The sequence below is a fragment of the Magnolia sinica genome, chromosome 9, assembly GCF_029962835.1.
Source record: "Magnolia sinica isolate HGM2019 chromosome 9, MsV1, whole genome shotgun sequence".
Taxonomy (NCBI): domain Eukaryota; kingdom Viridiplantae; phylum Streptophyta; class Magnoliopsida; order Magnoliales; family Magnoliaceae; genus Magnolia; species Magnolia sinica.
In genome coordinates, this window is record NC_080581.1 from 30,884,700 (window position 1) to 31,028,332 (window position 143,633).

The 143,633-nt window shown below is 39.1% G+C and overlaps 1 protein-coding gene, 3 long non-coding RNA genes and 2 pseudogenes across 6 annotated transcripts; 2 read left to right on the top strand and 4 right to left on the bottom strand.

The window, feature by feature from the left end:
* The first annotated feature begins 37,917 nt into the window (after positions 1-37,917).
* On the top strand, positions 37,918-75,949 carry LOC131254807 (uncharacterized; annotated as a pseudogene).
* On the bottom strand, positions 54,749-55,561 carry LOC131256250 (cytokinin riboside 5'-monophosphate phosphoribohydrolase LOG7-like; annotated as a pseudogene).
* LOC131254808 (uncharacterized) lies at positions 58,792-73,063 on the top strand. Of its 2 annotated transcripts, none has more exons than XR_009175892.1 (3): positions 58,792-58,947; positions 59,046-59,384; positions 72,413-73,063. It is a non-coding gene; the product is annotated as an uncharacterized LOC131254808 (long non-coding RNA). The 2 variants fall into 2 exon arrangements; XR_009175893.1 differs by having other exon boundaries at positions 59,098-59,384.
* Positions 61,290-65,099, bottom strand: LOC131254809 (uncharacterized). The gene is made up of 3 exons (XR_009175894.1): positions 64,916-65,099; positions 64,621-64,751; positions 61,290-61,526 (listed from the first exon to the last, which is right to left on the bottom strand). It is a non-coding gene; the product is annotated as an uncharacterized LOC131254809 (long non-coding RNA).
* A 1,828-nt stretch (positions 75,950-77,777) lies between the features above and the next one.
* On the bottom strand, positions 77,778-80,593 carry LOC131256211 (uncharacterized). Of its 2 annotated transcripts, none has more exons than XR_009176661.1 (6): positions 80,308-80,593; positions 78,503-78,570; positions 78,338-78,400; positions 78,175-78,230; positions 78,014-78,087; positions 77,778-77,860 (listed from the first exon to the last, which is right to left on the bottom strand). It is a non-coding gene; the product is annotated as an uncharacterized LOC131256211 (long non-coding RNA). The 2 variants fall into 2 exon arrangements; XR_009176662.1 differs by lacking the exon at positions 80,308-80,593 and adding an exon at positions 78,770-78,809 and having other exon boundaries at positions 77,781-77,860.
* Positions 80,594-120,099: 39,506 nt separating this feature from the next.
* On the bottom strand, positions 120,100-124,290 carry LOC131254810 (vacuolar-sorting receptor 1-like). Its single transcript, XM_058255530.1, has 5 exons — positions 124,212-124,290; positions 123,664-123,745; positions 121,790-121,879; positions 121,640-121,706; positions 120,100-120,706 (listed from the first exon to the last, which is right to left on the bottom strand). Exons 2-5 carry the CDS (start codon positions 123,682-123,684, stop codon positions 120,594-120,596), a joined length of 291 nt encoding a protein of 96 aa, XP_058111513.1. The 5' UTR covers positions 123,685-123,745; positions 124,212-124,290; the 3' UTR covers positions 120,100-120,593.
* Positions 124,291-143,633: the final 19,343 nt, after the last annotated feature.

The following is a 143,633-nucleotide window of genomic DNA, read 5'->3' on the forward strand; positions in this document are numbered from 1 at the left end:
ACAGAAAATTTCTATATCAGCAGTGTCTTAATGCTTGGTTTTGCCCCATTTTCATCTATATATCATTCTTGGGGCAACTAATAGAAAATCCGAACGGTTCTATACTGGCAAAGTAAGCATACATTAAGTTTCTTCCTGTCCTATGCAGGGCTTTGACAAACTGAAAGAGACAGTTGAGAAGTGGGAGGGCATAACAAAGGCACCAGCATGATTTAATCTAAAGCTTTTTGCTGACAAAGACACGTATGAAGCTATGGATGAACTTGCAAAGTTGCAGAACAAGATTGCTCACCAGCTGGCCATGGAAGTCATCCACAACTGAAATGAAAGTGTTTCTCTTGCCTTGCTTCAATCTGAAGCAGCTCATATGAGGCCAGAGAATGGTTCTTGGTTTACCATTACTGAACGGTCTTGTAACTCTTCACCATTAGTAATTGCTTCAATCTGAGGCAGCTCATATGTGATTGTAATTGAATGAATGAATGATTATGCATGTAATAATTGTATGTATGAATGATTGTAATTGAATGAATGAATGATTATGCAGGTGGTAATTGAATGAATGAATGATTGTAATTAAATGAATGAATGATTATGCAGGTGTTAATTGAATGAATGAATGAATGATTATAATTTTTTTTTAATGTAGGCTATAACTACGGATATTAACCGTAACTGTTATAAAATTTGGGATATTGCTACGGATCCAACACTACTTTTAGCTACCAATAATATCCGTAGCTGTAGGTTTTTTTGGCTACAGAAAAATTTGCTATGGATTATATCCGTAGCTATTTTAACCTATTGCTACGGATTAGATCCGTAGCCATAGGTTTTAGACCTATTGTTTCGGGACCTACGACGACGGTCGTGCCACAGACGTGCTATGAATTTAAACTGTAGCTATAGGTCTATGGCTATGGATTAAATCCGTAGCCTTTGCCCATTTTTCTAGTAGTGTTTAAAATCAATTAGAACCTAGAACCATTTCAAAGTGAGTATTGAACATTGAACTTCTATATTCGAACTTCTACTCTGATTTGGTTCTTTCGGGCTACAACAAAAGGAGAAATTCAGGTATTTTACATTTGTGTAAATCTTCTATGCTTTTGGTTTCTTTGAGATTAAGCCAAAAAAATCTCTAAGTGTTGGTTATCTGAGGAGAGCCAGAAAACTCAGAGTGTGGGGTTTTTGAATTGTGTAAGCCCACTAGAAAAACACAATTGTGAGGGTTTTAGGTGAACCTGAGAAAAACCTATTTTCATAGTAAACGCTAATATCCACTATGTGACGATATTAGGAGTGGAGTAGCAAGCTGTGTTGCTGTTATTTAACAGTTGGTGTACACACAGGCGAACCACTATAATTCTTTGTGTATTGTGGATCTGTGGTTTATTTTCTATATCTTTTATCATTCAAGTTTGTGGGATGTATGTGTGGATGTGAATGTTGTAATATTTACATTTTAAGCATTGTGGGGAATGTTGTAATAGTTTAGAATTCCATTCTTGTTATTTACTTTTTATTCCTCTTCAGTTTGAGATATTGATACTCAAATCGTTCTAATAAGGTTGTCCTGCCATAAACTCTTGTTTTTATGGTGCAAGGTTGTCCTCAGAACAACATTTGTATCAACCTCTCAAGACTAGAATTTTGAGGTTGCTTTACATTTCTCTATTGTGATTTATTTAAAGTGTTATCTTTTCTTTATTCATTTATATTCCATTGTTAAAGTTTTAAATTTGGCATAGTCCTATTCACCCCCCCTCTAGGACATATAGCTTAGCCTTTTCAAGTAGTATCAGAGCCTAATAACTCATTATAATTGTTACTTTTTTGGATTTAAATCCTGAGCTAATCGATTTACGCTATTTATAAGATGTCAAATTTTGATAGCCTTTCAGTCATTAGGCCTCTACCATTTGATGGCTCCAATTATGCCTATTGGAAAGCCAAGATGAGAATTTTCTTAAAATCCATAGATGGGAGCATGTGGCAAGCCACAGTGATTGAATGGACCCCTCCTACCATTAAAGTAACTAGTATTGATGGATCCAAATCTATGAAAATCTCATCTTATTTTTCTTGGACCACTCTTCAGAAAAATGAAAGTAATGCCAATGCAAAAGCACTAAATACAATCACTTGTGCACTATCACTAAATGAATTCAAAAGAATTGTATCTTGTGATACTGCAAAGCAAGCTTGGGATATTTTAGAAATGACACACGAGGGAACATCAATTGTCAAGAAATCTAAAGTCCAAATCCTCACAACCAAATTTGAGAAAATACATATGGAGGAAAATGAAATGTTCATGGACTTCTATACTAGATTAAATGACATTGTGAACTCTATGTGGGGTCTTGGTGATAAAATCTCAGAAAGTAAAGTGTGTGCAAAGATACTATGCTCACTTCCTGAACAGTTTAATTCTAAGGTAACTGCGATCCAGGAACTTTGTGATATGAATAATATGAGGGTAGAAGAACTAATTGGCTCTTTACAAACCTATGAGTTAAACTTTAAAGCTCCTAAAGGTAAATCTATCGCTCTTAAATCTTCTAAAAATATTTTTCAAGAAAATAATAGCAATTCTGATTTAGAAAACTCAGAAGATGATATGGCCCTTCTAGTGAAAAAATTTTACAAATTTTCAAAAGTAAAAAGAGGGTTGATTTTCAAAAAGCTAGTGATAAGAAAAGATATAAATCTAAAACTTGGAAATCATTAAAAGACATTCAATGTTACAACTGCCAAGAATATGGGCATTTGGTAAACAAGTGTCCTAAAAAGGACAAACTCAAAAAGAAAAGTATGTTGGCTACTTGGGATGAATCTTCCGGTTCTAAAGCTTTTTCTGAATCAGAAGATTCTGAAATTGAGTCAGGCAATAAAGTTAAACTCCGATGATCTAACTAGTGAAGAAAATCTGAACAGTGATCATGATAAGGAAGAAGATCTTCAAGATGCTTATAATGGCATTTACAAGGAAAGTTGTAAAATTGTTGTTAAATTAAAGCTTCAAAAAGAAAAATTTTAAAAGCTTAAAGAAAATTTTGATTCTCTTATTTTAGAAAAATCACATATTTCAGATTATTTTGAAAAATGCAAATGCGATTTAGGTTTCAAAACCTCCCTTATTGAAAATCTTAAATCTAAAAATGAAAAACCTAAACTTGAAGTCTCTTCACTTTTGAGTTTAAAGGACACATGGAGGTATGCCCAAGGTGATTCAAAGTTAGAAAAACTTTTATCTGGATCAAAAAAATGTGGCGACCAATCTGGTTCAGGCTACGATAAAAATATTCCTCCTAAACAGATGAATACTCCTCCTAAGTTTGTAAAAGGAGAATCCTCAAACTCAAAAGAGAAAAGTTCTAATCAAAAGTTTTCTAAATCAATCTTTTAAACCTAAAAGTAACTATATCTACTATAAAAATCAGAACCGAAACCCTTTAGCTGAGAAAATAGTTGATTTACTTAAGGAGCTCTTAAAATCTAACTTAGTGGGTCATTCTTACAACAACTACAAACATAAGAAGACCAAGTATACTCCTAAACCCAAAACAGTTATGAAATGGCTTCCTAAAGTTACTTGTTTGGTTACCCACACGGCTTTCAAAGCTACAAGTCATTCAAAGTGGTACTTAGTAGATGCTCAAGGCATATGACTAGTGATAAAGGTCTATTCACTGATCTTAAAGACATGGCTGATGGTTCAGTCACATTTAGTGATGGTAGCAATTGTAGGATTATTAGCCAAGGTACAGTTCAACTTTCTAACCTCCCTTTATTTGAGAATGTTTTATATGTAGAAGGTTTAACACATAACTTGTTAAGCATTTCTCAAATATGTGATAAAAACCACAGTGTAAAATTTTCTAACCTAGGGTGTGAAATTTTAAACAAAAAGGGTTTTGTAATATTAACTGGTCGTAGAACTTCTAAAAATTGCTATATTGTTAGTAATTCTAGCTCATCCAGTCAATTGTGTTACATGGTCCATACCATTGAGACTGAGTTATGGCATAAATACCTTGGACATGTACACTACCACAATTTATATAGATTGAGCAAAAGAGAACTGATAAGAGGTCTACATAAATTACAAAAAGTAAACAAAATATGTGACAAACGCCAGATTGGCAAGCAAACTAGGAACACTCATAAAAAGTGAACTCCAATGTCACATCAAAATCGCTCGAGCTTCTTCATATGGATCTTATAGGACCAACTAGGATGGAGAGTCGAGGTGGCAAAAAATATATACTAGTAATCGTGGATGACTATACCAGATTTACCTGGGTAGCCTTCTTAAGGGATAAATTAGAAACCCTTGATGAAGTAAAGAGAGTTCTCAAACGAATCCAAATGGAAAAGAGTTCTCAAGTCTGTAAGATCCGTAGTGATCATGGATCAGAATTCGAGAATAACAGTTTTGAGAAATTCTGTTGCGATTAGGGAATATCACATGCATTCTCTACACCGAAAATAGCACAACAAAATGGAATTATTGAAAGAAAAAATAGAGTGCTTCAAGAAATGGTAAATGTAATGTTGAATAATATGAAGCTCCCTAAAAATCTTTGGGCTGAAGCCGTAAATACTGCATACTATATAATCAATCGGGTTTATACAAGTAAAACAAATAATAAAACTGCTTATGAAATGTGGTTCGATAAGAAGCCTACTATCAAATACTTTCGATTTTTTGGCAGCAAGTGCTATATTTTACATGACCGTGAAAATCTGGGCAAGTTTGACACTAAAAGTGATGAAGGGATCTTTTTAGGGTATTCTTTGAACAGTCGAGCTTATCGAGTACTAAATAAGAGGACTGGTGTTATTTAAGAGTCCATTAATGTGGTCATTGAGGATCACTTAAATACACCTACCTTAAGTTTTGATAATGATAAAGTTCTTTTAATTGACAAACCAAATACTTCATCAAATCAAACTAACTCTGAACTGAGGACTATTAAAGATCATCTAACCACTCAAATTCTGAAAACCCTCTCACTGGTGTGCGCACTCGTAGACAACTAGAAGATATATGTAATTACGTGTGCTTTACATCCCAGATAGAACCCGCTAACATAAAAGAAGCTCTTACTGACAAAAACTGGATAGTTGTTACGCAAGAAGAGCTTAATCAATTTGTGAGGAATGATGTTTGGTACCTAGTTCCTAGACCTAAAGATAAATATATTATCGGAACTAAGTGGATTTTTAAAAATAAGTCTGATGAACTTTGTAATATAATTCGAAACAAGGCTAGACTAGTTATACAAGGGTACACTCAAATTGAAGGCATCGATTATGATGAAACCTTTGCCCCAGTAGCTTATCTTGAATCAATCAGACTACTTATATCCATTGCCTACCTTAGAAAATTTAAAATTTATCAAATGGATGTAAAGAGTGCCTTCTTAAATGGCAATCTGCATGAAGAAGTTTATGTTGAACAATTAACGGGTTTGGAAGACCCTAACAATACTGATCATGTCTATCGCTTAAAAAAGTCTCTCTATGGTTTGAAATAAGCTCCCAGGGCATGGTATGAAAAATTGACTAAGTTTCTACTAAGTCATAATTTTTTAATAGGAAGTGTTAAAAAGACTTTTTTTGTTAAGAAACATAATGATCAAATCTTAATAGTAAAGATCTATGTTGATGATATTATTTATGGATCTACCTATACTGACAAGATTGTTGAGTTTGTAAATTTAATGAAATCTAAGTTTGAAATGAGCATGGTTGGGGAATTGAATTATTTCCTAGGGTTGCAAGTAAAACAACAACTTGATGATATTTTTATTTCCCAAACCAAATATGCTTTGAACCTAATTAAAAGTTTCAAATTTGATGTAACGACCTTGGAAATTTTTGTGCTAATCTTTCCTTAAGTAGTTGTTTTTGGGGTAATTAGCGCTATACTCGATTGCTTGTGAAATTCGCATCAATCACTTTAAATTCGATCTGCATGACTCAAAACTTGTAGATTAGTTAGGGCTACGTTACTCTGAAATCTGGGATCCATCGCTAAATCGAGTTGTTCTGGAGAATTTTTGGAAGATCTGGATCGAACCTGGACCGCGCGTCGAAAGTCCGATAGCGATGATCTTAGACTGTTGCGGTCACCGAGTTGGGCTTGACCATCACCTCAAAAATCAAGTCCATGTGATGTTCTGGGTCAATTTATTTAAGCTCGGAGTGAAGAGTGTGGGAATGGTTGGAATTTAATAAGTTTTTATGAAATCTGAGTCGTGTCACTTGCGCGACGATTTTAAGCTATCTGACCGTTGGATTCTGACATAATTTCACCCTCTGATCAAGGAAAGTAGCCCAGGCATATCCTAGTGCTTGTGGACCTGATCGAGATCCCGTGACCGTTGAATTGTGTGTGGTCCGCCACGGCTGATCTGAAGAGCTGGTCGATATGAAAACTTAACCTGACCTAGATCCATGGTCAATGAGCTTAAGTCTGACCTTTCGTGGTTATAGGCCCACTAGAAGTGCTTTGTTGGATCGTGAGAGTCGGGTTTTGGTTATACTTTAGGTATACCTTGGCCCTGGGGTTATTTTCATCAATTTGAGGCCTATTTATAGTAATTAAACCTTAGCTCTCTTTTCCATACGAATTTTCTCTAACCCTAGCTTGAAAAGAGAGTGGAAAAGAGAGAGAAAGTGAGAGAGATAAGTTGGTGAATCATCTTGGATTTTCCTTGTTCTTCTTCATCTTTGAACCTTCACTTTGAATCGTTCTTCTGACGATTCTGAGTTCATTTTGGGATAAGTTAACCTAACCCTAACCTGTGTTAGAGCTTAGATTAGTCTTGGTGTTGTTGTATCTCATTTCTATCCTTGTTGTAGAGTGTTCTATCGCCGTTGACGAAGACAACTCGTCTAAATCAGTTCGGTGTTCTTTCTTTGCTTAAGGTGCGGACTTTAAGTGTATAGGTTATGGTTTTCAAGGCTTTCAATGCCAGTCAATGATTTATTCTTATTATGGATGAGATTTCACATGCCAAATGTTGTGTTTATGTTGCTTTCCTGATATGCATGTGCTATATTGAGATTTGTGTATTCTATGTGTATTTATAAAGTACCGTATACGTATAAAATATGCACTTGTGTTTGCCATGATTATTTGTCATGTATGTGTGCTAGATGCATGTATGACAACTCCTTGGTAAAAGGAATTGTCTAAATGCATGTATTTCAACATACGTCATGTATGTTGTATCATGTATGCTAAGTGTTTGTAGAAATGCATGAATGGTCTAAGTGTAACTTATTACACTAACTGCGGGTGTTGAGAAGTGATTCTCAACACTCCTAGTGATCCACATGATTTCATTTATGCAAGTTACATTCCATGTTATTTAAATTCAAGCCTTACTTATGCTTACGTTTATGTTAAGTTGATATTCTTCAGATGCGTATGTACCATGATTTAAGTTGTTGTTCTATTACTGTTTTACATTCAACATGAACATCTGTAGTAGTGTAATGTGTTTGGGACTATGCCTTAGTTCAGGAAATCGGTAATCAACCCTATGTTCGTGGTTGAGATTGCTTTCGCCGCGTAGGACGTATTAGACGAACCCGATTCGTATTAGAGTTTTCGGCAGTCGTTTAGCCACGCGGAGTGTTTGCGCACTCTATGTCGTTCAATTCAACGTGCGCTCATGCTAGTCGAGTTCGTTAAGTAACCCGATTGTCCGATGTATGTTCACCATGTATGGACGCTACTGCTTGAATCTAGGGTACCGAACTTACCAATGAAATCCTAATAACCATGGTACCTTGATCCGCTAAGACTCATGAGCCGTACATGGTGGTATGGGACACCGTGGTCGAGCTGTCGGCCTACGCTGGGGTGACGAGCCTCCCCGTAGTGACCAGTGAGCAACCAAACTCGTGAGCCGATTATGGTGGTATGGGACACCATATTCGTGCTGTCGGCCTACATTGATTAGTGATGAACCCTTTGTAGTGACCTCGAGCATACCTGGATACCGCAATGAGGTGACGAGCCGAACTATGGTAGTAAAGGCATGAAAGGCGTGCATTGATTGGTGACGAGCCCTTTGCTACGACCTCAAACATATGATCGTATGAGATGTCTAGGATTGACGACCCTAGTATGGATCACTGTTTGGATGGTGATATGAGGAAGGTATCTTAACTTCCCAATTCTGCTGTGTGAAATGGACTAATAACAACTTGGTAATTTTATCCATGCACCGCATTTGCATGTGCTTTGTAGATGTAGCGCACTTTGAGGCGATCTCATGCGTAACGTAAGATGAAGACGCTGAGGGTGTATGCGTGAGGGCACGCATCATATTGCATACATCCTTGCATTAACAAGAGTACTTAGGATTTATTTAATTGTTCTGCTTTATCATTACTGTTTGATTGAACTGATAACATGTTAACCAGTGCCTTATTGTTCCACTGAGTTGATCACTCACTCCCACGTTTCTGGGGTGGTGTTAAACACCCACCAGACTCTGTCTTAGGTTCTGATGTTGCAGATGTTGATGCAACTTCTGAGGCAGAGCGGGAGATAAATGATGATGAGGCTGCCTTTTCTTACATGCAGTATTTCATATGGGTTCTAGCGAGCCTTGGTCTGATGAGCGGGATTATGGGATTATTTTTGGGAACTTAAATGATGTAACTTGATACTTATAATTTTGTTAAATAACACTTTCATACGACCTGGCTTGTATATGTACTTCAGGGATTTACACTTGTACACATATTTTTCTATAAGTCTTCCTCTTGCTTTATTCACTTATCCCTGAATCATATCTGTGTTTTGGCTTAATCTATTCCATGTTTTATGCACTAATGCAGTCAACATAAATCCATCATTAAATATATTGCATAAGTGATGTTTTGGAACTCGGGAGCTGAGTTATGCTCGACCCCCGAATTTCAAGGCGTTACATTTGAGAATGGGAAAATTTTTGATACTCCTATGAGTACAACACTAAGACTCTCAAAGGACTCTATAGGGAAAAATGTGGATCCTAAATTATATCATAGTATGAATGGTAGTTTACTTTATTTAACTGCAAGTAGACCCGATATTGCTTTTAGTGTTGGTATTTGCACTAGATATCAATCTGACCCTAAAGATTCACATTTAACTACTGTTAAACAAATTATGCGATATGTCACAAGTTCAACTAAATTGGGTCTCTGGTATCCATATGATACTAGTGTTCAGTTGGCTGGGTACACAGATACTGATTGGGCTGGTAATATCGATGATAGAAAATCAACCAGTGGTGGTTGTTTCTATATTGGAAATTACTTAGTTTCTTGGTTTAGCAAGAAGCAAAGTTCCATATCGCTCTTAACTGTTGAGGCTGAATACATCGCAGCTGAAAATGCATGTACTTAGCTTGTATGGATGAATAGAATGTTAAGTGATTACAGAATTGTACAGGATTCAATAGTTTTATATTATGATAATTCCAGTGGGATAAATATATCTAAAAATCCAAACCAGCACTCATGAACCAAGCACATTGACATTAGATATCACTACATTTGTGAATTAGTGGAAGAAAAGAAAATCTCCTTGGATTATATTCCAACCGAGACTCAACTTGCAGACATTTTCACTAAACCGCTCGACAAAAGCAGGTTTTATATATTGAAATTTGATCTTGGTATGTGCAATTTAAATTGATTAATTATGCATTTCTATATTATAATATATATATATATTTGTTAATTTATTTGATTAAATTTTAAAATTATATGAAAAATGCATGTTTTTGTATTTACACGACCAGTCGAGGGCGTACTCGACCAGTCGTGGCACGACCAGTCAAGGATGTCCCATGACCAGTCGTGTAGCGCACTGGATCTTTTAATTTAGGAAAAAATCCTTTCTTCCTCATTTCCTCTTTCTTCTCCAATGAGCCATAGCACGACTAGTCGTACCCAACCGTTTGATTCATCAAGGTTAGTGCAGTATTTTAGTTATTCTTGTAGATTCAAGCTCTAATCTCTTCATTTTATTCCTTGGAGTGCTTGATTTCATGTTTCCTAGAAGATTTTGAGGTTTTCTTCTCTAAATTCTGTTTTAAGAAAACTCATTCCACATCTTTTGCAACTTCTTGCTTCTTTGATTCTCTTGTTGCAAATGGATGCTAGAGGGAAAAAGAAAACTTCCCATGGTGCTTCCTCATCTAGATCGACTCCTTTAACAAGGTGTCATCTTCGATCACCCGAAGATGATCCCTCCTATGTATGGGATTTACGATTGCGTAAGGTTATTGTTGAGCGACCTGTGGATATTGAATACATTGCTCCTTTTGGTCTCCTTCCTCTTCTCCAATCTGTAGGTTGGGACAATATCCTACATTGGGGTGGGCTAGCATACCAGTCTATTGCACAGGCTATGCTTGCGTGTATTTCTGAATTTTTGACTGAGAATTTAACTTTTAAAATTGCTACTAGACAAGGCCCTTTTGATGTTGATCGACATTTGATTTCGGGCTGAATGGACATACCTGTTAATGACGAGGGTATTCCTATTCATACTCTATTTGAGAAACCCTTTGAAATAGAAAAACGTGCATTAACTAGAGAATTATGTAACATAGATGCGCAATGGACTCATAAAGGGAATACGCTTGCTTCTAAGTACTTGTTACCCAGATATAGGGTTCTTTATCGAATATTTATTTCAAATCTGTATCCATGTTCTGGTAACAAAACAGAACTGACATCCTTTATGGTTCGGGTTTTGCATTCCATTATCTCTGGTAGTCAAGTTTGTCTTCCATCTTTGATTTGTCATTCTATCATTCAATTTCGTCTCCATCATGGACACAGTGATATTCCATTTGCCTATCTTAGGACTGTGTTAGCTACTCACATGCTAGTTGATATGCCTGTTGGAGAGGCTCCCATTCATCATCTTATTTTCAGCAATTCAAATATAAACAAGATGAAATTAGAATTGGCACCTGGATAAGTGGATGTGGGTGGTGGTGGAGCTGAAGCAGGGAATGTAGAAGAAGGTGCCGATCTTCCTCCTGATGATATCAATATGGATGACATTTTTGATGAAATTGAATTAGAATCTACAAATGATCCTGACTATGAGCCATCCGATTTTGATGCTCGCCTTCGTACACTTGAGGAGAAGGTAGAGAATATGAATGTTGCCCATGATTTACAATTTAAATATATGCGCAAGTATCTTAGGCGCTTAAACAAGGGCCTTCATCAACTTGATCCTACCATACCTGCTCCTTCTTCAGGATATGATTAAGTGTTTTTATCCTATGGTCTGTAATAACTCTTATGCAACTTTGCTTTCTTTCAGTTTGTGAGATTGACTTTGGTTGACTTTGGTTTATGTTGGTTAATGATATGTGAACTTTGAATTTGCTTATATATCTTGCCTAGTTAACTCCTTTATTACTCTCTTGTTAGTCTTCCTCTTCCAATTTTTTTTTTTTTTGGCTTCCGTTGTCATATTGTGACAAAAAGGGGGAGAATATTTCAAGTTTTGGATTGATTGCTTATGGATATGGATTGTGGGGTAGTAGCATAATTTTTATGGATTTATGTGTGCTACTCAGGGGGAGTAAGTAAGGAGGTGTTTTGCCTACTTCATGATGATGTGTGCTAAGTTGATGATAACTGGTGCATGATTCTTTAACCAGGCTATAACTGGTTTTTCTTTTATAACTGGTGCATGATTCTTTATTAAGATGCTTCTCTTATACTTATTGAGTGTGTTTTGTCACAAATTTGACAAAGGGGGAGATTGTAAGTGCTATGGTTATTTGCTCCTTTGATTGTTGTGTCAAAACCTTAATTTGTGTCTTGTGTAGCACACTGATATATATGTTCAAGGCACTGCATCTCATGTACAAGGACTACTTCAAGTCAAGAACTAAGATCTACTTCAAGAACTACAAGATCAAGTACATTGTTCTCTTCTGTAAGCTTCAGTGTTTTAAAGCTACATCAAGAGATGAGATCTTGTTCAAGACTCAAGGTAAAGTACAACTCAAGAACGACAAGTTCAAGGTTCCAAAGATCTTAAGCTTCATAAACTTCAAAGATCATTAATCATCTGAAGAAAAGAATGTTCAATGTTCATACATCATGTCTCAGGTATAAAAGACCTTAGATTGACCTTAGGGTAGGTCATTTTGTATACATAATTCAAATTGAATCACTTTATATATATTTGGACTGTTCTAAGACTAGTCCTGAACCCTATTCAACTAGTCTTAGAACTGGCTCGACCAGTCCAAGAAATTTCAAGACCAGTCCTAAGTTGTTGCAAATTTTTAGAATTTTTTGGTTCAGCCACGACCAGTCATGGAGTCTGCTCGACCGGCCATGTGAACAGTACCGACTCGTTCAAGACCAGTCCAGCAACTTCAACTCAAACTCCAGCAACGAATTCTAGTTTCTCACAAACAGTCGTATGCATGTCACGACCAGTCATGGAGGACTCACGACCGGTTGTGAAGTACCTATGACCAGTCGTGGAACAATTTTATTCGATCGTGCTCAAAATTTCAAAATATTGTTGGTCCTACGACCAGTCGTAGTGTCCACAGGACCAGTCGCAGATGCGATTTCTGCAACTATAAATAGAGCACGATTTTCAGAGTTTGATATCCAATTCAAGTAAAATCAAGGCATCACTCTAAGAGATAAGTTTGTAATATTCTTAAGCTAGATTGTACATATTTAATATTCTCTTTTGTTAGCTTTTTATATTTAATTTTGTTTCTGCATTCCAATCTGATTGAAAGAGGAATTGTGATATTCCACTTCTTGGAATCAAAATCAAATAGAGCTAGCTCAACTTGATTTAATTTAAAATCAATTAGAACCTAGAACCATTTCAAAGTGAGTATTGGACATTGAACTTCTATATTCGAACTTCTACTCCGATTTGGATCTTCCGGGCTGCAACAAAAGGAGAAATTCAGGTATTTTACATTTGTGTAAATCTTCTATATTTTTGGTTTCTTTGAGATTAAGCCAAAAAAATCTCTAAGTATTGGTTATCTGAGGAGAGCAAGAAAACTCAGAGTGTGGGGTTTTTGAATTGTGTAAGCCCACTAGAAAGACACAATTATGAGGGTTTTAGGTGAACCTGAGAAAAACCTATTTTCATAGTGAACGCTAATATCCACTGTGCGAGGATATTAGGAGTGGAGTAGCAAGCTATGTGGTTGTTATTTAACAGTTGGTGTACACACAGGCGAACCACTATAATTTTTTGTGTATTGTGGATCTGTGGTTTATTTTCTATATCTTTTATCATTCAAGTTTGTGAGATGTATGTGTGGATGTGAATGTTGTAATATTTACATTTCAAGCATTGTGGGGAATGTTGTAATAGTTTAGACTTCCATTCTTGTTATTTACTTTTTATTCCTCTTCAGTTTGAGATATTGATACTCAAATCGTTCTAGTAAGGTTGTGCTGCCATAAACCCTTGGTTTTTATGGTGCAAGGTTGTCCTTGGAACAACATTTGTATCAACCTCTCAAGACTAGAATTTTAAGGTTGCTTTACATTTCTGTACTGTAATTTATTTAAAGTACTATCTTTCCTTTATTCATTTATATTCCGATGTTAAAGTTTTAAATTTGGCATAGTCCTATTCACCCCCCCCCCCCCCCCCTCTAGGACATATAGCTTGGCCTTTTCATCGGAACCTATTTATAGTAGATATGTGATGTGATCCTTAGGTATTTCCAAGTTGTGCTCTAATACCAACTTCTGTCACGCCCTAAACTCAGAAATCAGGCTCACAAAATTTTTTATCACTGAATCCGGCGCCGACAGCCTCCGTAGTACCCCATTCACAGATCTCGGCACTCATATGTCAGATTCCGATCCTGGGATCCTACAAGGAGGATTTTCAGTATGAATTTTTTTAGTAATGGAGCATAATCACAAGCATAACCAAGTCACAAAACAACATCACCACATATCCACTATATCAAAAACTTTTAAGTACAATGCAAAAAAGGAAATACAAGCTGATCAAAAGCTCCAAAATAATCCAATATGCGCTCATGCCTCAGCGCTGCTGTGATCCAACGACACCTGCACACAATGGTCATGCATAAGCTTACAAAAGCTTAGAGGATAGTGCAAGTGTGTGCGCAAGGCAAATGTCAAGTGTACAATATCAGAGTAATGTGGAAATATGTGGTAAGTCCATGAATGCTATCAGCTGTAACAAAGCTATGTGATGTAAGACATGAATGCTATCGGCCATACTAAGGTCATGCGATGCAAGGCTTATGTAGCCAAATGTCATATGTGAGATGCAAGCAAGCATGCCAGTCCTCATCAAGTACACATATCAGTACAGTTCCTCTTTAGGATATCACCGGAGTCTAATACACTTCACACTGATTGCTGCCTCCCTAGCCACAGAGTCCAGCAAGTGGAAGAGACCACACTATCCACTTGACCAGTAGTCTGTCAATACCTACTCATCTCATCAATAGCGTGCTCATTTATGAGCTGGTCAAACTCAGCCTAGTTTACAACCCCCTCACTTGGGCGGATAAGGCCACACCTACTTCCAACCGACCATGATACAGTGGGAGACGCGGCTTACTGGTATTCGGCACTTCTGCACTCGTGAATCCACTCGGTCTAGACGTTGGAGCATGTCCTGGTACCAAAAAGGTTCTGGAACTTTCACCTAAGCACATCCTAAGTGCCCACAGTGCTAGAACCAAGTATTTTCGGTATCCGATACAGCCATCCACGATATGCCTATGGAGCCACGGCCCTGATGTCGCTAGGGCATACAATGATCATGACACAGAAATGCGAGATGCATGAATCACATTGTCCAGTCATGCAATAATCCTGTGCATACCACGCGCTCATGTGGGTAACTCCTAATAGTGAGTCCCATAAATAATCTGCCCAATGGCACATGCTATGATTAGTCACTACTCATATCAAGCATATATATGATGCATATGGCATGAGTCATGGAATTATACTAAGTATGTTATAAAGTGATGAACTATCAACAAGTATGGGCCTATCAATGGACCCTAAGGGGAGTTACAATGCGGACATTTAACCAACATTGTACTTACAATGTGGGCATCAAACCATTATTACTCTCAAGGCATAGCCCGCTATAAATATCATTAGATAAACCATGGTAGAATCACACATTGAAATTAGCCTTATGTACATCCCATTGGGCCTCGACCAATGGGCCTCTAATACATCAAATGGCCTCATAACATGGGCCTCATATATATCAAGATGGGCCTCAACAACGGGCCATAAATACATCAAGATGGGCCTAATCACATGGGCCATAAATATATCAATATGTATAATATATATATATATATGAATCATATCAAAAGATCAAAAGACCAATGGGATATATATGTGTGTGTGTGTGTGTGTGTGTGTCTGTATGTATGTATGTATATATATATGAATCATATCAAAAGACCAATGGGACTGCACTCCAAATAATAGTGGTGACAATGATTTCCACCATTAAAATCCTCAAGGCCCACCATAACATTTATTTTCTATCCAATCTGACCATAAGGTCACACAGACCTGAATTAAGAGGAAAACAATTTCCCTATTGGTCCAAGACTTCTGAAATCCAAGGGTTCAATGGTATATGTTCAATCCCACTATTTCTATAGTGTAGTCCACGTGGTACTAGATCTATCTTCTTTTTTTTTTAATCTCAAGCCTTAAAATGAGCTTTCAAAATGGTAGGACGGCTTGGATGCAACACATGCATCAAAGAGGACCCCACAATTGGGTGCACATGTCACCAAGGTGGGCTCCACATAATCTGTGGCATCAAGCAGCAATAGGGTTGGTGTGTGGTACACCAGCTAATCCAAATCCTTCACAGCTGGGTCTCACATGGGGCCCACCATTATGTTTATTTTCCATCCATCTGTTGATAAGGTCACACAGCCCTGGATGAAAGGAAAAAACAAATTTCATAATGATCTAAAACTTCTGTGACACCCAAAAGGGTTTCAATGGCAGGCGTTCAATCAACACTGTTCCCTTTGGCCTGGACCCCCCCCCCCATTTGGCTGATTTTTGGGTGGCCCCCCCAGATAAATGGATCTGACTCATTTTTTTGCCTCACACCCCAAGAAAAGCTCGCCAACTGGATGGACAGTTTGGACTTAACACATACATCATAAGTGGGGTCCACTGGCCGTCCAGCAGATGGACGACCCGTCTAAGGGTTGGATGGCATAGATAAAACACATACGTCATGGCTGGGACCCACGGTGTGGGCCAGCACATGCATCACGGTGGATCCTACCTGGCAGCGTACAACACAGCAGCGCCTACTACTCTAGACGTCAGCGGCAGCAGGTGATGCTGCCTATATTTTTTTAATTTGTTTTCCTATGGTTTTTCACAGGTGGGGCCCGCATCAGGGGAATCCAACCCCACCGTTGGATTCAATGGCTCAAGACAGTCTAAATGAGCCCAATATTCAGTGTGTTTTGGTGTGTAGAAACATCAAGGTGGATATCAACGGTAGAAAACATTGTTTTCTATGTTATGGCCCGCCAGATAGTTAGATTGGCTTCACATTTCGGCTCAACGCCTAAAATGATCTGGGGAATGGGATGGACGGCTTGGATTAAATCCATACATTAAGGTGGGGCCTACACAAGTGGTCCACCTAAAAAGCTTTAAATCAAAGCTTCTTTTTTTTGTTTGTTAGTACACCCATTGTCGGCTCACATCTCACTGGACCACGTCCAGCGTCCAGGGACGCTGGACATGTGAATGTTCATTAAGGTGGGTCCCACATAGATGTGGCCCACTTGATCAATCCGATATTTGTGTTTTTCCCATCCTCATTAAGGTAGGGCCCACATGGCTTGGAGTTTGGATAAGACATACATCAAGGTGGGGTACATCCGGGTAGGCCACACAACCACATCATCACACAAAATGAAAAAGAGAGAGACAGAGAGAGAAAGAGAGTGATGGAGGGACCCCGGCACTATGGGCCCTCCCTTCCATACATCACAACATAAATCAAGTGGGTCTCATTACATGTGAGCCCACCGATCAAGATTAATGGTGGAGATCCTTTCTCCACCAAAATGCAAGGTCTAGATGACCCTATTTATATAAGGAAAATAAACATCATGATGGGGTCCATGGAAAATGGCCCAATCATGAAATGATCATGAGAATCAAAGTGGGCCATCGGCCACATCTAGGGTCCAAAATGAGATCCATACCATCGATCAGTAAGCCTCACTTAACCCATCATCAAAAGAAGAAAATCTAGACCTATGAAGCACCCACCGTTCAATCTTCTTGGTTCGATGGAACACCGATCTCCTTGTGTCTCTCTTTGATGGTGGATGATGAGAGATGAAGGGCTAGGATGAAGGATTTTGGGGTGGGAAGTGGGCCACACACATGCACTTTCCCCTCTTGGGATGTTTGGACGTCCACCACATTTGCTTAGCTTGGAAAGTGTGTTGAGAAAGAGAGAGAGAGAGAGAGAGAGAGAGAGAGAGAGAAGGTTGTAAGAGAGGTGATGGATGTGAGGTGATAGTTGTAATTGACATGTATGGGTGTGTAAGAGAGAGGGTGAGTGAGAGTTGACTATGGAGTTGCTCTTATACTTGACATGAGGTGATTGATTGATTGATTTGAGTGATTGATTGATTGGATTGCAAACACGCGGTGTTTCTTTGAAATAAACACCGGCCCACATCACTTGGCCAGGGTATCGGATCGGTGTGTAAGATGCGGTGTCGAAACCGCGGCGACGGTGCGGTCGCAATGATACAAGTCTAGGATTAAACCAACTTAAATCTACGAGATACAGCTTAGGGTCATACGCAAATATCGATTATAGGTCGCAAGTTGCCGAAATTCGACGGGAAGGATCGCGGGAGACGGAGTAGGATACGGGTCTTATAACTGATAGCATTGATGGACTTACCAACATATTTTCGGATTACTCTGATATTGTACACTTGGCACTTGCCTTGCACACACACTTACACCACCCTCTAAGCTTTTGTAAGCTTATGCATGACTGTTGCGGCAGGTGTCGTTGGATCGCAACAGCGCTGAGGCAGGAGCACGTACCATTATTTTGGAGCCTTTTGATCACCTTGTATTTCCTTTTTCGCATTGTACTTAAAGTTTTTGAAATAGTGGATATGTGGTGAAGTTGTTTTGTGACTTGGTTATACTTGTGGTTATGCTCCATTACAAAAATAAATTCATACTGAAAATCCTTCTTGTAGGATCCTCGGATCAGAATCTAGCATATGGGTGCTTGAAGCCGAGAATGGGACACTACGGAGGCTGTCGGCACTGGATTCGGTGATCGGTAATTCTATGAGCCCATTTTTCGAGTTTGGGGCATGACAACGACCATATTTCAAGCATCTCCCAGTTTGCGGAAAGTCTCATAGAAATGGGATAAAGATTCATGCAGAGGGGAAATGTTAACCTTGGTAATTCGTGCTACATTCTCTAGAGAAGATAGCACTATTTCTAAATCAGACCATTGAGAAGGGTCTTTGAAGATGTAGATGGCTGCTGACACTGAGCTCTGTAATAGGCATAGCATAGGAGGAGAGATCTTTTTCTAGAGATATGATATTTGACACACTGGCGATAGAATTTAAACTTGCAGAGCCACTAAAGACAACACAGACTGCGAAATGTAAATAAAATATACAAGTTAAGGTATGGATTGCAGGAAAATTAGTATAAAGCAAAGAAATAAAGTGTACTTGCAGCTACTGAAGGTGCCTGAGTAAGAATCGCTGCTTCTGCAAATTGCCTCTCTTCTAGAGGAGCGGATGGTCTGGTTAAATTTGGAACCATATTGGCAAAAGACAGTGCTCTAGTCTCAGTGCTTGATGTCACGGTAGTTAGAGTCGCGACATCAGCAGACTCTATTTGGAAAATTATTCCACGAGCTGCTTTGCTGTCTTGATAGGAAGTCCGAGGGGCTCCCTCATTTTCTTAGCAAAACGCTTAATAGAAGCAGAGGCCGGAAGGGTAGCCTGACCTACATCTGTGGGAGCCAGAAGAGTCTCTAGAGATGCTACAACATTGGTCAGAGGATTTGAAGATGTCGCGTGAGGAAGAGGAGAATAGTTGCTGCTAAATGATATAGTCAAGTCAGCCCCAATTGTATCATCATACTCCCCATAGTCTAAGGGCTCTTCTTCTTCGTCAACACCCGTAGTAGTGGCTGGGGGAATGTTTTCTTGCAGAATTTCTTCATTGATTTTAGTAGTTACACCAACTACGTCATCTTCGCCTATATCCACTTCTCCTTCTTCCGCTACTTCCATTTCTTCGGCTTCCCCCACGTTTGCGTTCAGTTCACCCTCTTCTTCTGAGTCACTAGAGGATGACTTCTAGTTAGTGGAAATAGAGTCACCAGAAATGGATTCTCCGTCTTCCTCTTCTGTGGATGATGAAGATGATGATGATGATTCCAGATAAGATTCTTCAATAAGCACTTGCTTTCCTTTCCATATTGATTGCTTCTTTCCAGTGGAAGCAGGGTCTTCTGCGGTGGTGGTTACCAGGGATATAGAAGATCTCACCCGCGTTTGTGATCTGATCACGGGTGATGAAGAATCTCTGCAAGGAGGGGGTGGTGGAACAGATAAAGGCGCTTCTTGAGGCTCTGAAGGCCCGATGACCTCTGGTGTGGGGGCAGGGTCTGTAGAAGTAGGAATAGGGGGTGTTTCGGTGACGTCCGTAGGAGCATTTTCTCTGTTTTTAGGCTTTCTCTGGGACTTGAAGTGTGTTATTGGAAACCCATGAGCAATCCAACCTTTAAGAGTGTTCGCGGGTTTGGCTTCGCTAATGTGCTCCTCTATAGAAATTCTTATGCAAGTTTCGTTGAGGGCAGGAGCATGCTCGTGCTCAACACTACAGCCTATCCCTTCTATCATATCGCACTTTCTGATTCGAGGGGTAGGAATCCATATTGGTGAGTCTACTGGCAGACATCGGTGAATGAGAAATGCTTAGTGCGCCCACCATCACATCCACAAGTAGGTCATGCGGACAAAACAACCAAAGCTTGGAATAATGAATTTTGAATTGATTCGGGTCGCAAGTAGTTGTCTCTAGATCAAACCCCAATTGTAGGGCCCTACACCGTAACTTTGCATGTTGTGAGTTACTTCTTCGGAATGCTCAAGAATAGTCTGGTCATATCCAAACTATCGCACAAACCGATTGGGGTAGTATAGTTCCCGCCAAAACTCACTACCCTCTTGTAGAGGCAAGCTATTGGAACGTATTGATATGAAGAAGGCTCGCTTGGCCGAAGGAAGGTTATCATCATTAACAGCTTCATGATCTACAATGTATTGGGCAAATGAGAACTAGTAGAAGTCAATGTCATTTGTTGACTCAATAGTATTGATCACCCATTCGTACATTCGCTTTGGCATTATTCTTCACTGGTAGTGACATATGGGGAGTCATGAGGGATGTACGTAGGCCTTTTCGGATTGTCATATGTCCATGGAAAGTATATACCTAGCCATCCGGAAAAGTAGTGCCATGGGGTGAATGCCGAACTGGCTCCGACGGATGGATTTTTACAATGCGTGGCGATATCTTCGAAGGCACGATATAATGAACAAAGTATGGGAGGTGCTAATGAATATTTTCATCCTTTTGTCAATCCGCCTGCGACGACAAAGATGGATGGTCTGATAACATCTGCCCATTTGGAACTTAGTAACACTATTGCACTTAGCCAATATGTCAGGAAGGCCACTAGCTCACCTGTGGATGAGAATTTTGATGAGTTCCTTATTCTGCGACGCGCACTTTTCAGTTCATCTGAATTACTATTTTTAACACTGTTAGAGAAAGAAGGGTGTGAGTGAGAATAATGCTAGTGCATGTGTAAAATTATGATGAAAGGAAAGGGAATGTACCACAGCTCTTGAGAGAAATGAGCCAGCCAAAGAAGATGTGGAATCTTTCTGGTATCAAGAAATTTGGACATCTCCCTAAAGAGTTCAACGGAAGCGTCCGGCACCCATGCCTGTCTTTTGGAAGAACAAAAGTGTGAGAATTCCTCATTGGTGGGAACGTATTCATCATAGAAGTGGCCTGTTATGGGAAGGCCTGCCATCCTATAAAGGTCCCATAGGGTGATGCTGACTTCGCCAAGAGGTAGATGAAAAGAGTTAGTGATAGGGCACCAGTAACTCAAGAATCCATTATAGACCATATGATCTTTGTAGAAGTACTCAAAAGTAACCTCAATCACACCATAAAGGCCGAATTCCATCAGTGTCTCAGAATGTTTATCGAGAATGGCCTTGCTCCAATCGGTATAATATTTACGAGGTGATAAGAATCTGCGTGTGCGAAATTCTTCAGTTCCCCACAATGACCTTCTCTCTATGAAGTGTTGGCGTATTGTCTCGTGGAAAATTGTAGAAAATAGTGCATGAGAACTATAGCATGGAATCAAAAATCGCATCAGATGCACTTCGCCAATTTGTTGCTTCAACCCTCTCTCTGAAAGAATACCCTCCAACATTTTAGGTTCTCATATTGACCAGTGAGGAGTATACATCACGCGGCTCTGTGTTGTTCGATACGTTGGCTCGCTTTGGAGAATAGACTGATGTCGCCGAATATTCAATGGGATCGTTATTAATTCATTCCTAAAAGGGCTGTTAAATTTTATATAGCCATCCTAGAACTTCACGATGTTCCAAGTATTTGAGAGTTTTCTCTTCTTGTGCTCTTGGATCTTCTCCTGGAATTCTTAACGCTTCGATTTCTTCTACTTTTTCTGTGAAAGTGTTGGCGGTGGTGTGTCCTCTCTTGCCGAAAATCGGACAATATCAGTATGCAAATTAGCTATTAACTTTAGCTAGGCTTCCCAATCAACCTCTCGACCTTGCTTTGGAGGTCCCGCTATTTCACCAGAAATGATCGCCTAACGTATTGGCCAAGATAATGTTTTGATTCTATCAGAGAGGTCAAGAACACGCAAGACTGGTTCCTTTATATATACAGGCTATTTTTTGGTTACTTTGACTTGTTTTCGTTGAGGCTTTTCACATGATGGAGGGGGAGAAGCCGCTGCTTGGGTCGTGGACGAAGGTACAGGGGGTGTAGGAGCCTATGAGGATCCAGGGGCTTGAGGGGAATCAGGGAGACTTGCATGAGAGGGCTGGTCCATTGGCGCTTCTACAAGGGGATAGGTTCCTTTGGTACGGGCCATGGTTGGAAAGTTTAGAGATATTGCTTGAACTTCGGAAAGTTAGAAATTTCGGAAGAGTTTCAAATTGAGGTTTCTAGTGCTAAGTGTTGAAGAGTTGCACGGCCGAGTTGCCCATGCAAGTAGCACGAAACAGTTGCGTGGAATAGTTGGGCAGGAACAGGGGTCTCCAGGAGAGAAAATTTTTGAAGTAAGGAATGATTGAGGTGGCCTGGTATTTATAGACCGGTGGCACCAGCGAGTTGCGCGGGTAAGAGTTGGGCGGACCCGCGTAACTCAAGTTCTACCAAGGGAAGTTGACCCTTTAACTCAACTTAGAGAAGTCAAATTTCAGATCAAGGGGGCATCTGTTGAGGTATAAAATTTGGTCAAGAAAAGAGGCTTCAAGAAGAAGAATTGTACAAAGAAATAGAAGACAGAAGCAGGGGACAAGATGAGTTGCGTGGGGATCAAGTTACACGGGGACCAAGTTGCCCGAGACCCGAGTTGCGCGGGAGTTGAGTTACATGGATCTGTGCAACTCGTCCTACTTGCATTGAGTCGCGCAACTCTCACTAGAGAAGAATGGATTAAGAATGCAAAGTGGGGTCCACGGCACAAGATTCGAGAGCTCACACGTGCAAAAGTCTATAAATACCCCCTACCCCCTCATTTGGAAGATTAGATGCTCAGAAGACCAGTTCCTCTGACAGGTATTGGAGAGAGAGAGAAGGAGAGAGGTGCGCGGAGTGCAGAAAGTGCGTGCCACGCTACTCCTAGTGAGTTGCGTAGGTCTACGCAACTCCTCGACCCGCGCAACTCCCTTGAGTTGCATGAGTACTCTTTGAGGCAGCTGCTATGTGGAAATCTTTCAGATGTTCCAAAGGGATCTAAGCACTCCTATATCATGCCAATAAGGGACGAAATGCATAGGAAGCCGGCACAACTCATCTCCTATTGAGATATGACTGATATGAGCCGGAATGCTGTAGAAATTTATATCTGAGCCGATCCAATACTTGCATTTTTGTGTTTTCTAAGGAATTCTATCCTAGAATCAAAGGATCAGAAGGATGTAATGAACTCAGAATAAATGAAATTGATGATTATTCTCTTTACTCCATCTTTTGTTAATATTAGGTGAGATATTCCCCAAATCAAATACTTTTCATTTCTGGTGGAAACAGCTGAGGACCACATATTGGACGTATCATATCAGAAGATGGGATCCACTAAAAGGAGATGGGTATCTTCGGCTTAATGGGGAAGATGATGGTCGTGTTAATGGTGATTTACAATTAGAGGATTAATTATCATTCTAATGTTACTGGACAAACCAGATAGACCGTAGAGACCTTGTAGAACCCATCATTTGGACACAGATCAACAAAATACCAATGGTTCGTGAGATTTTCTCTCTCGACTCAGTTTTCTTAAAGCAATGAGATTTCATATGAGATATCATAGCCAAAGTCAAGGAAATTTTTGAAGCCATAAATTTGACATCCAAGATGCACTAACGACGCTTTTAGAGGCCAAGGAATGGTGGAGATGTCGCCATGATACCGAAACGGAAGATTCTTTCTGTGCTATCCTTTAACATATGAAAACCCTAAAATGACTAGGTTGTGAGGCTAGGATTTGTCAAGGTGGATGACTAAGATGTAAGGAAATATTCTCTGAGGATTTCTAGTAGAGCAACTATAGTGAAGTTTTCTGTAACGCCCTGAATTTCGAGGGTCGAGTAAAGTTGTACTCCTGAGATCCAGCACATCACTTATGCAATATGGATAATGATGTTCATATTTTGCCCATATTAATGAGTTAAACATGAGTGGGATCATACTAAAACAACATAACATACTCCAGATATAATTAAATTAAGTAAGCGGAAGACTAAAACATATATATTTAATCCTGTGGGTGTTTCACAAACCCCAGAGTATGAATATGTAACCGGGCTAAATATATACATGTACTGTTTTAAAATAACAAAATGTGGACAAGTAGATGTGTCCAACTAAGCCAAATATCCCTGTAGTCCCTACATATCGGTATAAGGTCTACATAGACCCGCCCGAGAGCTAAAAGTAGGAGAACTCCTCCTTATCCATAAAGTCCTGCTCCGTCGCATAGACTTCATCAACACCTATATCTAAACCAGAGTCTGGTTGGTGTTTTAAAACACCGTCCTAGAGTGGGAGTGAGTGATCAACTTGGTGGTACTATAAGGCAAAAGTTAACATGTTATCAGATCAATTAAGCAGTAATGATAAAGCAACATAATAATCACTTCCTAGCTACTCTTGTTAATGCAGGAATGAAGTAGAAATAATGATGTATGCTCTCGCATGAAAGCTCCCTCACAAGCAACTCCAATAACCTATTTCGCATATGACAACACTCCCTCAAAACAGTGCAACTTCATCACCTTAAAAGCACATCCTAACTAATGCAATGCGATGCATGGTCGTGTTTGCCGAGTACTTAATTAAGTTTCTTCATACAGCAAGTTTGGGAAGCTAGGGTACCTACCTTTATATCATTGACCCGAACTGAAGGATCCATCTAGGGTCGTCAGTCCTAGTTAAGCACATACGATAGGCAAGTTGTAGGGCATCACTCCTAATGAAATTCAGTCGATAGAAAAATTCAAGAGTTTATACTCATGGTCACTCTGGGAGACTCATCACCTCAGCGTAGGCCGACAGCACAAACACGGTATCCCATACCACCATGGCCAGCTCACGAGTCTGAGTTGCTCACTAGTCACTATGGGGAGCCTCGTCACCCCAGCGTAGGCTGACAACTTGAACACGATATCCGATACCACCATGCTCGGCTCATGAGTCTTAACGGATCGTGGTACTAAGGTTAAAGTGGGCCTTTACATTGGTGAGGGGTACCTTAGATTCAAGCAGTTATGTCCATATATGGTAAGCGCACAAAAGGCCAATCGGTTTGTTAGGCAAGCTCGATTGGTCGAGTACACGCTGACTTAATCGACATGGAGCACATAAGCACCCCTCGTGGCCTAACCACTATCGATAATCGTCATGCGACCCGGATTCATCGAGTATACCCAATGTGGCGAGACTAATTCGATCACCTGAACAGGGACCGTTACTGATTGCCTGGGCTACGTTATAGCCCCAATCTTACTCAGATGCAACAATTAAAAACATGTGATAATAAATTCAGCATTTAACAAGCAATCCAAGAGAAGTCCTCATTTGAGCATTTCATCAAACACATTGATCATGTTACCAAATACTTGCATTTTATCAATCATTTGCATAGATGCGAATATGATTACATGAAAGAAACTATACATATGTATAAGGCAATAGAGAATCCTATCTTAACACTCGTAATACATACAAATCACCAGCAATTTCTCATTTAGACAATTCATCAAATACTTAGACTACACTTCATCAAATATATAGACCAGGTTAGTTACAACGTATATTTTTGCAAATCTTCATATAGAGAGGTCAGCAAGCATATGACAACGATGAATCCTAGATTAGTAGTCATAGCAAGCACAAATCATGTTTACATGTTCATTCAAACATTTCAACAAACACATAGGATGCATCTTTTTTTCAACATAGTTCATACATGTATATTATATCGAAAATGACATATCTAAGACAATATGACAACAATCAAGTCAGATATAAATCATTAGCTGACATTGAAAGCATTGATAACCATAAACTAAGCGTTTATAGTCCACACCTTTCATCGGAATACTCAATTCAGACTCGGTCCAAACTCTATGTTTTCAAAAATGGAACGTCGAGCACCTAAATGACGAAAGAAGTTAGATAGGTTGATGAATAACTAACCTGGATCTCTACAACGATATTAGGGTTTGGATTTGTTACCCAAAATTGTAGCCGAAAAAGGTTGGGTAGTGCAACGGGGCGGAGATTTAGTGCATGGATTCATGGGAGAGGATTCCTACAGCGATCTCCCAAAATCTTCCTTCTCTCTTTCCTCTTTTCTCTTCTTTTCTCCTCTCTCTTCCTTAAGGTTTTTACAAAATTCGTATATGGGGGTGAGGGATAAGGGCTATTTATAAGCCCAAAAGTGATGCAAATGGCCCCAGGGCCACTTTATACATTGCTTATACACTTTGGGCGGCTGTTTTTGACGAACAGGGCTCATAGGGAGGCCCATGACCCATCTACTTCATAGGGTACATTCCCTGATAGTGGATCTATCCCAGGACATGAATTCGGTGTGATCGGATATGCCGATCGACCGTGGGGAGCCTGCGTCAGATCAATGGTCATACTTATTCAATCGGGGCCACAGTTATACGGATATGTGCAGGGAAATTTCCTTTCCCCATGGGTGAAGTTTGGTCAGAAATTGTCGGTCCGAAATCTTCAATTTTGCATGAGAGTGAAAGGCCCAATTCACTAAAGTTTTGGTTCCTTTTCTAAAGATATTCACATTTCTCACGCACTTCACTCAGGGTTCAAATTCGACATTTCTAGACACTATCTGAGCTTAATTCCCGCGATGGTTGTTAAGCCCAGTAGGACGGACATAGTCCTATAGTTTCGTGGTCATCAGACCCCAGACGTGCGGTCCAAGTCCGTTACAGAGTTTCAATGTACTCCCGAGAGTGACAGGCTCTTGAGATTTCTCTTAGGTCTTTAGGTGACATTGAGTCAGTGGTACTCAGGGTTTTAAGCTTTCCCATTTATGAAAATGGTGGCCCAATATTAATCCACCGATTATTTAATTTAGTACTTAACGAAATTTCATTTTAGTATATGATTATATGACAGGATGCAATCCTTGGGTAGTTCTACTTGAGGTGGTACTCGGGTCCTTATACAGATTTTTTCGGGACGTTACATTTTCATTTTTAGAAAACTCCATAAATATAACTTGATTTGTGCCCGCTATCATGTGCACGTACATGCATTCCAACGTGTAAAGAAGATTGGGTTTTGGCCAAATTTGTCCCCCTAACACGATGGACAGTTCGAATTATTGAGTTAAAGGGGCACTGTGGGCCACTTATCATCACATGGACTCGGTCTATTTAAATCGTATGCGGCGGGAAAACTCGAAAGGAAGGAGAATTTTTTTCTTCTTCAGGCTCGAGTCAACCCGGTTTGACTAGGGTTTCAGTGCTCAGTGTACAACAGGTGCGCACACACTATGTACACTTAGGTTTGGTGTAAGGTCCACAATATGTGTGAACCAATCCACTCTATCCATTGATTTCTACTCACCTAGATAGGACATCAATCCATTGATCAAATAGTTCCCATGCTCAAGTAGGCCCACATCAAATGATTTTGTGTTTTATCTAATGATACCCGATGATTCAACAACTGGATCATGCTCATATTTGATCATTAATGTTTTTAAATGTTCATAGGCTAATCTCAATACATGTTCACAACCCTAAGTGTAAGGTCGCGATCTACTAATAATCTCGGTGAGATCGAGGTCGAATCCACAGGGAATGAGGAACACAGTCTAAAACTAATCTAAGTCTAACTTGGTTGGTCTGAGTTTTCAATTCAGTAATTTAGAAAAAGGTTTTAAAATAATAAAGATAAAAAATACTAAGGATCCAGGAATCCACCTATAGCAATCTCAATATTAATCTACTCGATTCAATGATAACTCAATTGGAATTGAAGTCATATCCTATCCAATCGGATAATGAAGCAATTAAACCAAATCCAAACTCTTCATTGACCTAGCCACATATGAAGGATCATTGTGATGATTAGAAGGGATTCCATCATTATACCATGCTTAGGAGACGATGGTGAACAATAGGATTTGCCAATCTCATAATCTCAAAATAGGAAAAGAAGATATTCAAAGCCATCACAGCATCTATTGTAATTTAAGTCATAACAAATCATAGAAGACTGAAAATATTCCTTAAATTTAAACTAGAAATCAATAAGGTTCAACATAAACTTGAATTAAAGTAAGATAAACATCAAAATAAACTACAGGTTTCATCCCTTAGCCTTAACTAAGAGATTAGCCTAAGAAGACTAACATCCTACAAGAAGAACAAAACGATCAACTAGAACCCGTGAAGAAATCGAAGTAGAAGAACGTTGTTAGTGCTCCGCTTAAACCTCCTATCCCTTTCTAAACCCTAGAGGATGCTTTGGAGCATCCTAGGGAGTCCTATTTATAGTTGTGGAACTCCAACTTTCGCACCGAGTTGAAAAAATCTACAAACCGCTTCAAATTTACACACTCTACGCAGTTTTTCAAAATAAGCTCAGAGTTTAAACCGCCTCAAATTTACGTACTCTGCGCAGTTTTCAAAATAGGGTCAGAGTTTCAGAATGTGCTTTTTTAGGAAAATTTCAAGAATATGTTTGTTTTCAGGACAATTTCAAGATTCCTTTTCTTCACTTCAAATCTTTGATTCTCTTCATTTCTCACTTGATTTTCTTAGATCTTTGGCATGTGAATTCTTCATTAATGACTTTCAAATCTCAAAATCTTTTCCTTGGTGATTCTTGAGCATAAAATCCATACTTTTAGCATTCTTTTCAATCCAAGCTCTCAGATTCACCTTGCAACACAAACATGTAAAAATATACCATTAAGCATTATCATGTTCATAAAACCAATATATAAATGGGAGAAAATATGTAATATTTGACACTCAACAATACACTTACATCATTGTTTTCAAAGTTTGATGATTATATTGTTTAATTAAGTACTCAAGTCATCTTACAAAAGGTTATCTGTCTGATGAACGATGGATTCTAATAGTTAAGTTCTAGAACCATTAACGTATAATTTAATAAGTTAGGTATTCATAGTAATACCTGAGTACTGAAAAGTATGGGGTGTTACAGGTCACCAAGGCACCTCATTTACCTGTTCTTCTCTCCTCGATGCTCCAAGTCTTCATGTGTCTTTGGTCTTTAGCTTCCATGGGCTCAACCGACTTCTTGACACACAGACGTATGTGATTGACAAATAAGGTACACAAATAAGTGCACTAACTGCCAAAACCAATTTTGAACTAATTCAAACTGAACACCACTGACCCTTAACATCGAGATAAAGTAGTTAACTAAATGGTAATAGACCAACTGTCTATTCTACCAACTGTCAAGTGCGCTTATCAGGTGATTTGCAAAGGCTGAGGCTCTTTCTGTAATGAGTTCTTTTTTGTCTTGGAAATAAATAACTTTTGAAAAGTGCAACAAGTGTTTGGTCGAATAAAAATTAATGATGGAGGTCAAAAATAAAACTTACCACTAACACGAATCACTGTCCTGGCTGAGAGTAGCTTGGTGCTTAACCGAGTAACATGATAATGAGGGAGAAATGAGCAATGCCGAGATTATAAGCTATCGTCGATCTTCCTTCAGATTTGTCACACGAGCGAAGATGGAAGGGAATTACGGCTACTGATTATGATTAAGTCAGTCCAGCATAGAGCGAGGATGAACTGAAATGCTCCTAAAAGCTAAGGGTTCCACGCTGATGAGTGGTAGGGATGATAAGTGTCATGAAAGACTAAATAAGCAGTGTTGTACCGGAGTTGGTTTATTTGGGTTTAGTTTAATTGATTGATTGATTGTAACGCCCAGGTTTTCAGAACCTGAGTACATGACTCGTATCCCAAAAACCCAAGAGTTAACTAAATAATAATGGTAATTAATGGAAATCAAAGTGCAAGTAGCGGAAAACAACCATAGCATAGATATGATCAAACGAGAAACGATATCCTGGCCCACTCAGCTGGGGGCCACATACCAAAATCCTCAAATGTAATAATTCTAAACAAACTATCATAATGAAATCTACTGGTTGAGGCTATAATAAGTTGTTGCCTCCTACTGCAGCTCTTTCTCGTAAGGCTCCTCATCTGCTCCAACTTCGGCAACCCCGAAGTCTGCTGCGTAGTCTCGTCTCTACACTTATGTCCTCTGTACAGTTGAACATTGATGAATGAGTGGCCAGCCTAATGTGATCTCCCCTCAAGATTACCACCGCCCTAGACAAGAAATAGCATAAAACATACGGGCAATTCAAAACATAGCAAATGCGGTCTTATTATGTGCATGGATGCGTGAATGCAATCATCACCCCGGGGATGCTCATCCATGCGGATAATGGGCTTGTCACCCATGCAATCATCAACCTGGGAAACACATCCACTCGGACAAAATACGTACATCACCTACGATAGCGATAGACGCTGGTCTGTGCCATGTATGCATGATTAGCCAAGCCATTATTAGTCTAATTATAATCAACCAATTTAAGTAAGCTCAACGTCACTACGAGGGCTTGTCACAAGCATAGGCTGACAGCTCAGGCATAGGTCCCATACTACTATCCTCGGCTCATGAGGCTACCACCTTAGGGTGTGTATAGAGCCCATCAACACATAGCCAATCAAGTCTCAATACAAGAGACCTACCACTGTATGTTGACTAGGAATAGAGTGTTAAAATCATTAAATGCAGCGACTAAAATGAGATGGTATGTATGGATCAAAATGAGTAAACAGCGAAGAAAATAAATGTTATAAGGTTCATTCCATAGTCAGATAAGTGGAATGACTCTATAGATGGTAGACCTCATAACTCAGTTGCCACTAATCATAACCTCCATGTTGAGGGTCTATTTTTATCACAAACTGTTCCGTTATACCCTAAGCTCGGACTCTCTTAAAATAAGAGTTCCATAGAGAGGTTTCAAATAATATATGACTTACAATCAATACAATCTTATGAGGATTCAGGCGTGCTTTGATATGTGAAGTAAAACTCATGTATGCAAACAGTTCAAGAATCATATAATCTTAACTTATCAATTTCCACAGCAGAAGTGTTTTGGTAATCCAAGTCATGCTTTTAAGTTAAACTTAATCAAAAATCTAACGAATTCTAAGAACATATGGTAGAGTAAACAATTCAATAATGGTCCTATGACATATGATGAAGTAGAATAAGGATTTGATCATTTCTGAAATGTACGTTCAATAGTTAATCAATGGTCAAATAAAACTATGAGGTATGTATCCATTTAAACAAGTTGAATGATCATCCACTCCTATGAGATCATTTACAACTATTATAAAAGACTGCTCCTAATCTAGTTTAGAGGCGGGAAGCTCAAGGGGAAGAAAATCATCACCTGGTAGGGTCGTATAGCCATTCTTGGTCTGTGTCCCCGTGTACACCTGGTGGCCTAAATCATGCAATTAACTCTCCTAAAATTATTTCCATTTATATACTTTGCATTAGAAGGCGTCTAAACCTTTGAATGAATGGGGTTTGTGAGGGCCTGAAAAATAAGGGAACTTGAGCTAGTTTCAAAGTGACCAGGCCCACCAACCATGGCCTGGTCATTGAGGCTTGGGCTAGACCCAATGACTAAGCCTAAATTGGGCGTGACCGGGGCCCATAATATCTGACCATGGATGGCCCAAAAACGAGGCCAAACTAGGCCAGCCTTGGCCCAGCTATTGGGTTTAATAACAAGCCCAAATGGGGCCGATCCTTCGTACCGCCTGGTAAGGCCCATCGTGAGGCCCACCCGCTGTAGTATGCGACCCACTTGAGTTTTAGATAAGGTGAGGCCCACCTGCTGTAGTGTGGGGCCCACCACTTCATGTGGTGTGGCCCACCTGTTCCAAACAGGGTGCGACCCACAATGATCTATGGTGCGGCCCACTGAGACTTATCTCAGGTGCGGCCCACTATTGTTCCTGGAGCGGTCCACTGAGATTATCTCAGTTGGGGCCCACTGTCATCAAAGGTGAGGCCCATGTATTAGGGGCGGCCCACTAGAGTGCAGTGAGGCCCACCTTTTGGAGCTAGTTTAAGCCCACATAGAGACCCATTTCTAGACCGTTTTCAACTTGTTGCAGGGGCCAGAAGAAGGTCCGATTTCAGCTCCTTTTTAGGTCTCATTGAAGGCCTAGGCCCAGCTCAACTTTTGACCCACACCTCAGCCCAAAATGTGGTTGTTTTTGGCCCGGTTTTCATCCCGCTCCAGCTCATCTGGAGGTCTGGTTGAAGGGCGTTTCCAGTCCATTCTTGGGGCCTGATCTCAGCTTGGTTTGAAGGCCTGATACAGCTCTATCTATGGCCCTGCTACAACCAGATTCGGCCCATTTGCAGGCCATTTTCGGTCCCGCATAAGGGCTGTTTCTGGTCCAATGCATGGCCCCAAACTTGGCTCGTTCCTCAGTCCAGATCCGGGTCTAGCTGGGGCTGTATTTCAATTCAAACTAAGGTACTGTTGGGAGCTGATTTTAGCTCCATACATGGTACGTCTACAGGCCTTATGCAGCTCATTTCAGAGCTTAGATAGGGCATGTTTTCAATTTTTTACATAGCCTTGCTGGTGGGTGCTTGTAACCTGAATCAAAGCCTTGTCAGGGGGCTATTTTCAGCTTATTGCAGGGCCAGCTGAAGGATATTTTTCAGCTAAGTGCAATGGCCTGCTAAAGGTCCAACTACGAAGCAATCCCAGCCCAGATTAGAGGCCTAACCGAGATCTGATTGAAGGCCTGGTTTCAGCATGAGATTGAGGCCTGTTTATAGTTGGATTGAAGCCTACTTAAAGGCCTGCTGCAGCTCTCTTTATAGCCCATTGGAGCTGGTTTTTTAGTCCGTTGCAGGACCTAGATAAGGGACCACCTACAACCCAAATCCAGGCCTGATGAAGGCCTGGTTTCAATCCATGTAATCAGCCCTTTGATGCCGGAAATTGAAATGGAGTGATGGGACTGAGCATTACCTGTACTCCGACGTCCGATACTCAGCTTGGGCGTGACCCGAATGATCATTCAGAGGTGTCACTAGCCTTCACTGGCTTGACGCAGTCTAGATGGCTGGGTCGACTCAGTGTAGGACCGGGTTTTCACCTACTCACTCTCTCTCTCTCTCTCTCTCTCTCTCTCTCTCTCTCTCTCTCTCTCTCTCTCTCTCTCCCCTTAGTGCGAATCTTGAGTTCTACAGGGCCTCTATTTATAGTGATGGGAGAGAGAGATTCAACGGATAGAAAAATGGCCCACATTGCAACGGTGGTGATCAACAATAGTCATGCATGGGGCCAATCCAACCCTAGGAATGGATTACTGATGCCCAGGCCCACCAGAAAAGTAACTTTTCTGATTTAGTGGGGCCCATCTTATGATCAGTTCAGATGGTTTAACGGAGAAGATGAGAGAGCCATTAATGGCAACTTCCCATATATAGCATATTCTTGAGATCCGGTCCATTTGGACGGAAGAGATGAGGTCTCTGATCCACTTTTTGGACCCCAAACTTTAGTTTTGAATCATCTCACGAGAATCTCCATTTCTCGTGAGATGATACATTTTCTCATCTCCTTCTCATCTCTTCCAGAACCAGTAGCTGGGATGGCACCACGTGGCCCCATGAATGGATAGAAATGAGCCAGCACTTCTTTCCTGAAGTGTAAACTTGCTTTTTGCTTTACCATGGCCAGGCCTTGCTCGACCATCACTGGAAAAGAGAGCACGGCTCTCCCTGGCGATGGACGGCTAGGATGGCCTGATTAGGACGATCACGGGCCTCCCATATAGTTCCACGTGGGTCCCACCTTGCGGACATCCGCCACGTGTAAGACTTTGGATGGTTGCAACCTATCTTCCACGTTCCTTTACATGGGCTTAAAAGCCTATACCGTTTTGTTGAGTCGAGTCCCACGAGATAATTGGACGGTTCGAATCTCTCGAAAAGTGGCTAGGGTGGGCTACTTTGGGGTTTAAAAGTTAGTAGTTTGAAATCTCAAACGGACGGGAGAACCCGTTTTCTCCTTTTCGAATTTGGCTCAGCCAATGGCTGTTTAATTGAGCCCGTCGTTCCAGTGCACATCGTGTACGAATGCATGAGGTGTACATGCACTCTATGTGGGGTCCACCAAAATGTTTGTGACAAATCCAGTCCGTCCATTCATCTTTGGATCCCCACGTAGGGGTCCCGGCCCAGTTTGGGGTGGGGCCGAGGCCCAAGTGTGCCATATCACGCTTTTCGGGCTGCCTTACGGCCAATATCATCAATCCAGTGGCTGGATTGACTTGGTTCTCGATTTTAACTGCCAAAAGTGGGTCTGGGATGCAGTGGTTGCTTGGTTTGTTATCTACTAACCCTCGAAGATCAGTTACTAAGGCGTTGATCCATCCTCTTACTATTAGTTGACTTAAGAACTACTTTAACTCAAGGGGATTAATCAGGGTTACCTTCTTGACTATCGTGGGGTGCAATCAATTCCCAAGTCTCCAATGGATGGCTTCAATGTTGACCGGAACTCCCATCATGCATATGTTGAGTCCAAACTATTTAATTAATCCGTCCTGATTCTGTAGGTTTAATAAGGGTAACACCCGTGTATCAGAGGTACGGGGAGTTACATTGATTCTCCCATTTTTTGTGTTCCCACTCGTTGTTTATAAACTCTCTAGCGGTGTGAGAATAATTGTTGCTTATATAGTGACACCGTATATTGCCAACTGTAAAGTGATAGTTGCCTTTGATCGTTCGTACTTTGCCTTTGTCGAACACGTCCTTATCAAGATAGTCGGTTATTGATCATGCTTCGATGTTGGTGTAGCTCTAACAATTCATGTTTCTTATTTATGAGTTACCTAAGTAGCACGACTCTTTGTAAGTGTTAAAATGATTAAGCATACTTTAGTTGTCAAATTTCATAAAGCCAAAACAACTTGACAAGAGATCTTCAACACCAGTCCATAATCAAGAAAAGATCAAGAAAAGATTAAGCTCAAGACTAATACATTCTCAAGAGAAGATCAAGCTAAAGATCAACTGATGTTCAAGAATAGATCAAGCTCAAAAGTCAAGATGAATTCCGTAACCAAGTTCAAGTCAAAGAAGTTCAGATATTTCATATATCTCAGGTAGTATTAAACCCTAGAAAGACCTTAGGATTAGGTGCTTTCAAAAAAATTTTAAAATTGGGTTTTTATACTTATTTTTCTTGGAATTCGACCAACCTAAGTTTTGATTTGACTATCTTAAGTTTTTTCAACTAGTCCAAGTTCAAGCCGAAGTAAAAATCAATTTTGGTTACAAATCCAACAAGTTGAATTTTTGGTTCGACCAGTCGAAACTTGTCCTTTGACTAGCCCGAGAAACTTTAGTTCCAAGTCCAGCAACTATAACATTTTGGATTTTTGCAAATTCGACCAGTCGAACTGGTCCTCGAGCTAGTTGAATTTTGCATAGATCTTATCCCGCGCGATTCGAAGTTCGTTGAATTGAATCTGGTTTGCTCGGGCTAGTCAAAGACTGCATCGGGCTAGTCGAAGATTTAACTTCTTTGCCTATACATTGAGTTCCTCTCTCAATCCGAAATATCTAAGTTAATTATCAAAATCCTTCTGCAAGAGAGAGAAGCTCAATCTATTAGCAAGCTATTTGAATGGTATTTATAAATTTTATTTATAGTTTTTTATTTAATTCCCATAATCTCAAGATATTTCTATTCTGATTCTAAAGAGATTAAACTGTATTCTTATTTGGAGATTTAAGAGAATTAACACAAGTAGCCATTGGTTTAAACTTAATTAAAATCAATAGAACCTTGGACCCTTTCTATTTGACTGAACAAGGAACAATTGACATTTAAGAAAGCGGTTATACGGCTACAAGCTTCTGATACGTCTTCTACGGTGAAGATAAGTATACCTTCTAATCTTTATTTGATTTTTCTAAGATAGCCAGAAAATGTCAGTGTAGGTTCTGTCTGAGATAGCCTGAAAATCTCAGTGAAGGGTTTGGTTGTGATAGCCTGGTAAAATTACAAGAATTGTATCAGGTTTTAAAGAGACCCTAGGAAAACCTTTTTCATAGTAAAAGCCAAAATTACATGGAGAGTAATTTTGGGAGTGGAGTAGGTATGACTGTTTTTAAACAATTTTTAAAATAATAAACCACTATAATTCTTTGTGTTATATGGTGAATGCCTTTTTACTTTTTACATGATGAATAGTTGTATTTAATTTTCAGTTAAAGTAGTGAATGTTGTAATATTTTACTTTTATTTACTCGAAGTTTTGATTTTAAAGAAATTCGTGAAATAAGGTTATCCTGCCTAAAACTTTAGGTGAAGGTTGTCCTACGAATTATTTGGAATCAACGTTTCAATACTTAAGCAACTGAAAACTCTAATTAATTTACATATTCAGCACTTATTTCGATTATTTGACATGGTCCTATTCACCCCCCGGACATCTGAAGCTCTCATTTTCACTCTTCGGAGACCTGATCATTATTGAGATGTCTTTCGTATATTTAGCATACTTCGTGAAGATTTATACATGCCATGTGGCTGCATTTATATCGTCGAATTTGGATATGTCAGATCTTGTCCAAATAAGTGGATGGCAATTTTGAGTTATAAGGATCAAATACAAGAGTTTCAGGGACTAATGTAACAAATGTAAGGTTATAAGAACCAAATGGCATGATTGGCAAACATGACATTATAATGGCACTATCTAAATTACGGGAACCAAAATACGATGGCGTTACATTGGTAAATATAACACATGTAATATTACTGAAGGTAGGTGGTGGCATATTTGGGTTTTAACTTTTCATAAACTCATTTTAATGTGAATATATATATATATATATATATATATATATATATGAAAGTGGAAAACTAAATTTATTAATTTTCTAACAAAAAAGAAGTTAGAGATTGAGTTTCCACAAATTCCTATACAAAATAAAGGCTTAACAAGGAATGGAAACTTAATTTCCTTTCATTTTCAAACAGGCCCTCCAAGTTAATCCATTATAATAAATGCTCTAACATTTTCCAACGGACCCTCAAAGTTGGAAAATAATGTTTCTTTCATTGGATATAATGAAAAATTAACTTTCCTTTCATTTTTCAAACAGGCCCTCAAGGTTTTTTCATTATAATAAATGCTCTAACATTGGTATGAATGCTTTTAAATTAAAGGACTTAAAACTTCATTAGACTTTGAAATTTACGGCGTCCAAATCCAATGCAAATTCATGAATTCAACAAGTTCATGAATTTATTAAATCAATGGTCTCATTTCCCTCATCAAATGAGATGTGCAACACAATGGATGATTAAACTACAAAAGGAAAATAATATTCAGATGTAACTAATAGTCAAATACTCTTATCTAAATGGTGGGAAACCAACACATGACTCTAGCCCACACAAGATAAGAAAAACCGTCGATCAGCGAGGACCCACCGTGTAGACTCTCCAATCAGAGAACCAGGACAGTTTTCTCATCTCACCAACTACACATCCAAATCATTATGGACAGTCAACCAATTCCTTCCAAGCATCCAATCCTTCTGTAGACCTGCGGTCCACATTAACAGAGGATCAGCTCGATCTTTCACGCTTAGGGATCCAAAAGGTGCGTCCTACCTGATGAACGGCTTAGATAATCCGTACAGACGTGCCATGTGAGAGCACTACTCAAAAGAGGAGCAGATGAATGGCTTGGATAATCCGTACAGACGTGCCATGCGAGAGCAGTACTCAAAGGAGGAGCAGGGCGAGAAAGTCGAGAAAGATCCCACACCGTCCTTGCCCAGGACTATACTATACGAGGCCCTCTTTTCGTTTGCTTGCGTGATTCGTCCATAATGACAAAGCCGCAAAGCAGCCCCATCCCAACGTTTTCCAGAATGACTTTGATACTCTGGCAGAATATGAAAGATGATACACATGCACTTAGAAATTTACATAAAAATCATACATAATTAAAATTACACAGGCCAAATTATGAGATCGAGTTTAAATGCATCATGAACCAAAAATTAGTGGACATTTATTGTACTATTAAAATGAAAAGGCATCCAACGGTCCTGTTTAAACATATCTTCTAATCAGAGGATAGGAAGTGTCCAATAATATGATTTTCTGCATGATACTTAAATATAGTAAGTTTCATAATTTAGACAGTTTAATTTAATTGAGTGTGAGTCACGATTCCAAGTTCCGAGTACCTGCGTGTAAAGCGTCATACCCTGCCAGAGTGTCATATAGCTCCCCACCCTGTTTAATATACAATTGATCCTCCCTTCTTCCATCGGCTCTCTCTCTCTCTCTCTCTCATTATTAGATAAAGGAGAGAAATATCTCTTTCAGTATTAGATAATAAAGAGAAATGGGGAACGCGTCGTCGATGCAGACTCAGTACGATATCGAAGAAGTTTAAGAACACTGCGACAATCTCTGTATGTTTAATCTCTCTCCCTCTTTCTCTGATCCATTGGTTGTACGGATGGTTACTACAACCGTCCATCTGGTGAGCCACTGCAGATAAAAAAAAGCAAATGGTAACTGCAATTATGGCTGTCGAATTAATTGTGGCCTTCAATCGGATGGCTGAAATAGAAAACTGTCAATCGTCGAGATTTAGAGTACAGACCCGATTCGTTTATTGTACGGCGAGCTTTACTGTAAAGTGGCGATGGATTGCAACGGTTCATTGCGCAGCGAGCTGAAAAGCTCTTCTTTCTGTTATAGGGACTGCTAAGGAATTTCCTCACTTCTGCCCTACCAGGTGATGATCTGGACCGTTCATCTTGAATATCCCACCACATGTGTTGGGGATTTGTGCTGCAGAATCACACAAATCTAGATCTAGGATAGTAATTCTATAGTAAAAAGCAATCACAGAAGAACACAAAGTTTTAACATTGAAAACCCTTGCGGAAAAAAACCACGGTACAAAGCGACAGAGATCCACTATGAAATAGAAATTACAAAGAGAGAAGACTTACCCGATTCGAACAACCTCGAATCTCACCCCTGCTACAACCTTTGATTTCCCTAAAACCCCTTTAGAAAGCTTTAGAATTGTTTCTCATCCCCTAGAAAATCCCTAGGAACACCTATTTATAGTTTAGGCAACTTCCCTTTCGCATCTCAGATGCAAAAGGACTCAGATTTCCGCAATCCGCAAAATCACGGAACGAATCTGCGTAACTACGACTAGTCGAAGGGGAGTTACGACTGGTCGAGCTACAACTAATCGAACAATCCCCACGACTGGTCAAAGGGCCCGGACATGAAAAACAGGGCTCGCTGGACTTTGAGTCGAGCGGGCTATGACTAGTCGAGCTGATCCCACGACCAGTCGTGGCTAGCCCATGACCGGTCGAACAACCCAAGCAATTTTAGATTAAATTCTTTTAACAACAATCTCCACCAAGTCTTCAATCTTTAACCATGTAGCTTCTTGACCTCTTCTCTTATCTCTTCATTGCATCATAGTTTCAATCAACGCTTCTCGTGCACACTCTGTCGTTCTTTTACGCCATCGCCAAGCCCAGAAAAGTTGTACAGAACTTGAACTTCTGTGCAGAAACATTTTTGTTAATCACGTCTACCGGATCTAAATCCACATGCCCAACTACCTTTGCTCCTGTCTTCCCAAAAGAAAAGAAGTAGTCTTCTTACCATCTCACCGCTACCCAATATTGCTTGCCAGAGTACTTACTCACAACATTGATAGCCTGTGAAATAACCGGTCTAATCTAGACCATGGCATACATTGTCAACCACATTTGAATAAGGCTCATGAGATATCCTGATTTTTCTCATTTATTTTGGGACATGTCCTGAAGAAAACTTGAGGAGAGACGCGTAGGGAACGCTCTCCGGCTTTGCCTGGCCCATCACATCCTTGATCAATAACTACACACAAGGTATTCCTTCTGTGATTACCAAAGCCTACTCCTCCTTCAGTCTTAATGCCGAGAACCATCTTTGCAGCCCCCGATCCTTCATCCTGAATGTCCCACTTAACCGAGTCTTCAATACATTGATTTCTGATATGTCATAATTGGCGATCTACATGTCATCAATTCGTAACTCACCATGAAGGAATCAAACCACTACCTAGGCGATAAGTCGAACCACGACCTCCTGTAAAGTCTTTTCTCAGCCCCTTTAACTTCGAACTGCTTTGGTTGCTTCATGTAGATCTGCTATTCACTTTCCCTTGCAGAAGTGCAGACTCCACATCCATCTTTCCAGCTCAAGATCACATTAGCCAACCAGCGCCAATCACAGATCTAATAGACACCTGCGATACCGTTGGCGCAAATATCTCTGAGAAGCCAATCCCTTCTTTTTAAGCATAACCCTTCGCTACCAATCTCGCCCTATATCTATGTTATATCCTCCTGAAGATCCACCTGCATCCAACTGCTCTCTGGCCCACTGGAAGCTCCACCAACTCCCATATGTTGGTCTGGTACAACGAATCCATCACATCGCCCATAATCACCTTCTACTTCTCAGCACCAAGCTCACCTAGAGCCATCAGAATAGAGGATGAATCCCTTGCGATATTAGAGTCGTCCATGTACCACGCCGATATCCTGTGATCATGCTGTGTGATTCTTCTCAAAGGTGGCTGCTCCACCTGCTCTGTATCCCTGTCCGCACATCTCAGCCTTCCTGCCCTACCCGCTCATGTGGCCATGCCCAACATGCCACACACATGCAGAGGTGGAATCTGCTACATCCACTACAGCTCCACCTTTTGAAGTGCTCCCGATCAACCTATATAAGTTACCGGGTCGTTACGCTTTCATGATTATCCGTGCTCCCTTAGATACCTAAAGAGCACTATCAATTCCTATGTACTTACATCCTTTTGCCTCAAGTACACCAAGAGAAATCAGATTCTGCTTCAAATTAAGAACGTGCCTGACATCATCAGGGTGCTCTTCACCCCATCAAACATCCTGATGCACACCGTACCAGCAGCCACAACATTACAGGCAAAGCCATTGCACATAAACACCTATCCACCATCGCACTCCTTGTAGTTGGTGAACCAACTCCGATGAGGAGTCATGTGAAAAGATGCCCCTATGTCTAGCATCCACTCGTCCTTATGATCACCGTATAACCACCTAATAGTAGACACAGACAAAACATCACCATCACATCCACTCAATCCATCTGACGTGGCAACATTGGCCTCCTTGTACGAAGCCTCAGAATCTTCTCTCTTCGATTAGAATTTTTACAATCCTTCTTCACATGTCCTTCCTTCCCACAATTTCAGCACTTTACCTTTCCTTTGCCCTTGCCATTGGATTTGGATCTATAACCTGAAGAACCCGTACCTTGTTCACAATTCCTACCCATTGTAAATAGTGCATCAGAAGATGTCCACATGTCACCGTTTAGCTTTCTCATAGCCTTCCCTTGAAGGGCTGAGATAATGGTGTCGACACTCAGGGTTTTATTCGTACTGCACATGGTGTCCTTGAATGACTCATACGACTCCGGAAGAGAATTCAGCAACACACATGCCTGTTCTTCATTTTTCATTACTTCTTCCATATCTAGCAATTTACAAAATAATTTATTAAAATTGCTAATGTGAGCCTCCAGATCTCCACCCTCTGTCATCTTGAAGTTATACCACTGCCGCTTTAAGTATAGGCAATTTTCAGAGAATTTTTTCGCATAAACATCCTCTAACTTCGCCCATAACTTAGCCGCAGTTTTCTCCCTCATGACATTGTAGAGAACCTCATCCGTGAGACATAAATGGATTGATAATAAAGCTTTCTTATCAAGAGTATTTCAATCATCATCAGTCATAGTAGACTTTCGCTCCTCGAGAGCACCATCTTCGCCTTGCTTGATTAAGGAACTCATCCTCTTGATCTTCCATAACTCAAAATTATTTTTTCCTGAGTACTTCTCAATCTCATACCTAGTACTCGCCATTATTACTAATCCCTCAAATTTATATCTGTGCCCCAACGATTTCTCTGATACCACTTGTTGGGGATTTGTGCTGCGGAATCACACAGATCTAGATCTAGGATAGTAATTTTATAGTAAAAAGCAATCACAGAAGAACACAAAGTTTTAACTTGGAAAATCCTTGCAGGAAAAAACCACGGCACAAAGCGACAGAGATCCACTATGAAATAGAAATTACAAAGAGAGAGGACTTACCCAATCCGAACAACCTCGAATCTCACCCTTGCTACACCCTTTGATTTTCCTAGAACCCTTTTAGAAAGCTTTAGAATTATTTCTCATCCCCTAGAAAAGCCCTAGGAACACCTATTTATAGTTTAGGCAACTTCCCTTTCACATCCCAGTTGCGAAAGGAATCAGATTTTCGCAATCCGCAAAATCGCGGAACGAATCTGCGTAACTACGACTAGTCGAAGGGGAGCTACGACTGGTCGAGCTACGACTAGTCGAACAATCCCTAGGACTGGTTAAAGGGCCCGGACATGAAAAACAGGGCTCGCTGGACTTTGAGTCGAGCGAGCTACGACTAGTCGAGCTGCTCCCACGACCAGTCGTGGCTGGCCCACGACCGGTAAAATAACCCAAACAATTTCAGATTAAAGACTTCTGACAACAATATGGGTCCAATGTTGAAAATCTCATGAATTAGAGATTTTTACCGTCCATACAACGTTGGAAACTGCTTTTCTGGATCGTTGCTACTAGCTCGCCTTTCTATGGAGTGGAAGATCTACTGCGAAGAGATTTTTGCCATGTGCTTGATTTATGGTGAGACCTAGATGAACGGTCTTGATCATCACATGGTGGGGCAGAAGGAACAAACTGCCTTAACATTTCTCTTCTATTATTGTCTATCTCTTGTTTTGTAAATACAAAGTTAATTCAGTTCTTCTAGGTGGTAAATTCAATTTCGCAACAAGAAATTGTGTCGTTGTATCAGAGATTTTGTCAACTTGATCGAAGTGCGAAAGGTTTTATAGCTGCAGATGAGTTCTTGTCTATTCCTGAATTTGCCGTCAATCCTGTCTCAAGTACTAGACAGTCCTCTGATATGTTTTCGTATTTCTTTCAATTATACATTTGTATAGAAGTGCTAATACAGCGCGTACCTGCATGTGTACACATGGCACACGTAAGAATTCCGGGTCACTCATCCACTGGGCCCCATCATGGATGATGTCCCGAAGTCCAAAAATCAGACCAGTCTCACAATACTAAGTGCTTGGATGAACTCTCTTAATTGAATGTGAACAGTTTCCTGAGATTGTTCAAACCATTGTGGTTTTCCCACAAGTCTCACTTCCTATCAAATGCCTAGAATCATCTGAAAGGTGTGATGATTGGGCTTGCATGAGAAGTAAATTTCCATTGAAGGGCTACTTCCTAATTTTAAATACATGGAAAATTCATTTTAATTTGGTCATTTCCTCTTTATAGAATTGAATTTTCACAATTCGGTATGGTTTTGCATCCGCACAGCTTTTACATATAGCATGTACTTATGGTCAGTAGTGACTGTGAAATATAATATAGAATTTTCAGCTGAATTTTGAAAAGATTTTGTAGATGGTTGTCAATTTCCCAACTTTGATTGATGAAGCATGATGCATTTTGAAGAAAACAATATATAATGTTTGGCTATGGAGAATGGTCTGGTGGGCCTCATGTGGATGGGGCACGCTGTGAAAATCTCCAATGTTGGATGATTCCAACTCCCAACAGATCAATTGAGCCCATGATTTTCTCTTTTAGTGTGAGCTGTTCATTGTAACCATTCATTTTGCGAGCCACCAATCAGATGGAAAGGGTTGTCTGATGGAGGGAATTTTGGCCTCGTCTATGATGGGTTCTACTAGATGAATGGTTTACATTACCAAATGGTGGGCCCAGAAAAATAAAAAGCACCATCTGCTTTTCAAAAAACTGCTAGCCGGAGCAGTTTTCTGCCTTGCCTCATATCTGACTAAGTAACCTGTCGTAGGTAATCATATTTTAAGAAACGAAACATGTGAGGAAATGCGGCTGGCCTGATTGACATGGCACTTGGATAGACCCAGCTGATGTTGCTCAGGGGCTGCTGTGTTTCACGGCATAGCTAATAGAATCTTTTCTCTTTTAGTTTTATCATATTGTAGCTCACTACAAGAAAATCGGGCGGAACCGCGGATGCGGCTAACCTTTGCCGGCACCCAGCCGAGAGGAACGCTGGGCATTATTTTCAAACCTTGCTATCAAATGTAGTATAAGGCAGACGGTCTGCATGAAGTCACTCTTATGCGTGAGTTTGAAGCAAGTTCCTCTTCACCTATTCTCTAACTCTCCTGTGGATGCAGCCGAAGCCTTTCACATGAAGTTTTTCCATTGCGATGCTAGGTATGTCACACCAACATGTTAGTGATAAATCCACACCATCCATACATTTTTTTAAATAATTTTATGATATGAACCCAAAACTGAGGTATATAAAAATCTCAAGTGGGCCACACAGTGTTGATTGAACTCTCACCATTAAAAACTTCTGGGGCTACCAAATGTTTGGATCAAGCTGATATTTGTTTTTTGCCATCATCCAGGTCTTTGTGACCTAATCTACGTACGGGTTGGATGTCAAATAAACATCACCTTGAGTCCTCAAAATGATTTAACAGTGAGAATCATTATCACCACTGCTTCCCGTGGTGTGGTCCACTTGAGCGTTGGATCTGCCACATTTTTATACACATACTGTAAAATGATTTAACATAAGTGATGAACGGTTTAGATAAACAGATACATCAAGGTGGGCCCACCCACAGAACTGCCCGTTCGTGGCTAGAGACGGGCGGGGTACGACGCAATCCGCGTCCAGAATTTCATGTGATAAGAAATTGGTAACTCTCATATCGTGCTTAGTAAACTCAGTTGGGCCCACCTTAAATGTATTTGGTCTATCCACACCATCTATTCGTTTTTTCATCTAATTTAAGGGGTTGAGCTCAAAATGGAATCATATCTAAAAAACAATTGGATCATACCACACGAAACAGTGGGGATAATGATTTCCACCGTTGAAACCTTGCTAGGCCTCACAGTGATGTTTATTTTCCATCCAACCTGTTCATAAGATCATTCTGACATGGATGAAGGGAAAACACAAATATAATCTTAATCCAAAATTTCTGTGGCCCCAAAAGAATTTTCAACAGTAGACTTTTAATTCAAATGTTTCCTATGATGTGGTCCAATTGAACCTTGTATATGCTTCATTTTTTGCCTCAAACTCTAAAATTATATGATAAAATGGATGGACAAAGCAGATAAAATACATAAATCATAGTGGACCTCACAGAGTTTACTCAATACACTAAGCCTGGTAAGTTACTCACTACGCACGCAATCCCCTTCCATGCAAAGGACGCGGATTGCGTCCTACTCCCGCCCAGACCGTAATCCGTCTGGACAGGGCTCCGTGGGGTCCACTGTGATGTAATTGTTTTATCCACACTGTCATCGCTTTTCCCGTATCATTTTAAGGTACAATACTAAAAATTAAGTAGGTCTACATTTCTAATGGACCACACCAAAGGAACCTACAGTGATAATGACACCCACCATTGAAACCTTTCTAAGGGCCACAGTGATGTTTTTTTACCATCCAACATATTCATAAGGTCATGTAGACGTGGATAAAGATAAAAAGACAAATATCAATTTGATCCGAAACGTTTCTAACTCCCAAGAAGTTTTTAACGGTGGACCTTAAATCCCAACTTTGTGGTCCACTTAACTCCTTTACCTGCCTATTTTTTGTCTTATACCCTAAAATGATATGAGATAACGATGAACGGCGTGAATAAAACACTTAAATCACATTGGACCCCACAGAGCCCTGCCTAAATGGATTACCGTCCGGGCAAGGGTTGGACGCAATCTGCGTCCCCACGCAAAAAGGCTTCCGCAGGAAATCCGCTCGTCTGCAGCTGGGAACATGCAAGAGCTTTGAGTGGCCACTGTGATGTATGGGTTATATCCATACCATCTATGCATTTTTTTAGTATTATTTTCACCTTGATAAAAAAATAAAATTGGTGGGCCATGGAAAGTGTTTTCATTTTTCATGGCCCACCAAAATTTTGAATCAAAGTAAAAATTGGGCCAAGGAGATTTCATGAGGTTCTGCTTCACGTGGACTATTCAGATTTTGGAGTCACATCAAGTATGATGACTTCTCAAAAAATTTTGCATGAGTCCTGTGTGGGCAGCTAATTATTCTACGTGTACTGAAAGGTCATGTGACATATGGGTTTTATCCATACCGTCCATCCATTTTCCTTATCATTTCAGGGCATTATCCCAAAACTGAGGCAGATCCAAATCTCAAGTGGACCCCATGACAGGAAGCAGTGGTGATAATGATTCTCGCCATTAAATATTTTTTAGGGCCCACCGTAATGCTTGTTTGACATTCAACCTGTAGATTAGGTCATACAAGCATGGATGATGATAAAAAACAAATATTGGATTGATCCAAAACTTTGGTAGCCCTAGAAAGTTTTTAATGGTAAGATTTCAATCAACATTGTGTGGCCCACTACACATCATGTTGGGCCCACAGAGCACCGACAAGGGAGTAGAGAAAATTTGAACTGGGTAAGGAAATTCTTACCTTTGAAACCTTCCTAGGTTCGACAGTTCGAGCATGACGAATTAATCCCTTTATCTCATAGCACAAACCCTGTGTATTAATTACCCCCGGTGAGGAGTCTCGAACACGAGACTTCTTCCGTGGGCCCTACCCAACCCCACTCGAGCCTGGCGGAAAAATGCCCCTGCCATTAATCACCCCTGGTAAGGAGAATCGAACATGAGACTTCCTACTCTGATACCAATTTGATGCAGAACAATTAACCACTTGCTCTAAAAGCTCGAACTGTTAAAGCATGGTTGTCATGCCCCAAACTCGGAGATCGGACTCACAGAAATTCCGATCGCTGAATCCAGTGCCGACAGCCTCCGTAGTATTCCATTCTCGGCTCCCAGCGTCCATACGCTAAATTTCGATCCTGAAATCCTAGAAGGAGAATTTTCCAACGTACATTTATCTCGTAAGAATCATAACTATAAGTTTACCCAAATCACAAAGGCAACATCATCATCACATATCCACTAATATAATTATTTGAATACAATGCTGAAAAGGAAATACATATATCGAAAATCAAAGCTCCAAAGGTTCGCTGCACGCTCCAAGCCCAACGCTGCTGCAACCTAACGCCACCTACACGTATCTATCGTGCATAAGCTTATAAAAAGCTTAATGGGTGGTGAAAGTGTGTGTACAAGGTAAGTGCCAAGTAAGTAATATCAGAGTAATCAGAGTAAGCAAAAATACTGACAAGTCCATGAGTCAAACAATATCAGAGTACGCAATATAGATCAACTGTGTAAATAAGGAATCATAAAGAGCCAAATATCAGATGCTGAGGATACAATGCAATATACAATTCCTGATGAGTTCACGAATACCGTCAGCCGTATCTAGACTATATAAATGCAGAAACACAACAACCCAAAATGCCATATACCGCGAATGTAAAATAATATGCGGTGTGAATGGAATGACCATGCTGGAGTGTGGAGTCGAGATGATAGTATATAGTATCGCAGGCTATTGGGTCCATCACAAGGGACTTCTATCCAAACCAATCTCATACCTAAATTTAGATAGGCAGGCTCAATGTGGTAAACTCCTAATCTCAGTTTAGTCGGGCGCCCCAACCGAAATCCTGGCCATTGCGAAGGTATACGTAATGAATAGTTGCCCACCACCAGTCCGAGTGGATAGTGAATGAATGATTATACAACTCCTGCTCCACAAATCAATACTATACATCTCTAGGATCATCATCGGGATCTAGTACACTCCAAGCTGACTACTGTCTCTGCAAGCCGTGTAGCCCAGCGAGTGGAAAAGACATCACTACCCGCCTGCCAGCAGTATACCAATGCCTACCCGGCTCGTCGATAGCAGACTCATTTAGGAGTTGGTTAAACTTAGCCAAATTTATAGCCCTTTCACTCGGGCGGATAAGGCCACACCCCCTCCCAACTGACCATGGCATAGTAGAAAAAGTGGCTTACTAATATTTGGTACTCGGGCGCTCATATATCCACTCGGTCTTGACGTTGCGGCGTCCTCTGGTACCAGAGGGTTTATGGATTTTCACCCAGGCCATCTATGGCAGCCCGATGCTAATAACAGATTTTCGGTGTCTCATCTGGCCATCCACTATATGCCTATGGAGGCTACAGCCCTGATGTCACCAGGGCTTACAGTAATCACAATAAACAATGCAAGATGCATGAGTCATATAATCCAGCCATGCATCAATTTTGCGCATACTGTGCGCTCATGTGAGATAACTTCCACCTATAAGGGAGTCTCATAATAACCTGCCTATGACAAATGTAATGGTTAACCACATCTCATAACAATCATATAGATGATGCGTACAGGCATGTATCATGATGTTATGCTGTCACATACTCATAATCGGTATCAGTAACTGGCATCGACAATCGACCTCCACAATATGGACATTTAACCAACATTGCCTCCAAGGAATAATCCACATAGAGCCTAACATATAGTGGACCCATGGCCTCACACAAGGGCCAAATATACAACACCATGGGCCTCACTCACGAGCTTAATACACATCTTGATGGGCCTTTCACATAGACTTAACATACATCACAATGGGCTCTATCGCCTGGCCCTCAAATGCATCATGGTGGGCCTCATCATATAGACCTCATATACATCACATTGGGCCTCGACAATCGTAATCGGCAATCGGCTACGACAATCGAAATCAATAATTGGCCATGATAATCGACCTTGATCGATAATCGGCCTCGACAATCGGAATCGGTCTCAACAATAGGCCTCAACAATCGGAATCGGCCTCGATAGTCAGAATCAGAATCGGCCTGGATAAACGGAATCGGCCTCGACAATCGGAATCGGCCTCGATAAACGGAATCAGCCTCAACAATCGGAATCGGTATCGACAATCAGAATTGGCCTCGATAATCGGAATCGCCCTCGATAAATGGAATCGACCTCAACAATCGGAATTGGCTTCGACAATCGGAATCGGCCTTAATAAATGGAATCAGCCTCAACAATCGGAATCGGCCTCGACGGTCAGAATTAGAATCGGCCTCGACAATCGAAATCGGCCTCAATACTCAGCCTCGACAACCGGAATCAGCATATACAATCGGCCTCGATAATTGGAATCGGCCTATACAATTGGCTTCGACAATTGGAATTGGCCTCGATACTCGGCCTCGACAATCGGAATCGACCTATACAATCGGCCTCGACAAATCGAAATTAACTTATACAATCGGCCTTGACAAATCGAAATCGGCCTCGATATTGGGCCTCGACAATCGAAATCGAAATCAAAATCGGCCTCAACAATCGGTCTCGACAATCGAAATCGGCCTCAATACTCGGCTTCGACAATCAGAATCGGCATGTACAATCGGCCTCGATAATTATAATCGGCTTATACAATCGGAATCGGCCTATACAATTGGCCTCGACAAATCGGAATCGACCTATACAATCAACCTCGACAAATCGAAATCGGCCTCGATACTAGGCCTCAACAATCGGAATCGGCCCTATACAATTGGCCTCGAGAAATCGGAATCGGCCTCGATACCGGGCCTTCACAATCGGAATTGGCCTATACAATTGACCTCGATAATCGGATCGATACTCGTCCTCGACAATCGAAATCGCCCTCGATACTGAGCCTCAACAATCTGAATCGACCTCAATACTCGGCCTCAATGATCGGAATCGGCCTATACAATTGGCCTCGACAATCAAAATCGGCCTCGATACTTATCCTCGACAATCGAAATTGGCCTATACAATCGGCCTCAACAAATCGGAATCGACCTCGATACTAGGCCTAGACAATCGGAATCGACCTATACAATCGGCCTCGATATATCGGAATCGGTCTTGATACTTGGCCTCGACAATCAAAATCGGCTTATACAATCGGCCTTAACAAATCAGAATCAGCCTTAATACTGGGTCTCGACAAATTGGAATCGGCCTATACAATCGGCCTCGACAATCGGCTGAAAAAGGCTTAAGGGAAGGTCACAATGTAGACATTAAACCATTATTGCCCATCAATGTGAACATTTAACCATCATTACTTCCAAGGAGTTGCCCACATAGGGCCGGACATATAGTGGGCTCATGGCCTTACACAAGGACCTAACACACATCGCGATGGATCGCTTCCATAGTCCTCTCATACATCAGGTGGGCCGCATCATATGGGCCACATATACATCACAATGGGCCTCTACTATACATCACAAAGGGCCACATCCCATGGGTCTCAAATATATCACAATGGGCCTCTATCCATGGGCCCCAAATACATCACAATGGGCCTCGACTCATGGACTCCAAATACATCTCAATGGGCCGCACCAAATGGGTTGCACCATCTACACCACTCATCTATTGCTAGAGATCATTTAGAGCATTATTCAAAAAAAAAAAAAAAAAAAAGAATTATATTTGAAGGATCATCTGGACCGTACCACACTTAAAAGTAGTGATAAAGGGTCCCACAGTTAAGGTTCCAGTGGGCCCCACCATAGGGTTTATTTTTCATCCAGACTGTTCATGCGGTCATAAAGACCCGAATAAACAAATTTCATATGGGTCCAAAACCTCTGTGACCCAAAAGGGTTTCAATGGTAGATGTTCAAACCCCTGCTGCTTGTTGTAGTGTGGGCCACATGATAATTAGATCTGACTTTCTTTCTTCTTTTTTTTTTTCTTCCAAGCCTTAGGACGGACCGATCAAATGGCTGGACCGTTTAGATGAACACATGCATCTGCGGTGAGATAAAACAAATATTTCATAACGTGGACCACGGTCCAGATGGACAGACAGTGTGGATGTAAAACAGATATATCGACGGCTGCCACACAAAGCATTCATTAAGGTGGGCTCCACACAGCATCGTCCAGATCTGGACGGTGCGGTAATGGAATACATACATCAAGGCAGGGCCCACCCTACGCGTACAGCACGTGTGGGTGGGTCCCACGTCCTGCCAAGCGGACGGACAGTGTGGATTAAACCCATATATCATGGAAGGGCCCACAGAACTTACTGACGAAAGTGCAGCAGCAGAGCTGCTGGCGTCCACATCACATGGTTTCCACGTGTGGGGCCAGCAGCGTAGATGAAACACTTACATCACGGTGGATCCCACGTCCTCAGATGAACGGTGTGGATGCCACACCTGTGCGCCAGGGCCCCACCGTCTAGGACGGCAGGTATAAAACACATATCATAGTAGATCCCACCGTCCAGTTACTGGACGGTGAGGATACATCATATATATAAATATCATGGGTGGGCCCACGTGCTGGATGCAGCACTGCATCAGGTGGGTACCACCGCCCATGGCCTGAACGGTGTGTGGATATAGATGCATCAAGGTGGTTGCCACCGTACAGTCTGGACAGTGCATAGACCCATACACCATGGTGGTGTCCACCGTCCAGTGAGACACGTATCACAGTCGGTCTCACCGTATGGAGGCATACATCACGGCCACGTAGGACCCACATAATATAATATTATAATATTAAATAATATATATGATATATATAATATATACATAAAACGTCCAGGCCATTAGACGTTGTCTGGCCTGGATGGATGAAAAACGTATATCAACGATGGGTCCCATGTGCTTGTGACTCATCAGCCACCTACATTGAGATGATCCCACGTTCATGTGGCCCACTTATGGACGGTGTGGATCTAATCCATTCATCAAGTGGGGTCCATACTTCCCAAAACGGACGGTATGGATATAATACATATGTCATAGGTGGGCCACCCATCATCATCACCAAGGAAAAATGAAAGAGAGGGAGAGAGATCGGAGTAGCAGAGGGACCCGCCACTATGGGTCCCTCTGATACAACACATACATCAAGATGGGTCTCACATAGGTGGGCCCTCAAATCACAAATAAAATCACCCACCCGGTAGATCTTTTATGACTTCTTCTTCCATCAACGTGCGCTAGAGATCCAAGAGGACAATTTCAATGGTTGAGATGAGGCTTGGAGGGGGGAGATGGGAGGTAAGAAGGTGGGCCACGCATGGCTTCTCACCTGGAGGCTTGGACGTTGGAGTCTCATAGGATTTGCTTGAAAAATGAAGAAATGAGAGAGAGGAGGGTGATATAAGGAGAGAGGGATGAGTGTGAAAGAAGAGGGATGGGTTGAGTTGAATTTTAGGTAAAAGAGGAATGGGTGGGGAGAGAGAGAGAGTTGAGTTGTGAGGGGTGTCGCATGGGGCATGGGTGGTGTATTTGACTTGTGAAATGATGTGTACTTGATTGATTGATGTGACGAGTTATAGAGATTCTCTCGAAATTCGCAACGTGCGATGTTTCTTCGAAATGAATGCGGGCTCACATCTCCTAGCCCGGGTATCGGATTGGTGCGCGAGTCGCGGTGACGGCGCGGTCGCTAGGATACAAGTTTTGAGTCGAGCCGACTTCGATATGCAGGACTCGGCTTAGGATCGCGCACAAACGTCGAATACAGGTCGAGGGTTGCTGACATTTGACCGAAAGGACTGTGGAAGCCTACGGAACGGAACGGTATGGTCTAGGATACGGGTCTTACAATAGCGAATTAATCCTTTTATCTCATAGCTCAGGCCCCACATCTCATGGTTTAGGACCTCGGCCAAACCCCCCTCGTGGGCTCCAAATCACATGAGTACCGCCTCACACGGGCCGTCCCATCTCGAGTGTATCATTGCATCCCACAGGCTACCCCACTCGAGCCAGGTGTGAAATACGCATTAATTACCCTCGGTGAGGAGACTCGAATACGAGACCTCCCTCATGGGGCCCGCTCACCCCAAGTGTGCCCCTATATCTCACAGGCGACTCCACTCGAGCCTGGTGTGAAAATGCCCTTGCATTAACACGCCATCCATACCGTTCATAACATCATTCGTACTTGGATGAACCGAGAACACAAATATTAGCCTAATTTAAAACTTTTTTTGCACCCTGAATATTTAAACGGTGGTTACTAAATATACAATGTTTCCTCTCATATGGACCACTTCGATTTTGGATACTCCTCATTTTTTGTCCCATGTCCTAAAATGACCTCTTAAAACGGATGAACAGTGTGGCGTTATCACTAACATCCTAGTAGGACCCACCTTGCATCCCAGTAGAAGAACTTCCTGTAAAACGCTTTCACCACGTCCTTCGGAGAGTTAGAGAATAGGTAGAAGAGGCATGCCAGAGATGGAAACTCGCTTTATCAAACTCGTGCATAAGAGCGCCTTCATCTAGACCATCTGCCTTATCTGACGGTTGATAGGAAGGTTCGCACGTAATGGTGTACGAACCGGTGTGCAGTTGAGCGTCTCTCTCTCTCTCTCTCTCTCTCTCAAAACCCTAGCCCTCTATCGCGCGCTTTCACTCGCTTTTCCTCTCACTCTCTCTACCTCTCTCTCTCAAAACCCTAGTCCTCTATCTCTCTATCTCATTAGCCCTCTGCTACAGTTCGACCTTCTGTTGCTCGGAAATCTCGGATTCTCAGGTTTGGTGTAAGGTTTTTCTCTTCTCGTTGTTGCTTTCTGCAATTTAGAATACCCAATTAGGGATATGCATTGTTGAATTAGGGATTTGGATTTGTATAACAAATCCCTAATTAGGGATGTGTATTGTCGAATCCCTAGATGATTTGCATTGTTGAATCCCTTTTTAGTGATTTGTAGATGTAGGATATCTCTAAACTGACATCAATCAAGCATATCTTTAAAATGATATTGATCAACTCTAGGTGGTCCATGTTGAAATAAGCCAGATGGGGTAGGTATATAGAGTTGCTCAAGCTTTCTTAACTGTGCATTTGATTTTTTAAGTCTGCGTAGCATTCTATAAATGATCAAGGAACAGTTGTCCAAAGTCCACCCACAAAGCCTATAGAGATAGGTCAGTGGATATTGTGGTTTATGGTCAGATGATGGTTCAGACAGGGTGGAGCTTTAGAAAAAAGAGAGTATATGGCATGGTTTTATATATCATCCTTTGTAATAGTAACGATATTGTGATTATTATCTACAGGTTTTGTGCCTTGAAGGGTGAGATGTTATCAGTTCGGCGGAGAAAAGGATATTCACCTGTATTCTTCTTTTTCATTTGCAAATTGACATGACTCACGAGCCCACCTTTCATCAACGTTAATAATAAAAAAGAAAAGGTGTTTGATGGCTCATTTGGTTGTTTGTATTTGGAATGTGATAAATTCCAAATCTTAAATATATTAAAATTCTTAATTGTGTTTTACATCCTGCAACTAGAAGGCCTTATAGATATTGGTCATTATAATAATCCAGATTCATTTTTCAATGCTAACTTCTAGTGCTGAACATGACTACACTTTTTTTAATTTTTTTTTCAATAATTTTGCACTTGATTCATCAAAAGATAAAACCAACAAAACCCCCAAAACAAAGCTGCTGAGCGTGACTATGTATAACATTTTCTAGTTTTCGTGTATGTGCTGTTGAACGGTTGGATCACAGTATATATTTTATATAAATATTCCTGAAGTTGCCTGACTAATTCCTTGGCTATTGGGGCAGATATAATAATTCGACGGGCAGCTGGCGCGATGAAACCTTCGTCAACAGCTTGATCGATAAACGATAACAAGGAATTATAATATCCATCCACGTTCAAGGGACCCACCAGTTTCTGACGGATTCCGAGCTGCAACCAAGTAATGACTTCCAGCAGTTCTTCAAGTGTCCCGTATCCACCGGGCAGAGCAATAAAAGCATCAGTTTGGCGAGCCATCTCAGCCTTTCGTAGGTGCATGTCAGATACAGCTCTCACTTCACCAACAGTGTCGCCAGTTATAGCCCCATCAACCCCATGCTACCACCTCCGTACACCAAATCAATCCTCCTTTGAATTTGGATTTCCTCTCTTCCATGATTTCCAAAGAATCTCTTTCCTTTCTCTATATATCCAACTTTCCTTCAACTATATATATATATATATATATATATATATATATATATATATATATATATATATATATATATATATCCACAGGACTACACTTAGCTGACTCTAAGCCACACGTCGGATGAATTGTCAGTCCACAATTAATGAGACTGTTAGTGTTAAATGCTACCACTTTAAGATGCCTTTGGTTTTTCATTTGACATTTTGTTATTAGTTAGCTAGATGATAAATGTCAATTTCTCTTCTTTTTTTGTTCTTTTTTTTTTTTTTGGAACTATTCAACCTTATGAAGTTGATTTCATGGTCCATGTTTTTGTCTTCCTTTTTGTCTATCCATGGTCCATGTACACTGCAGTAGACTTTTACGAGAAGTTGTGTGGAGTGTCCATTATTCAAAGGTGAGCTTTTATGCAAGTATTGAATTTGGATTCTTAGCATAAAAAATTAAGTGAGTATTTTGAGATAAATATGAGATTGTTAAATTTACCAAGATCCATTCGTTCTAAATTCATGTCATAGATTATCCAGGAGTTTTACATGCATCTTTCTGTGTGTTTCATTTGGTTTAAGATGCTAAACTTTTTGTCTTTTCTTTAATGGTAATTATACTCAATAATGTTTTTTCACATTTCATTTATTTCCAGATGCTTCTTTTTCTAAGTCTTTATATGGATTGTGAAGGAGGGAAGTGAAGATTTCACCATGCAAAGATATTCCTAATGCCAACTCAGGTTATCAACTTCAACTTTTTGGATTAGGAAGGCGTCAAAAAGTTCTCTCAGTTGTATTTCTGGTATAATCTTCCTTTGCTTTTAGCAACTTAAGTGCGGAACTCTTTTTAAGGATAGTCTGAGTTAACTCTCTTAGAAATGATGACATTGCCCTTATTTTCCTTCAATGCATACTATTTGACGTGCTATTTGATTGAATATTTATAAATTTCTTGTATGCTTTTCTGTCAAATCTCTAGTGCTGAACATGACTACACTTTTTTTTATTTTATTTTCTTCTTTTTTTTTCAATAATAATTTTGCACTCGATTCATCAAAAGATAAAACCAACAAAACCCCCCAAAACAAAGCTGCTGAGCGTGGCTAGAGCATTACCCAAAAAATGAATCGTATCCAAAGATCGTCTGGACCACACCAAAAATAGCAGCGGAGATGATGATTTTCACCGTTAAACAATTCGTAGGCCCACCATAACATTTATTTTCCATCCAATCTATTCATAAGGTCAAAAAGACCTGCATGAAGAGGAAAAAAAAATTTCATATTGATCCAAAAGTTTTGTGATCCCAAAAAGGGTTTCAATGGTAGACATTCAATCCCCCACTGCTTTTTGCAGTGTGGTCCACTTGATAATTAGATCTGTATTATTTTTCATGTCAAGCCTTAAGACTAGCTCGTCAAATGAATGGACAGTTTAGATATAACACATACCTCATAATCAGACCCACAAGACCTGCCTATGTGAAATGAATGGACTGTAACTCGCACGCTGCACATTTTATTAAATTGTACATGTGCCACATGGGCCCCACAATGATGTATATATTTTATCCATGCCGTCCATCCATTTTGCCACATAATTTTAGGTTATGATTCAAAAAAATAGTAAGATCCAAATATCAGGTGGACCACAGCATAGGAAACAGTGGTTATAGAATGCTCACCATTAAAAATTTCTTAGGGTCCACTATAATGTTTATTTTCCATCTAACCTGTTAATAGGGTCACACTGATGTGGATGAAGGGAAAACACACATGTCAGCTTGATCTAAAACTTTTGTAGCCCCAATAAATTTTTAATGATAATCGTTTAATTATTCTTGTTTCTTATGGTACGGTCTACCTGAGCTTTGGATTTGCCTCATTTTTGAGCTCATGCCCTAAAATTATTTGGCAAAATGGATGGACAGTGTGGATATAACACATTCATCATGAGTGGGGTCCAAAAAACTTTGACGCTCGTGTGCTACACTTCACAATCCGAGTCCTACCTAATTTGGGCCCTTAAAAAATTGTACACTAGACATGTATTAACTTAAAATTTACCAATTAAATTATGGACTGTAATTGCTAACTCAAAATGCCAAAATCAAATTGTTTAAATAGTTTTAATTGTTAATTTGTGGACGCTTATTTTTTAAAACAAAGCCTTTTGATTTTTTTTCATGATACACTATCTAATAAATGTCCACCAGTTCACAAGTGGGATAATACCAATAAATTGCATGAATTTGAGGCTGATTTGGGGCATGAATTGGTCCTCCAAGTCAGCCCCAAATTGGCAACGCGATCTACTTGAATTTAATTTCATTTTTTTTAAAGAACTATTGGGAGAAAGATATTAAATTGTTAAGTATATAAATTAGATATTTAGAAAATTAAATATATAAATTTTGTAGTCAAATTTAGGTTGCCTGGTTCAAAAATTAATCAGACAGTCCGATACAACTTCTCACTAAAGAGTTAACCATTACACCACCATAAACATGTTCCAATTTATAAATGAATGCATATTTGGAATGCTTAAAATATTCCGGATTTAATCTATATTTTTTCATATTTTTTTGACAAAAAAAAATTGCGCCGTTACGGGCCGTTACGCCCTCGTATCCATATTGATTTTGGAGGGCACCGTTATGCCAACCGATACCAATACAGGATACCTTAATCTGGACCCTCGATTTCCTGGGCTACCACATCAATGGGTCATACCCCAAAAAGCATGGCCATCTAACTATGGTAACCATTCTAATTGGGAGCCTGAAAGAATAAGCAATGGTTATATCAACAGGGGAAAACTCATAACAATCAAACGGTTAGAGTTGTCAATTTCTACGATGTTCAGTTTATAGACACCCATCCAACTGCTGGCCATTTTGTTTCTTTTAGAAAACGTGAGGAATTTTGTTTCTTTTAACGAAGGGCAAACATTCCGATTAATGCTTGCTTCACTTCTTAAAATAGGTTATCAGGTATTGTCCCTTTGCATGTACTTGGGATCTTCTTCTTCTTCTTCTTTTTTATTTTTTTTTTATCTTTTCTTGTAAAGCAGCTATATAATTTCTGTGTGAGCCTTTTTAGGTGAGATTTGGTGTTCTAGAGGCTGGAGCCTTTGGTGTTTCTCAGTCTAGGAAACGAGCATTCATATGGGCAACTTCTCTAGAAGAGACACTCCTAGAGTGGCCAGAGCCAATGCACGTCTTTGCAAGCCCAACACTGAAAATCACATTACCAAGGGATGTATAGTATGCTGCCGTTAAGAGTACAGGTGGAGGGGCACCCTTCAGTGTAATAACGGTGAGAGATACAATTGGAGATCTCCCACCTGTTGGAAATGGAGCATCTAAAATAGAGATGGATGTGAGTTTTCTAATGAAACCTTGTCCTCGGTTGTCTGCACAAAACAAATTTAGTTAAAACTTCTAGTGATGGAATACACTTTGAGATATCCTTTTGACCTTCATTTTACCGATGGTCAATTTTCATTGCTCTTACAATTGCTCCTTGTTTTTTTGTTTGCGGTATGGAAATGATCCTGTGTCATGGTTCCAAAAGCAAATCTGAGGGAACATGTTGGTCTTGAGTGATCACATATCAAAAGAAAAGAATGAGTTGAACTACATCCGATGCCAAAGAATTCCAAAGCGCCTAGGTGCTGATTGGCATGACCTACCAGAAGAAAAGGTACTTACATCACTGATTCTAGTGCTACTAACAATGATGGATTAAACTAATCAGCCAACAAAATACCAATTGACAGTATATGTTGGATTTGATACAAGGTGCTTGCCAAAGCGCTCAGGTGTATTGTCTTACAATGTCTACAAAATGCAGGTTAAAATGTCTACTGGTCAAATGGTGGATTTGATACCTCGGTGCTTGCCAAACACAGCCAATAGGCACAATCAGTGGAAGGGACTATTTAGCCCCGATGTACCAATTATGCAGTATGATTGTTAGTTGTTACAACTTACCTGGATCGACAAGAGAGCATTGTGAAGCTAGACTACTGATGTCAACTGCAGCAGAAGCATTTCTACAAAGCTTTAGAGCATGATTAGGATATTCAGATCTCCTGCAACAATGCGGAAAAGAAATGAATCAAAGGCAGGAAGCTATAGGTAACTTAAGACTTGGTCTTGCAAACCCCAAACATAAACCTCAATTGTTCTATACCTTGATGTTTTATCCACACCACTACTTTACCTCCTTAGCGTTCCTGCATCCATACTCTTAATCAGATCTACAACAAATATAGTTAAAACAACATAAACACTTGTGGGCAACCAACATAAGATGTTACTAAAGAGAAGTAATTTTCCATAAACACCATATATGATTTTGAATGGGACATTTGACACTCATTGATAAGAATGTCACAACCATATTTCATCATTTCACCTTCATATTAATTTTCCGAAGTTACCATCATTCGGATGTTATGATTCTTATATATGGGCACCAAAAGAACTTGATTAATAAAATTACTTTAGGCGATTGGAAGCTTGGAGCACATATGTACATTTCACTTGTCCACTTTAATTAACATGTAACTTGTATGGAGATCTAAACTTTCCATTGAGTCTTAATGGGCCACACTTTTGATCTTCTAGCCTAAAAATAAGAGGTTGTTTGACATCCGTGATAGACCATTGTATAAACAAATGAATATCTATCCACTATACAAATTGACACTTGTCATATAGGCAATCTGGATCTTGGAAGATGACCTAGTTTTAAAGGGAAAAGCTCCGACTTGACCACCATTGATGTATGGAGCAGACTTCTGATAAAATTCATTTAAAAAAAAAAAAATTATATGGATATTTAGTAATTCAATAGACCAATCTCAGTTGACCAATATGTCTGGCATGTATTTGATGATTTGAAGGTTTTATTTTTATTTTTATTTTTTAATGGTTTTGGTTAAATGGGCAGTGCAAGAGCGGTCGAAACGGTCTGGTCCATTTCAGTCCAAACTAAATAAAAATATTGCAAGGAATCTTCTACAACAAAGAAGGAAAAAAAATAAAAAATAAAAAATCACCAACTCAAGTGACTTTGTAGTGTAATGAGTGGACCTACTGGAATCGGCTCTACACCAAAATTGTCATTTAGGAACGGTTTTAAACCGTTCCTAAATGCTTCAGGAACGGTTTAAACCGTTCCTAAATGAGGCGTCGCAAAAAAGTGGTTCAGAACCGTAAGGGTACCGTTTCAAATTTTAGAAACGGAATTTTAGGAACGGTTTTAAAGCGTTCTAGTGTCAACGGTCACATTTTAGCAACTACAGTTTAGGAACTAAATTTTAGGAACGGTTTTAAACCGTTCTTAATGTTGCCAATGGTTACGTTTTAGGACGGAATTTTAGGGACAATTTTAAACCCCGACGAACACACAAAATTTAGGGTCAAGGGAAATAAATCAATAGAAATTTATTGCATTCCATCAAAATAGAGATTAATCCATAGAAAAACATAAGAAAATAATGTGCTTGAAGATGTTTCATTGCAAAATCAAATTTACAAAATAAACTATAGTAAAGGCTAGCACTTTAAATAATAGCTTTGCGGAGATGGCATGTAAGGCTCCCTCAATGCATTGATCATCATCTCCTAGACCCACAGGAACAAGGCGTTTCCAACCTAAGAATATAAATAAATAAAAATACTAAGCATTGTTTCATGAAAATGAAAGGAGAGGAATAAGACATGCAAAACCATCAATCTATGTGCATCAAGACTTAAGCATATCCAATAAAAACATGTGTCAAGGTAATGCAAGCCAGCCAATAGAGTAAATCAGTTAAAGTGTTAAATTCAAATCATAGACAAACAACAAATAGATCTCGGCTCTGGCAAGATACAAAAAGAGGCCAAAGGTAACTGATTGAAAAAGAAAAGTCTCCCCACTAATGATCAAGGTTGAAGAATGGGAGCATGCTCCAAAGGACTAGAAACACAAACACACATCTGGGACCCCTCAATGCCCAAGCCAATTAACCCTGCTTGATATGACATATAGGATTATGATGCAAAATACACATCAGGCATAGTAAGCTTGAAATGTTTCCCGAGACATTGTTGTTGGTCTATTAAAGGGAAAAAAAAAAAAAAAACTCACCATTATGGAAGATAAAGCAATTTGGGAGGTCAAACCATCTGATTTGAAGCTCATCTTTTGCACATCGTGGGAGTACACCAAAGCTAGCTTTCTTTGTTGCATCAAATGAGAAGATTAGCTTCCCACCCTTTCACCATTTCCTGAAAATAGGAGTAAAGCAAGAAAAGAATTCTAGTTAAGGTACCACCAATGGTTACAATAGCAGATGCAACAGAGTCTAAAGTACTTGAATCAAAGGCCGCCACCTAATCGATTTCCATACAATGGATCAATCAACTATGAATCTCATTTTATAGATGGACCTGGAAGTTAAAAGAATGTGAGTGCCTGTTGTAGTTCTCCACTCCAAGGATTGAGAAACCTTTGACAAGGAAGTGATCAGAGATTCAACAAAGGCAGCTAATTTTAGCTTGAATTGAAAATTTAGCCAAACCTGAGAGCACAATTGCTGAAAAACCAAACAGCAAAGCCTGAAAGCTGAAAGCAGCAGAGCAAGGAAACAAACAGCAGCAAAGCATGTGATTGCCAAGAAATCCTGCCTAACCTGCAAAAATAATAAAGGAAAGGCATAATGATAATCACGTTTGCATATACCCACCTAACACATATTTAATCATTAGATTGAAGCTACATGTCCCCAGCATCTTTTTTCACTATTTTCCTCAATTTTTTTCATGGTTTCCTTTCATCTCTTTACAATCAGATTGGTGCTGTTAACCAATTTCTCAAACGCTGGGCTGAGTCATAGAGTTCTATGAAACTCAGCTAAGTTGGGCCTGAAACCAGAAGACAGATTTCCAACTCAGCTAATGAATTGAATTATGAATGTTCTGTTTATCCATGAAAAACAATGAACATGATAAGCATTGGAAACAAGGAAGCATCCTCAAACACTGTAATTGCATTCCTATAAACTATGGTAAATCCATCCTTAATGTGGACGTTAAAAACCCTTTGGACATGGGTCAGCATGGAAAACAGTAGAAATGTGGACATTGGCCTTTTCAACATCCAGCCAGTTGTAGATCATCAGTTCCCTTTTCAACATCCAGTCAAATAAAAGCAACCATTCATCGTGAAAAAAAAAAAAAACCTAAATGGAATGATTGCATTAGATTATGCAATTGGGAATTAAAAACCCAAAAAACCAAAACAAACCCAAATCAATTCCCTAGTGATTTTGGAATATTCTGCTTGGATAAATATTTTGTAGTGGCAATAATCCATTTGCAACCTGAAAATCAAAAGATGAGTATGGACTCAAATATACAGTATGAATGGATTCATCCTACTTGATGGATGTGCCTCAAAAGAGGATTCTCAATCCTCTTTGTACCAATATCCTTAGCATGGCTCTAAACATTTTTAAGAACATAATAAAAAAATCAACTGAGATACCTCTTTTGAAATAATAAGTTCATTCGAACCAGCACGTGCATCTTATATGTGAACATAGGCCGAGTTCCGGTCACTAATGGCAAGCTTAGCTTTGACATCTCTAGGCTGGTAAACCCATTCAAGTGTGCCAGGAACAAGTGGTAAACGCATCATGAACATCATATCGTAGTTGACAACATCATATATCTTCACAGAACAGTCGTTTGAAACTATACAACAAAGTCAAGTGAAGAAAATCAAATGCATTTGAAAAAAAAATGTAGAGATCCACCATGAAAATGCAGTCCTACAAATGTAGAAGACTAGTAAGAAAAAAAAAAAATTGGATTTTTGCCAAACAACCCTACTAGTAACAGGAAATGTGCAATAAGCCCATTTTCACCATACAAAAGAAAACACTGTCCAAAAACACCAGAAAACAAAAGAAAAACGGAATTTTGCCAAAAGGCCCCTACAACTGAAAAAAAAAAAAAAATCTTTTTTTTACCACCATGTGATGCACCTAATCCATTTCTATCATAAGACAATTATAGATTCCATGAACACCCTTGCCAATGTGCCCCTATACAAAAGAAGATCAAGTGATCCTAAGCATCTAATGGGGGTATTTTTGTCCACCAAATCAATCATTACTCAATCATCCATTTGCGACACACCAATATAATAACTAAGATAATTCTACCACCATAGCTTTTAGGCTATAGCTGATCATCCATCTGCTTGATAATTGAATCAGAGGTCCAAATCATTGTAACCATGTTTCACATGCACGACAGAAATGCTCATCAAACTCCAATAGAAGTACAACTATCAATTGTTGTTTACTTTCCCATGCTAAAGTAACCCAAATAATTGGGATTAGAGGTGCTTGTGGAGCAGTCTATATCCCTAAAACAGGGCACAGTTATGCCCATCAGATTAATGATAGATCTCAGAAAACTTAGTCACTTGAAGTAGCAAAAGAGTAGGAGAAAAGAAGCAATCTTATGACCTGACGCTGCAAAGAATCATGAGATCTAAGAGGGGCAGATATTTAACGCTTCATCCTCTTCTTCCTCTTCCATTAAGTTTGGCTCTAACTTTGGGGAGATGATTCTGCTTAGGGGCCAGAAATTGCTCCTGGTTGTATTTCAAAAAAAAAAAAAAGTAAAAATTTTGAGGAGCAATAATGTAGAAAGTACTAGAAACATTGAAGCAAATGAAAATTGAAACACAGGAAAAAATGTTGTAGGACTGTAGCATCAAAGAGATGACCAATGATAATGTAGTAATCTGATGCTAGTTGAGCTCAACCATAGCACTGTAGCATCAAAGATACAGTGCCATAAATCCACACAATATGTTCAAAGTGACAAATAATTTCAAATGGTATGGTGGTAGCCATATTTACTAAGTCATTCTCTGATCAGTTAAATCCTACCGATACATGGTATGTGAAAAGATATTAGCCATATTTACTAAGTCATTCTCTTCTTTATATAATCAGTCTGTTTGGTCGATGGTCTAGCATTTTTTCTAAGGCTTAGGATCCACCAAATGGATGGCTTGGATCTGCAATACATGTGTCACATTGGCACATTGGATGGCTTGGATGTGGCTCAAGTTATACAAACGTTTGGGCTTAGTTAACCACTATGCATTTATCTCTTTGTTTAGTCGTTCACCTCCTATAAATGTAGGCACACACAACAATGATTAGTGAGATCTGAGTCATTGATCAGGTGGGTCAAACATAAGTGAAATAAATCATCTGCTGGAAGAAGATGTTGACTGTCTATCTATATTCAATGTGCAGTAACAAATGAAAATGTAAATGAAATTTCAGGCAATTCTTACCTTTGACCACTTGCGTAATGGGTCTAGGTTCACTCCTATGCTTGAATGATCAAGACACGGCATTCAGTATTTGCCTCCACTCACTTGAGAGAGTTCCCTCTAGGACCAAGGAGGCGGCCGGCAAAGTTGTACTGCAAAGGTAATATGGTAGAAATAGCTAAATTGTGATTTCGTGTTATATCTAAAGATAATTCTCCACCTGTATATATTCAGTTTTATTCTCAATAGAAAATAAACACAGAATTCCACAATGTAGTCCTTAATTCTATCAGTCTGTATGGTTAATATGGTTTACCTCCCTGCAAGTGTCTAGGTGAGTTGCTGAAAGCTCATCATACTTTAACTGCAAATCTTGCATTTCTGCTTGTAGTTTTTCACATTCAGACGGTGTTGGCCCACCTAATTTATGATGAATGAACTTGTCATAAACATGGAAAGCATGCTAAAAAAGTTGCATCTACATCCAGTTGCCAAAAAAATATCATATAGGGAGACATTGATTCTAAATCAGTTGGAATTCAGATCATCATTCTAAAATAAAATAAAAAATAGGGATGTGCCTGATTGTTTGTGTAAACAAGGGCTCGCACCTTGAACATGCAGGCCATGTTGGCATATACACATGGTGGTCGCGTATAAGAATTCAATTAAAATAAAATCCGTCCTTATTCCTATCTTCTCTCAACACAATCAAAATCAGAAACTAAAGCAACCCAGATCAAGAAATTCAATCCTCATCATTGAAGTTAACCACCAATACAAGTTCCTTCCAATCGAATAAAAACATATCAAAAAAGAAAAGCCGAAGTAAATATCATTTGATATAAACACTAAAAATCACTATTTAAACACACCCTTTTCCTTCTACTTCTAGTAACACAACAATACACTAGCATAACAGTATTTAATCGCCATGAAAGCTTCTCTACCGCATACATGGCCTACATCTCATACAGCTAATATGGACACCTCAATCATATGGCCAAGAACCTAATTAGTAAGTTTTTGGTCTAACTGAGGATACAACTACAAGAATTATAATTTAACGTCGAGGTGTGATCTAGCGGAATCAGAAATGTAGCAGGTAACTCAATACTATAGAGTGCTCAGAAGAAGCATTCAAAACAGGATGATGGAGATCCAACCATAAACTATGAATGAAGCCTATTAAATTGTGATGCACGTGCAAGAGAAGCACATGTGGATGGCAATTGATTCCTCTAATGGCTGAGAGTCCCAGGTCTTATAAATTGTTTGAGCAATATCCATAGTAACGAATTCAAGAAGGAGAAGTTCACCCACTCCACGACAAAAAGCAAGTATTTGCATTTAATCCGTTTGGATACCACCAAATAAGTTACTTTTTCTACCTACAACAGTAGATAAGTGACTTATGTCAGATAAATAAGTTTGGTTTATGATTAGTTAAAACTTTTTTACTTAAAAGTACTTAATCACTTCAGTTAGTTTTTTTTGCTTTTCTACTTTTCATAAGTTGCTGGAGAGAGACATTAGGAGAGACAAAAGAGAGGAGACGCAGGTAAATATGCTTATCTTCTTAATAAGTAGAAACTAATATAAGCTACCAGTGGAATAAGTAGCTTATCTTAAGCAACTTACAATTCAAACAGGCACTAAGAGCAGAAGAAAAAATAGGAAAAACTGGAGCTGGCGCATTACCTGAGACATTCATAATAGAAACTAGAGATCAAAAGAGTTTTGTTGAACTAATAACATGGCTTCTTGACTGAGTACGAGTCAGCTTGGATGGGTCACATCCGACTTTGACAAGTTGGCAATCCATGACTAATGCACTGTTAGGGGAAGGTTGCCAATCCAATGCAAACACAACTTTGAATACAAAATCCTTAGGCCCTGTTTGGTTGCCACTCGAAATGAGCTCAGGTCAATTTTTTAAACAGTAATCATGTATTAGAGATTGAAATGATTAAAATCTTTGATAACCCATAACTAAAATAAGATGAAATTATCTTCAAGTTTCTAAAAGGGCCTAAATTGGTGGCCATAAATTAGATTTTAAGATCAATTTCAAGCCATGCTACATCAAGTGGCTTGTGATTCTAGATGGTTTGGATCTTGCATGGCTAGGCCTGTCCAAGGGGTGGCCCTGCTTCAGACCATGCTTGAACCTGTCATGTATGGCCCAATCAGATCTCGGGTCAGGCCTGGTCTTAGGTTATTTTAGCCTGGTCCCACTTGGTATGTATGTGTTCTATTTAACAAACATTCAAGTCCAATCTGATTAGGGGATGTATTAGGTCAGGCCTTGTTTGAGTATGACCTCAGGGTTTGGGCCTTAGCATCAGACAAGGCCTAGCCCATATGTGGCCATGGCCACCCATGGCTTGTTTGGCACATGACCTGACTTTAGTATTTAAGGCACTGGTAACATGTGGACTTATCCATAAAATGTGCCACCCCACATTATCCTAGGGCCCAAAAATCAGCTCATGTGGGTCATAAGGGAGGGAGATTTTTGGGGCAAGACAAAAATCAGGTTGTACTGCATCTCACCTTGTTCCCTGTGTTGTGGCCCACTAGAGCTTTGCATGGCATCCAATGGATGATCAGATGACCAAAAAATATGGTGGATCCAATCTTTGGGTAGTTCACACCATAAAAATAATTTGCACCATGGCAGATTGCATGTGCCCTTTGGATGGAAATCGATCTAGGCAGGGCTTTCATGGGCCCATCATGATATATGGGTTTTATCCATGTCCTTCATTCATTTTTTTTCATATTATTTTAGACTGAGCAAAAAAATGAAATAAATTCAAGGCTCGAGTAGACCACGCCCAAGGAAATGATGGTGATAATGATGCCCACCATTGAAACTTTCCTAGTGCCTACTGTGACGACATTCTAATCTGTTTATAAGTTCACACAAATCTGAATGAAGAGGACATAAATTTTAACTCGATCTGAAATTTTAAAGGGCATAGGAAGTTTTTAATAGTAGGTATTTAATCTGAATGAAGAGGACTCCCTCTGCCCACTAAATAACTAAAATCAGCATCACTAATCATGAAAATTCAAACAGTCAAAACTTAAATCTCCTAGATTTTTGTGCACAAACAAATAGACATGAATAAAGAATGAACGATTAATATTAATAATTGGGGGCTGTTTTTTCAATCATTAAAATGCCAAATCAATGTGTTCCTCGGAAGTTAAAAGACTTCAACATGGCTGTGTTGGGTGTCAATAGAATCAATATCAAAGCAGAAATTATCATCACACCAGATGTTGGGCCAAAAGAAAAAAGAACAAAATTGAAGCACAATGAAAACCAAGATGGGGCTGTATTATGAATATCAAATCCTAAAACGGTTACTATTAGAAAAAGCCTTTTTTTTTTGTGCGCGTGGGCGTGCTTTTTTTTTCTTTTGGCTGATCAGTTGAGCAACCTAGACAAAAAAATATTCAGTAGTCATGGACTCTAAAGAGTGTAAAACCTAGATATTATAGCAAAGGAGTCTAACTTATGCATATGTGTGTGTGTGTGTGTGTGGGTGTGTGTGTGCACATACATGCATCAGCATGTGCATGTGTACACACACACACATTTGGGGAGGAGGTAAAATTTGGTTTTCCTCTATCACCTTCCATCAACAAGATAAACAATTCATTACAGAGACGTCAATTAAATTCAATACCTAAGTTTCTTCTCCTCTTTGCTTCTAGAATCATTGTTGGACAGCTTTGCCTTGTCACATTCTCCCTAGAGCAATTTCTCAAAAGCACTTTCTTTTGCTTCCAAAGTTTCATGAATGACAGCCACTTGGTCCTTGAAAAGAGAGAGAGAGAGAGAGAGAGAGAGAGAGAGAGAGAGAGAGAGAGAGAGAGAGAGAGAGAGAGAGAGAGAGCAAAAATCAGGAAGACATGCCACATGGTCAACAAAAAAAAAAAAAAAACAAAAAACAAAAAAAAAAAACAAAAAAAAAACATGAAGATCCTCTCTTTTGGGTGTCGACGGGTGGGTGGGGCAATAGTTGAATACAACAATGACTATTTTTATCCACATGTATTGTCTATTTGTTTCTTCCATAAAGAAGGGGGAAAATGATACCCAAAAAATTGCCAGTACAGAATGTCTTTTTCTTCTTTCTTTCTTTCTTTCTTTTTTTTTTTTTTTTTTGAAATATCAGTATACATAATGTCTTAATGGCTGCAGTAATATGTTTTTTCCATCTGGTGTTGATATTTCAAAAATATAGGAAAGAGATTGTACGTAACACTCAGCCAGTGGTCTAATTTCACTTGTAAAAACAGCCTCTATTGTAATAAATTACAAAATAAATGTGCTTTTATCCATTTATCTGAACTTGTAAGAGGTTTCATGCTGACAAAGGTCCCTAACACACATAGGTGCACTAACATAACATACAAGAACTATATACTTTGACGACTAAAGTGATAATAATAATACTTTTACGTTACAGCAGCAGATGAACATCGAGATAGCTTAGTGACAAACAGCAGCAGATGAATATCGAGATAGCAGGGGGGCAGGCGGGCGGGCATGCGTGTAGTGCTCTTAACAGAAGTGAAAAAGAATAAAATCTTACCGAACAAATTGACTTCACGGTTCTTGCTTTGACGATGATTTCAGAACGTTCAACCGGCTTGATCATGTCATTCTACAAGCATAAACAATGAGTAAATACAATGTGGAAGCAAATGGAATAGTACTTAATGATAAAATTAAAGGTTTTTCCACAGATCATTGTATCAATACATCAACACCATAAATATGTATGGAATTTCAGATATATAATTGCTGTGTTTATTTGGCAAAAAGATTTCTTGGGTCTGTATATTGACATCCATTTTACAAGCAAATCCTGATAACCAGGGTTACAAGAATTGCTCAATGGTGTGATGGAGTAATAGTCACTGTTGAGGGTGGATCAATCAGTTTACCATGACAGCCGACAAAGATAATTTGCTAGTTGTAAGCCTTTAATAAAATAAAGGTACTTCTCCACCCTGTAGATGATGAAATTCTGATTTTTAAATCTTTTAAAAAGTCCTTTATTTATGATGAATTCTTGGAACATGTGTTTTGTTTTTTCTCTTGGCAAAAGTGCTTTAAAATTCCCAGTGGATCAATCAGTTTACCATGGCAAAAGTGCCGTAAAGATAATTTGCTAGTCGTAAGCCTTTAATAGTTGTTGTTTTTTTTTTTTTTTTTTTTCTTTTTTGGATTGTGCACCTCATGTTGAAATTCGAGTTTGGTTCAGGCCGACCCTCAACCCCAAACTGCCGGAGTTGCACCCCTAGTTCTCACCAAAGCTTTCAACAGGCTAGAGCTGGGTTATCAAAATGAAAATTTTGAATAGGGCCTGGCCTGCTTGAGAGTCCTAACACTACCAGCTCAAAAGATGGGCTGAAACCAACACCAGATCCAACCCATTGACAGCCTTACCTCTTGCTGCTCCTTTTCAAAATTTCAAAATTGCCCCGCCTTTCTAACACCATATATTTCTTCCTTCCAACACTCCAATAACTTCATCATATTTCAGCTGTAATTTGTTTAAACAGAGAAAATTTTTGAAATTATATATGAGTGGCCTACATGGCCACACCTTTTAGTCTTTCATTTCTGCCTTTTCCTATTCTGACCTTTTACATTGCAAGAGTGTCTTCTAAGATATCCTTTATGTGTTTTCCCTTTCAATTCCAAAATAATTCATTTTTAGTTAAGAATTCTTAGAATTATGTAATTACATTGAATTTTTTAATTAATTGAAGGAGATTAAAAAAAAAGTCACATAATTGATAAGTTCCTTCGGTAGAGTTAGAACAAAATCAAATATGCATTTCAAAGCTCTTGGTCCCTCTTTCCAACCAAATATTGTACATATTCATGCATATTACGAGTTGAGTAGAGAGAATCAAACACAACTAATCTCAAATGTTAATCAAGCTAAAAGTGATGTAAAGTGAAGATTTAGACTATTGAAATCATTTTAAGCAATTGTTCAGCACCATCAAGCTTCATTATCTAATTCATAGGTTTAAGGTATGCTCTGCTACTTCATACAATCATTTGTTTTTGTTGAATGCATCAAGGAAAAATCATGGTACAAGTTGGAGAAACAAACAGAACAATCAATTAAAAATTTAAGTGCTTCCTGGACATGATTGGTTGCCAGCTGCAAAGCAACTGCCAACAACTGAAATGCATAACATCAGTCATTAAACAGCCCCTGTAGCTACCTTTGGAACCTCACATACGGCACTGGCTGGTCTATTGTACCACTTGCAACATTGATATGCCATGAGTTTCACTTTTACACTTGAAATTGAAGTGTAGGATGAGATACAATGCAAATATGTTAACTATTTGGAGTATATCTTTGTATCCTAACTGTAAGAAGGAGAACAAATGATGTATCTTAGTTGAAAAATGTAAAACAGATGAGCCCATCCCCCTGCACATTGTAGAAAACAATGGCCAACTCTAAGCCACCTAAGAAAATCAAGCCTATCCATGATGACCATGCGACGTCCACTCCATCCATCTGTTTCAACATATCATGTTAGAATATGACTCCAAAAATGAGGTAGACCCAAGATTTGAACTGGGCCAAGCCAGATCCATTAGCTTTTTTTGCTGATTAAAATTGGAGTAATTGCCTATTTTTTTTGCTGATCTTATCTTTTTTTCCTACTCAAAATATGGAGTTTGTTTTATCCTAATGACCTTGATTTGGTTAGGAAGTAGCTGTAACCATGAAGTATCACATTAGCTTTGTATTATGAAGTGTGCTCCAGCTTATGGTGGTACCAGGCAAATGTGGGGCCTGTGTGATGTAACATCCTAATCCATGCATCAGATGTGTGAGCTGAACACTATGGTGGGACAACAGCATAAGGAATGAAATTGGGTAGGAACACCCTCCCTTAATTTGCACCAGGGCCCACATGAGTTTCAAAACAACCTGATTTTTAGCCTGACCCTTCATCCAGGCTAGGTGAATTGTCTGGATGGCTTGGATTGCATATACACTCAGGTGGGCCCCATAGTCAAATCTGCAGTAGTTATCCACTCTAAAATAAATATTTACAATAAGGTAAAATATATGAATTTACAATAAATATCCTCCCAGGAATTTCATCAAACACCCCACGTGCACATGCAATCTCTTTGTATTTCACATAGAAATTCAACAACCTGGTCTACACAAACGGGCTTAAGTCAAGCCCATGGAGATTTGAAAAGAACCTACGCAAAAAATATAGACAGTAGCACATCCAAATCTACTGATTTGAAAAGAACCTCCAATAAAAACACTCAAAAATCCCAAGCAAGAAACAAAGTCATCAGAAAATAAACAAAATCCATGTTAGATTTCCCAAATTAGAATGAAATCCTCTCCTCAAATCATTGCAAACAGAGATTGAAGAAATTAGGGCCGGAAAAGATAGAATAATGAAAGAGAAAACAAAATTTACCTTTCTAGATCTGCTATAGAGATAGAGATAGAGATAGAGAGATGCTTCACTTCTTAGTGTCGATGGGGTGAGGGAGCGGGTGAGAGAGTTTGGTTCAGGTACAGTTAGGAATTAGGTTTTATTTTATTTCTTTTGTTCTAGTACGGTTCCAAATCTGAAACGGCTTAAGCCGTTCCAAAACCAAAACCATGGTCGTTCCAAAACTGCTATATTGGTGTAGTGCGGTTGGACCATCCGGTCCTGCCTGTGTTTTAAAGACATTGATTTTTTTTTTTTTTTTTTTTTTTTTTCTAGTTTGGCATGTCAGGTCCCTAGATTCATCACAAGTGAGGAGTAAGATGCTATATGCAAACTTCAAGGACAGGTTAAAGAGAGCTAAATGGATTTCAAGTGGAATTGAAAGCTATAGACCCCATTAAGATGAGCATTGATATCATCAAGGGCTGGGCTCTTCGCCCTTCATCATTTTTTTTTTCTTTCTTTCTTTATTAAAAAATCCCAACCATCAATATCTTTCACTCAATTCTCTTCTTCTTCTTCTTCTTTTGGCATTTTTTCTATTGATATTATATGTGATTCAATGTCTAGAATGGCAACTTCATTTAGTTTAACGGTTTATGTTTCCTGGATGTAGCTGCAATGAGGTGATGGGCCTTTGTATTTTGGATATATATGGTGTGTTTTTTTTTTTCTTTCTTTAAGATGGTAGTGGTTTGATGGGTAACAGTTTTTTTTTTTTAATTATTGTCCTCAATTTAAGTGATCCATCTTTACAGTCATCAGACAAGGTTGGTTAATGTGCTTGGCAGTCCAGACTATTTATTAGATGGGCCACCTTTTTGATGCGCCATAGGCCAAAAATCTTTTGGAGATCGAGGGCTATCTTTTTCCTACTTTTCTGTCATTGTAACACTTTGTAAATGTTGATTATGGTACAGTTGAGTTTGAATTTCGTGCATTATGGAGTTTATATGCAAAGCAGGTGGTCATTTATTTCACCATGCTTACTCTTAAAAAATAACTACAAGAAAACCTTGTTGTAAAAGCTATAGATTATCAGGTGCAACAATATCCAAAAGGCTGCAGATTATAGGTAACCAAATGTTCTATGGCTACGGATCAAATTCGTATCTATATCTTTAAAAGCTATAGCTATGGTACTAATGGCAACAGATGTACTTCAGACTATAATCGTAGCTAAATCCTATAGCTACGGATTTTATCCGTAGCTTTTTCCCGTTTTCCGCTAGTGTAGTAAAAAACTAACAATTTAGGGGCGTCATGCAAAACCGCCAATAAAACCTTTACCAACAGAGCCTTTACTGGCACTTGCCTGACCGCTGATAAAACCTTTACCGGCGGTCTTTTTGGATCTTTACCAGCGGTTTTGACCACCAGGAAAGGCTAACTTTGTTGTGGTGTAGGCATACATACAGTCAATCATGTTCTTGTCTTGAATGTACGTGACGCTCAATGAAAGGAAACAATATTTATTTTCTTTAACCAAAAATTGGTATAGTAGCCCATCTTTCTGCAACCTAAGCCTCTGATAGAAATGGGATAGACCATGCCTAGTATGTCCATGCCAGATAATCTTAGCCATTTGATGAAATGTGCAATTACAACCAGTTGTCCACAGCTAACAGGGGCCAAATTGGATTTGGATCATCTGATGGGTGATTTCTGGGATCATACATAAAATATGGTGAACCTTATGAACAATTGGGATCATTAAAAAGTGGATCCCACATATACCATTAATTTGGACAAGAAATTACTCCATTAACATTATGTTTCCTCTAAACTTTAGCTACACACGCACACACATCTTCAACAGCTGATTCTTCACTTCTCTGAAGGACAGATTCCATATGTTCATTGTGCTCTTTTCTAGTTGCTGGCTTCATCTCATATGTACTCTTACTTAATGGCCAGTATATTTCTTTGCAGAGGCTGCTTAGAATGGTTGATGGCTTGAACTTCAAAGACTTTGTGGCCTTCCTGTCAGCCTTCAGTTCTCATGCAAGCCTTCAACAGAAAATTGAACGTATGGTGGTCTAACCTTGACCATGAATTTTTCCCCATTTATAGACTCTTTCATGCATATGGGCAAAGAAAGTTTCTTATTTTTATCCAAGCGAGTAGTTAGTTCTCGATTTGTTTACCGACACTTATTCAATAAGAAGCTTGTATTGGGAATTAGAGTTTGGAAAGCTATTAGCAACACTCTATAGATACATACATATACTGCACGTATGGTGTGATTTTTAAGAACTATTTGAGAGAGAACTCAGTTTTTATGCTTCCATATCTAACTTGAAATACTAGCATTATGCCTCCTAACAGAAACTTGTTTAATTCACAACTTATCAATCCATATCCTACCCAAAATAGATCCCATTACTAAACAACTGATACTGGACTCCAAATCACAGCTTTATGTACTAAACAACTGGGATTAAGTAATACACATTTAAGTTCAAATATAATGCAGAAATGCGGAATTCAGAAATGCATGTCAAAGTTCGAAAACAAGTGCAAAAGCTAAAAGCATAACAAGCGCTTCGAGCATTTTGTCACATTCATCAAGGATAAAATGCCTCACATTCTTCAATGAGATATCCTTAATCTCTTGCTAGAGCCAGAATCCTCCTAGGTGTCCCAACAACAATATGCGGGCACTCATTCTCTGCAGGGTAGAGAGAACAAAAACAACAGTTTTTCCCATTCCAGACTTTGCTTGACAGATGACATCCATACCCAAGATGGCTTGAGGTATGCACTCATGTTGCACTGATGTAGAACCAAATAAAATTGGAGTGAAGGAACCCTTAGTAAGAAAATTTGACCTTCCAGATCCTTTTAAAAGAAAAGATTTAGCAAACCAATTGACTCCTCCAAATTCAGGTGTGTGGAAGTGGTGCGTTACCAGAAATGGTCAGATTAAATTGCTCAGAGAAATGTGCATGTTAACATGGTTATTATATAATACTCAGCCCAAATTGCTGGTGTTTTGGCTACGGCATCGAGGACAAAGCATTCTTTACAGGTATTTCCCCTTTCGAACAATTTAGACAGTTCATCAGGTGGCACCCACATTGGATGGAAAACAGACAATTTAAAGTAGATATCCTCATCTGAACAATGAGATCTGTCGACTTCTTTCCGTCACATGGAGATGATTGTACATATTTTCTCTTTAACCATCCATTTGCAAACCATTTATCGAATAGACAGTATTATCCAAAGGGAAATTCGTGTAGAACTGTGCATCCATGGTTATGCTTACTAGATGCATGGTCTGGATCAATGAAAGGTAAGGGACACCTGTACAGTGCTGGTTCAAATGAAAACACCATCGATTTGGGATTCCTCCTACTAACATAAGGAAATGCAATAGAAGTATAGAACAAGGAAGCCTTCCAAATTGAGCGCATATATAAATGTATGCATTGTGTTAACAATTTGCAATAACATCTACAAACACACCAATTTTTGTGCATAGAGTTTTCTTTTTCTTTTTTCCTTTTTTTTTTTTTTGCTCAAAGTTGTTTAGCACATCAAAATTTTAATATCAGTTAATTCATCACAATTAGCTTCTCATTATAACAAAATTTGTGTTTTTCATCAAGTCAAACAGAAAATGAGAAGAACTTGACAAGAATTTGCCTTTTGAAGGATGCTCAAATCCTGAATCTACAATGGCTTGAAGAAGCTCCGGCTTTAGAAGGAAATCTCTGAATCCTGAGCTGTGAATTCCAACATAGCCCCTGCATAACAGAGGAAACAAAGAATAAAGACATGGAGAATGCTATCAAAAGCAATCTCAAGACAAAAAGCTCAATCAATAAAACTTGAAATTTCGGTGAAGGAAAAAAAATAAAAATCTGATGACTCAATATCTGAAAATAGGGCAGCATAAAACCTACACCAAACTGAGGCCTGCATTCCTTAACCTGATGACTCAACTCAAAATCTCATCGGGTCAACTAGTCAGCTCGCTGACTTGATGAACCTAAAGACATACACCAAAGGAATAACAGCCACTGACAGTTTGTAAAATATACAAAATATACAAAGGAAAAGAATAAAAAACAAGAAAAAATATAAAAAATACACAATCCAAAATGTAGAAGCCCAAAACGAGCATGAGAAAATATACAAAGGAAGAGAATAGAAAACAAGAAAAAAGTGCAGATTGATCAAAACAACAAACGGTTTGTAAAATACACAATCCATAAGCACCTAATTAGAATTAAAGTAACAGGATAAGCGAACCATCCCGAAAAGATAAACATACCATCAACCATGCTCTATATTTTATAGATAGCCACTTGCCTCCAAACATGTGGTTTGTATTTTAGCTCCAAACATGATACACATTCACCTCAAGAAGAGAAGATATTTCTTGATTCTGAAATTCCAAGTAGATAAACAGCAGAAATTCGATCAAAATTGAAAAGATGAAACGTAATGACAGTTCATCATATAAAATTGCAGGAAAAATGAAAAGAAGAAAATTCTAAAATCGATTCAGCTATAGAGAGATGACGAAAATACCTAGAATCATGAGAAGGAGATAAAAAATCCACTTCTACTATATCTTTTACCAAAAGCAGAGAAAAAAATCAGCTTCAAGTCAATGAGTCTATATCCAACTGCAGCAGCCACTCAGGTTGAAAAGATGATTTGCCTCCAGAAAAATATAATGAATACAATATTATTAACTGGGACTTGATTTAATTAATCACAAACATGAATTTTAACAACCTTACATGATTTATTTCCACCATTTCAAACAGATCTATGGCCTAATTTAGAAGAAATAATTGCCTTACCTGATTTAGTAAATAAGCAACTAGGATTGCTGGAGAATCCCCCTCAATTTCAGGAAGAAAAGAGGGCCTCTTCCTCTCTTTCTCAAGCTTGTACATCTCTGATTCAACGTATCTGTTCTTGTAGGACAAGGTCCACTTTCCTTGATTGTCTTTTTTAAAGTATACAGCATGGAGCATTCCTTCTCCTCCAATCCATGTATCACTTGATCTTCCCAAGATCGAAACTGATGATTTTAAAGATACAAAGAGGGGATTTGGGCCTGCAATTTGTATTAAACCCAAGTCGCAATTAGCATTAGAATTAAGAGGAATTAGAGAATGTGATTAGGCTAATGAGATTTTTCTAAAATGGATCCCAATTGCTTGCTATTAAACCTAAACTAATATTCATGCTTGTTTGATAGAAAATGATATGGGATCTCTACACTTATTCATTCCTTCTCCCAATTGCTTGCTGAATGTTTGTATGTCATTCAAGATGAATGACTAAAAGCCTTCATCCATAGCTTTTGACAATACACTCTTTGTCAAAGGGCAATCATTGTCATCTCTCTCTCTCTCTCTCTCTCTCTCTCTCTCTCTCTCTCTCTTTTTAAATATATTAAAAGGCAAAAAAAGAAAAGAAAAGAAGAAGAAGAAAAGATTCTCAATACAGAAAATGGCGTATGTAAATTATCATAACCAACACATTTTCATGAAGAACATTAGATAAATTAGGGAATATAGTAATTACACAATATATTTACAAAGATCTAACTGAATTGTGACGAAGATGATTGGGCCTAATGGTGGGCCATGCATATTAATTGTGTTGAAGAGGTAGGAGTATGAATTCCTTCAACCTCAATCTCTAAAACTCTTCTTTTCAAAAGACAGTTTGCTTTTAGAAGTGCATCTACAAACATGAGCTCCATTGCCTGAAGATGAATATCATCAGTTAGTAGGTTTAAAACTTTAAATAGATTCAGCAACAGATTACAGCAGCACAGTTTGAAAAAGTTGTACTAATATGAATATTTTCAATTAGAAAATAAATACTGTGGGAACAATAATGTAGGAATTCTATATACCTTAACTTTTGCATGCGTATATACTGTTTGATAGGGATCAGCCTGGGTGGTAAACAGTTTGTGGACTGTAAGGTCTGGGCAATTTATTCAGACATAAGCAGAAGAAAAAACACAAATAAGAAGTAACCATGCAAAACTTAACATATCAATAAAATACTAACACTCCTTGGCACGAGAGCATATTTCATCAACTATCAACTGCATGCATTCCATTAACCTGCAAGCAACAAAATGAAATTGAAAATTATAATGGACATACATTTTGCATAACCAATTCATAGAAACAAAGAGGTGATCTGAAATTTGAAAGTTCTCAAGACATACCTCTGAAATTCAAAATTGCAACCAAGGCCACAAGCTCGGCAATCTCGTTCAATATAGTCAAACCTGTAAATTAATGATTTCCTTAATCATAAGTTTCAGGATAAGGAACCAATTATAAAATGGCATAAGGCAGGAAACAAAATCTGATAGTGAAATACACCTTACTTGTCAACATCTATTCCAGTTCGACCATTTGCAACAATATCATACAAGAAACACTTCTCTTTTGTGTCCTTCATTTCAATTGATGAACAAAAAAAAGAATGCCAGTGAGGCTCAAGTGTTTGATAAAATTTAGTAATAAACTTGTAAGTACAGATAATAAGGTGCTGGAAGAAGAGAATAAGATGCTAAAAGAAATTACAAATCAAAACATAAAGGAGAAAAAAAGAAATATTACACAAAATCATGAGAAGAGGTAAAATGACTTACATTGCAAACCGAGATATCATGGCTGGCAAGTATCATTTCCCGGTTGAAATATAATATGTTATGGCAACAATGAAACAAGTAGTGCTGTAATATGTTATGGCAACAATGAAACAACTAGTGCCGTAATATGTTATGGCAACAAACATAATGCACATTCTTGCTTCATCATTTCAAAGGGCACACAAGAAGCAACTCAATGGTCCATAAAAGTGGATACAAAAAGATGGCAAAGATGAGGAGAAAATCCGACTATGACACTAGAATCCGATACTAATTACATAATATTCTTCTTCATCAAAAGAAGTTGCATTCCACTCAATATCCCTGCAAGAAGTTCTAGTATATCACAGATTTCAGCAAGCTTTCGAATCTATATTTCAATTTGCAACTCGTTCCTAAGTAAACTTCACTCAAATTGGCTCAGTCAACTCAATTTTAGTCCATCTCAAACAAGTCAAAGCCAAATCAGGTTGCAACTATTGATCAAAATATTGGTGATATTATTCAATATTATCAGTAGCTCCAGGGTGATGATATCAAAACTGCCAGAAAATACATTTTTCCCACATATCAGCGATATTATCGAGCATATCGCCAATATATCGGTATCATCATTTTATCGTCCATATCACTAGTTTATTTATCCCTTGTGTCAGAAATACAGTCAATATACAATAAAGATAAGGATGCCGACAGCCTGCAATCCACTTGCCATTTTGATGCAGTGTGATGGAAATGGCAAGTGAGAAGAGATTACACTTTGCTAGATCTTTCTGAACTAGGAAAACTTAGCCATTCCCGGTAAGAAAGTTACCTGTAAGTTGAAAAATACCAATTTCAACTCAATATATCATATAAACAGTACGTATTGTAGTAGAATCAAAGTAATGAGGCAACAATAACTCTTCTAGTGATGGGAATGATTTCCTATATTTTTTTTTTTAGGAACATAGAAGAAATAGTTGGCAGGTACCTGGGCCAACAATCTTCCTTCTGCATTATACGCATCATTTATTTCCCACTCAAGAGACCAGACTGTTTTCAACACCTTGAAAGTGCATTTGGTTGTAACATCCATTATTCTACGGATGCCTTTAGCAATTCTTTCTTCAGATAAAAGGGCAAATGCTTTATCCATGCATAATTCCAAAAATCAGGTGGCTTGACATGAAACTCGGCCAATTTGACTCCGCTTGATCCTATGCCAACTTGACTCGGCATAATTCCAAAAGGGCAAATGCTTGGGACTTGATCAACTCAGCTAGAAAACTCAGAAACACAATTTTACATAATTTTTTTCATAAACAGCCACATTATTTCAACAATCAATTTCCATAAACAACTAAGTTTCTAGAGAGAAACATAATTACAAAATTGCATGCTCAATGAACACGGTATTAGACCATCGAGGATTTTCATCGAACATTTGGAAGGAGGCCATTTCCAACAAAGAAGAAACCCACAATATCCCCACTCAATCAACATGGTAAGAGACTATTACGGATTTGCATCAAATACTTGGTGGGAAGTCAACAAACCTCAGGTTCCAACACCTGCACGGAAAATGCCCCTCAGCCCCGAAAAATCCTTAGTGGCTCACGTTTCAACAGAACAAATCAATGGTCAAGCAAATCCTCTCTGTGTGATTATTAGCCCCCATTCAAATTAACATTGATGGGATGAACAACAAATTTCAATCATCCAAACAGACCCAAACCCCATTCATTCATCGAAAATTCACATTACCAAAAGTTTTTAAAAAAAAAATACAAACAAAAGGTGCCGTAAAAATGCCCCACCTCCACGCATACATGCATTTCCAAAAAAAAAAAACCAAGAGAGAGAGATGTTAGATCTGTATTGTGAAATTGATGTATCGTCTATGCATTAATAATGAAGATTTAATCCAATAACCTAAAAGCATACCTGACTGAGAAGACATTCCCAATCCCTTGATATTGCCGACAGGAATCTCATTCTTCCGCACCTCACACCCTTTAGGAGAACCTCTCAATGTGACTAGGTTTTCTCACTTGTGTTGGTGAGGAGATCAAGACATTTTAAAAAATAAAAATAAAAATTTTACACACGCACACACGCACACACGCGCTTACACATGCACACCGTGGGATTTCACCACTGGTGGGTACTCAAACCCTTGACCCGGTGTGGAAACTCCTGGGAGTCTACCACTAGGGTAAGAGTAAGGACCCGAGATCAAGACATTTAATATACGAAAGAAGGCTAAAAGCTTACCCATCACACTTCTCACCTCCAAGGTATCCACACCATAAGTTTCCATATCCGGCTTAATAATCATGTATAGGGACTACGGTTCAAGCGTCCAGCCCCTAACCTATTTATAATGATCACAATTGTAGTAAGGCCCACTGAATCGCTCAATCTGAATAATCCAACGGTCGGATCTAAAATGATGATCATTGTATGGCCCACCTGATGAAGTCTTACATTCTCCCACTTGGGCTACACTGATATCTAAAAGAAAACAAAATATTTTAATTTATTTGCGAACAATAATTTCATAAAATGCATTTGCTTTTGAAAGTTCCTAATGGGTGCCCTAGGCCCACACAATCAGGGCCACAACTACTATGGGTGATGCCGGATTGCACGTCATTTGCACTGGTTTCTTAAAAAGAGAAGGACGCTGCTCCGTTGAATCTCTAGACCTACTGAGCTTCACTGTGAGGCTATGCATGTGTCTCGCAGTCCTTTCATTTCTTGGGAACATTTTAGGGTATAAGTCCAAGAATGCAACATATCTAAATCTCAAGTGAACCACACTACAGGATCTTCTTGCTCACCCTTAAAGGGATATTGAGGGCCACTGGAATGTTTCTTTGCCCTCAAACCATTGATAATGGTTAAAAACACGTGAATGAAATGGCCACACAAATATCAGCTCGATACAAAAGTTTAGTAGTCGAGCTAAGTTTTTAATGGCCAATCACCACTGTTTTCTCTGGCACGGTCCACCGAAATTTGGATCTGCTGCGTTTTTGAGCTGGATAGGAATTGCCCGAACTCACTAGCTAGACAGGAAGGCTTACGAAGGTGAGAAAGTCATTAAATTAAATTGTTTGCGACCATGTTAAAACATCGACTCAAAGATTAGGCAATTCACAACTCAAGTAGGCCACACGACACAATAAAAATGTGTGGATAAATGCCTACCATTGAAACTTCCCTGCGTTGAAACCTTCCCGGTATGCTTGAGCTGAAAACACAAAAATATTAGCCTAATCCAAAACTCCCATTGCCTCCCAAATATTCCAATGCTAGACATTCAACCCACATTATTTCCTTGTCCTATTACCCACTTAGTCTTGCATCTGCCTCATTTTGATTGGCCAAAAAAATAAAGGAGGACTGGATGAGCTTCTAATGAACATTATAGTGGCCCTGCGTAACAGGGCTTCCCCGCATAGGAAGCTAGTCTGACAAGCTGTCATAGGCAATCTATTTCCTTATACAAGCTTGCGTGTTAGGCAATGAGGGGAGCATTCTGTATTACCGTGACTGTCGGGGACCTTGATGTATTGTTGTATATCCTGTCCATCTATTTTATCAGCTCATTTCAGGACATGAGCCCAAAAGATTAAGAAGATCCAAATCTCTAGTGGGCCATCACAGGAAACATTGGTGATTGAACACCAACTATTAAAAACATCCTAGGACCTATCATAATGTTTACCAGCCATCCAATCAGTTGATAAGATCACGTAAACCTGCATTAAGGGGGGGAAAAAAAACAAATATCAGTTTGATCCAAAACTTTTTGTGGCCCATACGCTCATAGGAAGTTTTTTAACAGCAGCCATTCAATCACTGCTGTTCCTGTTTTGTGGTCCAGCTGATATTTAGATCTACCTCATTTTTGTGCCCATGTTCTAAGATTATCTACAAAGATAGATGGACACTGTAGATATATGATATATACATCAAAATGAGCCTTTCACGGTCCCACCCGAACCGAAATGGGTATTACCGGACCTGACTAATCCATTCCCAATGTTTAACTTTTTTTTGCTTATTAGGCTCGATACTAGAGCTTAGTACAATGCTTGATACGCAGGTTAGATTGTGAATGGTGTGGTTTTTTTTTTCCACACGGATGCATATGTAGGCTCTAGGAAAGTTTCAATGATGTGCATCTCCATCCTTATTATTTCATCTTAGCTAGTTACCCTTGATTAACAGGTTTGATGAAACGTGCACATCATGGTATCACTACACATAAACTTATGACATCCAATCCCCCATTCTTATGTGGTGTGGTCCACTTGAGTAGTAGACTTTCATAGGCTAGTCCAACATAGGGAAATAAGCTAACTGGCTGGTCCAGCATAGGTAATTAAATAAGCTAACCTCCGGTTATTTGATACTTGTTTGGATTGCGTGAGATGCTGGATACGCAGCATTCAGAATTGAACACGTGGCATATATTAACTCAAATAAAACTTAATAGATTTTCTTCCACTGTCGCAATATCAGATTTCCTTTTCTTAACATTAATCCTGACCTCTTATTCGTGGACTGTTGGATAGTTTTCATTTTACCGCCGTCCGATAAATGTCCACCAATCTAATGGTCAAATAAGCTTGATGTTTTATTCATGATACATTTATACTTGTTACCATAATTTGGACCGTTTAATTTTAATAGTTGTATTCTATATGTAAAATAATGTCTAGGTAACTACTAAATGCTTACCTACCATATATCATACTCTGCTAGAGTATCAAAAGAAGCCGATTTTCCTACAGCAAGTCCAGGCGTATGATCAATGGGCCGGACAGAGCCTGAAAAATCAGAATTTTGAATAGGCCGCCGCCCGACAGGCCAGCCCAAAACTGTTTAAAATCGGGCTCAGACCTACCCCAAGCCCGGCCCATTGACAGCCCTAACCATAATGTATACTTTATATCTATTCCCTTCCTCTATTTCTCCATGTAATTTTAGGATATGGATCTAAATATGCGGCAGCTTAAACACTCTGATAGTCCAAAACACAAGAAAGAGGGATCTATTCCCTTCCTCTATTTCTCCATGTAATTTTTATAATCCCTTCATCCATTTCATAGGGACCTCATGAACAAATTATAACCCAGGCCATAAAAAGCTTTCAACAACGAGCATCATCAGTCTCATTGTTTCTGCAGTGTAGTCTACTTAAGATTTAGACTTGTGATCATGTCCTAAATTTGGACGAATAAACATATATGGACAGCATAGATATAATGCATTCATCACGGTGGGCCCCACAAAGCTTGGGGTTGCTACTTCCGATTCTCGTATGGTTTGGATAAGGAATGAGAAGTTTCGAGCTGCACCATTTGTACCACAAGTTACCATTCACGGAGAAGACAACTTCCAACCTATCAAGTAATTAAATGCGACATCGATCCATTCTTCAAATAGGATGGCCCCACCATGAGGATCACATTATGTAAAAATAAGTCCCATTTGCTCATCACATGGGCAAGAGAAAAGCAGAAAATTTCTAGCCATTAATAAATAACAAAATACAGGTGGTTTCCTTGATGGCATAAGCTGACTTTTGATCAAGGTGATCCGTATGCTGGGGCTAACATATCATGTGTTGGATGCTTCATGAACATGAAAATTTAGAAATTATTTTAATCCAACTGATCCCACTCTAAACCTTTTTCTTGGAAGATTGCATGCAGTCTCTCCTATGAATAGAAGCCGCTTGAGTACTACCCCACTTAGTCCCTTTGGTGGTAAGGGTCAGGTGTTCTCAGGGCGACAGTGATGTATGAGTTTCATCCACACCGTTCATCTATTTCTTCATATCGTTTTAGGATAATGCCAAAAAATCAGGCAGTTCCAATGCTCATTTGGACCACGCTTTGGGGATTAAACACCCACCGTTGATAACTTTTGGAGGGCCACAAAAGTATTGGATAAGCTGATATTTGTGCTTTCCCATCATCCAGGTCTATGCGAGCTTATATGAATAGGTTGGATGGCAATTAACCATTACAGTGGGCCTTAGGAAGGTTTCAATGGTAGGCGTCATTATCACTGCTAGAGCTGTACACGAAACCGAGTTAGCTCGGTTAGCTCGCTAGACTCGACTCGAAAAAGCTTGAGTTAACTCACTTCAAAACTGAGTTCGAGCTGATTTTTTTAGCTCAAAAAGTTTTCGAGCCAGAGTTTGACCTTGCTTGAGCTTGACTCGACTTGGCTCGGATTGAACCCCAACACGAATCGTACGCAGATCAAACCAGTTCAGTGACTCGGTTATTTTGATATTGATCTTTCTCAGCAAGTGTTTGATGAAATGACTCAATGAAGTGTCGGCTGGTGGTGAGGAAGGTATGGATATGAAACAAATACTCTTGTATCTTGACTTTTATATTGCCTAATGAGTATTGTTTGATGAAATATCTGTAAATCGATGTTGCTACTTTACATTTCATGAGAAATTGAAGGTGCACTCCATGTGTTTGAGAAAATGCTGCAGAGGCTCGAACTTACCCGAGCTGCTAACCGAACCGAGCCAAGCTAGCTAATCGGGCTCGAGGACCAAGCCGAGCCGAGATCGAGCTGGGGTCAGCTAGTGGCCGAGCCGAGTCGAGCTGTGCCAAGCTCGACTCAGTTCGACTCATCTACACCTCTAATCACTGCGACTTCCTAGAGTGTACTCAAACCTTGGATTTGCTTCATTTTTGGGCTCTTACACGTGGAGCCCACCTTTGATGTGATCCATTCATCATGAGGGCCCTGCTTTTGATGTGTGTTATCCATTGTGTGGGCCCTGGTTGTATGTGGGCCACTCATCGCTAGGGACGACTTTTGATGTGGACCGTCCATCAATGTGGGGCCCACCTTGATGTGGGGTCATCTATCTTGTGAAGCCCACCTTTGATGTGGACCGTCCATCATATGGACCCACTTTGAATGTGGATTGTCCATCATGTGGGCCCTACCTTCGATGAGGGTAGTCCATCTTCAAGGTTCACCTTGGATGTAAGCCATTTATCATTAACGAGCAACCTTCAATATGGACTATCCATCAATAGGGCCCACCTCAATGTGGGTCATTCATCATGTAGGGCCCAACCTCAATGTCCACTACCCATCATGAAGAGCCCATCATTGATGTGGACCATCCATCATGTAGGCTCACCTTTGAAGTGGTTTGTCCATTATACCAGTCGGCTTTGAATGTCGTCTATTTATCATTAGGGGTCGACCTTGGACCATTTATTATGTGGGCCCACATTAATACGTGGTCATCTATCATGTAGGGCCCACCTTTGATGTGGTCTGTCCATTGTGTGGGCCTCACCTTTGACAGGGACAGTGGGCCTCCCTTGATAACGAAAGTGAGAGAGGCTGTGCTTTGACATGGACCATGGTCGACTGAGAAAAGTAGAAAAGTTCTTTAAAAATGCTGAAATAAGTAACTTTTAGCATTAAGTTACTTTTATGATAGTGCTTACCAAACTAACTAGCGTTAAAAAGTAACTTAACGATTTAAAATAAGTTAAAAAGTAATTTGGTTGTATCCAAATAGGCCCTTAATGGCCAGATTACTAAGCCATGGGGCCCACATCCTTTGTTAAAAAATCCCATTACTTAGATGCCCTAATCATTTAATTTTAGTTGTTGAATTTTGAACACCAAACTGACCAAACCGTACATGTAGTGTCACACATGTACACATGGTGCTTTGACCCAAATATCAAATACGTCCACCTATTAAATGGCCAACCCGCTTAAGTTTTAGGTTAGGGCACATGCATTAATGGAGTGCCTAATGATTGGCATGGATCTTTCATATTCATATATTCCCTGAGGCTGTCAGCAGGTTGGGTTCCATAGTACCTAAACTCCGATTAATTGGTCCAGATCTTGCTAAGGTTGGGTCCTTTCTGGTCTTACATCTAATTATTTAAAACCCCGGACCAAATTCAGTAGGGGCTAATCAGTTTTAATAGTAAAGTTATATGTATTTAGGGGCCAACTCTAACAGGCTAGATCACCATGCCACTGGTTACATATCTCATTAGATTGGATTACGTTTTTACTGTTTTCAGATTATAGCATGTTTATTGGGCAGAATATAGTTCAACTTGCATTCAATTAAGAATATGTTAAAATTGGGTGGGCCCCTTGTGATGTTTATGTAAAATCATCACCGACCATCAGGTGAGTCAACCCATGTGAGGCCCAAGGTGGAAAACATTAACCTCATCCAAAAAATTCAAGTGAACAACACAATTAGAAATACTATACAAGGCAACTTTAAATTGTTTCCCTTGGTGTGGTTTTGCCAAATTATGGATGAACCTAAATTTTGAGTGTTGGGTCTCTAGATTTTGATGTGGCATCTAATGGTTGGAGTGGATTTATATAATCATCACGGTGGACCCTGGAAAAAGGATTAACATCTCTGACTGTTCTAGGATTAACATTTCTAGACTGTTTTGTTTGGTGTTGGATTAATTCACCGGTCAACTTATTTTTCTTCCCTTAGCCTAAGTTGGGATTATACATCTAATGGTCGGAGTGTATCCCACATAGACATTATGGTAAACCCTATCAAAAATCAAGGGTGGGCATGGCATAAAATTCCATTATTTTATATAGGGAATTTTACAAAATACTAATACTACCTCAATAATATATTATTTACATCCCTTACCTTTTTCAAAAAGGTTTATAACAAGCCACCCTATTAATGTCACTAATTATCACCTGAGTACCTTCTTAATGGAAGTTGGGTCTGTAGTGCCTAAAAATAAGACACATGTAATTCAAATGGCTCACATCAAGGGAAACAATTTCAAAGGGTGAGTATTGTCCTGTATGTCACTACGTGAAAAATGGGAAAAAATGACTTATTTAGAGACGGTTTTGGACCGTCTCTAAAATTGCTTGGTTTAAAGACACTTTAGAGACGGCCCTAAACCGTCTCTAAATTTTTAGACGGCCCTTAACCGTCCTTATTATTGTATTAAAAATTTAAACGTCCGCAAATCATTTAAGACGGCCAAAAACCGTCGTTAACTGCAGATAAAAGACGGCCATTGACTGTCTGAAATAAGAGACGGTCCCTGACCGTCTTATATGCCAAAATTTGAGACTGTCGAGGACCGTCTCAATTAGAGACGGTTATTGGCCGTCTCTTACTGGTGGTTTGAGACTGTCGAGGACCGTCTCAATTACAGACGGTCGTTGGCAGTCTTTTCCTGGTGCATGGGACTGCCACCCTGTGGACTGTATTATGGACGGTTTTTAGCTGTCTCTGTTGGAGACTGTCAAGGACCGTCTCTATTAGGGACGGTCATTAACCGTCTCGTATGGGTAATCAGAGACTGTCATTGACCGTTTCAATTATAGACGGCCAATGGCCGTCCTTCTCACCCAATCACACCCATTGCCAGCGTCTAATAGAGACGGTCCTAAACCGTCTCTAATGCTCCAGTAACCCTTTACCCATAAAAAATTTATGGATTACGAAAAAAAAAAAAGTTTAAAAACTCAGAAAAATAACTAACAAAGTTTAAGAAAAAAATTTAGATTTTGAAAAAAAACGTAATTTTATAAAAATCTAGAATTTGAAATAAAAATTAAGAACTTTTAATAATGTTGATAATTTTGAAAAAAAAAAATTTTGATAAGAAAATGATATTTTGAAAAAGAAAATTTTAAAAATTAAACAAAATTGTCATATTGCAAAAAATATATATATTTGAAAAAAGAAAACTAGATTTTGTATTTTGAAAAGAAAAATTAAAAAGTTGTATAACAAAAGTGATATTTAAAAAATGATATTTTGAAAAGGAAAATTTAAAAAATTAAACAAAATTGTGAAAAAATTGACAAATTGTAAAAATATATTTTTTAAAAAGAAAACTAGATTTTGTATTTTGAAAAGAAAAATTAAAAAGTTATATAACAAAAATAATATTTAAAAAATGATATTTTGAAAAAGAAAATTTAAAAAATTAAACAAAATTGTGAAAAATTGACAAATTGTAAAAAAATATATATTTTAAAAAAAGAAAAGTAGATTTTGTATTTTGATAAGAAAAATTAAAAATTATATAACAAAAGTGATATTTAAAAAATGATATTTTGAAAAAGAAAATTTTAAAAATTAAACAAAATTGTGAAAAATTTGACAAATTGTAATATATATATATATATATATATATATATATATATATATATATATATATATATATATATATATATATATATATATATATATATATATATAAAGAAAATTAGATTTTGTATTTTGAAAAGAAAAATTAAAAAGTTATATAACAAGATTTTGATAAAAAAAATGATATTTTAAAAAAGAAAATATAAAAAATTAAATGAAATTGTGAAAAGATTGACAAATTGTAAAAATATATATATATATTTTTTAAAAAAGAAAACTAGATTTTGTATTTTGACAACAAAAATTAATAAGTTTTATAACAAAACTGAGATTAAAAATTGATATTTTGAAAAAAAAAACTAAATTAAACAAAATTATGAAAAAATTAAAAAAATGTAAAAATATATATATTTTAAAAAAGAAAACTATATTTTGTATTTTGACAAGAAAAATTGAAAAAAAAAAAAAGGATCTATACCAAATTGAATGGATGTGGCCTACAATACACAAAGTGGGATTAAAAACATCTAAACGTGAAAAGAAAAAAGAAAAAGAAGAAGAAGAGTGTTAACTCGAGGTTAAAAAAATATATATACATGTTTAAGAAACAGAAGTGCAAATCAAAGTTCCTGAATACCTTGGTAAAAAAGAAAATGGTCTAAATTCAACGGTAATATCAGATGGTTGAGATTACCCAATCTTCGTGATATTAAAATAAGTGTTCTACCCAACAGAATAGATGTGCCTTTCAACAAGTGCAGACCAAAGGAGATTGAAGCATATAAATGTTTAAAAAGAATAATACAAGTCAATATTATTCATCAGGATAGGCAAAAAGAAAATGGTCCAAATTAATCCAACAGCAATTTCAGACAGTTAAGATCATCCAATCAGTGTGACCTTTGGAGAGGTACGTACAGGTATGCCAGGTGTTGCAACATTAAGAATTGGTACCAAATGCATACATTAATATGGGTCATTCTCATGTTATCATTTTTCGTCTATTAACTCGTCTCAAAAGCAACGAGATGTAAACTTGCACAGCTTAGATATAGTTTAAGCTGCTCGTTAATTAAAAAAGAACTAGAATATAGTTTAAGCCAAATGGAATCTCAAAAAAAAAAAAAGACGACCGACATCCATCTAATCGTACTAAGTCCACCAATCAGGTAGCAGAGATTGTTCCATGAAAGGCATTCCCTGCTCTCCACCCATCCACAATCGGCCCCTACATATTAGCTTCAAGGACTCCAAAACAGTAAAACACAATACATAAGTCTCACTAAAAATTCTAGAACTTGCAGAAACACAAGACAATGACACAAACAGAATTTTTCTCAAATGGAATTAAATTAATATCAGAGGTTAGTTTCCAAACACCACTAGTAGAATCAAACAATCTTTGACAAGAAAACAAAAGCAAACCCTACAACACCTAAAATTCAACATACAGCCTCATCAAAACAGCAAAATCCAAAGGTGAAAAAATTATCATAAGAGTGATTTCATGACCCACCTGAGATTATTGAGTTCTTATGATTCGAAATCACATCCTAAATATATGATGGAAAAATATATGGACGATGTCAATACACATAAAATATATCAAGGTGGGCCATACACGGTTAGAGTAACACTCATGAAGGAGTTATCTGAATAGTGAAATGGTACTATAAGGTCACCTCTTGGGAACTTCCCATGAGGTTAATTTGTGTGTGCCCCACCATGATGTATGTAGAACATCAACACCATGCATTTGATGTGTCCCATTTAAGTCCAAAAATCAGTTGTATACAAAACTCAGGTGAGCCATAGTATCTAAAACCACGTGAAGACATCACTAAAACATATAAAAGTATTCAATTGGTGGGGCCCACATGAGTTTTCGATGTTTGTGAAACTTGGGTTTGACTCCTCTCGGCTGTAATGAATGGGCTGGATCTATGAACCACAACTAGGTGGACCCAATAAATGATTGTGAATGTTTTAATGGGAGGGTAACCCTCTCAACTATAATATGTGGGTGTGGCCCATCCAAGTCATGGATTGACTTTATTTTTAAGCTTGTGGCCCAAAGTCACGGTTTATGATATCCACATCGTCAATCCATTTTTCCAGATCATTTTAGGGCCCGTTTGGACAAGTAGATTGGAAGGGATTGGAAGTTAAATCCCTATAGATTGGCCGAGCATGCCAAACAAACTGGGTGATCTGATCCTGGGATATACAATCCCATGGATCTTAAGACAATCTATTGACAACACCATCATTACCTTTAAATCCCATCCAATCCACCCTAATCCAGTCAAATTTGCCTGGGACATGTTTGGTTCGAGGAATTGGAAGGGATGGGAAGGTTTAATCCTGGGATTGGGTGAGTGTGCCAAACAGACTTAATATATAGCAATCCGGGGGAATATAGCAATTCCATGGATCTTAAGACAATCCATTGACAACGCCATCGTTACCTTGAAATCCATGCCATCCACCCTAAAACCATTCAATCCCTTCCAATCCACCCATCCAAACAAGCCCTTAGTGGTTGAGTCCACAATCAAAGTATATCTAAAGCTCAAGTGGACCATACCACAGAAACAGTGGGAATAATGATTTCCACCGTTGAAATCTTCCTATGGCCGACAGTGATTTTGATTTGTCATCCAACTTGTTCAATAGATCACAAATACATGGATGAAGGGAAAACTAAAATATCAACTTGATCTAAAACTTCAGTGGCCTCCCAAAAAATTTCAATGGTAGACGTCCAATTTATACTGTTTCCTATGATGTGGTCCACTTAAAATTTTTATAGGGTTCAATTTTGACCTTACGTAATAAAATTATATGTTAAAATGGATAGATGGAGTGGATAAATTGAATAAATCATAGTGGGCCCCAAGGATGCTTAGGGTATGAGGGCCATATAGGGCCTAAAAATGTCTTATCTAAGCCGTCCATATATTTTAAAATATTATTATAGGGCATGAAACCAAAAATCATCTAGATTAAAGGTTAAAGTGGACCATACGGTAGGAAACATGGAGATTAAATCACATATATTTGCTATGGTGGGGAACAGATTGGCTACTCCACCTGACAGCCAATGGCTGGTGGTCGGTGCTCTATGGGGCCCACCATGATGTATGTGTATCATCCATGCCGTCCATCTATTTGTTATATATATCATTTTATGAGATGATAAAAAAATGACTTATATCTCAATCTCAAGTGGACCACATTACAGGAAATAGTGTTGAATGAATTTTGACCATTAAAAATGTTTTGAGGGCCATAACAGTTTTGGATCAAGTTAATATTTTTTTTTCCCTTCATTTGGGTCTTTATGACCAACTAAACAGATTGGATGTCAAATAAACAGTACAATGGGCCTTAGGAGGATTTTAATTGTGAATATCCATTCATTAATTTTGTCCTGTGATGTGGCCCACCTAGGATTTATATCCCTATCATTTTTTGCATCAAGCACTAAAATGATCTATAAAAATGGATGAACCGAATGGATGAAACATTTACATCATGGTGGGGCCCACAAAGCATCGACCACCAGCCACCGTCCCATCCCCAAATTTGGGCGGGCGCTCAAAACCGTCAGCGCGCCCAACCCCCTCCCCATTTCATTTACCAGGCGCGCGCGTCCCAGCGCCTCTCTGTCTCTCTCTCTCTCTCTGTTTCTCTCGCCGTCCCGGTCTCTCTCTCTCGCCGGACGGCCTCTCTCTCTCGCCGGACGACCTCTCTCTCTCTCTCGCCGTCCCGGTCTCTCTCTATCTCTCTCGCCGTCCCGGTCTCTCTCCCAGACCCGCGCCACTCTCTCTCTCCGTCCCGGTCCCAGCTTTTCCCCACCCCGACTCTCTCTCTCTCTCTCTCTCTCTCTCTCTCTCTCTTCCTCACTGGCATCATCTCCGGATCTCGTGCGGCCAGCAGCCCCTGCCCTTCATCTCTTCCCCGGCCAGGTACTCATTTGTTGTTAATGTTTAAGGTATGCACAACATGTGTTTGATGAAATGTCTTTGCGGGAGAAGGTGGATTGGAAGGGTTTGAATGGTATTAGGGTGGATGGCATGGATTTCTAGGTAATAATGGTGTTGTCAGTGGATTGTTTGGAGATCCATGGGATTGATATATCCCTGGATTGCAATATCCAGTCTGTTTGGCGCGCCCGGCCAATCCCGGTATTAAACTTTCTCATCCCTTCTAATCCCTCAAACCAAACACGTCCCAGGCAAATTTGAAGGATTAGGGTGGATTTGATGGGATTTAAATGTAATGATGGTGTTGTCAGCGGATTGTCTGGGATTGGGATCAGATCACCGACTCTGTTTGGCACGCCAGGCCAATCCCGGGATTTGACTGTCTTATCCATGCAGGCCATCTATTTTTCAACTCATTTTATGGCATAAGCCTAAATGGAAGCATATCCAGTGCTCAAGTGGGCCCACCACAGGAAACAGTGGGAATCGAAGACCCACTGTTGAAAACTTCTTAGGGCAGCAAAAGTTTCGAATCAAGCTGATATTTGTGTTTTCCCTATGTCTGTGTCAACTTATGAACAAGTTAGGTAACAAATAAACATCATTGTGGGCCCTACGAAAGTCTCAACGGTGGATGTCATAATCCCCACTCTTTCTTGTGTGTGGTCCAGCTGAGCTTTGGATAAAATAAGGATTGCTGGTCTCTGCTGGTCTCTGCCATCTATTTTTCAACTCATTTTATGGCATGAGCCTAAATGGAAGCATATCCAGTGCTCAAGTGGGCCGTCTGTTTTGACAGTTTAGTTGGGAAACAGTGGGAAACAGTGGGAATTGAACACATGTGTGACATGTTCTGCCATCTATACTTCATGTTAGACCTTAGGAAGGTTCCAACAATGTGCAAACTGTCCATGTCATGGGACAAAATGACAACTGATGGTTGAAAAAAATCAAACTGATAGGACAATCCTAGCTGCCTAACATTTTCCCACTGAATGTGATCCAATGCCATTTTATTTAACTGCTCGTTTTAAGGCCATTAATCTGACGAATAGGAATAACCACATCTATTTTTCTCATACATGTGGGTCCCACCTGATAGTAGACCATCGTTCTTCAATTTTTTTTTTACAAAGCATGTTCTCAGCAGGTTACACCTGATGAATAGGCCAAATACTTTCAAGTTGTAGAGACAGAGGATGACAGAAGGATTGAGAAAAAATGGCCTTTTTTACAAACATTTTTAATGCCAGTGATCAAGTAAATCCTAGCCCTTATGTTCTATTCTTAGAAACTTGCCGATATTTAGATGAGGATCCATAAATTTAGGTTTATTATAAACTAGGAAATTTTCAAAAATTCTAAAATTTGCATCGTTTCAAAAAACTCTTATAGTGGGGAGATAATATACCTACAAAAGTATGGAAGATATTGGTTGAAATCGGATTAGTTTGGTGATTTAGCCTTTTCTATAATTTGTTGTAGACAACATGCTAGATGAATGGAGGACCGTAATATCTATTTACAAGCACAAAAGAGATGCACAAAGATGCACAAACAGTAAGGGGATCCAACTTGTGAGCCATACTATGAAGCTTTGGGAGAGGGTAGTGGAACAAAGATTACAACCAGAAACAAGGATATTGTAAAATTAATTTAGGGAGATCAACAATTGGAGCTATTTTTCTATTTAAACAATTGATTGTGAAGCGTAGATATTAGAGAAATATCTAGACATGACTTTCATGGATCTGGATAAAGCAAATGGTGTAGGGAGGTCTTAAATATTTAGAATTAAGAAGTCTCAAGTCCAACTAGTTGGACTGCAATTTATTGCATCCTAAACATTTTTACAGATCATTTTATAAATCATTTACATCTTTGCTATCAATTGTATTATTAAATGAAATTCAAACTCTTTGTTGGGGTTAATTGTTGTCTGGCCCAAGTTCCTGATGAAAATTTGAATATTCAGTAGTTTTGTTTTAATAATATTAAAAAAATCTGTTTGTAAAAAAATAATTTCATTTGATTTTTTATTTTTTTTTGTATGGATGCATCATGTATGGTTTTATGATAAAACGTATGTATGTATGTGTGTATATGCATGCATGTGCACATGAATGGATGAAACGTATGCATGCATGCATGGATGGACAGATTATGCATGTGTGTATGCATGCATACATGCATGGATGGATTTATGTGTGTATATATGTATGTATGTATGTATGCATGCATGGATGGAAGACTGGATGGATGGATCATCACGCCTGTGTGTGTATGTGTGTATGCATGCATGGATAGATGGATGGATTGTTAGATCATGGATGGATGGGTCATCATGCATGTGTTTATGTATGTATGCATGCATGGATGGATGGATGTATCATCATGTATGTTTGTATGCATTTATGTATGTATGCATGATCCCAAACCTAAACCCAACCCCAAACTCGAGCCCGATTTCCTAAACCTAAACCTTAACTTATCCTCAGTTCCCTAAAGCTATAACCTACAACCTATAACCTAAAACCTAAAACCTACACTTAATCATGTGCATATATTTGTGGATATATATAGATTTATATTTTTTTGTGATTGGTGACTTTCATGTGTGACATGTTTTGACAGTTTATGAAAAGTTTCTTTTTTATTGTATCTCACTTTTTATATGCTACATGCACGTGATATCAGAAATGGATTTGATGCCCCCGAGCAAGAATTGGATGACGAAAGATATATTGAGTGATGAGTACATTAAAGGCGTCGAATCGTTTATTATTTTTGCGAAAAGGAATTCGAGAGGTGTTGATTGGTATAGTTGTCCTTGTGCTAGATGTCGTAATGTGCGTGGGAAGAAAATACTAAGTACAGTTTCTGAGCATTTGATTATGAATGGTATAGATCAGACATACACAACTTGGTTTTTTCATGGAGAACAACTTCCCAATATGGGTGTCAATGCCAAGGCTCCTAGTACATCTGCCACTGATTGTAATGAAGAGCTATTGCCCAGAATGGTTGATTTGGTTAATGATACTTTTGGTCGTGTTCAACCCGATGACTTAGATGCATGTATGAATGAGGTCAATGAGGAACATGGTAGTCAGCCTCAAGATGACATAGACAATGATACTCAGTACAATAAATTAAGGGAGGATGCGGTACAACCCCTATATCCATCGTGTAAACGTGAGTATACAAAGTTGTCAGTGACAGTTGAGTTGATGAGCATGAAGGCTAGATATCAGTGGTCAGATAATAGCTTTACGAGTTTGCTGCAACTGCTTAAGAAGATTTTGCCAAGCGAGAACAACCCCTATATCCATCGTGTAAACGTGAGTATACAAACTTGATTATTCACTGAAATCCTTTTTTGATCAAGTTGTCTTTTTTATTTATTTAATAGTTAGCATCCTTTTTACTAATTATGGCTTGTTGTCATTTGTTTTTTATTAACCAAGTCACTAAAGGATTTCAATTTCAAATGTAACTGAAGTATTGATAGAACGTTATCTCTTGTTGCAGTAGGAGATGTAACAAGAATATACATTGATTGTGTATTTGAATTTTTTTAAATGCACCAACCAGAAACGATTTGAGACGACGTTCAATGATACTTTGTTAGATATGAAATTTATGACCTTTAGTTACTTGGTTAATTAAAAAGAACTACGTAGTGGCTTGATCCCAATCTGACTTTTTGGGTACGTAGGCAGCCGTTCATAATGTACTAGAATATCGGTGCAGCCACAAATCTTTTTCCTCCTTTGAATTGTAACAGACTGTATCGGTTGCATTTTTCTCTGTCATTCAGGTTGTGGCTATCAAAGATATAATATCATCTTCTTATAGGGAAACATTTAATGATGTGCGCAGGTAAATTCATTTTTTTATTATTCCTTATATTGTTTCCCAGTTATATTTGTGTTGGTTTCAGAGTACAAGTAGCAATAGAAAGTGTTGGTCGATTGTGGCTTGTGGACAAAGGGATGAGTAACCAACAATACGAATATGGGAGGCCTTCCCCAGGTATCTAAATGCATTTAGATATAATTTTGTTGTTTTTAAATGTATTAGATCGAAATTGATCGAGCAGACCCGGATGTGCGTCGGAGCTATCCGGATGTTGAGCGGGGGTCTCTGGAAGGTGGGAACCGTTATGGATAGATGAAGGTGTCCATTTCCTATGGACGACATTGGAGTGGCATGACCATTTGGACGAGCCATGTTTATGTATTAACTCGAAATTGATGGAGCAGACCGGATGTGCGTCGGAGCTATCCGGATGTTGAGCGGGGTCCATAGAAGGTGGGAACCGTTATGACCATGATGAAGCTGTCCATTTTCTATGGACATTGAGGGGCCTGGCCATTTGGACATGCCGTGTTTATGTACTTGATCGAAATTAATGGAGCGGAGACCGGATGTGCGTCGGAGCTATTCGGAAGAGCGGGGTTCCCTGGAAAGAGGGAACCGCTATTATGACCATGATGAAGTTGTCCATTTTTTATGGACAGCATTGGAGGGGCCTGGCATTTGTGTCGGATGGCCATCTTTATATCTGTATTTGCTTTGCAGGGACCATACCCTTAACCTAAACCAAAACCTAAACTTGAACCTACACCTAATCCTAATCTTAACTCCCTAACCTAAACCTATACCTAAACTTGAAAACCCAATCATAAACCCCATCCCAAACCCAAACCCGATATCCTAAACCTACACCTTAACCTATTCTCAATTCCCTAAACCTAAACCTAGACCTAAACCTAAATCTATAGCCTAAACTTAAATCCCTAAACCTTAACCTATAACCTAACCCAAACCTTAACCTAAACCTTAACCTATAGCCTTAACCTAAACCCGTAACCTATAACCTAAACCTAAACCTAAAACCTAAATGTATTCTCAAATCCCTAAACCTAAACCTACACCTAATCCTAATCTAAACTCCCAAACCTAAACCTAAACCTAAACTTGATAACCCAAACCTAAACCCGATCCCGAACACTAATCCGATTTTCTAAACCTAAACCTTAACCTATTCTTAATTCCCTAAACCTATAGCTTAAAACCTAAACTTATACCTAAACCTTAACCTAAACCTATAACCTATACCATAAGCCTAAACCTAAACCTAAAACTGTAACCTATAACCAAAACCTAAACCCAAAACCTATATGTATTCTCAAATCCCTAAACCTAAACATACACCTAATCCTAATCTCAACTCCCTAATCTAAACCTAAACCTAAACTTAAAAAACAAAACCTAAACCTGATCCTGAACCCGAACCTGATTTCCTAAACCTAAACCTTAACCTATTCTCAATTCCCTAAACCTATAGCTTATAACCTAAACTTAAACCTAAACATAAACCTTAACCTAAACCTATGACCTATAGCCTTAACCTAAACCTGTAACCTATAACCTAAATATAAACCTAAAACCTAAATGTATTCTCAAATCCTTAAACTTAAACCTACACCTAATCCTAATCTCAACTCCCTAACCTAAACCTAAACCTAAACTTGAAAACTAAAACCTAAACCCGATCCCGAACCCGAACCCGATTTCCTAAACGTAAACCTTATACTATTCTCAATTCTCTAAACCTATTGCTTATAACCTAAACCGAAACCTAAACCTATACCTAAACCTAAACCTATAACCTATAACCTAAACATAAACCTAAAACCTAAAAATGTATTCTCAAATCCCTAAACATAAACCTACACCTAATCCTAATCTAAACTCCCTAACCTAAACCTAAACATAAACTTGATAACCCAAACCTAAACCCGATCCCGAACCCGAATCCGATTTTCTAAACCTAAACCTTAACCTATTCTCAATTCCCTAAACCCATTGCTTATAACCTAAACCGAAACCTAAACCTATACCTTAACCTAAATTTATAACCTATAACCTAAACATAAACCTAAAACCTAAATGTATTCTCAACTCCTTAACCTAAACCTAAACCTAAACTTAAAAACTCAAACCTAAACGTGATCCCGAACCCGAAACCGATTTCCTAAACCTAAACCTTAACCTATTCTCAATTTCCTAAACCTATAGCTTATAACCTAAACCTAAACCTAAACCTAAACATAAAACCTAAATGTATTCTCGAATCCTTAAACCTAAACCTACACCTAATCCTAATCTCAACTCCCTAACCTAAACCTAAACCTAAACTTGAAACTCAAACCTAAACCCGATCCCGAACCCGAACCCGATTTCCTAAACCTAAACCTTAACATATTCTCAATTACTTGAACCTATAGCTTAAAACCTAAACCTTAACCTAAACCTATAACCTATAGCATAAACCTAAACCTAAACCTAAACCTCGTAACTTATAACATAAACCTAAACCCAAAACCTTAATGTATTCTCAAATCCTTAAACCTAAATCTAAACCTTAACCTAAACCTATAACCTATAGCCTTAACCTAAACCTGTAACCTATAACCTAAATATAAACCTAAAACCTAAATGTATTCTCAAATCCCTAAACCTAAACCTACACGTAATCCTAATCTCAATTCCCTAATCTAAACCTAAACCTAAACTTGAAAACCAAAACCTAAACCCGATCCCGAACCCGAACCCGATTTCCTAAACCTAAACCTTAACCTATTCTCAATTCCCTAAACCTATAGCTTATAACCCAAACTTAAACCTAAACATAAACCTTAACCTAAACCTATGACCTATAGCCTTAACCTAAACCTGTAACCTATAACCTAAATATAAACCTAAAACCTAAATGTATTCTCAAATCCTTAAACTTAAACCTACACCTAATCCTAATCTCAACTCCCTAACCTAAACCTAAACCTAAACTTGAAAACTAAATCCTAAACCCGATCCCGAACCCGAACCCGATTTTCTAAACCTAAACCTTAACCTAAACCTATAACCTATAGCATAAACCTAAACCTAGACCTAAACCTATAACCTATAACCTAAACCTAAAACCTAAATGCATTCTCAAATCCTTAAACCTAAACCTAAACCTTAACCTAAACCTATAACCTATAGCCTTAACCTAAACCTATAACCTATAACCTAAACCTAAACCTAAAACCTAAATGTATTCTCAAATCCCTAAACCTAAACCTATACCTAATCCTAATCTCAACTCCTTAACCTAAACCTAAACCTAAACTTGAAAATTCAAACGTAAATCCGATCCTGAATCCGAACCCGATTTCCTAAACGTAAACCTTATACTATTCTCAATTCCCTAAACCTATTGCTTATAACCTAAACCGAAACCTAAACTTATACCTAAACCTAAACCTATAACCTATAACCTAAACATAAACCTAAAACCTAAAAATGTATTCTCAAATTCCTAAACCTAAACCTACACCTAATCCTAATCTAAACTCCCTAACCTAAACCTAAACCTAAACTTGATAACCCAAACCTAAACCCGATCCCGAATTCGGAACCCGATTTTCTAAACCTAAACCTTAACCTATTTCTCAATTCCCTAAACCTATTGCTTATAACCTAAACCGAAACCTAAACCTATACCTAAACCTAAACTTAAACCTATACCTATAACCTATAACCTAAACCTAAACCTAAAATCTAAATGTATTCTCAAATCCCTAAACCCAAACCTACACTTAATCCTAATCTCAACTCCCTAACCTAAACCTAAACCTAAACTTGAAAACTCAAACTTAAACCCGATCCCGAACCCAAAACCGATTTCCTAAACCTAAACATTAATGTATTCTCAAATCTCTAAACTTAAACCTACACCTAATCCTAATCTCAACTTACTAACTTAAATCTAAACCTAAACATGAAAACCAAAACCTAAACCCTATCCTGAACCCGAACCCGATTTCCTAAACTTAAACCTTAACCTATTCTCAATTCCCTAAACCTATTACTTATAACCTAAACCTATACCTTAACCTAAACCTATAACCTATAACCTAAACATAAACCTAAAACCTAAATGTATTCTCAAATTCCTAAACCTAAACCTACACATAATCCTAATCTCAACTCCCTAACCTAAACCTAAACCCAATCCCGAACCTATTGGAAGGGTTGAATGTACCATGCATGTGATAGAATAGAAGATATTTGTCCAGTAAACCAAGTATTTTAGTCTAAGTCCGTTTCTGTTGAGAGACAGAGAAGCATGCCCACCTGTCCACCTTTGCACATGTGTTATGGACCTAAACTCTAAATGGTCGATGGGATGCAACACTCCATGATAACTCTTAGGGACCAATTTTCATCTTAATCCAAAACTTTGGTGGGCTATAGCAAAGAGAAATGCAAATTAAGGGAAGAAATTATTTTCTTTGGCCATGGCCACCAAAGTTTTGGATCAAGGTAAAAGTTAGGCCGTAAGAGGTTTCATAGGGTGCTGAATTACATGGACCATTCAGATTTTGGGATGACAATCACATGTGATGAATTGGGCTATATATATAGTTTAGCTAGCAAATAACTTCTATTTTATTATGTGCATGTGATATCCAACCCTTCTAATACTTATATATGGTGTTGGATTTTTTTTTTTCAGGTGAAAGACAAAAAGAAAATTGCTGTTGATTTTTTTCCTTTTTTAATTTATGATGTTAAACTTATATGTATTTATGTGTGGATGAATGCAATGTGGATAAGATTGCTTGTGTTTGGATGGATGTAGTTTATGTTTGGATGAATGTAGTTTATGTTGGATTTACGTAGTTTGGGTTTAGATGGATGTAGTATTTGTTTGGATGAATGTAGTTTATGCTGGATTTACATAGTTTAGGTTTAGATGGATATGAATGTGAATATGATGAAATATATTATATAACAGGTGTATATCAGGAAGAATATGATGAAGTAACAGGTGTATATTGACCCTCTTATAAGGGACGGTCCATGACAGTCCTTTTTAAGGACGGTCCGTGGCCGTCCTTTAAAGGCCCATAAGAGACGGACCATGACAGTCCTTTTTAAGGACGGTATATGACCGTCCTTTTAAAGGACGGTTTATGGCCGTCCTTTGAAGGACCATAAGAGACGGACCATGACAGTCCTTTTTAAGGACGGTCCATGACTGTCCTTTTAAAGGACGGTCTATGGCCGTCCTTTGAAGGCTCATCAGAGGTCTATGACCGTTCTTTTAAAGGACGGTCGATGGCTGTCCTTTATAGGCTCGTAAGAGACTGTCCAAGACCGTCCTTTTTTAGGACGGTCCTTTTTTAGGACGGTCCATGACCGTCCTTTTTTCGTCAATAAAAATGACTGTTTTCAACCGTCCTTTAAGTAATACGACACGTCAAAATTTGACGGCCCTTGCGACGGTCCATGACCGTCCTTTTTCGTCATTTGAGACGGTTTTGGACCGTCCTTTTTTTGCAGTTTTGGCGTAGTGCGTGATATACTTGACTCATGTATAGTGCTGAAATTTTAAGCCCTGGACCTAAAATGGGGAGACAGACCTGATGGATGGTGGGGGCGGATTTCACAGACCACCCAAGCCGCCCAGCCAACCACAACATTCCCTTGTTAAAAAGCTAATGCTTATTGAAAGCCTTTCTGAAAAGGAAGCGGATTGCGTCCTACCACACCCGACTCTAGGGAGCATGCATATGGGGGATTGTCGTATCTGTATATCCACGCCGTCCATCCCTTCTATTATATCAGTACGAGCCCAAAAATGAGGTAGATAACCCTTAAGTGGACCACACCATAGATAACTCTTGCATTTAATGCAACCCATTACTATTCTCAAATCCCTCAATTCGGGCTTAAGACCGGGGGTAGGATGCAATGCATGTAACAGGGATGTAAAGAACGTCCTGCACCAACCCGTCGTATTATAGTGGGCCCAGTTGAACCGATGACTCCTTTCATCTTCCAAGCTCCAACCCACGCCACCATATCTCTCATCTTCCAAGCTCTTATAGTAGACACCACCCCTCCCCCCACATTATGGGGTGGATTCACAAGCTTTCATTTTATAATACGTACCCTCAACCTACATGTATTTTTTTTTTAATGCATATAAAGGGTATTTTGTTATGTTGCAGGTGCTGTGTATGTGGACCCAAACTGTTAGTCCAACAGAGCAACCTTACCATCATAATTGCACACTCGAGCTGATCCAACCTCTGTGTGGCCCGCTAGGTGAATTTGGAGGATTTTGGATTGTTGCCCTTATTTATATGGTGTTTGGGACTTAATGAACAATTTCGATGACATATAATATAGTACCACAAGCCCCTTATAAAAGTAAGACAACTTAAAAATTAGGGTTGTTGATAGGCCAGACTAGGGCTAGGCCAAGCTCTGTCCAAGCTTGACCCACATAGGGCCACGCCTGGACTAGGTGCATGATGGGCCAAAATAGTCCAGCCCAAGCCTAATTTAGGTCAGGCTCTCGAGCTTTTGTAATGTCCATACCTAACCCGATTGTGAAATGGGCTAGAATTTTAAGAGTTTGCAAAAGAAGAGAATGAAAAAAGTGGTTTAAAAATAGAGAGAATGGGAAAAAAAAAAAAACGAGAGTAAAAACACTCCATTTTCTTTGTGTTATCCTATTTTTGTTGGGCCACAATGGTGGAACCCACCTTGATCATATATAGAGTGCATGGTAGACTCCAAGCGGCGGGGCCATCCCGATGGCTGGATCTCTTCTCTTGCTTTTCTTTCATTTCCTTTATTTCCTCGTTTTCTTTTAAACTATGGTGTTGTGGGGCCGACAAGTGGGGTATGCTGTTAGAGAGCATGCCCCACATGGTATCTCAGTGTGGACCACCTTGTATAGCCCACCGTGTTGTTTATTTAAAATCCAACATGTTGATAGGTTCATACAAATTTGGATGGTGGAAGGGCACCAAAATCAGGTTAATCCAAAGCTCCTTAGCCCAACACAAGTTGGTCCACTTGATGGATGGGTCGGATCTCTCACATGGATCCCATGTATATGTGTGTGTAAGGAAGCCTAGGCGCCGGACGTTCTTAACATCAGAGACGTTGGAACTGTCTAGATGTCAAAAGATATATGGGAAGGGTGGGACCTCTAGTCGTGGATCCCAGCATGATGCATATGTTTCATCCATGCCGTCCATCCTAATCTCCATCTCCTTTTGGTTGTTAAATCCGAAAATGAAGCCGATCCACATCTAAAGAGGGTCACACCGTGAGCAGTAGGAAGGGTTGGAAAGCTCCATTGTCAAAGACGCTACGCGCATGCAGGTGGGGAGTGTTTCCACTTGTGGGACCCACCTTGATGTGTCTCTTAGATCCACACTGTCAATCTGTTTTCCTAGATCATCTTGGCCCTTGAGCCCAAAAATCAGGCTGATTAAAAAACTATCAGGTGGTCCGCACTACAGGGAATGGTGGGCTGGCAACCACCCGCACGCTGTCAGCGTCTGCCCATGCAGATGTGGGGTGGTAGGTTCCCACTCGTGGGGCCCACCTTGATGTATTTTGTATATCCATGTCGTCCATATGTTTCTTCATATCATTTTAGGCCATGGGCCAAAAAATGAGGAAGATTCGAGTCTCAAGTGGGCCTCAATGAGAGGATTAAATTCCTGCTGTTAAAACCTTCCAAATCCCCGTTCAAGCTGGCCAATCCAGTGGATGGAGTGGATCATCCAAATGGACCCCACCTAAACAAGGAAAAAAAAACCAACAACAAAAAAAAATCTAGTAATGCATTACCGATGTCCACTAGGGCATGGAGTGTGGGGCCCACCATGATGTTTATGTGCCATCCGCTCCATTCATCCTTATGATTTTAGGCCAAGGGCCTCTAAATCAGGCCAATCTGAATCTTAGGCGAACGACACTAAGCGGAACAGTTGGGCAACGAGGGCTGCCCCTATTTGACAACAATTGCGGTCCCACTCATGGGACCCACCTTGATGTTTACGTGCATCCACGTCGTTCACCTTTTTTACAGGACATGTTAGGCCATGAGCCCAAAGTTTAGGCCAATCTAGATCTTAGGTGATTCACACCACGGGGAACTGTGGGGGTGGAAATATGATTGTTTTGGGATCCCTTAGATTTGGGAATCCTGTTCATTTGGAATCCATTGGATTTAGAGTTGCTTGGAATTGGGATCCTTAGAATTTTGGAATCCCTTAGCTATGTTTGGTACCCTAGATTTGGAACCTTTATAATCCTAAGTAATATGCATAATATATTTGCAGGGGTTTGAATCTAATTATTAAATCAAGCTTAATATTTCTAATTAGTGTACGTATGTAATGTTGACACTATGGTTGTAGTAAATCCATCGAGGCATATACTTTGCCTGAAATGATGAAATCCCAAAAGTCGGATGGGCCATAAGCATAGGATCACATCCTAGTGACTAACCAACAATCAATAACCATCGATTTAGGTCAGAAATGTTCAAACGGTACAGATCATCCTATTAAAGTAATTATAGTAATGTCATTGGCCGTTGATAATTTGATTATTTCGGGATATTATAAGTGGACCATGTGCCCAATAGATTGGTAGCCTAGTGGTACACATATTGCACATGTGGGTGTCCACCCAAGTCACACCCAGTGGGCCCCCCCTTGGGATATGTATTTTATCCATGCCTAATATCCAGTTATTAGTCTTTTTATGTACATGCTACATGAGAAGCCAATGTTAGTCTAATGTGAGCCACATCGTATAGACTACTAACTTCCTACTGGGGCTTGTCGTTCGGGTCTCACTCTATGTATATGATGTGCTAATTAAGGTCGATTATCACATGATATGTCTGATAATTTGTTAGTGTACTTGGCCTGATAGGACACACCGATAACATGCTTAGTATAAGGATATCATGCCCAGTTATATGCCCATACATATAATTTGTATGCATGCTGTGGATGGCGGTTGTTCATGGCATATGCCCTTTAACTTGAGACACTTAGGGGACTTTATATGAGGTAGGGTCACCCCACATGATCGCGCGGTATGCGTAACTTTGATGCATGACTTGAATAGTATGACTTATGCATTTCACATCATATATGTCACGATCACTTTTACACCCTACCGACACCGAAGTTGTGGCCTTTACAAGCATATCGTGGAATATCGTATTATATACTGGAAATATGTGTTCTAGCACTCAGGCGTTATAGATATCCTTGGGTGAAAGTCCCTATACCCTGTTATACTAATAGGATGGTTCAATGTCAATACCGAGTGGATAACATGAGCACCCGAGTACTAAATACTAGTAGGTCAGGTCTTCTACTGCGTTGAGGTCAGTTGGAAAGGGATGTGATCTTATCCGCCCGAGGGTAGGGGGCTGTAAACTAAGTTGAGTCTGACCAGTTCATGAAATGGGTCCTTTATAGACGAGTTGAGTGGGCATTGACATACCACTGATAAGGCAAATAGTGAAGTCTCTTCCACTTGGCCATGCGCACGATGGGAGACAGCCAGTATTGGAGTGTACTAGACCTCGATGATATTTCTAATAACAAACTATTCCGATATGTAAAGTAGTTAAGGATTGGTATGTTTGCATTGCATCTATAGTATATGACACTCGGCCACGTAGGCCTTGTATTGTATAGACTTGGTAATGCTAATAACATTTATGGACTTGACATCTTAGGTCTCCATCATCTTCCATATACTCTAACATCCATGTTTTTATCATATATATTACGCACTCATCTACACACTCTACTAAGCTTCGTAGGAAGCTTATACGCATTTGTTTATGCTGCAGGTGATGCCAGGGCTATCAACAACATTAAACCCGGAGTATGAACTTGATCTTTTGAGTTCTTGATTATATCTTGTATTTCTCTTCCAACACTATACTCAAAGATTATATTAGTGGATATGTGGAGATGATGATGTTTTTATGACTTTGGTACACTTATGGTTATAATCATTTTTTAAAAAAAAAATCATCTTGGAAATCATCCTTCCGGGATCTCAGCATCCGAACCTGGTGTATGGGAGTTGGGAGCTGAGAATGAGGTACTACAAAGGCCGTCGACACCGAATTTCATGGCTAGGAATTTAGTGAGCTTGATTCCTGAATTTGGGGCGTGATAAAGTTTATGAATGAGGTTCCTAAGGTTTAGGATTTTAAGGTTTGATTTAAGACTGGGGTTTAATTGTCCATTAATCAGTTCAAACTCAATCGACTTATCAGCGTGGGGTGAGGTGTCTCTTTCATGGTAAGCTAACTCTCGGATCATTATATATGCTCATGTACCTATTCATTAATAATTATAATAGTTCATCTTATCAGGATTGCTATCTAGCAATCCTGCTCTCACGTGCATATAGACACCCTTATATCCATTTTGAGCTCATAAATCATTACTCACCTACCCGTTTATTGATCCAAACCACTATGAACACTAATTTAGGTCAGATTAAGCTAACTTACTACCTACTCTTATCGGGCCTTACACCATCGCAAGTCAGCAACAGGCCATTGATCTTCCAACGTGCGTGGGCTACGAAAGTTTTAAATCTATCTAATATTCTTGTATTTTCAGTCCATCATAATAGATTAACTCCATAAACGGTATAGATGGCATGTAATCACCCTAGTAGCCCCAAAGAAGCTTTTAACCGTAGGCATTGCCTTTTCTATCATCTTGGACCACTCGTCTCTTGAATCCGTCATATTTTCGTACTGGCATCATATTTGATGTGGATGCCTCTCAGTCATCACAAATGGGCCCCACAGATCTGTTAAAAATTTTTTTTAAGAAAGACCAACGTGTGCAATGAGGAAGAGCCCCGTCTTCTTCTCCCTTTCAAATTCTTCCTCTCATTCGATCAGCAACAATGGGACCCATCAGAGTGATCTGGACCATCCATCTGTTACCCAAGTGAGTTTTTAACGATGGACGTCTCCCCCATAGTTATCCTATCGTGCGGTCCACTCGAATCTTCGATCTGCCTCATCTTTGATTTCCTACTTGATTTTGACCCAGCGTAATCAATGGACCGAGTGGATTTCTTGCAAACATCAGAGTGGACCCCACCTAACCACACCATCGCCTAAAGAATTCGTTTGAAACGGGATTTTTTCTAATTTCTCACGACCGTCATAACCTCACCTAGCGAATTTAAAATTGATCCAGACCATCCAATCTCTGGATTCCCTGATTATTCAACGACACTCATCGCTCCAACATTCCCCATCTTTGAAGAGCCAATCAGAAACTCCCCTTTCCCATGTTCTTCTCCACGTTTTCGGCCTCTCAAGTGTGTGATAGCCCGAAGGCTTCTCCCTCCTGAACCATGGGTCAAATGCATCCCAACCTTTGATTTCTTAACCCTCCAATTATGCATGATCCATCTGGTCTGTCCAATAGCAACGGAGTGAAGAAATAACCCCCAGCTTGTAATCTGCCGTTAACAATCCGACCATCTTCTTCGTGAAGCAGCCAACACCTTCGAACATTGTTTAGCCATCGATTCAAGATCCGAACTGAGGCCCATTTAAATAACATATGATCATCATTCATTACACGGGATTTGATTGAGGGTATCGAAATGTATCAAAGCACCCAACTAGCATTCAAAACATGCTGTTAAGAACACGAACGCAAAGAACTATTTTTGTCTCCTACTCCAACTGGAATGCTTGATAAGAAGACCGAAAGAGAGTGCTATTTAAGGTTATAAAGACCTGAGAGAGAGAGAGAGAGAGAGAGAGAGAGAGAGAGAGAGAGAGAGAGAGAGAGATTGGAATCGAAACAGAAAGAATTCAATAGAAGGAAAGAGAGTTTTGATTGAGAGAGAGAGAGAGAGAGAGAGAGAGAGAGAGAGAGAGAGAGAGAGAGAGAGAGAGAGAGAGAGAGAGAGATTGGAATCGAAACAGAAAGAAAGAATTTGAGAGAAGGAAAGAGAGAGAGAGAGAGAGAGAGAGAGAGAGAGAGAGAGAGAGAGAGAGAGAGAGAGAGATTCGACTCAATTCGTTATCAATTTCAGCCAAGTTAGTTCAATTCAGGCCTTGCCTTTGCTAGACGTTTAGGAAGGCAGGAAAGATAAGAAGAAAAGATCCTTTAGTAGATGTTCTGGAAGGCAGAAAAGAGAAGAAGAAAAGTAGAGAGAACAGAGGAAGGAAAACAAGAGAGAGAGAGAGAGAGAGAGAGAGAGAGAGAGAGAGAGAGAGAGAGAGAGAGAGAGAGACGGTTTGACAACTGAGTGGAATCGCCGAGTCAACCTACTGAGTTTTTGAATTTGGATCATTTCTCCGACTGGTTCAGGTGCTTCAAAATTGTTTAAGAGGTAATCCTTCCCTCCTTGTTCTTCGATTCGAAAATAAACCTTAATTGTTGTTTTTACACAATGACTCACTGAGTCAACGTGCTGATCCACTAGATTTAGGTCTGGAGGATGGAGAACCTTAGTGTAACCAGTCACATTAAGTAACTAGTGGGATTCCACTTATGTGCATCAAAAACCATACTGAGTTGCACCGAGTCACATTAAGTTGAACTAAGTCCAACTGAGTTTAATTATAATTGAACCCTGGTCAAGTGCGCATTAATCCAGATCATCTTGCACCTATTCAAATGAGAGATCCTCTCAATTTTTGTTATTTTTTATTTACAGTATTATGTTGAATCCATTTTATACAATAATAATATGAGTTGTTTTCGATTTATTATATTTGAAACTTATAACCAATAGCGGCCCATTAACATTGAGATGTGGCCGGAGATTGATGGAAAAGGTATCCCGGCCAGCCTAGGCATACAATAATAATATGAGCTGTTTTCGATTTATTATATTTGAAACCTATAACCAATAGCGGCCCATTAACATTGAGATGTGGCCGGAGATTGATTGAAAAGGCAGCCCGGCCAGCCCGCCCCTTCAAATGAACATTTCTCCAAGATGCTTTTCCTTTATGTAGCTTATACGATTGTTTGAAAGGTGCTCCAAGGATCTAACCGAATAGCCAAGGAATTCTAGATGTTCATATTTGTTTCTAAGTTTAAATTTGTTACTGAGAAGGAATTGAGTACATTTTTGAATGAATTAGATATGTACTTATGATATGTTGAAATGAAGAAAAATTATTTTAGTTGTATGTGATGCATTCATGAGACAGAATGATAGCATGGGTTGAAATGCTCTGTGATAAATTAATTAATTAATTAATTTATTTATTTATTTTTAAAAAAAAACATAATGCTCTGCCCTAGAAGTTCCAACATGAACACAATGCTCTGCCCTGAATTTTCTAAAAGCCACGATACACATTTCTTTTTTATACTAAGAAATACATGCATAATGGGAATGTTAATTTTAGGTTAGTTGTATTTGTATAATTTATATGTTAATCCAAAAAATCACAATGATAGGTTATCTTTGTCTCTGAGTCTAGACAATTATTTTCATGTTAGCGACAAGAGGGGTGGATTTGAAGATCTGTGCATGCAATTGTCCCATAACTCTATAAAGCTCTTGACCCTTACCAACCCAACACAAATAAAATCAAACTTATAGTACACCGCTACTTATCTTTTATCTTTTATCTTAGCTTTTCTTAGCTTAAGACAACCTGTCTACGCTACTACACTGGATTAGCTATAGCATAGCAGTAGTGTAATTCCATCCGTCTGCGCAGCTATGCCAGACCGACCTAGATTAAAAATAGTGTAATTTTCTTCCTTCTATGCCGAGCGATAGATTGCAAGAAATTTTTTTTTCTTTACTTTTCAAAAATGTAATTCTCTTTGCTTACGCCTAAGTCGCTAGACCAAGGAAGACTTAAATCTAGTGCCTTAAGATGCACGTCATAGATGTTGGATTGCTTAGGGATGCTTTTGTAAGTTTTTACTTTTATTTCAATTAATGCAATTATTGCAATCGGACTATCTTTGCTATCATGATGAGAAAAAAAATATTTTAATTAAAAGACAATAAGAACTTATTAGAAAGACAAACCATTCCTTTTGCAAAATCATTTGATTGTACATACATATGGCTTAATTGATAGCCGAACTGCTTCAGTTCTCGATCATAAACGACCACCCATGGTCTCTCTATTTATCTCAACGCTTGGGGTCATAGGGGTTTAGTTCGGATCGATCTATAAAAAGCGTTGCATCCCGTCACAATACACACATGCCAACTACCAGATTTGGAGCCAAATACCAACAAGGTATAGAAATGCTGACATTATTATAGGACTAGAAATCCAAATATGCATACAAAACTTGAATTCTTAGGTAACAAGCCAAGCTCAGGTATTGGCAGTTATCAATCGCCGAACAAGAAGGCCACATTTTATAATCTAGACCATCCATCTTTATTGACCCACCTAAGATGAACGACTAAACAAATTAAACCATGAAAGATGGACAGTTCTGAGGGCCGGTTTTCCTCTTCTTGAACGTGGGCTTGTTGACATGTTTTCTTTTTTAACTATCCATTTTAAAACTTCTCTTAGACAAATAAGATTTTCCCAATTGATGCAATATTCGTACAGTTGTCCATCAACTACGGGCCTTCCAAATGGACAGATCAGATTATCCATCCATTATGCTGCATGGGCCCGGCCTAGCCCGTTGCCTCCCATATCTGCGAGTTTTACTAACCATTGATTGAATGGCCTGAATAACCTGATCAAACTGGTTCATACATATGGAGATGGCTACCGTTTCAACATGGACATGCCATATGGAGGGCAGAGATATTACGGACACAGATATCGACGGTCTTCATTTCTTATGAGTGGGCCAATAGCTCATTAATCTCGACTGTTGAAAGGATGGACTAACACCATATACGGATCGCGACCCAAAATTTCCTAGAATAAGAGATCCTAGTCATCCCACCTTTGGTGCTTGTGTGGTTGAACTGAAAAACTGCCGACTGCCGTTTCAACATACCCTCAAAAGGGTCAATCGATGCTTAAACACTATTTTAAGCAAAATCTCAATTCGTATTGTGTTTGGTTGCAGGTTTGCAAATTCCATCTGATTCCCTACTCGTTGAAATATGAGCTAAAAAACCCACACAACACTTGAGCAAGTCCACGGACAAAGTCGTTGGAAAATCATTTTTGGAAGACCTGTACTGTTTTTTAACTTCTGAAATCTCCGACAAGGAACTACACAAATTTCTTTAGATTATTGGGCCAAGGATCATCTGCTTTCTCCAAATATAGGACTGGCGTGCATCAAAGTGAGATTCGCATGATAAAAGCACTATAGCGGCTATTTTTCGTTTGGTGCACAAACGGTTACATTGCCACCGGCCGTTTCGGCACGGATGTGGGTCCCTTCCCAACTACAAGTCCTCTGTTAATTATTAGGAGCAAGTTCTATATCAATAGGGTTGTGTGTGGTGCCACTTAATGCACCGGTAAGACTATCCATGTTAAATGCTGGTGTCAAGTGGTTAATATTTTAAATAATCAGATAATTATTTAACACGTTTAGACCAATCTGTACCTTCCAAAATGTGGACACCATAATGCATGTATATGGCTTACTAAAAATCATATGGCAGATGATCTTAACCATCCGATATTTCTACCCTTGAATTAAGGTTTTTCTTCACTTTTATATTGATATTATTAAATAGATTTGTAAGTTTTTATTAATAAATCCTTATCATAACTAATTGAAGTATTTAAAACACTAAGGTCATAGGTTCCAATATCCATTGTGGTGTGCATTTAAAAAAAAAGGAAAAAATAATTTAGTCTATCATTAATTTACGACATGGTTATTTCTGTGATAGTCTATCATTAATTTATGACATGGCAATTTCTGTCATCCATAAACTAAATAGATTGATGCACAGAGGTCCACACCTGTCATAGGCAATGGGTACAATGCCCAAGCAGTGCGGTGCCCACTGTGTTGTGTGTGACATCCTCTCCATCCATCAGCTGTAAGACATCGCTTTCATCAGCATCATCATCATCCTGTTTGTGCCCTAATGAATTAGAGAAAGCGTCTCTCAAAATATGCACTTCTTCAGTCGGGTATGCCCTTTGTTAAACAATGGATGAACACCCTTTGAATGTCTCACGGTATTTGGCAACTGTGTAATGCACATCAAAGCCCGTTACGTTAGGTCCACTGTATCGGATAGCCGCAATGGCATGATGGCAAGGGAACCCAAACTTTTGCCAGTAATGACATGAGCATGTTCGCCGTTCAAGATCCACCTTCTTTGCATTTGAAATATGCTTACCAACCACAAACTCTGCTGCACAAGGTAACACAAACAAGTTCTCCCAGTCTCTCTACTATAGAAATAACCTTCTTGAGCACTGGGAACGAAGAATGTCTCCCACTTTGAACTCCATTTACACTTTTTTTCTAAATGTATCCATCATACGAGCATGGGTGATAGGTAGGTCGATGCAATTCAGACCCCAAGCAAACATCATGGTGACATGATAAATATCGGAAACACAATGTCTCTTGGAGGTGAGATGCGCCCCAATGCTGAGGATTAATATCCTTTAAAAAAATTCCATGATTCTATAGATTTATCATGAATTTCATGCAAACAAGCATCGAATTCAAAATGATCTGTTGCATAAGTTGCATCCTCAAAAAGCAACCCCAAATCCCTAATTTTGTACTTCCTCACAATTTCTTCAACCAGCAATCACTAACAGCATTGATGACATGCATATGGAAAGATACTACGAACCACTTCAAGAATCTCATCCTCTCTATTTGATATAAATGTTAATTTAGGTATACATCCCAGGACTTGAGCCAATTCATGACAAAACCATTTCCAACTCACTACCTTCTCTGATTTAACAAATGCACATAAGATCGGGAACCAATCATGTTTTACATCAGCAGCAAAGGCAAAGAGCATAGCACCTCCGTGTTTTCCTTCTATTTCTGTACATTCAAGAAACACAATAGGTCGGCATGCTTGCTTGAAACCATGTACCGCAGTCATATATGCAACAAAAAGTCTCAAGGAGTTGTCTGATGACCTGCTAAGCTTTGCTGTGCCTCCTGGATTTGCCATCTCAATTTTCTTGCAAAGACCTAGAACAATTAGTTCAGAGTCCATCTCATTTAGTACCAATTCTTTACCCCTCCAAGCTTTATCATAACTTACTTTGATCCCATATTTTTGGCTAATCTCATTGACAATATCTTTAGATGTACAAGATAATTTTTTCTGGAGCCTATCCTTGACCAAACCAGCAATCCATATCCTATTGGCTTGTCAATGCTTTCTTTTATTTGACATTGTTGATTCATATGCAACATTACAAGTATGGTTTCCCTTCAAGGATTTTATCTTGAATGTCAGCTTGCCAACAAGCTTACAAGCATATATGCGCCATGAGTAATTGTCTTTAATGCATTTCGCCTTATAATAGAACGTGCTCAACCTGGTTCGCTTGTATTCGAAATTCAAACATATTGCGTACTCCCTTAAAGTATTGAGGAAAGCATTTGCATCTTCAAATTCTTGGCCTTCTTTTAAAACTGGGATCGTTCTCGACATATCATTAACACAACTATCAACCAACCCGCAAGGTAATTCTTGATTATCCATCAACAAGCAGTCCATTTCAAGCAAGTCATTGGGCACATTTGAAACATTATTGTTATTGGCATTAGTATTATGTGAGGAATGTGTACGTGTTCCATTTCTTCCATGTAAATCCCACAACAATACTTCATCATTTCCATTATTGGCATTCTGCATCAAATTACTAAACAAACAAAGGTAGTAAGAAATAATTAGTGAACTATATAACTAAGAACATAAACAAATTTTTATTGAAGTGCCTGGGAATCGGAATGGGGATTGAAAGGTTTTGGACAGCAAAAACAAAGAGATGAATAGGGTGACTGCTACAAAGAAATGCTTCCATCATATTGGATACATCGTCATCATTCTCAATCTACACATGTGAATCCAAATCTTGACCAGGATATTTGTACTTGATGCTACTAACATCGGTCAACTTGCAAATCTCGCACACTTTCGATAAAAGTTTGAGGTAATTGATCCTCAATCGACATGAACAATACGGTTTGTGCCTTCTTTATAATAAACCTTATTTGATTCCCAAATGAAGTCGCCCCCAAATCTATAGAGCATAGGCACTTTGTTCGTAGACATCATTTGGGTGTGTTGTAATGAACTAAAAATTGAAAGAAATGTGATCATGCTTAACAAGATCAAGAACAACAATTATCATATGCATTTTTAGAAAAGAAGAGACCCAAATAACTCTCTACTTATTACTTTTAATCTAACCTTGATTCCATTGTAATTATATCATAGTTTCCTTGTGCACTTCTTTGAAAAAACAAGAAGCATGATTCGGTTTTCGAGGACATGGATCTCATGGGCCTCACAGCAGATGAAACATGTGCTAAAATTTGCCTAGATTAGAAAATTCTATCAATGCAACATTTAGCTATTATCTGATTGAGGAGGGTACTTGCTCTATTATTTTTTATTACTGTCTACTCATAGGCCTCATATTAAGGAGTTATTGTCTCATACTGAAGATATCTAGAGCGTGGTACAATCATAACTGACCAAAATCACGGATCTGAATCATGAAACATGGTCCCCACTTGTAGAATCAAAGAGCTGCACATTCTCTCATCCTAAAACACTCCAAATGCAAGTATCATATTCTTTTTGATAAACTGATCAAGCAAAACTTGCAGGTTCGACCTACCTTTCACTAATATGGAGGGACATCATGAGTAGGCTCTACTTCAACAATCACTTCTATTGAATATTTTTAATTGTTCAAACCAGTAGACTCCAGGTGCACGTATTTGCCGGTAGTCCAAATCTAGAAAAGGGTAATATATTTTATGAAGAAGATAATTCAATAGGAGCAAAATTGTCAACAGGCTGAGCTTTGTGGACCCACCGTGATCTATGTTGGACATCCACAGCATGCATTTGGTGGGTCCCCTTTAGGTTATGATATACCCTAAAAATAAACTGTATCCGGAACTCAAGTGGGTCACACCATCTGAAATTGTGAGAAATCATGCCTAAAACATTTAAAACTACTTGTGTGGGGCCCACCTGAGTTTTGTGTACGGCTGAAACTTGGTGTGACTTCTTACCCAAGCCGTCCCTTTTCTCTTATCATTTTAAGGATTGAGCCCGCTCAAATGGGCCACATTAAATGGTAAGATTGGGTTGCATTAAATGCACAAAGCATTAAATGCAAGAGCTATATGTTGTGTGGTCTACTTGAGTGTTGGATCTGCCTCATTTTTGGGCTCACCTTAAAATGATCTAAGAAAAGGAATGGCCGGCATGGATACACATATACATCACGATGCCCCCCATCTGCTCATTCGTGGCTAGAGCCTGGCCGGGTAGCATCCATTTCAGAAAGGCTTTCAATAACCATTATATTTGACAAGGGAAGTTTGGGTTGGCTGGGCGGCTTGGGTGAGCCGTGAAATCCACCCCCACCATCAGGTCTGTCATCCCATTTTAGGTCCAGGGCTCAAAACTCAGCCCTATCCATGATTCAAGTAGACCAACAGGGTACATGACAATACTCACCCTTGAAATTGTTTCCCCTCGATGTGAGCCATTTGAATCAGATATAGTTTTGATTTTTGGGCATGACAGACCCAACTTCCATTAAGAAAAGGTACTCCAGTGATAATTTGTTACATTAATAAGGTTGCTTATTAAAAACCTTTTTGAAAACGGTATAGAATGTAAATAATACATTATTGACGTGGTATTTTGTAAAATTCCATATATAAAATAATGGAATTTTATAAGACGCCCACTCTTAATTTTTGATGGGGTTTACCATAGTGTGTATGTGGGATGCACTCAGACCATTAGATATATAATCCCACTTAGGCTACTGACCATTAGATATATAATCCCACCTTAGGCTAAGGGAAGAAAAACAAGTTGACTGTGAATTAATCCCACACCAAACAAACTAATAATAGAGAGATGTCAATCCTTAATTATTTTTTCAGGGCCCACCATGATGGTTATATAAATTCACTCCAATCATTAGATGCCATATTGAAATCTAGACCCAACATCCAAAAATTCAGGTCCATCCATAATTTAGCTAAACCACATAAGGGGGAAGAAAATAGAGAGCAAGTGTTGCCTTGTACACTATTTCTAATTGTGTTGTTCATCTGAAACGTGGATGGGGCTGATTTTTTTCACCTTGGGCCTCACATGGGTCGACTCACTTGATAGTCAGGGTGAATTTCACATAAACATCACAATGGGCTCACCCAATTTTAATTATATTCTTAATTGAATACAAGTTAAACTATGGTCTGCCCAATAAACATGTTATATTCTGAAAAGGTATAAACGTATTTAAATCTAATGAGATGTTGGTAAGGATGTGGAGCCAATGGCATAGTAATCTAGCCAGTGAGAGTTGGCCCTAAATACATATAACTTTACTATTAGAACTTTATAGAGTATTAAATAATAAGATATAAGACTTGGAAGTACCCAATCTCAACAACATCCTGTTGACAGCCTCAGGGAATATATGCATATGAAAGATCTATGCCAATCATTAGGCACTCCATTGATGCATGTGCCCTAGCCATTTAATGGGTAGACCTATTTGATTTTTGGGTCAAAGCACTCTATTTAAATGTGACACACTTTACACTACATGTACGGTTTGGTCAGTTTGGTCCCATGCATAATTTGGCCTTGTGCATGTAGGGTCCAAAGGAGTTGGGTTGGGTTAATAATGAAATTTTTGCAAAGGATGTAGGTCCCATGGCCTAATAATCCGGCTATTAAGGGCCTCTTGGACACAACCAAATAAATTACTTTTTAAACTTATTTTAAATCATTGAGTTACTTTTTAACACTAGTTGATTTGGTAAGCACTATCATAAAAGTTACTTAATGCAAAAAGTTACTTATTTTAACATTTTTTTTTTTTTTTTTTTTATAATTTTTTTTGACTTTTACTTTCCTACTTTTTATGATTTGGCCACAGTGCATATCAAAGCAGCCTTTCCCTCATTGCCCTTATTAAGGGAGGCCAACTGTCCCCGTCAAAGGTGGGGCCCAAACTACATCAAAGGTGGGCCATGTGATGAACAAATGGGACTATTTACTAATGGCCAGAAATTATCTACTTTCTCTTGCCCATGTGATGAGCAAATGGGACTTATTTTTACATAATGTGATCCTCATGGTGGGGCCAACCTATTTGTGGGGCCCATGGTGATGAATGAGTTATATCTATGCTGACCATATATGTTTATTCGTTCAAATTCATGGCATGATCCCAAGTCTTAAATCTCAAGTGGACTGCACTGTAGACCAATGAGACGGATGATGCTCATGGTTGAAACCTTTCTACGGCTTGCCGTGATGTTTATTTGCATCTAACCTATGCATGAGGTCGCTATGAATTGGATGAAGGGAGAAAAGAAAAGAAAAAAAAGAAAAAACAAAAACAAAAATCAAAATCAGATTGATCCAAAACTTCTCCTCAAGATTTTTAATGGCGGCCCTCCAATCCCTACTCTTTCCTATGTTATGGCCTATTTGAGTGTTTAAGCTGCTGTATTTTTGGAACCATGCCCTAAAATGACATGGAGAAACAGAGGAATGTAAAAGATATAAAGTATACATTATGGTTAGGGCCGTCAACGAGCCAGGCCTGGAGTAGGTCACGGCCCATATTGTAAACTGTTTCAGCGGAGCCGTCGGGCTGGCCCTATTGAAAATTCTGATTTTTCAGGCTCAAGCCTGGCACATTGACACTCCTAATTATGGTGGACTGGTTTCAGGGAAATCGGCCTCTTTTGATACTCTAGCTGTATGATGCATGTTACGTAGGCACTTAGAAGTTGCATAGACATTATTTTAAATATAGCATACAACTATTAAAATTAAATGGTCCAAATTATGGTAATTAGTGTAAATGTATCATGAATTATGAATTAAAAATCAAGCTTATCTGATGATCTGACCATTGGATTGGTGTAAATTTACCGGACATTAGAAAAATGAAAACTATCCAAAAGTTCGTAGTTCCACAAACAAGCGTCCTAGTCCACGAATAAGAGTATGGGATTGTTACAAAAAAGAAATCTGATACTGCGACAGTGGAAGAAAATCTATTAAATTTTATTTAGGTTAATATATGCAACGTGTATAATTCTGAGGGCCTGTGTATCCAGCTTATCATGCAACCAGAACGAGTAACAAATAACTGGAGGTTTGCTTATTTCCCTATGCTAGACTAGCCTATGAAAGTCTACAACTCAAGTGGACCACACCACAGACGACAATGGGGATGGGATGTCATAAGTTTATATATAAGGGCACTATGATGTGCACGTTTCATCAAACCTGTTAATCCAGGGTAACTTGCTAAGATGAAATAATAAGGATGGAGATGCGCATCATTGAAACTTTCATAAATCCCAAATATGCATCTGTAAAGAACCATCACCATTCGATCTAACCTGCATATCGAGCATCTCACTAAGATCCAGTATGAAGCGTAATAGGCAAGCAAAAGCTAAACATTAGGAGCGGGGTAACACCCATTCTGGTTGCAGTGTGACTGTGAGAGGCCCACTTTGATGTGTATATATATTATAATTCTACACTGTCCATCCATCTTGGTAGATAATCTTAGAACATGAGCACGAAAATGAGGTAGATCTAAATATCAACTGGAGTATTTTATTGTTATTTATTATTTTATTATTTTTATTTGTTTTGTTTCCTATTGGAACTTGTATATTTATTATTTTTTTAAATATTTGAAACTCAAAGAATGTTGCAATATAGTTAAAAATGAATATTAAACAAATATTGTACAACTTTACAATAAAAGATATATAATATTTACAGCAATAAGTTGAAAATTGTCTGAATACATCAAAAATAAAAAAAATTCTCCACGTGGTCCACTCCTAGCTTGGCCAATACGGCTAGCTGCTATCTCTAGTCTTTGTTCATACATCATTTCAACCAAGCAGCGTTGGTATTCATCTGCAAAGGTTACTTCATAGTCTCCATCTGCAAGTTTAAGAAGTAAGTCAAACAAGACAAATGAATGGTTGCCCGAGTTTGTCATATTCAATGTATATATTACTTTAACTAAGTTAATTGTTGCATGATAGAACTATCTATGGAATAGATGTAGGAGAAGGGATTGTTTTGTAAAGAGAATATCAAACTCAGTGGAGTTGTGGACATAATTCGCTGATATGGTGGGCCCACATCATGGATGGGAGATAACCCAAAAGTCTCTCACATTAGATGATCCTAACAGTCCGGTTAGGCCCCTCTAAAATGGGAACCGTGGGTTTTAATTATCCATGAACATCATATGGCTAGGATCACATGGTAGGCAATATATTGTTGTATGGCCCATTCAATGATGGGGCTCACCAGATCAATGGCCTGTGTTACTGAAAACTGGTCCTGCCTTTACCATTGTTGGGTAAACAAGAAAGGCCCCTGATTGAGCATCATATGCAGCCTCTCTGCTTCAGCAGATTGGGTGCTTTGAAGTGATTATATCCATGATATTGTGTGGGATACTTCCAAATGGGTGCTTGCTACCAAACCATCCAATGGGAAAATTCGAACATTTTTTCCAAAAAAGAAAAGAAAAGAAAGTACTTATGCATGTATCGTGTTATCTCATGTACAAAAGATCACAGTCGCAGCTGCATTCGTAACTTCCCCACGAGTTCTTGCATTTGCACTCCGGGCATTGGCAGACAGTCTTTTCCTTGCATTCATCTATGTCTAAAACATGTTCGAAGCAAAGATAGAACCAACGGCATGTACTGATGTACCACATCATCAATTATCACCATTGAATTCACAAAATGTTGGTTAAAACTGAAATCGAGAGTGCAGGACGAGAACTTGAATTCAGATCAAGGTGGAAAAAAATGCTTGAAATAGCTGAGGCGATCAACCCCTTAGGTAGGTGATTGCCTTCAATAACGCAGATGAACCATCTGATGATCATAAATCTTAAATTTCAAACAAATCAAACCATTGCATTTCTTTTGTCCTAAACCACAAATCAAGTCTCAACTCTTTCACTCTTTACAACCAACAGTTATAAAGCCCGGGAGAGAGATCTAGTTTTGGTGGCCCGGGCAAATTGCCAGAGTACGTTTGGGACCATAACATCAACAACAACAATCCTCAATGTTACAAAAAGCGATAAATGTCAATGAATTTTTGTAACCCATGTAACAAGCCAGTCCGTTTTGGGTTCCAGTCGTTCATTTCAACATCGAGGTCGAGATCGGTCTCTATCTTGGTCTTGGTCGAGGGAGGGAGGGAGAGGACAGTCCATTTTCTTTTATGAAGAATGGCCCTGCGAACCTAGGATTGAAGATCAGTTTTGGTGAACTATCTGGTTACCACCCAAACCGGGTCATATCATCCTGTATCGGGCTGTTTCTAACATATTGTTCATGGACGAAACCAGTTCATATTGGAGGATACATACTGTTTTTTCAATGATATTAAACCATCGGTTGCACATATCAGATCAATATAGCTAAGAGACAAACATTTAGCTCGTACTATATCTGTCAATATTATTCCGAACTCTGTGTGTGTGTGTGTGTGTGTGTGTGTGTGTTTTATTTATTTTTTGGCCAGCCCAAGTGTCTGGTACATCCAAATGCAGCCTAAATGAGTTTTTAAGTGAAGAAGTACCTTCACATTCTTTGAACCCGTCACCCTTGAATCCTTCGGGACATACGCAACCATTGGTATGATCTTCCTGCATGATTGATCATAGAGTCACTTCAATATAACCATAAAAATTAATTCAGATAGCAAAATATCCATTTTTGGTGCACTTACAATGCAGGCGGAGTAAGTCCTGCCATTTAGGATTTTTTTTTTTTTTTTTCCAACAACCCCTGTTGTTTTCACAGCGTGCAGCTCCGGAAACTGCATAAAGGCAATCAAAGAGTCAACATAGAATAAATGGAATTAATGAACTAGCTTGTCCGTTGCCAAAAAATAATAATAAGCATTCATTTTTGCCATATTCTACTGTGATAAGATAGCTAGAATTTAGAAACCGTATCTAAAAAATGCATCAGACAATTGAATGTTCCCAGTTACAATGAAAAGTGACTGTGAACAGGATATAAAGATCTTTCTTTCAGTGGGGTGCTAGTAAAAAGGGAATTTCATGGTATCTGACCTTGCAAGAGATTGGAAAGTGGTAATTGAAGGAAGCATGATGAAAGAACATCTCATTGTAAAATGGCAAAACTTTTGCTCAAGTTTTGGTAGTTCTATCACTACTAGAACCGGCAGTCATTGGAGACTAGAAAGGAGAAGTCAATAGGATTTTTTAGGACCAGTAGGCATGGGGAGATTTGAAGGGAGGGGGTGAATTCGGGTTTGGCAACAACGGAAGAACCACACAACGATACTAAAATGGGACTCGAAGATATAAAAAACACGAGGAGATTGTCTTCCATCATTAACGAAATCAGGAATCTAGCATCATCGATACTGAGGGAAAGCTAACGAAGTTATGTTATGATCCTCCTCATGTATAACCGCCAGCCCCCTTGCATGCATGTGAGATTCAAACTATCCACTATGTGGGCTGAACACACAGCTGCTCAAGAATCAGCCCTTTCTGCTCATCAGATGGGGCACATTTACATTGAATTGGGTTTGTTGGTCAAACTTTTTGTAGTCATCCATTTGTTCCGTACATTTACCCCACCTGATGAGCAGATCGAACTGATTCCTGGGCGCACCTAATTGACAGTTTGGATATGACACGTGCCACATTGGCATGTGTGTAAACGTAGGAGAGACTGGGTCATAGCTGCATCTGCAGTTAATGAACCTTAGCTTTCTAAAACCCAACCAAAAAAAATAAAATTAAATTAAAAGTACAAAGAAAGCTGACTGGAAGAATAACAGTGTCATGGATGTTTGTTAACCTATATATATATATATAGATAGTTGTTATCTATAAAAGAATGCAACAGAAGACTAATTCCAAGCACCCATCTTCAAGTGTCAAACACATGCACCATATTGCCAACATGCACGTCTACAGGATCCAAGATATTCATATGGTGGTCTCCATTTTCCAGCCTAAAAATCAGGCAGGTCCATTTTTCAGGTGGGCCTTGCACGAATGAAGAAAGGACAGTTTAAGAAATGATTAGCATTATTCAATCTGCATGCCTTCCTCACCTGATGACTGACTAGCCTGATTTTTATGATATGGCACTTGACTCGGGGGCTTTCTTATGGATGTCCCCGTTCATGCACACATGCGGAGCAGTTGTGCTTGGCATCTGAAGATGGGGTGCAGAATCATTACTCCTCGAGAATGCATTGATTCAGGACTCACCTAACTTTTTCTCTAGTCTTGCTATCATCTAGCTTCATGAAATAAGACACATTCATCATCCATCAATGAAGTACAATATAATCTTATATAATTTCATGACCTCAAATTTGAGAACATTTACTGGCTGTAAATACATGGCCAGAAATCCTTGTTAGAAGTGGAACATAATCTTCAAAAACATATGCAGCCTTTTGTCTTCATTCCCATAGGAAGAGATTAGCACAAGCTTTTTCGAGGGAAAAAAAAAGACAGACACATCTAAGCATCGCATTTGAAAATTCCAAGGAAAGCAAAATATTACTTTGATACTCGATCCTATTTTAAGCATACAATGATGAAAGTTTACCTTCACAATGACTATATGCATCACCCACAAATTTCACTTCGTCTGCAACATGGCCTTCACACACCCGTCCCCAGAAAGTGTCCTACAATCAAATGTAGATGCAAAAAAACATAAATAAAATTAGATAGAATTTGCAAGGACAGGTAAAGATTGTATGGAAAAGCTTGTGTTAGGAATTAACTCTTAACAGAATGAGGCAATATATAATGTTCGACTGAGCATTTGCTCAGACCAAAGAACTGTACAAGCGGAGCCTGCCTTTGGTGGTCTGGGTCATTCACATGGTGGGCCCTACAATGGAGGAGCTAAGCCAAAATCTCCCGCATTAAATGTGAACTACTAGTTTTTGTCCACTTCCATTGATGGTGAGTGGGATCATGAGATAGGGGAGATATTTAGGCATGGCTCATTCCCATGACCAGGCCCACTAGATCCACAGCTTTATACCTACCAAAAGGTAAGCCCCATTTATACCATCGTTGGTTTGAAGTCAAGAAAAGTCACCACTTCTTTCAATCAAACATCAGCTACTACCTCTAACAGAATACCTTGCAAGCAGTAATATTAGCAGCCTTATCAAGCCAGCATCAACCATTATTTTCCAAGCATTCATTCGTTTCTATATCTGTTTATTATACCATTTCAAATAAGAAAAATGAAGGTTAGGAATTGAACAACAAGCTATGATGAATAAAGAGATGCTTAGGAAACTGTTACCAATCTTCGCTCAAACAAATGGCTGGCTCAGTGGTCTCTTGGAAACCCGCCCAGATGGCTTTTAGGACAGCCCCTTGTCCAACTTACCTGGAAAAAAAAATGGAAAATTTCAAGTGTACATTGATTTTTCTACATCTACCATGCCATACTGATGAAAATCACAAAAGGTGCGTTTGGGTGTTCATGATTCCTGAGGCCAACATGATGTGCTAGTGCCAACTGCCAAATCATGGTTGTGAATGGAATGTGATCCATCGATTTGGGGGCGGAAAGAAGCAGTAATCAAGTATAAATGTGACTATGAAATGGCATGTGGGGTATAGAAATTACCTTGTAAAAGAGTGTTCAACCTTAAACTGACCAATTAGTCTTTTATTGGGAAAATAAATATTAGAGAAAAGCATTACAATCAAGCAATTCAAACAAAGTATAAAATAATGCCTCCCCCTGATAAACATGTCTTAGCTCTATATTTTTCAACAAATTATTTAAACAACTAAAACAGGTCGGACAAATCTATAACAGAAAATAATCCAACTAGATGAACACCAAGAAGTCGGAAAAAGAAAATAATAACTTTATGACATTCACATCTAAAAAAAAAGGTCTCACTACTTCCAAACTTCAGTTGGAAAATCTGTAAATGCAAAGGGAAAAAGGAATTGATCAGCCATTGTATTTATTGTTTGGCTGTGGATATCGCTGTTTGACCTTTTGCTCATACTATGAAATTTGCTGAGTTCAGTTCAGTGCACTGATTCTCTAAGGCTGTGTTTGGAACTTTGGATGTGCAAGTGATTTGAATTGCAAACACAATCAATAAACGACAGAATTGTAACTAAATTGCTGAGTTTAGTTTGCTATCAATTCAATTCAGCACACTAATTCCCTAAGGATGTATTTGGAAAACTAAATGGAATTGCAAACGCTCACCCAAGATTCTGAATTGTAACGACAGTTTGGTTGTTTCCACTTCACTGAGTAATTAATGCAATTGAATTAGTCGGCCCTGCCAGATGCAACCTACTTTTGTAGACCACTACATTCACAAGTTGAGATTTCGTTTTTTTACAGCAGCAAATTCATGAGTTCACTTTATCAAATCAGAGAAAATGACCAATTGTATTGTGCTTTCATTTTTTTTTTTTAAATTTTTTTAATTTTTATTATTTTTTTATAAATTTTTTACACATGCACTCACACCACAGTGGAATTCATAACATGAAGTTCTACAATTAAAACTCAGAAATTTATTGAAACTTTTCTTACCTAAAAAAGGGCGGCAAACATGGTGTTCACAGCTCATAGACTAGAAAGATCTAGCTCTAATTCTTGGCTTTCTGATTCGATAGCCTGCACCAAAGTCAATTACATCATGCTTACCCCAAAGCCTTGGAACTCATGTATAATCACATCAGTAAATCTGTCAATAGCCAATATAGAGATCCGAGTGGGGAGGCGCCATACAACCGGTGTAGTTCTTATGGACAGTGATAGCTAACAAAAAGATCGTATTGCAATCATTCCCACCACAGCACCCAAACAGCACCAACACCACAAACTGCAAGGTGTTGAGCTATGAGGAAGCCTCCTGTCTATGTTGTGTGAGATGTCCATATTCAGATGAGGAGAAAATAGTTTTCTGTAACTGTTTGGTTTGAAAATGGAGATTGGTGATGTATTTACCTTTTGGGTGACAAGGGCTAGATGTGACAGCTTGGTTAGGCCATAGTTAAAAAACACGAAGAATCAAACCTTTTGTTCAGTCAGATTGGCTGGAAGACTTGGTTCAATATTTAATTATTATAACATGAAAATATTAGAAATGTTAATAGATACTCAAAATAATTAGATCTTGTATAAGTAACATAGATGTGAGGCCCGTATCCTAGTCGTACCATTCCGTAGGCTTCCGCGGTCCTCCCGGTCGAATTCTTGCGACCCGCGAGTTGTAGTCGGCGTTTGTGTGCGATCCTGAGTCGTGTCCCATATATCAGAGTTGGCTTGACTCGAAACTTGTACCCTAGCGACCATGCCGTCGCCGCGGTTCCGATGCCATGTCTCGCGCGCCGAGGCGATACTCAGGCCAGAAGATGTGGGTCCGCATTCAGTTCGAGGAAAACGCAGTGCGTTGCAATCCCAAGAGAATGTCCCATCAATCACATCAAATGTCAAGTACTCCATCCCATCATATCAAGTACAAACACCCATCCCCAAGCAACCCCAAAGTCAAAGCAACCCATACATGTCAAGCACACCTATCACTCCATCACCTTTCACCCATTCCTCTCTCCCATCACCTCTCTCTCTCTCTCTCTCTCTCTCTCTCTCTCTCTCTCTCTCTCTCTCTCTCTCTTTCTCCATTTTCAAGTAACCCCAAGGAGAGGAGAAAACTCCAACGTCCAAGCTCCATGAGAGAGCTTTGTGTGGCCCACTTTCTATCTCCCATCTTCACCATCCAAGTTTCATCTCAACCGTTGAAATTATTCCTTTGGAGCTCCAGCATGCATTAGTGGAGGAAGGGAGAAGAGATCTAAGGTGGGTGCTTTTCTAGGATTATATTTGTATCATTTTGCTTGGATTTGATGATTGAGGGCCCACACATAGTGGGACCCATCTTGATGTATGATTTGTAAGAGGGACCCATAGTGGCGGGGTCCCCCGCTCTTCCTCTCTCTCTCTCTCTCTCTCTCTCTCTCTCTCTCTCTCTCTCTCTCTCCTTCTTCTTACTTTTTTGATGGCCCACCTGATGTATATTATCTACGCCATCTAGACGTGTTGGACGCACCTTGCTGAGGTGCTGGATGCACCTTGATTTTGTGTGGTGTCCACACCGTCCAGCACCATGGGACGGTGGGACCTGCCAGATATATATATCCAGACCGTCCATTGGTTAGGCCAGCAGCCCAGGATGCTGCTGGTGTCCAGCAGCTGCAGGGTCCACCGAGGTGTCCCATCCTCACCGTCCATATCATGGATGTGGAAGCCCACCATGCTGTATGGGTTTTATCTACATTGTCCACTATGTGGACCCCATCATGATGTATGTATTTTATCCTGTCTGTTCATCATCAGGACGTGGACCCCACCATGGCAGCGTGTGGGGCCCGCCTTGACCTGATGTATTCCATCCACACCGTCCAACCCATGGATGGTGGATGTGAATCTGCTGGAGTGCCTCACGCAGCAGCTGCTGCTGCATTGCAGTCAACAAGTTGACCCCACCTCGCTGTGGTCTGATGTCAGCAAGTTCTGTGGGTCCCACGTGATATCCAAGCCGTCTAGATGGTGGGATTCATCTGCTGACTGACGTCAGCAAGTTCTGTGGGTCCCACGTGTGGATGTGTTCCATCCAAACCGTCCATCCATTTGGCAAGCCCGTTTTAAGGCTTGAGACTAAACTGAAGCAGATTCAAATCTCTGGTGGGCCACCATGTGGACACCACCATGATGTATTATTTCATCCACATCGTCCACATTATGCTGGACGGTGCTGGACAATGTTTGGACGTGCTGGGCAATGTTTGGATGGTGCTGATTTACTTAGGTAATGTTTGGATGGTGCTGATTTACTTAGGCAATGTTTGGACGGGCCGGGTGCCCTATGAAATGATAGTATATAGTGGTACACATGTTACACCTACAACTATTGAAATGATTTTTGATGTGGTCCAAGCCCACTTGAGGCCCATTGGTGCGGCCCATCCATGAGGCCCATCATGATGTATATTCGAGACCCATGGGCGAGGCCCAGTGTAATGTATTCGAGGCCCAGGGGCAAGACCCAATATGATGTATTCAAAGCCCATGGGCGACGCCCATTGTGATGTATTCGAGGCCCATGGGCGTGGCCCAACGTGATGCATATGTGGCCCTTGAGCGAGGCCCACGGCGATGTATATCAGGCCCTTATGTGGGGCCATGGGTTCACTATATGTATGGCTCTATGTGGGTCACTCCTTGGAAGCAATGTTGGTTAAATGTCCACATTGATGGGCAATGATGGTTGAAAGTCCTCATTGTGACCTTCCCTTAGGCCCTTGGTTAGGCCGATTGCTGATTCTGATTGTCGAAGCCGATTCCGATTATTGAGGCCAATTGTATAAGCCGATTATGAGTATGTGATAGCATAGCATCATGATCCTACACCTTGGGGCCCACCTAGGTGATGTATCTGCTGCACCGTCCAACATGGGATGGTGGGCCTGCCATGATTTACGTGTTTCATCCCTGCTGTCCACGTGGGACACAGGTGATGTATGTGCCTTATATCCTGACCGTCCATGGGACGTGGACCCTACACAATGTATGTTTTATCCACACCATCCATGGGATGTATGATCTACCTTGATGTGTGATTTCATCAACGCCGTCCAAGGACAGGGGACCATCGTGATATATGTTTTATCCTTGCTGTCCATCAGTTTTCAGGGCCCACTTGCTTTATGTGCAAGGCCCACCTGTGATGTATATTTGAGGCCCGATGTGATGTATTTATGGCCCATGTGCTGAGGCTCATTGTGATGTATGTGTGGCCCATGAGTGAGGCCCGATGTGATGTATTTATGGCCCATGTGCCGAGGCCCATAGTAATATCTATTAGGCCCATGTCATGCGGCCCATTGTGATGTGTATTGGGCCCATATCATGCGGCCCATTGTAATGTGTATTAGGCCCATGTCATGCGGCCCATCATAGACCCATGTCATGCGGCCCATTGTGATGTGTATTAGGCCCAAGTATGTGGCCGATGTTTTTGTGGTCCATTTGATAAGGCACATTGTGATGTCTTTGTGGCCTATATGGCAAGACCCGATGTGGTGCATATGTAGCCCTTGAGTGAGGCCCAATGTGATGAATATGCGGACCGATGTAATATGTGATTTTACTATAATGTATGTAATGATATTTATGTGGGCCACTGCTTGGGAGCGATGTTGGTTAAATGTCCACATTGATAGGCAATGATGGGTAGATGTCTACATTATGACCTTCCCTTGGGCCCATTGTAAGGCCCATTCTTGTTATGAGTAGGTTGTCTAAGCCTATCCTTGATATGAGGAAAGTACACCATCATCTATAGCATGCTTAACATAGCTTCACGACCCATGCCCATACACATCACACCATCATCATATAGCATGCTTAGTATAGCTTCACAACCCATGCCCATGCGCATCATATGTAGCCTGATATGAGAGGAATGATTAATCATAACACATGCCATTAGGCAGATTATTATGAGACTCCCTGATAGGAGGAGTTGTTCACATGAGCTCGTGGTACACGCATGTTCGATGCATGACTGGATGGTATGACTCATACATCTTGCATTTTGTGATATGACCACTGTACGCCCTTGCGACATCAGGGTCGTAGCCTCTACAAGTATATTGTGGATGGCCAGATGGGACACTGAAAATCTATTCTACATGTGGTGCTATAGATATTCCTGGGTAAAATTTCCTAAACCCTCTTGGTTCCAGAGGTTGCTCCAACGCCTAGACCGAGTGGATGCATGAGCGCATGAGGACTGTATACCGTTAGGCCGCGTCTCCTACTATGTCATGGTCAATTGGAAGAGGGTGTGGCCTTACCTATCCAAGAGGAGGGGGCAAAGCTAGGCTGAGTTTGACCAGCTGAGGAATGAGTTCGCTATTGACAAGTCGGGCCCGATATTGGCAGACGGATAGTGAGGTCTCTTCCATTCACTTTGTTGCGTGCGATGGGGCAGCAATTTGATTCGAAGTGTATTAGATGCCGGTGATTTTCCAGAGAGGAACCGAACTAATATGTTGACTTATTGAGTAGGAGTTGCATACTCATTCATTTATTTCATTCGCTATCCACTCGGGCTAGTGGTGCGCATGTATACCTTCGCATGGCCAGGATTTCGGTTGGGTGCGCGACTAACCTGAGATCAAGAGTCTACCACATTGAGTTTGACTAGCCAAATTTAGGTATGTGACTGGTTTGGATAGAAGTCCTTTGTGATAGACCCCGTAGCTTGCGATACTATGTACTATCATCCTAACTTCACACTCCAGCTTGGTCATTCCATTCGTACCGTATAGTGCATTGCATCCTCGGCATCTGATATTGGCTTATTATATTTTTGCATCGCACAACCTTAATATGGCCATTAACATCCATGCTTTGCATCGTGTAGCCTTGGTACGACTGATGGCACTAATGGACTTACTAGTATATTTTCGCTTACTTTGATATCGTATGATTCATGATCTTGTTAGTATTTTTGCTTACTTTGATATCGTATGATTCAGGATCTTATCAGTATTTTTACTTATTTATGACATTGTATGATTATGGCATTGTATTGAATACTTTACACTTATCTTGTGCACACACCTACACCACCCTCTAAGCTTTTTATAAGCTTATGCACAATAAATGTGTGCAGGTGACATTAGGTTGCAGCAGAGTTGAGCATGGAGCGTGCAGCTGTCTTCTGGAGCTTTGATTTTGACATATGTATTTTCCTTTCAGTAAAATATTTAAATGTTTATATTAGTGGATATATAATGATGATGTTGCCTTTGTGATTTGGATAAACTCGTGGTTATACTTATTACGAGTTAAATGTACATTGGAAAATCCTTCTTGTAGGATCTCAGGATCGAAATCTGGCGTATGAATGCTAGGAGCCGAGAATGGGGTACTACGGAGGCTGTCGGCACCGGATTCGACGATTGAGAATTTTGTAAGCCCGGTTTCCGAGTTTGTGACAATAGATATAACCAATACTTCACTAGTTAAGGTCGAGTGACTCAGTTTGAGTCATGCGGAGTCGTGTCAAGTCAATTGAGCCATTTTAATAAACTCAACGGGGCTCTCCAAGTATAGGCAGAGTCAGTCTCATTACTAATTTTTCCAATGGGCTCGAAATCTAGCCGAGTCAACTTAAGTCAACCGAGTTTCAAGTTGAGTCAGCAAGTTTTAGAACTATGGCTGGGGCAACTCATCCATCGTAAACCAACCATTCAGATCCTTAGCCCCATTGTGGAGAAGCACATTCTCAAATCACACTGATTTGGCAATCTTAACTATTTATTTTGCTGTCTGAGTTTGGACCTTTGATCCTGTTACTTTTAGCTTTCCATTTGATGGATGGATACCAGTTGGTTGGAGCATGTTTAGACTTTTCATCCAGCGGGATCCACAATTTTGAAAACCCAGATTGGATACACGTGCTACATGGATGGATTAATGGTAACAATTTACTGATCAGCAACATCAATGCTTTGAAATATGTACATGAGGAGCTCAATGTTTTCATGAACCAATCAAACAGTACTTTCAAATGGGCCTAAGAAAAAAAAAAAAAACTATAATCAGAAATGGTTATAATTAGTGGTGTTTGTGGACGTACTTTGAAGGTTCCTAGTTCCTAAGGATGATGCAATAGGCACATTCCAAAATACAGGTGAGATATGCTACTACTTTCTTGAGAGTTAGAACAGAAATGGGAGAGAACAGAAGTCGCATGCCACCCCAAATGCCAAGCCTACCTTGTTAGATCAGAATTCACACAGACTTTGATTGCAAGTGCATTTTTTGAAATTATAGGTAAAATGTATGCTTGTCAAGAGAATACTAAGCTTCACCTGGCAATGCAGCTGTGTATGGACAACTCCAAGATATTGTTTGACCAGTCTTCCATTGCCCACCTCCCATAGCTTTACTGCTGAATCTTTTCCACAAGAAAGAACGTACCTAGATATTCAAGTTGTGTGATTAGGAAGCAGAGAACAGGTCATATGAGTAATAAAATGGTATGTGAAATTTTCAGTCATGCAGTGATGTGCACGGATTTCATCGAACATCTAGCAGTCATCGATCATCATCCCATATTTTACATGCATCAATTGACATGTACTTCGGAGTGACGATGGTGGTGGCCTTGACGGTGAGTCCTCGAAAACTACTCTAGTTGACAGCCACGTTGTAAGGTTAAGCTGAAGAAATCCTAACTGTTGATTGCCGAAGCCCATCAAACGATTGCAAGCTTCTGCTTGTTACAGATCTAGAGAAATGTATGGTTGCCATGGATTCGGCACCTTATCGAGCTTGTGTTGCAAGAGCTTTTGTAAGCTCGTGCTTCCTCACAAGAAACCATAAATCTTCATTTGATAAATGACAACAAAAAAATAGAAATACGAATCGAAATACGCCAAAACGTATGAGTACCTGATCAGAGAAGGGAGGTAGAGAAGAGGTGAAGGGCGGAGACTGCCAGTCAGACCAGATCTGAGTTGCGGCAGGGGCGGATTTTTGTCGGAGAGTTTGATTGGGAGGGATGGGATTTGAGAGAGAGAGAGAGAGAGAGAGAGAGAGAGAGAGAGAGCATTTGGTACGAGGCCTTGTAGGGTTTATGTTTGCATTTGGAATAGTTTACACTTGTTCCAAATTTAGAATGACTAAAATCCGTTCCTAAACCAAAGATACATGGCCGTTACAAATTAAAATTTTTGGTGTAGTGTTTAAAAACTTCCTATGAGCTTACGGGCCACAAGTTTTGGATCAAGCTGATATTTGTTTTTTCCCTAAATCTAGGTTTGTGTGATCTTATCAATCGACTATATGGCTAGTAAACATTACGATGGGCCTAGGATGTTTTTAATGGTCGGCATTCAATCACCATTGTTTCCTGTGATGTGGCCCACCGAAGATTTGGATCTTCTTCATGTTTGGGCTCATGTCCTAAAATGAGCTGATAAAATAGATGGCCAGTGTGGATATACAACAATACATCAAGGTTTGGCCTTGCGGTCACGACAACATGGAAAGCTCCCCTCATTGCTTAACACACAAGCAAGAGTCAATAGACGCAAATTGACTATGATAGCTTGTCAGACTAGCTTCCTAAGCTGGGAAGATATGCTATATGGGGAAGGATGTGATGATGTCGATCACCATCTTCCTCAGGGAATAACTACTCCGAATCCATGGAGCTCTCTAGACTCCTCAAAGAGCTTCCACAAATTCACGAGGGATAATAATAGAAATAATTTCTAATAAATTTCAAATAAATTGATTGGTGATAAAAAATGAAATTACAATCCTTAAAATAATAATTTCAAACCTAGGATGGAGTTTTAGAATCAAACGCCCTAAAAACGTTACTTACTACAAATAGTAAACGTATTATTTACAGACGATCATCATTCCTACTGGACTTCATGGTTTTCGGCCAAAAATAATGAGTGTACAATTTAGCGTAACCATGTTATTCTCCTAACTTTTCTAAGCACTTTTCATGTTGGGCATGACTCATACAACTAAAAGGATCGGAAGTTATATGACAACTAAAACTTACTATTTATAGTAAAAACAAAATTGAAAGGGAGTTTTGACTGTCGATATGATGGAATCTCATAAATTTGGCAAGGGTAACCGGGCGTAGTGGGGTTGGTTGGCTAAAGTAGTTTCTCTTACCCCAAAATCATATACGATATATCGAAAAACTCATTCCAGTTTGTGAGATACGACTGTTTTAAGGTCTTGACGGTCCAGATCATTTCTGCCTCCAATCGGGCCTTCTCTAGTCCATCTTTGTCATGAAATTATCTTCGACCTGCTCTATATTAAGTCCCATATTAGATTTGACTAAGAAAGTTTTCTTGTATATAAGATAGGCTTTTTGCCTAGGAGCTTGAGCCTCATTCAAGGGGCACGTGAATTTGGTCCCGTGGGGGTTATGCTAATAGCTCTAATTTATACCATTGATCACACATGCATTGCGCTGTTCGGAGTCCACGTACGCGTATGCAATGAGCTGGGCCAAGCCCGAGTGTAGGTGTACTTGCGCGGGTGTGTGTGTGTGGATACTCAAGTCTACATTGATTTTTCTACATCTACCATGCCATACTAATGAAAATCACCAAAGGTGCGTTTGGGTGTTCATGATTCATGAGGCCAACATGATGTGCTAGTGCCAACGTCCAAATCGTGGTTGTGAATGGAATGTGATCCATCGATTTTGGTGCGGAAAGAAGCCGTGTTCAGGTATAAATGTGACTATGAAATGGCATTTGGGGTATAGAAATTGTCTTGTAAAAGAGTGTTCAACCTTAAACTGACCAATCAGTCTTCTATTGGGAAAATAAATATTAGTGAAAAGCATCACAGTCAAGCAATTCAAACAAAAAATAAAATAATGCCTCTCCCTGATAAAAACTCATTAACTCTATATTTTTCAACAAATTATTTAAACAACTAAAACAGGTCGGACAAATCTATAACAGAAAATAATCCAACTAGATGAACACCAAGATGTCAGAAAAAGATGGTATGATCTAGAATGGGTCTGCTAATCACCATGGGGCGTCCATGTTACTTTGAAATCTAGTCAATCCATTTTAAGTGGGCCAAACTTCTCCCGTGGAAAAGGTTTCTAGGAAAGGGATGGCCATGGACTACATTTGAAGTACATTATGGCTCACAGGAGAACTAGTCTAACATATAATTTTAGGATATGCCAACTCAAAGTGGGTCTGCTTGCATTGCTTGTTTTTTGGGCATCAGCGCACCTTTTTTAGGCCATGTTTACCCATCCACCATACGAGTGGAATGTGTATATATAGGAATCTCGATTGTTCAAATGTGGGACCACTGTGGTGATGAAGCATTAGAGATCTTAACCATCTAATTTCATCCTTTGAATTGAGAGGACCTAGTATTGTTAATGGTTCATCTACTATATGAAATGAGAACGCGGACAATAGGATTAATGGTCCATCTCTGCACAAACTTGTACATGAAAAGACCAAATATCATTTGCTAGGATCTTTCTATTTGGGAGATTTTTCAGGGCCACAGTGGCGGATTGCATCATAGTAACAGGTTTGGATGGTCGAATGGTGGGCCACTAGTACTAGCAGAAAATCGAACATGTTGTCTATGTATCTCAGGTGAATGTACAAAGGCGGGCCTTGTACAAGCCACATGATGTGCCGACGTGATCCATGGTATCAAATACAAACCGTCCATCAGTTGGTCCATTATATAATTTTGGTGTCTGAAACTGAAAGTTGGGCCATTCCTTTCATCTAGTGGGCCATATGGTTCGAAGCAATGGAACAGTTTGATTTTGGGGCAGCTAATCTACATGGTTGAACCCACTTGCTGAACAACTTTGAATCTTTCACACATACCACCTTGCTAACTGCTTAGTATGGATGGGCTGAGAAACGCATACTGCACAAGCATTAAATAAAAATTAAGGTACTAAAGCATCCACAATCAAGACTTTGCATAATATACTTGGGTTTTTTATTATTATGATAAGTGGGCCCGTGTTTCACTGGTCCAAACGATTCGTTGGGTGATTCCTTCCCTAGACTATGCTTTTAACTTGTGGACCCTAGTTTGTTGAAATAGGATTATTGGATGTTTCCATGGACTATGCTTTGATTTGCAGACCATAGTTTATGTTGAAATAGGACTGTTGGATGTTTGTTATTTTCAAAAGGTTAAAAAAGAAACAGGAGGCCATTTTTGTCATTTACAAAAACTAATTTGCATAATCTAACTGTCGAAATCTAATGGAAGGTATTGAAATGAAAATAGCTTAACTCAATATGTATGATAATAAAATAAATAAATAATAATAAAACTTCTTAAAAAAGGTACCAGGATGCAAATTCCAAAATAACAAGGCTGCCTTCCGTAAAAGTCCCTGGTTATTATATCAAGAAATGTTCACTTATGATAGACGTTTAAAATAGTAAGAGAAAAAAAAAAACTCATTCTGCTGCAAATACAATGAATGATAAGACCGTGAGAAGAGGCAAATTTCAGCGGGAAGGTTGGGTGCTGAAGGCTCATTTCCTGCATTGACTTAGTTTATTTTGTTTTAATTTTTTTAATTCCACTTAAAAAGCCATTCACTTAGCAAGTGGCTCAGTTCCAATAGGGTTGAAATAATCATTTTTTTCTTGTCAGTGATGAGTTTCTCAGTAACTCAGCTTAAGATCTAGTTGAGTCGAGTTGACTCAGACGAGTTTCAAGTCACCAGGTTTTAGAACTATGGTACAGAACCCGAATTGAATATGTGCTTTGAAAAAAAAAAAAAACTGCACTTTGGTTATTTCATTTCATTATACTAATGATTGCAATACAATTCAACTGTAAATGATAATCAACAAAATCACTGATACTAACACAAAGTTGATACCGCACTTAGCCTGAATTCTCAAACTATTTGGCTATAACATCCAGCCAATCCAATAGGGTTCAATGCATTCCTGTTACGTTCAACAAGATGTTAGACAGAAAACAATCCAACCAGGGGCATGGAATCTATTTTGTTAGACCATAAAGCCTGCGAAAACCATTTGCACTAAACACCACAATCATCGTCAGTTGGCGAAGAATCAACATCTTAGATTTGCATTCTACTAATTCGATCACACCACTGATGGAGCTCCACACTAACCTGAAATATTCTATGAAGTGTTTGAAACCATATTTTACATGAACGGCATCAGCATCAGTGACAGTAATGGAAACAAGGGGGGAAAAAAAGCACGAGAGAAGGAATATTACATCTGAGAAAGAGAGTCGTTCGAGAAAAGCATCTGAACAAACTGACTTCTTGAGTTCGGCTACTACCCTCAAACCATCGTAATGGAAAAGTCATGACAATATGAACAACATGGGAAATCAACTAAACTCAGTAGTCATAACAGCAGGGCTGGAAGTTCAGAAACTGGAGCCAAATTCATGTATCGCAATCCCTTTCCATGCTTTGTGTGTGTTTCCTTTCTCCCTCAGGAGGTGTGAACTTCAAACATTCATGCGCTTGCTGTTTCCATCCCTCTTCCAAACCTTCACCACTCAATTACACACCATCTTCACTCAAAGGCTCCTTGTTTTCTGTTGTTTCAATTCAACATCCTGATGAGAAGGATGGTTTTGTTGGCAGGGGTTAAACGAATCCTGACTCTCCTTTTTTCAGCAACAATATCCCCCTCCTGAGTATCTTCAACCATGCTAGTCTCCAGCCTCTCGTCAGAAGCCGAAGCTGGGTTATAGGAGTCACCACCAAAGTCACTAGCAAGACCGACCTCAGCTTTTCCTCTGTTACTTCAACATGCTCATTGGAACCAGCAAAATATCTACCTTGAAGGCGTACCGCATGATTGCCTGCTCCAGCACCAACTGATGAAAAATAAACACTATGGTAGGCTATAGGAAGTTTTTAATGGTGTGCATTCAATCCCTACTGTTTCCTATGGTATGGTCCACCTGTGATTTAAATCTGTTTCATTTATTGGAAAATACTATAAAATCACCACTGTTTTCTCTGGTGTGGTCCACTGAGATTTGGATCCGCTGCATTTTTGGGCCGGATAGGAATTGCCGGAACTCACTAGACGGGCTTACTATGGTTAGAAAACCATTCCCTTCAATTGTTCCCGACCATGTTAAAACATGGACCCAAAGATTATGAAATTCACAACTCAAGTAGGCCACACGACACGATAAAAGCGCACAGGGAAATGCCTACTATTGAAACCTTCCAAGGTATGCTTGAGCTGGAAACATAAAAATATTAGCCTAATCCAAAACTTCCATGGCCTCACAAATATTCCAATGGTAGACATTCAATTCACATTATTTCTTTGTCCTATTGCCCACTTAGTCGTGCATCTGCCTCCTTTTGATCTGAAAAGTAGAAAAGATGGACCGGATGAGTTTCTAACAAACATTACAATGACCCCACATAACGTGGCTTCCCAGCTTACGAAGCTCGTCTGACAAGCTGTCATAGGCATTATCCGTCCGTCGACTCTTGCTTTCGTGTTAAGCAACGAGGGGAGGATACTGACCGTAGGGCCAAACCTTGATGTATTGTTGTATATCCATGTTGTCCATTTATTTTATCAGCTCATTTTAGTATATGGGCCCAAAAATTAAGAAGATCCAATTCTCCTGTGGGCCACATCACAAGAAACAATGGTGATTGAATACGGACCATTTAAAACATCCTGGGGCCCATCATAATGTTTACTAACCATCCAATCGGTTGATAAGACAGACCTGGATTAAGGGTAAAAACAAATATCAGCTTGATCCAAATTTTTTGTGGGCCATGGGCTCATAGGAAGTTTTTAGCAGTCGCTAGTCAATCACCATTGTTTCCTGTCCAGCTGATATTTAGATCTACCTCATTTTTGTGCCCATGTTCAAAGATTATCTACCAAGATGGATGGCCAGTGTAGATATATAATATATACATCAAAGTGGGCCTCTCACGGTCACACCCAGACGGAAATGGGTATTACCCCAGCCTGACTAATCCACTCCTAATGTTTAGCTTTTGCTTGCTTATTAAACTTGATACTGGCACTTAGTACAATGCTTGATATGCCGGTTAGATTGCGAATAGCAAAGGTTTTATTTATTTATTTATTTATTTTTATTTTTATTTTTAAATTACCGGACGCATATGTGAGCTTTAAGAAAGTTTTGATGGTATGCATCTCCATCCTTTCTATTTCATCTTTTCAAGTTACCATTGATTAAAGGGTTTGACGAAATATGCACGTAGAGCTGCACGCGAATTGAGTAAAATCAATTAACTCGCTCGACTCGACTTAGCTCAAAACTCGTTCGACCTAAGTTGAGCCGATTTTTTGGGCTCGAAAAAATTTCAAAGCCAAGTTTGAGCTAGGCCAAACACTACTGGGCTTGTCTCGAAACTTGACTTGAACTTAACTCAGTTCAAGTCAATTTGACTTAGATCGGGTTCGCTTAGTATAAATATTTTGTATATATTTGTTCACTCGTGATGTAGTAATAAACTCAGTGAGACAGAGGTCGAATCCCAAGGGACTAGAACCTGTACGTAATATAAAATTGAGTAGAACTAGAACTAAATTAAGATGAAATCTAAATCGACTAAAATAGAGGGAATAATAGTGAAATAATTATCTAAAACTTAGAGAAATTAGAGGTAGGAAACTAGGGATTCAAAGGATCCACTTGTAGAGATTAGGAAGATCTTTATGCTTGATTCAAGAACTCAACTGGACTTAGAGTCCCATCTTCATCCAGTTGAAGGGTATACCCATTAAAACTGAACTTCCTTTGTTATAGTTTTCAAGAGATGAAAGGCATAAAAATTTGAATGGATTCTATTACCAAATCATGCCTAGGAGACAAAGCAAACAACATAATTAAACTAATTAACAACCAGTCATAAGATATATGAAGGTTAGGAATGGTACCGTCATCCAACCATGCTCAGGATACGATGGTGATCAACATGGCTTCCTGACGTCATAATCATAAAAAGAAAAAAAAAACATGCTCAAAGTTATCGCAGACTCATTGTAATTTTAGTCACAACATACCATTAAAAACTGAAAACATTTCCTTAAATATACTAACATCAACATCAGTCCAGTCTAAACAAAAGACAAACTAAAAGTCTCCCATCATGCTACAAGCTTCACCTCTTAGCTTTAGCTAAGAGGTCTAGCCACTCTTAGACATGATGAGGCTTACTCTCTTAAGGAAAATCATAAAATAAAAGAATTGAATTAAGGAAGAAAGAAGAACTCGCGGAAGAAGCCTTCAACCGTCTCTCTGTCTTCCTCACGTGCAAGCTTTGCCTTCCCACCGAACCGAGATGCCCTCTCTCTCTCTCTCTCTCTCTCTCTCTCTCTCTCTCTCTCTCTCTCTCTTTGTAGCTATGAAGAATAGTGAATAAGTCAGTGGAGAAGTCCGTGCATAGCTTTTACGCACGGCGTAAGAATGTCTCCTTCTTTCTGTGAGAATTCAGCCGCGAAAATCTCTCGATTGGCAACCCTTCTGTGAGGTCTGATCCATTTAATCAGATCCGCGTTGGTCGGTTTACCTTGGGAGGATTTTAGACTGTCCAGATAAAAGGACCGATCATCTTCCATGATCACCGAACAGATGCAATGTTCGTGCGTGCGTAACTGGACTTACACTGGTGTTTGGTGGGACCCATTATTGATGCCATTGGAGAAATCCACTCCGTCCATGGCGTTATCCTCGAAAAATTGGTTTGAATAGGGTACTCCTGGACGTTCTATGCTGCGGCCCATGGAACTTGTAAAGCCACTGTCCTTCTTCCATTTGGACAATCGAAATTCTATCTCCATGGTTTCTTGAAATTATCCACCTAGGATGGGGTGATAGAGTCCTTAGGCTTCTACTGGACGGTCCAGATCGGACCAAGGATGCATGATGGTGGTCCACAACATTCCTCCGCAGGCTCTGTTGCGAAACAGAGCTTACGGACCGCTGCTGTGATGATTGGTGGGCCCCAGGAAGACGTTTAATGGAAAATCCATGCCGTCCATTGTATTTAGGACGAAAAACCCTACAGACAGGCGAGACTGACCTGATTTCGGTGTGGCCCACAGGACGTTTCAGTCCAGCGTCCTTGTGGTCTTGAACATCTATTTTTTGTGATTGGTTACACGGGACCTAAATATAAACATGGTTGTGGTCTTACCCACTGTTCGGACACAATGGACGGATCAGATTTTTAATATCTATGATGGGTGGGCCCCACTACTATCAAATGGATGGACAGCGTCCCATGCTGCCTGTTTTCTTGAAAATTTTGAAAGTGGCATGGGTCAGCGCCTGCTGACCGAGTGCGTTGGTTCGGCGTGGCTCGGGAGTCCACTGCACGGTGCACTCCCACCTTAAATTTGGGGTCCACTCTTGATGCTCGTAAGAAATCCACACCATTCATCATGTTTCCCCTCTAATTTAAGGGTTGAAACCAAAATTGAACGGTATCCAAAGATCAAGTGGACCCTAAATCAAGATTTTATTGGCTGATCTGTCAGTTTAGCCACTTCAACAGGGATCCGGGAGCTGAAATTTGACGTGTACGGTTAATTTATAGTCCTCAGGCCATGTATGAAGTTTTGAGCTAATGGATGGCGGGAACCTTGTGATCTTGCATTCTAGACGTCATTCAAGCCATTTAACCTTCAGTTTCTCGATTTTCTTGGATCTCTGGCATGTAAATCCATCGATCTTAGTCCCCCGAGGTCCGTCTCTTGCCTTGGTGACTTCAGAGTATTAAATCGGTGCTTTTAACACCCCGTTTCAGTCCAAGCTCGTAAATACACATTACAACACAAACACGATTAAATCGGGCCATTAAATAGTACCATGTTCATAAATCTAAGCAATAACTGGGGTTTGATATGCAATATTTGACCCTCAACAATATTTATATATTTAAATTATATATATATATATATATAACTATAAAACCTAAACTTGAACTCAGCTCGTAGGCTCGAACTCAAACTCATCTCGAAACATAGAGCTTAAGCTCGGCTCAAACTTGGCTTGAGCCGACCTAGGATGCTAACTAAGCCAAGTTGAGCTTCCTAGTCAGGCTCGAGGACCGAACCGAGCCAAGTTCAAGCTGGGGTATCTTGCTGGCCAAGCTGAGCTAAGCTGGGCCAAAGCTCGACTGGTATATAGCTCTACATGCACATTATAGTATCCCTACACACAAACTTATGATATCACAATCCCATTATCCTCTGTGGTGTTGTCCATTTGAGTGGTAGACTTTTAGAGGCTACTTCAACATGCGCCAAAATCGCAAATTTGTGATAGAAGTGGTTAGTTACAACAAAGGCTTCATTTAACGACGGACTTGGTCCGTTACTAACGGAAATTGTTCAATATGGTGGTTACAGTTGGCGGGATTTAGCGACGGACCAAAATCTGTAGCTAAAATAATATTTATGATGGATATAGTCCGTCGCAAATTAAGAATATTTTGGTTTATTGCATAGTGCTGCACAAAACCCAGCTTCGAACATTTAGTGACGGCTCTTGGTCCGTCGTAAATTGACTTTTGCCCTAAACTGCAAACTTCTTTTTCTTTATAATATTTGGTGGAAGATTGTGTTTTATTATAGTTTTAAGAAGTGTTTTTAAAGAGAATTTCACTGGAGTAATTGTATTTATTTGTATTTAAGATTATTTTTGTCTTAATTGATTGAAAGCATGGTTTTTCATTTTTATTTTTATTTTTTAATTTTTTTGATTTTATATCAATTAAGTGGAAATTATTATTATTATTATTATTATTTGCTTTAAAACTGATATTTAAATGTTTTATAATATCACATGAAAAATTCCAATATACATCCTTCATATTTTATTAAAAATCAAGATTTTAAGAAATAAGGTTAGAAAAATTTAGATTACTTTTTTTTTTGAGATTTTGATATTTAATTGACCTTTTGAAAAAGAAAATTGAGAAGTTTAAAAAAAAATTATGAATTTGGAAAAAATAGTTGAGAAGCTTAGAAAAACAATTAACAATGTTTAAGAAAAATCGAGATTTTGAAAAAAGAAATTAAGAACTTTGAATAAAGTTGATAATTTTGGAAAAAAATAAAAAAAAATTGGAAAAAAAAATGATATTTTGAAAAAGAAAATTTGAAAGGTTAAAAAATTTGTGAAAATTTTGGCAACTTTGAAAAAAAAAAAATATTTTGAAAAAGAAATTAAGATTTTGTTTTTTGATTAAAAAAATTGAAAAATTCAATAACAAAAGTGAGATTTTGAAAAAAGGAAAAAAAGAATTTGAATATAGAATTGACAAGTTCGAAAAAAAAAAACATTTTGACAAAAGAAAATGGAGAAGTTCAAAAGAACAGAAAATTTAAAAAAAAAAAAGAGAGAGAGAGAGAGATTGAAAAATCGAGATTTTGATTTTAAAAAAAAAACTAGCATTTCGAAAAGGAGAATTGAGAAGTTAGAAGAAAATTGTGATTTTGAAAAGAATAAAATATATTCAATAAAAATTGAGATTTTGAATAAAATTTGTAATTTAAAAAATCACCAAGAGTTTGACCAAAAATTGTCATTTTGGAAAAGAAAATTGAAAAGTTAAAAAATAAATTTGGCATCTTTAAATTTTTGAGAAGTTTGAATAAATTAATAAATTTGAATTTATGATGGATATAGTCCGTCGCAAATTAAGAATATTTTGGTTTATTGCACAGTGCTGCACAAAACCTAGCTTCGAACATTTAGTGACGGCTCTTGGTCCGTCGTAAATTGACTTTTGCCCTAATCTGCAAACTTCTTTTTCTTTATAATATTTGGTGGAAGATTGTGTTTTATTATAGTTTTAAGAAGTGTTTTTAAAGAGAATTTCACTGGAGTAATTGTATTTATTTGTATTTAAGATTATTTTTGTCTTAATT

What these genes read in the sequence shown, in the direction of transcription:
- LOC131254810 (XM_058255530.1), bottom strand. Translation starts at nt 123,684, where the DNA reads ATGCATATAGTCATTGTGAAG. An exon ending in TGCATATAGTCATTGTGAAG is followed by an intron (nt 121,880 to 123,663) that starts GTAAACTTTCAT and finishes GCCTTTATGCAG; the next exon opens with TTTCCGGAGCTGCACGCTGT. An exon ending in CGGGTTCAAAGAATGTGAAG is followed by an intron (nt 120,707 to 121,639) that starts GTACTTCTTCAC and finishes AACATGTTTTAG; the next exon opens with ACATAGATGAATGCAAGGAA.